Source organism: Mustela nivalis (genome assembly GCF_964662115.1).
Source record: "Mustela nivalis genome assembly, chromosome: 9".
In the NCBI taxonomy this organism is placed as follows: domain Eukaryota; kingdom Metazoa; phylum Chordata; class Mammalia; order Carnivora; family Mustelidae; genus Mustela; species Mustela nivalis.
Window position 1 is genome coordinate 92006784 of NC_139028.1, and position 101504 is coordinate 92108287.

The 101504-nt window shown below is 43.8% G+C and overlaps 2 protein-coding genes and 1 long non-coding RNA gene across 5 annotated transcripts; 2 read left to right on the top strand and 1 right to left on the bottom strand.

The window, feature by feature from the left end:
- Nucleotides 1-8901: 8901 nt before the first annotated feature.
- Nucleotides 8902-9489, bottom strand: LOC309873392. Its single transcript, XR_014316333.1, has 2 exons — nucleotides 9266-9489; nucleotides 8902-9153 (listed from the first exon to the last, which is right to left on the bottom strand). It is a non-coding gene; the product is annotated as an uncharacterized lncRNA (long non-coding RNA).
- Nucleotides 9490-17140: 7651 nt separating this feature from the next.
- CAPRIN1 (cell cycle associated protein 1) lies at nucleotides 17141-56084 on the top strand. 3 transcript variants are annotated; one of them, XM_082748912.1, is made up of 19 exons: nucleotides 17141-17602; nucleotides 18191-18400; nucleotides 31977-32039; nucleotides 32151-32237; nucleotides 35785-36023; nucleotides 36115-36197; nucleotides 39532-39669; nucleotides 41221-41273; nucleotides 41351-41437; nucleotides 43430-43585; nucleotides 43669-43777; nucleotides 45635-45696; nucleotides 46158-46268; nucleotides 46493-46642; nucleotides 47554-47704; nucleotides 50856-51050; nucleotides 51935-52035; nucleotides 53304-53367; nucleotides 54905-56084. In XM_082748912.1, exons 2-19 carry the CDS (start codon nucleotides 18191-18193, stop codon nucleotides 54967-54969), a joined length of 2124 nt encoding a protein of 707 aa, XP_082605038.1. In that variant the 5' UTR covers nucleotides 17141-17602; the 3' UTR covers nucleotides 54970-56084. The 3 variants fall into 3 exon arrangements, with proteins under 3 accessions (XP_082605038.1, XP_082605037.1, XP_082605039.1); XM_082748911.1 differs by lacking the exon at nucleotides 17141-17602 and having other exon boundaries at nucleotides 17949-18400; XM_082748913.1 differs by lacking the exons at nucleotides 17141-17602; nucleotides 18191-18400 and adding an exon at nucleotides 18593-19441.
- Nucleotides 56085-61030: 4946 nt separating this feature from the next.
- On the top strand, nucleotides 61031-99040 carry NAT10 (N-acetyltransferase 10). The gene is made up of 29 exons (XM_082748907.1): nucleotides 61031-61225; nucleotides 63686-63808; nucleotides 64151-64242; nucleotides 67668-67839; nucleotides 69183-69305; nucleotides 70873-70934; nucleotides 72592-72706; nucleotides 72804-72911; nucleotides 76623-76756; nucleotides 77947-78040; nucleotides 78169-78267; nucleotides 81062-81198; nucleotides 83957-84081; nucleotides 84521-84671; nucleotides 84956-85052; nucleotides 85895-86011; nucleotides 86723-86824; nucleotides 86920-86994; nucleotides 87547-87663; nucleotides 88502-88635; nucleotides 88832-88880; nucleotides 92025-92121; nucleotides 92199-92309; nucleotides 93400-93572; nucleotides 94062-94181; nucleotides 94533-94631; nucleotides 95027-95100; nucleotides 95727-95810; nucleotides 98223-99040. The coding sequence occupies exons 2-29, from the start codon at nucleotides 63701-63703 to the stop codon at nucleotides 98332-98334; spliced, it is 3081 nt and encodes a 1026-aa protein (XP_082605033.1). The 5' UTR covers nucleotides 61031-61225; nucleotides 63686-63700; the 3' UTR covers nucleotides 98335-99040.
- The last annotated feature ends 2464 nt before the right edge of the window (nucleotides 99041-101504 follow it).

A 101504-nucleotide genomic window follows, 5' to 3' on the forward strand; every position in this document is an offset into this window, starting at 1 on the left:
GGCATAATAGAAATATTCTTCCATTAGCAAGGTAGCACTGCTCTGTGCTAGGCTCCTGAAAGGGATGTTCCATAAGAAAGATTTCTGGTGTATTCTCCAGGACCATACTGACATCATTTGAATTAAGACCAGATCCTCACCCCCACCTCACACTGAATACACTGAGGCCACCAGGGTCAAGCTGATACCCCCTAGAGTGAGGGGAACCAACCCCTCTGTTCATTAGTGCAGAATCTGCCATCCTCCGGGAAGTGGTTGGGACCAATCTCCTCTGCCCTCCCCATTCCTATCTCCCATGCCACATTAGTCACTGGTTTCACATTACCTCCGTGGTCTGGAGGTATGGTCCTTGGATCAGAGAGCATTCACATCACTTATAATACAACTTGTCATACAAATTCTCAGGGGCCCTGCCCAGATCCACTCAACCATAAACTCTGGGAGTGGGTCCTAGCGGTCTGTGTTATAACAAGCCCTCCCCCCAGGATTCTCAGGCAAATTAAAGTTTGAGAATGCCAGCACTGGGACACCATCACCATATGCTCCATATTTCTGTGTTCCCTGCTCCCCTCGCTATTTTCCAATGTGCCCCCTGGAGCAGCTGCTCTGTGATCAGCAAATTCACCTTCACCCTCCACATCTTCCAGGAATGTTCTCCATACCTCCTTACATTAACTGAAACCCTCTTCTCTTCTAGAGAGTCCTTGGTGGTGGTGGATATACACTCATATCTATTTACTGCAGGACAGCCCCTTGTCCTTCCTCTCCATCAGTATTTCAAAGCCGCTACTCTCATAAAAACACCTACTCCATGGAGGCTCATTTCCTGTGGTTACTCCAACCTCCCCCCTCTCATCATTCAGGTCTTTGGTACCAGGCTCATCCTTGGTCACTTTGAAGTCTCTTGTGATAGCCAACACCTGAGTCCCTCAGTTTCTTGACCACCTTATCTCCAATGACCTTCTCCTTGGTCCTCTAACATGGACTTGCACAGGACACATAGAAACTGTGCCCCTCTGCTTTCCCTCTAAAATCACAAACACAAGGATCCCATTCCTGACCACAAATTCTTGCATTACCCTTCTGCTTGACTAGCTTTTCCCATTATGATCATTTCCCAACCTCTTTGGAATATCTAATTCTAAACCTTCCCCTTTCTCTTCATCTAGTCCCCTCTTTTGTTCCTTTCTCAGCTTTGATAGGATGGCCTATCATTTTGTCAGTCTTTGGCATACATCTTCATTGACTTTGTCTTTCTGACCTTCTGTCTCTACTCTGACAAAATCCCATCATAGTTGACATCAGCCATCAATAAATCAGATATTGAATAAGCACCAACTTCATGACAGGTATTTTTATAAGCACTAAAGAAAGATGCAAAATCAACAAGATGGATCATGGCCTTGGCCTTGTGAAGTTTATCCCCTATTGGAGGGTAGATGGGGGATGAAAAAAACAGCCTTAGAGATATTTAATACATGTCAGGATCATGATAAGTGCTTCCAGGAAAAATAAGTGCCAAGAAGGGAGACAGAAAGTAATGGGAGTGGGAGGATGGGGAGAGGAGGTGGTGCTATTTTAGACACCATGGTCTAAGAAGGCATCATGAGGAGGTGACTTTTGAGCAGAGACCTGAATAAGCTGAGAACCAAGGTGTGGGAGGAGGCTCCAGAGAATAGCAGGTGCAAAGATCCTGGGGTGGGCAGGTGTTTCACTTGTTAGAGGAAGAACAAGGTGATAGCGTGACTGAAATGCAGACAGTAGTAGAAGATGCAGTGGGAAGGGTGCCCAGAGGACACATCATGAAGGCCTTATGGATCCAAACGAGGACTTGGGAGTTTGTTCCAGAGGAGCTACTGAAGGGTTTTACGCCTTTGTCTGAAATGGTCTGACTTTCCTTGGAAAACATCACTCTGGGGACTGTGTAGAAATTATACTGTGGGGAAGGCATGAATGGAGCAGGACACAATGAGGGAATTCTGCTGTGATCCAACTGGGAGATGAAGGTGTAACCATAGAGTTTCTCTGTACTTTTCCCTGAAAGTGTAGTCCCTGAACCAGCATCATCCATATCATCTTCTAATGCAAATCATATCAGTTTCTCTGATATGATCAATCAATACAATCAATACAGTTTCTCTGTACTTTTCCCTGAAAGTGTAGTCCCTGAACCAGCATCATCCATATCATCTTCTAATGCAAATTCCCAGGTTCCCCTCATCGACCTACATTTATTAAACTTCTGATCTTTTTTATTTTTCTAAGATTTTTTATTTATTTGACAGAGAGAGAAATCACAAGTAGGCAGAGAGGCAGGCAGAGAGAGAGACAGAGAGAGAGAGGAGGAAGCAGGCTCCCCATGGAGCAGAGAGCCCGATGTGGGGCTCAATCCCAGGACCTTGGGATCATGACCTGAGCTGAAGTCAGAGGCTTTAACCCACTGAGCCACCCAGACACCCCTAAACTTCTGATCTCTTACATATCCTCTCATTCTCAGAAAATAACTCTCACTTCATACCTCATGGGGCGGGGGAGGGGGGAGGAATACATCATGTAAGAATTCCTCCATTTCTGCCTACCATATCTATAAAATGGTAAATAAAATTAAAATAAGAAGTAAAATAAAATTTCACTCTATTCATATGAAAGAGGTATCCCTGCTTTTAACTGTGGCCTCTCTGTCTTATCTGTGTTTATGGTCCATGCCTGTTTAGGTCCCTGCCAACATGTTAAAAATAATTTCCCCCCACCTCTACTTCCAGCCCTCACTCAGTCCAAAAGCTGAACAAAGCTCTTGGAAGAACTGCTACATCCATTCTCTCTGTCCTCTGGTCCTCCTCCCTTCCCCAACCTACTTGAACCCTGCTTTGGTTCCCACCCTTACACAGAAAGATCTCTCACCAGGTTCCCAATGATCTTTTGCTGCTAAAACCATAGAAAACATTGAGCCATATCACACAAGTATATCTGTGCTTTGTGTTATTAGAATACTTCTGTAGGAGATTTATAAAGAGCTGTCACCACGCCAACCCCACCCCGTTACCTCTTCTCTTTCCCTGTCCCAGACCCTCCTCCTTGGACCTCCATCACCTAGTAACTGAGGGGTTAAGCCATCACAGCAAGGGTCCCCCTCGCCCAACTCCCATATCAGGCTAACAGATTTTCTGATTGGTTTGTGTGTTACATTTTTTAGTATAACCCATCTCAGTTAAAATCAACAGATTTTCCAGAATCCTTCTTGACTGTTCAGAATCATTTAACACACTCAGATACTTGAAATAGTCTCTTTCTCTGATCTCTGTGATCCCACACTCTTTTCTTCCTGCACTTTTCAGTTTGCTGCACTGACTTTCCCCCATTGACACAACCTTTAAATGTTGATATTGTTCTGGATCCTCTTCTCTTTAAAATCTCAATAGATCTCACTTATTCTCACCTCAGGCTTTCAATTACCATCTGTATGTGAATAAATTCTACATTAAATGTTTAACTGAACCTCTCCTCTGAACTCCAGACCTGACTCAAATATCTGCTTAGCATACCATTTGGATGTCTCATAAAGTCTACAAATGTTACATGAAATTGCACTTCCTAGCTCCTAGCTCCCCATCTGGTCCTTCTGCTGAGTGTGTTCTACCATCCACCCAGATGTACAAATCAGACAACTAGGAGTCATCTATAACTCCTCCCTTCCCCTCACCACCCCCTCATCTTCCATCAATTACCATGTTCTATTTAGTCTCTTTCTTTTAAAAAATATTTATTTACTTGTCTAGAAGGAGAGAGTGCACACACACATGAATGGGAGGAGGGGCGTAGGGAGAGGGAGAGAGAGAATTCCAAGCAAACTCCATACTGAGTGTGGAGCTTAATGTGGGGCTCAATCTCACAACCCTGAGGTCATGACCTGAGCTGAAATCAAGAGTCAAACACTCAACCAACTGGAGCCACCCAGGCTGTCCCCTATTTAGTCTCTTTCTAACCTACATGGGATATATATTAAATCCATTCCATTGGCTTCCATATCCCCTCCCGTCTCTGGTTCAAGCCACCATCCCCTCTCACCTCTCTAATCATAGAGGCCTCTTGGATTCCTGCATCCATATCTGCCTCTCTCCATTGTATTTTCTCTAAAACAGCCAGAGTGATCTTTTGCAAAATGCAAATCTGATTAAACCAATATATTCTGTTTCACTCCCCTGGGATTCAAAATGAGGTCACATTCCTCTTAATGTTCAAATCAGATAAGTTAGAGCCTTCAACTTGTCTGCCTGGTGTGATAATTTCAGATTCCAAAGGTTCAAATTGTCTTCATAGATGGAACTGAAAAATCTGCCTATATTCTTTTTGACTGCTTGGCTGTCCATAGAACACCAGAGTGTACTAGTCCTCTGCCATAGGATAGTCCTTGCCCATTGCAGTATGATCTGTAGTGACCAGGCACTGATGTCCACCAAATACCCCAGGGTAATCTTCACCCAGCAAAAGAAAGTGTTTCGATGGTCTAAGCCTAACAGTGTTTCAGTTCTGGAAGATGGGGGAGGAAACCTTGCTTTACAAATGTCATAGCCCACTACGATGGCTCAATGTCACAGTAGGCATGGGACCCAAATGTTAGACCTCTTCCCTTCTTCATACACATGGACAAGGAGAGATGGTGGGTGTCAGAACCTGCTTACATTTTCCAAAACAAAGCCATAATACCTTTGTGAATTTGTGCATGCAGACTGATTTGCTCTCACCCAGGCCTTAAGACCCAAATGCAAAGGATGTTACCAGAGGCCAGCAGCCTGAGCTCCAACACTAATCAGAATGGACCTGAAGCTTAACCAGTCAGGGTATAGCCTACTTCTATTTGAGAAAGAAGATAATTTTCAATCCAAATGTCCTTGACACTCTTTAGTTCCTGTCTTTAGTAGGTGGTCTGACTTCTAACTCATGGTAGAAACATAGGAGAATCCCAGGAGTTGCCTTCTCCCTCTGTCACATAGAACCAGCCACAAATCCTTGACTATTCTACCTATGAACACCCATAGAATTCAGCTCTGACACTTAGTTCAAGCCCTTCTTTGTTCTTTTACCATTTTAATCATTCCTACATGTCACCCTGGCTTGACTTCCAGTCTTAACCTCCATATTGCCTCGTTATCTTTCTAAAATATAAATCTGATCCCTCCCCTGTTCTGTTTAAAGCTCTTTAATTAATCTCCTTTTAACTACTGCAAGGATGGGATTCTTAGTCTGAGATGCATGAAGTAGGAGTCAATGGATGGGCATCAGAGGAATTGTGAATGATGTACAAAATTTTGTATGTGCATTTCTCCGAGATAGCTCATGGTTTTCATCAGAGCTTCAGGGGGATATATTTCCATAGAAAAGCTAAGGTCTACAGTTGAAGCTCAAGCTGTTTAGCTGGGATGAAAGGGATTTTCATGACCTGGTTGCTACTGACCTGGTCAATCTTATCATTTGCATCTCCCTCCTGCCATCCCTCTCCACTTAACACTCCAAGAATATAAAACTGCTTATGATTGTTAAAACACACCATACGATCTTATGCCTTCCTGTACTTTTGGGCATCGTGCTCCCTCTACCTGCAATGCTCTTTTCTTTATCCCCTCTCATCTGCTTGTAAAATTTATCTTTCAAAATCTGGCACTGGCAACATTTTTAGAGAGATTTCCCTGGTTCCCTCCTATAAAGAGTTAACTGCTCTGGCTTATATATGAGCCACGTCTCTTTCTTGTACAGGCTTGTACAGCACCCCCCCCCCATCCAGCTTCTTTGGTTCAACATTCTGTGCCTCAGGCTCACTCATGTTCCTAGTAATAGTTTGTTAATTTTCGCTGCTGTATGGTATTCTGCTGTATAATTTATCATTTTTTACTACTGACAGACATTTGAATTGTTTCCATTTTCAGCTACTAAGAACAGGTTGCTATGAACTTTCTTTTTTTTTTTTTAAAGATTTTATTTATGTATTTGACAGACAGAGATCACAAGTAGGCAGAGAGGCAGGCAGAGAGAGAGAGAGAGTGAGGAGGAAGCAGGCTCCCTGCAGAGCAGAGAGCCCGATGCGGGGCTCAATCACAGGACCCTGGGATCATGACCTGAGCCGAAGGCAGAGGCTTTAACCCACTGAGTCACCCAGGCGCCCTGCTATGAACTTTCTTATCCCTATCTTTCAGTTACCTTACATATGGTGTTCGCTTTGGCAGCACATATACTAAAATCAGTTACCTTACATATGCATTTCTATTAAGTATGTATCTAAAAGTACAATTTCTGGGTTATGGGGTATGTGATCATCAAGCTGCCAAATACCATCGAGCTGCCAAATACTGTCCTAAAGTGGTTGGGTCAGTCCTAAAGCAGTTGGGTCAATTTCAACTCCCATCAACTGTCTGAGAGTTCAGCTGCTGTACATTCTTGCCATTACTTGGTCATTTCATTTTTAAGTTTTAGCCATTTTGGTGATATACTGGTACACAGTATATACTATACTGAATTTTATTTATGTAGCGGTCTACTCTTCTTAACACTGATTTCCTTGAGGCCATGGGACTCTGTCTTAGGCAGCACTGTGTACCGACAGGTACAGTGTCTGGCACACTCCGGTGCTAAGGAACTGTTTCTTGAGTGAACAAAGAGTTGGAGAAGCGAGAAGGGGCTGACAAGTCTTCCTAATGCGAAAATCAAGCTTTTAAGGTGAGACGCATAGTGCATATGCGTCTATTTTTGCCTAACTTTGAGACAAGTCCTAATCATCAGACTTGTTTGAATGTCTGTCCCCTGCCAGTATTGTTCTTCTGGTACTTTCTCAAGGAATCACTAGCTAGGTACTCCTTAGCATTGACTGCGAATTTATATACCAAGGCAGTGACAATTCTGACCATAAAGTTAAAAGACACCTTGAAAATAACTGTATTTCCCTACTTTTTGGGAAATACATCTAAGCCACCCAAAGCAGAGAAGAGGCTAATCTTTATTTACAGATGTTAATCTTTACTTAAGTCCATGATTAAAGAAGTTAATCCTTGTTTGAACCTTGTGTGTTTAATGCACATCACTTTTTACTGAGGTAACATTCACTAGGATAGCTTTAGTAAAAAAAATGGATAATAAGTGTCGGCGAGGATGTGGAGAAATGGGAAACCTCATATGTGGCTGGTAGGAGGGTAAAACGGTGTAGCTGTTTTGAAAAACAGTTTGACTGTTGCTCAAAAACATGAATGCAGAGGTGCCTGGCTGGCTCAGTCGGTAGAGCATGTGACTCCTGATCTTGGGGTTGTGAGTTCAAGCCCCTCATTGGACATGAAAATTACTTTAAAAAAAAAAATCTTTAAAACAAACAGAAAAACATGAATGTAGAGTTACTACTTGACCCAAATATTCTTCTCTAGACATATATCTAGAAAATTAAAAATGTATGTTCACACAAAAAGTTGTAAACAAATGTTCATAGCAGCATTATCCATAATAATCAAGAAGTGGAAACACCCCAAATGTCCATCAGCTGATGAATGGAATCCCTACAATGGCATACTACTCAGTCATAAAAAGGGATGAAATATATGCTAGAAAATGAGCAAATCTTGAAAATATTCTTCTAAGTGAAATCAGCCACATATCATATAGGGCCATCTATATAAAATGCCCACGATAGGCAAATTCACAGAGACAGAAATTAGGTTAGTGGTAGCTAGAGGCAGGAAGAAGGAATAAATGGGGCGTAATTGCTCATAGGTACGTGTTACTTTGGGGGGTGATAAAAATGTACTAAAATTAGATAATGGTAATGCTTGCATGACTGTACAAATACACTAAAAACCACTGAATTGTACACCTTAAAAGGATGAATTTTATGGTATGTTAATTGTATCTCAATAAAGCTGTTATACAATACCTCAAACCATTACACTTACTTTTTTGCATAATTTGCTTCTTACCTGAACTATTTGCTATAAGCTTGCATTATTCTTGCAAATTTCAAGAAAACAAAGGTTTTTTAAAATACGGGTGACCCTTGAATTGTGGGTGTTAAGGACCTATTTAGCCACAGCAACTCCATCTTGGTTAAAAGCCATTTTGTTGTTTGTGCAGTAAAACTTAAACTGACACTGCCCCCCCCCCCGAAACTTACTTAGAAGCAAGTCTGGGAAACCAGTAAAATATGGTCAGCTAGTTCCTAATAACAGAACCCAGAATACAAGGCCAGGTGGGCCAGTTCTTAATAACAGAGCCCAGGATACAAGGACGAGTCGGGCCAGGTGGAGACATCCAGTCAGTTAGAAACACACATACCTTTTCCCTAACCACCAAGGAATGTAAACCCCGCTGTTTGGGCGCCAACCTTGAGCACCAATTCTGACCAGAGTAATAAGTTAGGTCAAACAGCTACTATAGGGTAAATTGTAATTCAATTGGCCACCTGCGTGTGACCTAACATGACTACAATCTCATTGGCCACCTATGTGTGGTCAGACTTTTGCTCTATTAAAGGTAATCTGTAAGATGGGGACGGGTCGCCCTCTTCGGAGGCGGCCCTGACCGGTCAGTCAGTCAATTCTTGAGCCTCTAAGGGGGGGGTGGTCTCTCTCTTTGGAGGCGGCCCTGGCCGGTCAGTCTGACATCTAATGCTTAGCATAGAATAGAGCTTTGTGTAACTTTCACCTTGTCTCAGTCTCCCCTGACCAATCAGTCTAACTTCTAATACTTACCATAAAATAAAGCTTTAAACAACTTTCACTTTGTCTCAGTCTCGTTTTGTTTAATAATGGACCTAACAGTGGGATCATGGTCTGAGCCAAAGGCATACACTTGACTGAGCCATCCAGGCACCCCAATATACACGGATATTTGATTATGCAGGGGAAGGGTCAACTGTATATTTAATTATGATTTGTATTTTATTCCTATATTATTACCTCTTCTTTTTCTCTCATTGAACCAACCCATACCGTCCTAAAGGATCACGTATATGATCAAGTAGGACAGGACTGCCACAGGCATTTGGTTTAGACAAGAACAACCTGGGTAAAACTTTGCTGGTTTCTTCCCTCATTATCCTCTGGAAGCAACATCTTAATCCAGTACGACTGGCCCAATCAATGTCCTCTCTTATTTTTCTCTTCTGATCTCTTGAAGAGGAAACTATGAAGCAAAAAAAAGATGCATAAAACATGGTATTAGAGACTACTACTGTCACCTTTGATTACTTTTTATGAGACTGACGCGCTGCCTACTGCGCTAAGGAGGCACCTACCTTTGATTACTTTTAAAAATTTCGTCTTCCCCTTAGTTTTTTTTCCCTCACTCCAATGATTTTTAAAAAACTTAAAAATTCCTCTAATCCTGTACTTCTCAAAATGTGGTTCCCAGCTGAGCAGCACCCACGTCACCAGAGGACTTTTCAGAAATGTAAATTATAGGCTTCAGGGATTTGAACGGGCTGGTACTGGGGGTGCCCCCCAACCCCCAACCGCCGCCCTTGCCCCCAACCGTCTGCGAGCTGGGGGGCGGGGCTTAAGTAGTCCGCCAGGTGAGTGTGGAGTCTGCTGGCTTTAGTTCCTCCCCCTCTTCCCCAGCCATCAGCTATCCAGGCATAATGCACATTATTAGTAGACTGCTGCAGATCTGCTGAGTCACCTTTCTTTCTCTTACCCTACCTTCCTTTCGCCACTCTGCTTGGATTCTTCCCTCAGCCTGTTTCTCTCAGCATTTTCTCTCCCATCTTGGAATCTGCTCTTGCCCAAATCGCAACACGTGTTTCTGTCCTTTCCCACATACCTGGTGATTGTCAACATCCCCTACTTAAGAATCCCTCACAGCACGTCCCCGGGGAGAAAGAGAAGAGGGTAACCGTGAGAAGAAAGATTTTTGTTTGAACATGTATGGTGCTTACTCTGGCAAAAATAAGCATGCTACTTCAGTGGAGCAGAGACTGACAAACTTCAATGTGCAGAGGAGAGTTTGTGGTTTTTAAAATGCACGTTACTAAGCTTCAGATTCTGGGCTCCAGAGGCAGTATCTGGGTTGGAGTTCAGGAAGCTTCATTCTCACAAGTGCCTCAGGTGATTTGGAAGGTGTAGACCTTGCCCACTTTGAGAAAAAACAGGTAAAGCATGAATCTTATGGGGGTGGGATGGGGGGGAGCTTCCATACCTCTCCCCTTTGCAGAGTCTCCACACACTGGAAGTTTCTACAAAAAGAAAGTAACACAGGACCCACATCTTTTAGTGACATTTTCCATGTCATTAATTTAGCAATGGAGTGCTTAGGAAACTTTTAAATCAAGTACTTAGACTCTCAAAAAGAAAAAAAAAAAAAAATGTTCTTAACACCTGAAGGGTAAACTGTTAATGTAGGGGCAGTTCTGCTGTGAAGTGGTAAAGTCATTCTTGAAATAATATATATCCTATATAATTGTAGAAATAATCCTGAATAAGCTAATTACCTTTGCACTTATGTTCTCCTAGCATATAACTGAGATACATAAAGTTTCATTCCTTCTAAAGTTGTCACTTTGGAGGAAGTTTTCTCAGATTATTGTTCACAGTGGGTTATAAGTATTAGTGGAAGAAATGAATATATATATTATATATTACCTGAGAAAGATCATGATTGTGCATCAGTTGCCAAGGTGTGAGATGATAATCTCACAGTTTACAGTTTACAGTTCAGTGTTACATCCTTCCACATTTTCTTTCCTTTAAAAAAAATTTTTTTAAGACGTTATTTATTTATTTGAAAGAGAGAACACAAGCAGGAAGGAGGAGTCAGAGGAAGCCCAACGTGGGGTCTTAATCCCAGGACCCTGGGACCATGACCAGAGCCAAAGGCAGATGCTTAAATGACTGAGCCAACCAGGCACCCCCTTTTAAAATTATATTATTTTTGGGGCGCCTGGGTGGCTCAGTGGGTTAAGCCGCTGCCTTCGGCTCAGGTCATGATCTCAGGGTCCTGGGATCGGGTCCCGCATCGGGCTCTCTGCTCGGCAGAGAGCCTGCTTCCCTCTCTCTCTCTCTGCCTGCCTCTCCATCTACTTGTGATTTCTCTCTGTCAAATAAATAAATAAAATCTTAAAAAAAAAAAATAAAATAAAATAAAATTATATTATTTTTAAAAAAGATTTTATTTATTTATTTATTTGAGAGAGAGAATAAAAGAGAGCATGAAAGAGGAGAAAGTCAGAGGGAGATGCAGACTCCGTGCTGAGCAGGCTGCCCTGGGACTTGATCCTGGGATTCCAGGATCCTGTGACCTGAGCTGAAGGCAGTCACTTTTTTTTTTTTTAAGATTTTATTTACTTGACAGAAATCACAGGTAGGCAGAAAGGCAGGCAGAGAGAGAGGGGGAAGCAGAGAGCCCAATGTGGGGCTTGATCCCAGGATGCTGGGATCATGACCTAAGCTGAAGGCAGAGGCTTTAACCCACTGAGCCACCCAGGTGCCTCTGAAGGCAGTCACTTAACCTAACTGAGCCACCCAGGTGCACCCCCCAACCTTTCAAAATTATTTTTAAAAGATTTTATTTGAGAGAGTGAGCGAGCAAGAGAGTGAGCACAGGAGCAGGGGCAGAGGGAGAGCAAGAAACAGAAGCCCCTGCTGAGTAGGGAGCCTACCACAGGGTTCAATTCCAGGACTCTGGGATCATGGTCTGAGCCCAAGGTGAACACTTCAGTGACTCAGCTACCCAGGTGCCTCCTAGCACATTTTCTTTCTTAAGACTCCCCCACCCCATCATTGTCATCCCAATATTTTTACTTGTGAAGTACTGGAGGAAATGACATTTTTGGCCCCATACAATAGAGCTGCCCGATTTCAGCAGTATCATTATTTTGGTCTGGATAATTCTGTGCTGTCCAGTGAATTGCAGGATTAGAAGCACCCTTAGCCTCTGCCCTCTAGATGTCAGAAGCACCTGCCCCCCACCCCCCCAAGCTGTGACAGCTTAAAAATACCTCCAGACATTGTCAAATCTCCTCGGGGGAGCAAAATTGCCACAGGTTAAGAATCATTGAAGTAGAACATTAAGTGAAGAAAATACAATTCACATGGTAACTCTATGGAACATTTTGATGTCTGCGGTCAAAGTATTTTTGCTTTTATGTTGAAAATAGTGTGTAGCTTCTTGAGAGTGTTTAATTAGAAATGACAGTGTTTTGTGAAATCCAAAAAAAACCCTATTCTGGACATATTGTACCTCTACAAAATATGAAGCATATCTCTAAAAGTGATATTAACTTAAAATTAAGGTGGACACATGAAAATGTAAGTGGACAAGAATGTTATCTCAGTATGTGAGAGGTAGTGTGGGCCAACAATAATAATAATATTAATACTGTGCTGATATGCTAATATAGTAGGCAATATTGACCAAACATTTGTGCCAGGGGGCACCTGGGTGGCTCAGTCGGTTGAGTGTCTGACTCCAGCTTTTGGCTCAGGTCATGCTCTCAAGGTTGTGGGATCGAGCACCATGTCGGGCTCCTCGCTCAGTGTGAGTCTGCTTCAGATTCTTTCTTCCTCCCTCTTTGTCTCTCCTTGATTTCTCTCTCTCTCTCTCAAGTAAATAAAATCTTAAAAAAAAAATTTTGTGCCAGGCACATTATTGCTTCTGAGAATGCAGAGATAAGAAAACAAGTGTCTTCTCTCGGAAGGCTCAGAGTCTAGTGGGGGAGACTCAAGGACACGTGGATGAATAATTACAATTCTGAATTACCATTTAAAAGGGCAGAACTGGAAAAAACTTATAGCAATGTTTACAGTGCATTTGTAGTAACATGACTGAAAAACAAATTAAGAGGCTTGAAAAGTCTTAGCTGTGTGGGCAGTTCATACCTGGGCTAGGTTTCTGTCACTCTGACACAGAGAGTTAATGTAATTCAGATGAAATTTCCCCTCTTTTCCTTATCATAAATGAACTTGGCATTAGTTTATTGGATGATTGAAGTTGAAGCAGGTGGACTATATTGCCAAAATGATCAGGATAAGTAGTTCAGTTATTCACTTCACTTGCCCATGAAGACTTCAGCATGCTATGATCTAATGAATGAAATAAATGCCAACTTGGGAAAAAGATTTTATCCATTTAGGAGTGCCTGGGTGGCTCAGTTGGTTAAGTGGCTAACTGCAGCTGAGGTCACGATCCCAGGGTCCTGGTATTGAGCCCGCTTCTCCTCCTCCTTCTGCCCCTCCTCTCTGCTTGTGCTCGCTCTCAAATATTTAGAGAGACAGTACAAGTAGGGAGGAAGAACAGGAGAGAGGGGAGCCCAATGTGGGGCTTGATCCCAGGAACCTGGGATCATGACCCGAGCTGAAGACAGCTGCTTAACTGAGCCACCCAGGCACCCCCCAAAATATGTTAATATTGACTATAACTTTTTTTTTTTAATAAAGATTTTATTTATTTGACAGAGATCACAAGTAGGCAGAGGAGCAGGCAGAGAGAGAGGGGGGAAGCAGGCTCCCCGCTGAGCAGAGAGCCCGATGAGGGGCTCAGTCCCAGGACCCTGGGATCATGACCTGAGCTGAAGACAGAGGCTTTAACCCACTGAGCTACCCAGGCGCCCCTTGACTATAACTTTAAAACCAACTTTTTTAGAGTGTTTTCCATTTACAAGCATCTCATTTTATTGTGCTTTGCAAATACTGAGTTTTTTTTTTAAATTGAAGGTTTGTGGTAACCCTGTGTCGAGCAAACAGCATCTTCTTTGTGTCTGTCTCTGTCACTACTTGGTAATTCTCAGTATTTCAAACTTTTTCAACATTATATTTGCTATCGTGTTCTGTTCTGTGATCAGTGATAGTGACTTGCTCAAAGCTCAGATGACGGTTTGCATTTTTCAACAATATTTTTAAATTAAGGAACATACATTATGTTTTAGACCTATTACTGCACACTTAATAGACTATAGTATAGTGTTAACAAAACTTTTATATGCACTGGGAAACCAAAACATTCATGTAACTTGCTTTATTGCAAAATTTGCTTTATTGTGGTGGTCTGGAACTGAATGCAGAATATCTCCAAAGTATACCTGTATAGACATATGCTGCTCTCCCTCTCCCACAGGTTTGCTCTCCCAGTGGTTTGCTCCCACTGGTTTACTTTTTCTTGTTTCTTTAGTGACACAATGCCCCCAAGCTACTGCATGGCTTTGGATTAGAAAAAAAGGGCTAAAAAAAAAAAAAATATATATATATATATATATATATATATATACATATATGTATATATATATATATACATATATGTATATATATATATATATATATAAAGGATTAAAAATCCACATAAACATAGCTTCAGTCCTGTCAAGTAGGAAATAGACAAATTCGATTAGCTGGGACCATGGCATTGAACTGGGGAGGAAGTCAGACTAAAGACATTGATTTGCCTTAAGATGTATTGGTCTTCCTGGACTTGCTGACCTGAATGCACAACTATGAAAATGTCTGAAGCCCAAGGAAATGGGATTGGGGTCACTGTATTGTAGGAAGTGACAGCATGGACAGGTATGCACATTCACCAAACATTTCTGGTTCATCTGGCTTCCAGAGGTAGCACCTCTTTGTTGTGGGATCATGTGATTCTTTCTGGCCAATGGGGTGTGAACACACAGGTGGCAAGACTGGGCTATTGACCAGAGATACTCCCTACTTCGCTTTCCTTATGACCAGCAGCACATGAGATATGGCTTCTTCATCAACCTCAATCTACTGACTACAGTGGACATAGCCCTCTGCTGAACCATGGTGGATACATGTTTTCAGCAGAAAATTGGCTTCTTCCGGTATGAGTATTTTAGGTTTTGTACACCAGACTGTCTCTGTCACTACTATTCAACTCTGCTCTGCTGTGGCATGAAAGCAGCCGTAGGAAAGATATACGTGGATGGGGCTGCAACCCTCCAAAAAGCTTTACAAAAAGGCCACTTGACCCTGGGACTATAGTTTGTAGACCCCCTTTTGTCACAGACCTTTTAGGATTGTTACTGCAGCGTAACTTAGCCTATTTTGATATACTGGGGCTGTGAGATGGCCCCCTAAGTGAGATCTTTTGTCACCTGTGTTGTCATCTTTCCTGCTCCCTCTCCATAATCTTTCCTTTTTCTTGGAAGAACAGCCTAACTTAGCTGACTGTGGGTCTTTATGCTTCCATACCTGTTACTGTATCATGTGCCCATGAAAGGCACAAGAGGCCTCTCTTTCACACAAGCCCTCTTCAGCTCAAACCTGAATCCTTCATTAGCGGTCTCCAAATCATTGGTTTCCATACTTTAGAATCACCAGAAGGGGGTTTAAAAAGCAAAAACAAAAACAGGGTGCTGGGCTCCACCCCTGGAATTTCTGGGGAGAATATATCTAGTAGAATATGACATGATTTTGACATTGGTCAAGTTCTAAGGAATAAAGCAGTGACTTTTTCAAACTTCTGTGTGCACACAGATCAGCTGAGGATCTTGTTAAAATGCAGATTCACACAGTAGGTCCAGGATGAGGCCCGAGGTTTTGAGAGTGATAGTGGCCAGGGTGAGCACACTTAAGACATACAAGGGGCTAAAGGATTCTAATCTTCCCTTCTAGCCTCTAGGTGTAGCACAGTACAAGTGCTTCAGTCTTGGATAACCTTAGGTCAACTATGACTTCTCTTCACACCTTACAATGTTAGCAAATACTGTTGGTTCTATTACAATATGCAAAGCATCCAGCCACCAGTCACCACCTTCACTGTAGCACCCTGTCCTTGGCCACCCCCATCTCTGGGCCATATTATTTCAACAGCCTCCTTGTTGGGCTTCCAGCTTCTCCTCTTGCCCCACTCTCCCTCTTAATCCACACACATGGTAAATTCTTTACACAGCAGTGAGAGGATTTCTTTAAAACCCAGGGTGACCCTGTCACGCCCCTGCTTAAAATTGAAACTATGTATGCGGTGCTACCCATTTCACTTGGCAAAGGACAAAGTCCTTACCATGGCCCGGCAGGCTTCAAAACACTGTATACCTCTTTATTGTCTTTGACCTCATCTCCTACTCTCTGCTTTAGTCACTGTGGCCTGCTTGCTGTTCTTGAACCCACCGAGCACACTCCCATCTCAGATCCTGGAAAATTCTTCCTCCAAGATAACAGCTTGGCCTCACACCCTTCTTTGCCTCAAGTGCCAGTAAGGCTTTTCCTGACAACCCTGTTTTTTTTCTTCTGTACCATTTCACTATCTGACATTTACTTTTCTTTTCCACACTTAAAACGAAATCCCACAAAGATAATTTTGTTTTGGTCACAATCCCTAGCATTAAAGAGTTCCTAACACACACTAAGGTGCTCAATAAATATTTGAACAAATAGCTAACATACTTTGCCGCTAACTGGAGTATCTTGAGCCTGGAGGCTGCAGTCGTTTCCCTAGCCTCCCTCAGGATACACTGTTGCCAGCCAGAATTACTCATTTTATTCCCTAGAGAATAGTGGGGTTTGCTACAATCTTCTTCAAAACCCTTCTTCAGAGAATTATAAATTGGTCATTTGCTGTTGTCACACATTATGTGGCTGAGATCTCTCAGATTATGTTCCTTTAATACATTTTCTTCCAGCACTTGGCTTTATTGTCTGTTCCTTGTCCACACCCATCCCGCCCCTAGTTTAATTACAGGACTGGAATAATTCTCTTAGAGAAAAAAAAAAATTGTTTTGTATCCGTTCAACATTCTCTTATTAAAGAGTATTAGGTAAATCCGAAACAAAAATTAAACAGTCTAATTTGTATTATTCGGGTTTATTGGATAAGTGTCATTTTAAGACATATGATTTTTAACCCGAATCCAGAGTTTTAAGATTTTTAATAAGCCACCCATCTTGCTCATTTCCAGCGCGTTCTACAGAGGACTCCTAGGTTACCTACCCGGTGATTGTTTTGTGGGGAAAGCAGCGAACTGTCTTTTTTCAAAAGACCTTTTGGGATGTGAGGGTGTGCTTGCTCTACACACAGAAGGAATTCTAGAAGCTGGGATTGCACCACCCACCCCACGCACCCCTTACTTGCAGAAACCTTTGCCCCCCACCAACCCCCCTCCCCCTCAACCCCCCCCCCCCCCCCCCCCCCCCCGCCAAGGGCTCTTTACAGGGCAGACGCCAGCTCGGATCCAGCTGCTTGACACCTATTGTCCCCGTTTGGATGTCAAGCGACTTTGCCTGAAGGACCCTAGCCTCGATTTCGCTCCAAACTCAAGGCGCCGCTCCTGCAGCACCGCCGGGGCCGTCCAGACCTACGCTTAGCGGCCGCCCCCCAACGACATAAGCTAGAGCAGCGCGGTAGGAGGCCCGGTGGGCCCTTCCCCGCAGGCGTTCGCGCTGGGCAGCCTGAGCGGCCGCGAAGGCCCCCGCCCGCAGCTTCTCCCGCCCCCTCCGCCCCAGAGGGCCGGCTGGCTAAGTCCCTCCCGCTCTCGGCTCTCCGCCTCACTAGCAGCGGCTCTCGGTGCTGCGGGGATAGGGCGAAGCGGCCTGCGCCCACGGAGCGCACGACACTGCTCGGAACGCACAGCCACCCTTGCCCCCTCAGCCGCCCACTCGGGATCTCCAGCGGCCTCCGCGCGCGCACGGTGAGCGCCACCCGGACCGAGGCGCTGACCGGGAAGAGGGCTGCTGCCCCGAGTGTCCTTTACCTCCGGATCGGCTGGACCTTCTCGAGGGGCTTGCTCCCCAAGTCTCCCCTCCCTCCAACCCCTCCACCCCGGTTATTACCAGTGCCCTTCTCCACCCTTCTCCACCCTTCTCCGCCTTCTAGCCCCGACCTCTCCTCCCTCCCTTCTCCGCCAGGTGACGAGTGCCGGCCCTCCCCGGCGGGGACCGTTGCACTGGCCGTTGGCGGCCGGCGCTGCGAGGCCCCGCCCCCGGCGCGAGCCTCGGTTCCCCGGGGCGGGTAGGCCGAGCCGGCGGCCCGCGCGGGGGAGGGGCGGGGCGGGGGGCGGCGCGAGGCCGGGCCGGGCGCCCCGCTGGCGGGTCGCGCGCGCGTCCTCGGTCTCTTCCTGCCCTCGCGGCGCGCGCCGGCCCCATCCCCACCCCCACCCGCTCGCGCAGGCTCCCGCCGGCTGCGCGTTTTGTCCCGCGTCTCGCCCCGTCTGCCGCCTGACTGGCCGCTCTTGTCCTCCTTCCTCCCGCTTTTTCTTCTCTCCTCTCACGGTCTAAAGATGCCCTCGGCCACCAGCCACAGCGGAAGCGGCAGCAAGTCGTCCGGACCGCCACCCCCGTCGGGTTCCTCCGGGAGTGAGGCGGGGGCCGGGGCAGCTGCGCCGGCTTCCCAGCACCCCGCAACCGGCACCGGTGCTGTCCAGACCGAGGCCATGAAGCAGATCCTCGGGGTGATCGACAAGAAACTTCGGAACCTGGAGAAGAAAAAGGTGCCAGGAGTTGGCGGGGATGGGAGGGTTGGATGCTCCGACCCTGACTGCCGGGGCCTGCCCTCTGCCCGTCCCTGGCACATCCCCTCCACTCACCCCCACCCCCCACGCCCGGCCTGCTCAGTCAACGGAGCTTGGAGCCCAGAAAACGGGCTCCTAGGGGAGGTGCTTGTCACCTGACCCGGACGCGGCGCTCCCCCCCGCCCCCGCCGCCCGGGCCGCTTTATTACTCTCCTCCGGCGGTGGGCCAGGCGTTTTGGCCTTTGGGAGTGGGATGCGTGAGGGCGGGGGACTGTCCTGTCGCCAGGCTGAACTGAGTGATGCCTCTCTCTCTCACCGAGGCCCGATTTCTTTGACAGAGGGCCAGCGGGGAGAAATGAAGGGGTCCCGGTGAGGGGACTGAGGGCTCAACCGACCGCCTCGTGGAGTTGGGGCGGCCTACGTTGTGTCGCCATGGGGCTGGTCCGCTCCGTTACCGTATACTCGAGGCCTGTTCAGTGTCTCCTCTCGGGAGGGGGGAGTGTGTTTAGGACCTTCATCTAGAATTGGTTCTCTGTCAGGCCCCTTTGGAGTGGGGCTTGGATTTGCTGCCCACCCCCCCGCCCCCGTCTGATGGGCGCCCCCACGTTTCCTTCTTTGTTTCAATTGTCTAGGTGTCCCCTGAGCCTCACGCTCAACTTGACCCCGGGAAGATTTTCTGCAGCGGCTCTTTGCCCCACCGGGACTGTAAAGAGGGACGGGAGGGAGACTGCCACGATTGAGATTCGTTGGGGGGCGTGGGTCCGGGTTAGACCGAGGGGATCGCCTGGTCTCTGGGCACATGGAGAGAGCGTCTAACATGGCGGCGGCTGCGAGGAGAGGGAAGCGCTTTATAGGAGCTGCATTGTGAGCACAAAGCGAAAGCAGAGGGGGAGGGCAGAGACCAGGCAGCCGCCCCGGCTGGCCTTCGTCGCCCCCCACTCCAAAAAGCAGTCGAGCCACACCCACAATTTTTTGGATTCAAGTTGGCATTCTAGGTCACACCGTGAGGTTGATCTTCAAGTAGGTCTTTTGTTTTATGCTCTCAGTGCAGGACAGTGTACCAACTCTGTTGAGAGCGACACGTGTGTGTGTGTGTGTGTGTGTGTGTGTGTGTGTGTGTATGTATATAGGGAAAGGGTCTCGGTAGAGTGAATAATTCAACCTTCAGTAAGACTGGAGGTGGAAAGGAAGAAGCAAATCAGTAGAACAAAAAATAGGGTAATTACATCTGTGACTGTTCTGCAAACTTTTTGCCTTTTACCTTAAAAATAAGAACTTTGCTTAGATGACTTCCGCTTGTTTGCCCTTAGTAAAACATATTTATTATAACATTTTGAATTTTGACGAAGTCATTTAAAAATGTTTATTTAGCCACCTACCTAACAGTGTTACTTAAGATGCTGAGACTTACTTAGCTAAAATTTGGGCCATAACAAATAACTTGAAGAAAATGGTGTAGGCCATAATTATTTTAATTGCTTGTTTTAGGATTTATTTTCTATTTCTTGGGAGTTTTAAACATTTTTAGATTCTATGCTAATCTGTCTCATTTTTCTTACTGGGAATTTTACTTGAATTTCTTCGATTTTATTAGAAATAGAAATCAAGAGATGCACTGCTTGTAAATGCCTACCTTATTGGTGATATTTTGATAAGCAAGTGTGGTTTATTATAAATGAAAGATAATAGATTTATCAGTAGCAATAAAACAAAAAGTATTTTACTTGTAAAGTAGCTACATTTAAATATGTAATGGAATTAGCCTGCCCAAGGCTAGTATCTTCTGAGTATGCCCTCTGATTTAGTTTTTGCTACTCTATTTGAACTTGAGACTTAGGTATCTTTTTAAAACATCTTACTGCAATAAGCAATCCTGTCAATTTGGTTGATACCTGAGTGGCTTAATTTCCAAAATTCTTAGGAAATGCCTGTTTTCTTTTAGGATAAGAATCAAAAGGTAAATAGTAATGATGTAATACTGTAAATATAGCATTTGAATATAGATATATATTTTTTAATGACTCAAAAATAATTTTGCAAAGTTCTTAGTTAAAGGCAGGCACTGGATTCACAGCCAGTTTATTTGTGAGCTGACTGAGTCTAGTGTTCCAGATACGAATGGGAGTTCAGTTTATAAGCTCTATGAAGACCTGGCAGTGACAGGTCACTCATGTGTGTGGATTTATATTATATATATATTGCCTAACACCCGCCCCCCAGCCGCCCCTTATACAGGGAAAGTAATGTAACTGTTATTACAGAGATAATAGACTAGGCTAGTAAGTACTGAAAAGTTTCTTGTATTGGAGTGAGGTGGAGGGGAGGGGGGAGGACTACACAAAGTAACAAAAAGTATTTCATGCCCCCCCCCATCTTCTCAGTGTTTTGGATCAAATTACAGTTATGTGAGGTTTTTTTTAATAACTCACAGAATGAGCTACCTACTTGTTAAATAGTAAGTCTTGGCAGTTGTTGTGACTTAGTTACTATTGAAATTAAGTTTTACTTTTTCAGAAACTCACGGCATTTGGATTTTTCTCTAAACATTCAGTTTCTAATTTAAATTGTATTCTATATCTAAAGGATTTACTGTATGAAAGGATTTAACTGTGATTTTTCGGTAGTGAGTGAGCATTTCTAAAACACCTAAAATAGGATTTACTTTACAAATCAGTTTTGAACCTTTGTGGAAATCCTTGTGCAGTAAAGTAAGATGATATTTATACCTGGATTTCCTTTTATGTCAGTCCACATAGCAACTTATATTTGAGCTGTATTTCAGACTTATTCATAAGTCTTCTGGATAGAATCTCTTTTTTTAATGGATTCTAAAATCCAGTATCCTGACCAAAATAAATACCAGATATGTAGTATTACTTTAAGAGTTGGAGAATTGCAGGCGCCTGGGTGGCTCAGTGGGTTAAGCCGCTGCCTTCGGCTCAGGTCATGATCTCGGGGTCCTGGGATCGAGTCCCACATCGGGCTCTCTGCTCAGCAGGGAGCCTGCTTCTCTCTCTCTCTGCCTGCCTGTCTACTTGTGATCTCTCTCTGACAAATAAATAAATAAATCTTTAAAAAAAAAAGAGTTGGAGAATTGCAATAATACTGCATTTCATATAAAATATAGAGTTATTCATTAGTTTTCTAATAAGTTGAGCCAAGAGAGGAAAGCTAAGCATCTGTTCAGTGAAAATGCATGCTTAACTTTAATGAAATATGATCCTTCTGTGTAATGCAACTAAATGGCCTGGTAGTTTTTGAAATTTGGGCTTATAGATACTATGTGTGTATTTAGCAAAGAGAAGAAATGTAGCTGTAATCAAAAGAATGAAGTGCAAAACTTCATTTACAGATCTTTGAACTTTTATAAGTAATAATCAATTGACTGATTGCCTGGTCAGTTTGTTGGTATGGAATTGGGTTCTAGGCTATGCAAGATGGTACTTTGAAACCAAGCCTTAATTTTAATTGAAGAGAGAGCTCATTTATATGGTAAGATGCAATCAGTTTAATGTAGAGTAAAGGATGTTTCAATAGATGACATTTTAAAATTTTATGCTTTTTGGAAATATAAAAGGTTTAGACACTAGTGATTTTGGTAGGTGAGAGATTAACCAAGTGTTTTATTGCAAGACAGCTTGACAACTTTGTAACCAATATATGACCATAAGTGATAGCCAAAGTGTACTTAACTGTTTTACATACTACTCCCTAAAGTCCTTTTGCTCTTTATATCTTTTCAGTAAATATACTGAAAAAGGATGCTGTCATTGTTAGAGAAAACATTTCTTTGCAGAGCACTGCAGTGTGTCGCTACTTAGAATATTCAGTGCAGCTGTTGTACAGAATTTCTGTTAAGTATTTTGAAATAAAAACATTCTTAACTATTTTGTAAGTAATATCTTTCTTGGGGCTAACACCTAAAGTTTTTCTTGACAGAGTTAAAAATCTCTGATGTATTTGCTTCTCGCATTGGTTGCATGAAGTATTTCTCTGCAATGCAGAGAGCAAGATTACTTTGTTTTGCATTCACCTTGTTAACAGGGGAAAAAAAAGCACTTGTAATCCTTTATTTGCTTCTCTCTGCCTTACTGGGTGTGTTGTGTGTGTGTGTGTGAGAGAGAGAGAGAGAGAGAGAGGGAGAGAGAGAAAAGTATTTAAAATTTGAATTTAAAAAAGAAAAGACATTAATTTCTTCATGTGATAATACGGGTATCTTTTTCTTGCATGAGTAGAATTCCAAGTATTGTAATGAGGATGAATTGGTTTAACCTGAGCATGTTATTTTACTCTAGATGATTCCCATGTGGCAGATATTTCTGTCCAAATACATTTTGTGTGACTTAGAGATTAAACATACAATTTGTCATTTTATGTATTTAATATTTAGTTTATATTTAGGAAGATTAGTACTGTTTCATCTTTAAAGATTACTTTCAGATATTAAAATTATAACAACATGGTGTTAATTTTATTACTATATTGTTGATAGAATCTAAGATATAACACCTTAAAGTAATTTTAGGATTTGGTGGAATTCATTTTACAGAAAGTAAATTGAGGTGCTCAGGTAAAATGACCCAGTTTAGAATGAGTGAATTCCAAGGTCTCTTGAATTATGAGGGTAATTAGAATTTGTAATGCTCTGCAACATAAGTAATTTTTCATATTTAAACTGATCCTTTAGAACCAAGTGAGGCTTTTTACATTAAATCTTTTAATTAGAGTTCCTCTGTTTTACAAAGCTGTGAAAGCAAAAGGACAAAGCTTTTTTATATCTTCGTTGTTTAATCTTTATTAATACCTTGTTAAATTTGTGTTTGTAGGCTGTTCAGATAAATGGGGTCTTGAGAATAATGGTATAGGTAAAGTCCAATATATCAGGTATTATTGGGACATCTGTATTGTTGTAATGGAATGAATTTTTAAAGTCTAAATTCTGAAGTGTCTATGCATAGTTAAGCCCTGAACCCACATTTGCCCCTCTGGACTCAGGCTTGATATGATTGTAGACCAGATAATTTGGGAAAAGCATTACCAGTGGAAGGAAGTTGGAGGAAGGAAAGTCATCCTTTCCATCTTAATTCTTGTATTTCAAGATTCTGGGTATCTTTTAGTAATAGGTCCCTTTTTCTGGGGTCAATGAATTGTAGGTAGCACTAGAGAAGGATGAGAGGAGTAGCAGAAGAGACAGCCAAAGTTGGAATTGTAAATTGCTTGGCTTCTGTTCTTTATTTCTCGCACTAGTTACACTGGTGCTTTTGTTGGCTAGAGTATGAGGGTAAAAACATATATGAAAAAGACTGTAGGGCAGAGTTCAGAATTCATATTTCCTTAGGAAAAGGAAAGGTATGCTTCTTGGCCATGTTCAGCTAAAGTCTATTTCCTTTAATGTCCTGTACTGTCTGTATCTGTATACTTCCTTGACATTTTAGTACTGTCTTATGTTCTTACCTTTTGTGTTTTCCTAAATAGTTGGTTAAGCTCCTCTGGGGCAGAGACTATGATTGATACTACAGTGTGCCTTATGCATGGGAAATGCTAAATAAATACTTGTTAGTTTGACTAACTCATTATATAGAAATATTTGTAGCTTCATCAACAAAATCCTGTTCAGATAGATTAATCCATGAAGGAGGAAAGTTTTTGTACAGAGCTATTTACTGCAGTGTTTTACTGAAACAGATTTTTTCCTGAAGAATTTTCTTCTCTTTTGATTCATATTTTAAGTCAGTAGCATAGATACAGCACATTTTAAAATCTTGGTACCATAAGCATGATTTGTAAATAGTCTTAGGAACGAGGACATAGATGGATCTTGGTATTTGAACTATTGTAAATTATTAGAAATTTCATTGCATTTCCCTTAATATTGTTATCTAGACATAGAAGTAACTGAAATACACTTTTAAATTATTGAAAAAAACCCTTTTGGTCTCCATTTTAAATGAATTACAGTTCCCATCTTTTTATATAACTCAGCAGTGTGTATAAAATCATTCAGTTGTACTGACTCATCCTAATGAGTAGTTTGGTTAAAACAACTAATAATTCAAAAGATACTAAGATTATCAATAATCATTTGTTTTTCGTATGCACAAGCTTTAGACTTCTTAAGACTATAATTCAAAGTAGGTGATGCTGGAACTCTTCAACATTATACTAGGGTCAGCTGCTTCCATTCATTCAGACTTAACTGCATAATTACAGCCATGGACAAGGAATAAGGATTTTTATAGGACTACTTTTTATCTTTTTTTTTCCTTTTCAGTGGGACTGAAAGTCTTACCAAATTAAACTCCTGGTTACTTATTTGCTTGAAAAACTGTCTTACAGTGTAGATAACATCTAGTTTAGCATTCTCTTATTCTTATTGTTGAAGAAATCCTGAATTCTTGACAAATACTCAGTTTCAGCCTTAATCAGTCTTGTAGGGCCTGGTAAAATGCTCATTTCTCAGTCTGTTTCATTTTTGGACAACTCTTTAGGGTCTTGATGTTAGAGTCACCTCTCAATCCACCCTTCCCGTATTTCTGGAACAGCTTAGACTTCTGCTACATGAGAAGACTTCCAGAATTTGAAGAGCTGTTACGGATCACCTATGGATTGTAGTATATGTTCTCTCTACCCTTCTTTTTACAGTTGGAAACTTGTTCCTTAATCTTTCTGTTTCCTGTGAATTTTACTAGTAACTAATTTTCGGTTGAATTGGTGGAGGGTGAACAGGAGGCAATCAGCTGCCCACCATTACGTGGGCAAAGTCAGAATTGATATTTCTAGGTGAAGAACAGGGAATGTAGGGATTGGAAGCTTGAAATAGGATATAGAAATGCCACTGATGATTCTAGAAAGTGAGAAGAAAAGAAATCCTTGTCTTTTGGTTTTGCATTTGTCTTTCTGTAGGTTTTCAATACTGTAGAAGGGATTTATTTGGCCTGGAGACAAAATAATTTATAGGTAGGTGCTCTTACTATTTTTGTTATTTTAGGCTTCGTTTTCAACTTTTCTGTTTAAGTTTGGAGATTGCTTTGAGAACAGAGGTTACATAGTTTCCTGGATAGCCAAGCTAGTTTGTTTTCAGATGTTGTCCCCTCCTAATCTTTCTTGTGTGACTATTTATAATTGTCTAGTTAAAGAATATTTGTTTTTTTGGAGTCTCTCTTTTCTATTTCTTTCTAATTATGTAATTTTAAAATGTTTTCTTCATTTATAGAATTTGTTGGATAGAAGAGGAAGGAAGGAAAGTTCAGGATAGCTATTTTGGATATTTATCTTCTGGCACCCACATAGCACTGTCCTGAAATTTTTAAAAAACCATTTCAGTAAAGTAACTTTTGTGGTCATGAAAAAAATCTTAGGGAAGAACAGAAGATCTAGTTGTATTGTGATTCAATAGTATAATAGAACTCTGGAGAAAGGAAGGGAGGAAAACAGCAGGGCAAAAATGAGATGTAGCCATGGCTAGAATCCAGAGTGACATAAAGGAGGAAAATAATGAGGCTCAGATGATTTTTCTGAGATGGATGACCTTAGGCAAGTTATTAACTGCCCTGTCTTTCAGGTTCTAGTTATGTGAAATATGGTTGGTTATAGCCCTTGCTGATAGGGTTAGCTGCCCTGATACTTTAAATTTGAATGTGAATACTGTCAACTATTAAAAGCAACAAACTGGAGATAGGGTGGGACTGGGCAGCACTTCTTGGAGTAATTATATCTTAGGACCATGTTGTCCTTTTTTTCCCTTTTCTCTTTCTTTCTTTCTTTTTTTTTTTTTTTTTTTTTTTTTTTTTTTGAGTATACACAAATAAGCAGCTGAGGTGGCAGAGGGAGAAGGAGAGGCAGACTCCATACCCAGCAGGGAGCCTGATGTGGGGCTTGATCCTAGGACCCTGGGATCATGACCTGAGCTGAAAGTAGGCACTCAACTTAACAAGCCACCCAGGTGCCCCTACATACTGCCTTTTGACATTTATGGGGTATAGTCACATCTCTATCCTATGGTTCCCCTTTAAAGACTGGATAATCTGTGAAATGGCTGTATTTTTATCTTGCTCATATGTGGTGCTATAAGTGAATGGTTAATATTCTCAGAATGTTCAGTAGTTTGAAAAGGAACCCTAAATTGAATTTCAAGATAGGTATTTCAAGATAGAATTTAAGAGGTCAGGTTTTTGCTACCAGTATTGTGATAGACTTCTGATGAAGATATCTTTTTATGCTAGGAAAACAGCTCTATTTTCCAGAAAAAATACTTAATATTCATTTTATGTGGATGCTATGAGTAATTGACCAGTTTGTTAGTTCTAGGTGTTAGGTAGCCATGTTCTAGCTTAGGGAAGAAAAAAGCTGTATTTGGAGCTGTCTGGAGCCCTTTGCTCCTGTACTTGCCCCTTTACATTCATTGGAGTTAATGTTGGATCAGTCATTGTGAAAAGCAAGTTATTTGCTTATTGATACAGTTCATACTGCAAATTTAACCCCAAATGAAGAGTTTTTTCTACTTGGACTTTAAGCCATTTGAATGGGATGTGACAGTAGGAACGAAGCCAGTTATGATAGTGCCATTCGTCTTTAAGTTATCTGCTCTTGGGACTAGAGCAGATACCATGTCTTTTTTTTTTTTTTTTTAAATCTCTGAAAGCTGTTTAGGAGTGAGCTGGGATTGCAAGCCACCCTCATTTTGAAAGGCAGAAAATTAGACCAATTGATTGTCCTAAGAGGCTTTCTGTTGCTAGTGTGAAATTTGGCACTCATCAGTAAGTTTAATTATAAAGCACTCTGAACTTCTGGACAGTGCATGGTTTAATAAAAGTAGCGTGAATGGAAGATGGTAACTCCTCAGTGTTCAGATCATAAATGGGTCTTATGTAAATGGCTAGGTTAAACAGATTCATAAACTGGTTTAGAAAACCACCATTCAACAAATTTTCTGAATTTGTTTAAAGCTAAACCTTTAAGTAACCAAATTGAGGCTGCCATATAATGATTTTTATGGTCACAATTTGTATTAGGTGTTTGATTCAAAATAATTTATTTCTGTCTTCTACTAGATTATTGCAAGGGAATTACAATGTATTTGATCGAGGTGACTGTTTCTCAAACTTAAGCACACGTTAGAATCATCCAGAGGGCTTGATAAAACAGATTGTGGGGTCCCATCCCCAGATGCATCTGGGGTGGTGTCTGAGAACTTACATTTTTCTTTTTCTTTTTAAGACTTATTTTTTTTTAAAGTGATCTCTATACCCAATGGGGTTTGAACTCACAACCCTAAGATCCAGAGTTGCATCTCCACCAACTGAGCCAGGCCATCCAGGCACCTTGAGAATTTACATTTATAACAAGTTCCTAATGGATGCTGATGTATTGCTGGTTTGGAGACCACACTTTGGCTTGTAGATCAACACAGGGTCTCTGCTATGTACAGGTCTAGTTATATGTAATGGGCAACAGAGCTCCCCCTTAGTTCAAATTCCATGATGATAAAACCCAAGCAGTCAGGAGATCCTGTATTATACTGATAAAAACAAAAACTAGTGTCCTTTAATATAGAACAGTTTTTTAATTTTCCCTGCAGGCTTATTAGTAAGTTTGAGTTTCCTCAAATGAGGGCTATTTATTAGGAACTTTGACCAGACTTAGAATCTTGCTTTTTTGAAGATTGGGCCAGGATAAGGGGATAGGGTATTTATAAAAGTAGTATAGCAAGTGTTAATGGCTGTAGAGGAATGTGAAGCTTTAATGAAACTTTTGTTTTATTATGGTTAGAAAAATGTTTTAGATAAGACCCATAGTTTCCATTCATGTAATTAATGACATTTTTTTATTGCATCACTAAAGCTGCCTTAATTCAACTCACCAGGTATAAGAAGGTGTGGTTAGCTTTTGAAAATCCCCTGTTAAAGAGCCTTGAGATTGTTCAATTATATCATGATTTTTTAACATGTTTCTTCTGTCACAGTAAACTGTCATTTCTTGTGGTGTCAGTGGCAGCCCTCACTTTGAAAATCATGGCTCTTAAATTATTATAGATTGAAATATTTGAAACCTGTTATAGCAGTATAAAAAGCAGAAGAAATAGATGTATGATTTTTAATGAAAAAATTTTTGTTTTGGCTGCGGAGTCTTTGCATAGTTTTTGGTGATGGTATTCAATGAAGTTAAGTACTGTGAAGCTGAGTTTCATGTAACAGCTGCTTTCCCTTTCTTTTGAGTTCCCTTTCACCATTTTTCCAGTTATTCCTATGTGATATATTACTCCAAAACTTACTCCATTTTCTGATGCACAGAGACTCTGCCTGTCAGGGATTCAGACAGCCACACAGTGGAGTTGGTATCTCTGCTCTGTGATTCCTGGGGCCCCAGGCGGGAAGACTAAGGCTTGTTCACTCACATGTCTGATCCCTGGGTTAGAATGATTCTAATACTAGTATTGCTAATCTTATATAAGGCCTCTTCATTGGCTTGCCTTCCTCATAGCTTGGCAACCTCAGGATTATTGGACTTCTTACAGAATATCTTGGGGCTCCAGACATGAGTGTTTTTAGTGACTAGCAAACAGAACAGAGATACATTGCTTTTATGATAATAGCCTTGGAAGTTTACAGGATTGCTTCCATGTGGTCTGTTGGTGGAAGCCCACTGAATACAGTTGCAGGGGAATTGGACTAGTTCTTCATGGGGCAGTGTCAAGGTCACATGGTAGAAGAGTATGTAGAACTGCAAATGTAGCTGTCTTTGGAAAATGTAATCTGTCGTAGAAATTTGGGATGGATGAATACTAAATTTGTTGTTGTGTAGAAAATCGGGGGTTTTCTGCTTTAGGATATCTTGTCCTGGTATAGGACGGTATAGATTTCTATTCAAGGATTATTATAGTTAAAGTCCTGGCAGTGTCCTGAAATCTGTCATTCTTACTATCTTCTATAGTATGAAATTTCAATTTTTTATTATAAAAACTGTTCGTCGCAAATTATTTAAGTATACAAAACAAAGCAAAAGGAAACAAGTTCCACCTATAATTCTACCACTCAGGTACCATTCTTAACAATAAAAAAAAAAAAAACTTGTCGTATATGTTTATATATGTACATGTTTTAGGATTTGATTTGACATCCATTTTAATTGGCATATATGTTTTAAGTTCTTAAGACATTAAATGATAAAGCTAAGCCAGGTACGTAAAACTGTACCCTATGAGGGGTATATAGTATACTCAATTCTATTACTTTAGATTTAGCAGCAGCTTCTTTGAAAAATGTATAAAAAGGGAAGATAATAAATGCCAGGTATAAATTAATAGCAGTTTTTCTCTTGCCTAATAGTTAATTCAGAATTTTTACTGTAGTAGCATTACATTGCGGGCTCTCTTTCCATTCTTATATCTTCTATTATCTACATATTTCTAAACAGGAATCCTTACTATAATAAAATATTATTATACCCTAAGTCCTCACCATTGAAAGCAATTCTGGTTTGGTTTGTTATTTATTTTAAAAGAAAAGTAGCGTACTCTTTTAAAAAAGAAGTGAACTGTCTTTATTCATCCTCAAAGAGTGTTCAGAGGCAGTTGAGCATATCTTTTGTATCTGGAATTAGGCCTGCTGTCATTTTTCAGCAGTCAACCTTAGACAAATTTTATACTTTTCCAGCTGAAGGTTATTTTGTGAAATAATCCAACTGAGGATACAATTGGATACTTTCAACAGCCTTTAATGTTTTAATGTTTATCTTGGTTTTATTTACCTCCAAGATAACTAAGGGATTGTTACCCTTTTTTTTTTTTTTTTTTGGAGGTTTTATTTATTTATTTGAAAGAGAGTGAGAATAAGCAGGAGAGGGGCAGGGCGTGATACCAGGACCCTGGTCTCATGACCTGAGCCAGTGGCAGACGCTTAACCAATTGTGAGCCATCCAGGCATCCTGTTAGGCTTTTTAATTTAGGGTGGAATGGTTATGCAAGTTGACTGTTTCTGGTATAAGGAAAATGGATCATTTGACCTAAAACTAATTAGTATTGTTTTTAAATTTATTTGACCCTGAATGCATTTTATTGGATTTTGTATTTTGTTTCATGCCTTAGTCTTATTTTTGCTAAGGGTAAGGAATAATGTATGTTCATAATTTATTGTGATTATATTAATTAAAAATATTTTTCCTCCTTGGGGTCTCTGGGTTCTTAGTTAAGTGTCCAACTCTTGATTTCAGCTCAAGTAATAATTTCAGGGTTGTGAGATTGAGCCCCAATGTCAGGTGTAGCACTGGGTGGGGAGTCTGCTTAAGATTTTCCCTCTCTCTTCGTCTGCCCCTCCCCCCCTTAAAAAATTTCTTCCCCTTAATTTAGGTTTCTGTTTACTCCCTCTCCTGACCTTTAAAACAATAACTTAATTCTTGACTTTTGCATTACCTGTATATCTTTTCTTTGGGGTCTTATCAAATAGTAGTATTCTGGGAAACTGCCACAGTTTTCATTTTAGTGAAACTAAAGATGACTTAAACCAGAGGTTAATTTTCTGTTCCTACTTTCTCACATTTAATTCCGTTTGTGAGAAAATAAAACAAAGTCTTTGACTGGCACACTATCTAAGAGGGATGGAATAACTGAAGTATCATGTTACTCAAAAGGAATGGATGAAGCACATCAAAGATAGTAAGTACTTGGGTCTAATCAGGAAAAATACACTCTTTTTCTATGACTTAGTCACAGGATTTTTTTCTTTTTTTTTTTTTTAAGTCACATGAATTCTTTTCGAAGGACAAGAATTCAACACTATAAAATGTCTATGTCTGTATGCTCCTGTGGCGCCTGGGTGGCTCAGTGGGTTAAGCCGCTGCCTGCGGCTCAGGTCATGATCTCAGGGTCCTGGGATCAAGTCCCACATCGGGCTCTCTGCTCAGCAGGGAGCCTGCTTCCCTCTCTCTCTCTCTGCCTGCCTCTCTGTCTACTGTGATCTCTCTCTGTCAAATAAATAAATATAAGTAGGATTGTAACCAAATTGTATCCCTCATTCATGTGGGTAGGAACCATTTATGCAGGCCATCTGATGCATATCTTTTTTTGAGAAACCTAAAGAATAAGCATTGCTGTGTCATGTCATTGGCTTATAGTACAAAATTTGGTATCATTCAGCAGGCTGGAGTACCTACATTCATTTTTTTAGCTTACTGTTTATTAAATAACTTACTTTATGCACTAACTTAAACTGAAATTAACTAGGGGTGCCTGGGTAGCTCCGTGGGTTAAGCCTCTCTCTGCCTTCGGCTCAGGTCATGATCTTAGGGTCCTGGGATCGAGCTCTGTATTGGACTCTGCTCAGCGGGAAGCCTGTTTCCCCCTCTCTCTGCTTGCCTCTCTGCCTAGTTGTGATCTCTCTCTCTCTGTCAAATAAATAAATGAAATCTTAAAAAAAAAAACCCACCCTGAAATTAACTAAAAAGCATCTTTAGGGCAAGATTTGAGACAAACTTAGAGGATGATATGGGTTTGTATTTCAGCATGGTTAGGCTGGTATGTATTTTAATGTGGGACATAATTTTTTTTTTTCTTCTAACATAGGGCAAGCTTGATGATTACCAGGAACGAATGAACAAAGGGGAAAGGCTTAATCAAGATCAGCTGGTAAAGATGCTACATTTTATTAAGGATTGTATGTTTGCTATTTTTAATAAGAAAATTAATTTGTGGTTCTTTGTGTTTTAGTAAAATTGGGTTTTGTCTTTGTTATTTTAGGATGCTGTATCTAAGTACCAGGAAGTCACAAATAACTTGGAGTTTGCAAAAGAATTACAGAGGAGTTTCATGGCATTAAGTCAAGATGTAAGTAAAAGATTATATATATGTTTATGAAATATTAAAAGTAAGGCAGAACATTTTTTTGTTTCTTTGGGTTTTAGTCCTTGTATTACTGTTGATAAGCGCTCTGCAAGTTGAGAGGATTGTATTCAGTTATACCTAAGATGCTTTCCAGTTCTGTAAAGTTTAATGTAATACCTGAAAGATGCCTGAGAACCAAGGTTTCAGATATGACAAACTTAATATAGTAGTTACCCTAAAGATTTCATTGTTAAAAAAAATTAGCTTTTTATATACACACATGCATTTATTTTCTGTATATTCCTTTTATGTGTGCACTTTTATTTTTCATATATTTCTTTTTGCCTAATGACCATCTTACAATCCTGTTAACTATCAGAAAATAGAGTCTTGTTTTTATATTTGGTAATCACTGTCTCCATTAGGGATCTTAAGGAATGTGGCAGACTGGGATACATTCCTCTTGTATCAATTTGTGATCCACCAACGTGGTGTTTTTCCCAACATCTTTGGATGTGATAGAAGTCTTTGGGAACAGGACAAAAATTAAATACAAGCAAAGTCAAATAATTTGTTGAAAGTTGAGACCAGAAAATTCCTATCCTGAATTGGTGTTAGCTTATTTGGAGAGGGGTTAACACATTAAATACAAAGTTGCCTCTGATTTTGTAAAATGAATAAACAAAACAATTTGTTATGTGAGGAGAGACATTGCACTACAGAGATAAAAAATTCTGATTCTGGGGCGCCTGGGTGGCTCAGTGGGTTAAGCCGCTGCCTTCGGCTCAGGTCATGATCCCAGGGTCCTGGGATCGAGTCCCGCATCGGGCTCTCTGCCTACTTGTAATCTCTCTCTGTCAAATAAATAAATAAAATCTTTAAAAAAAAAAAAAAATTCTGATTCTGGAACCAGACTGTTTTGAATCCTGATTCTGCCACTTTTACTTAGTAGTTGTAGGACTTTGAGTTACTGTTAACTTTTAGTTACTTGTCTGTCCCTATAACATTCAGGGTTTTCCAGAGAAATAGGAGCAGTAGTATCAGAAGAGAAGCAGGGAGAGGCTGTCCCACTGCTTCAGTTTTCTAATCTGTAAAGTGGCGATAATAATGGTCCCTACCTCATCACAGAGTTGTGCTTGGAACAGCATTTAACTTACGGCTAATATATTTCAGGCACTTAATATTATTATTACTTATTAAATTTGATTAAAGGTGGAAAATATAAATGATATCCCTCCAAATGGAATAAAGGAAGCTTAATTTACACCAAAATAGGGAATTGTTCCACTTCACCTAGGTCAGACCCTTAGGCTTGATGAATCCTGGCCAACTTGTTTTTCTGATTTCTTTTAAAAAATATGGATAGTAGAAGTAGGATTGCTATACAGTTTAATAATACAGTCATCACAATTTCTCAGGCTACTAACACTGTATAAGTGAAAATACTTGCATTCTCCTTTGCTTTTGATATAACACTGATGTTTGCAGGAACTTTTTTCACCAGGCATTTAAATTCATTTGCAGTCTTTATTGAACTCTGATCCTTTATTGCACCTTTCCACAGTTAAACACCTTTTTTGTTTTGCATTCAAGAGTTCTTGGGGCACCTGTATGGCTCTGTTGGTTAAGCTTTGGCTTGGGTCATGATCCCAGAGTCCTGGGATCGAATCCCAAGTCCAGTTCCTGGCTCTGCGGGGAGCCTGCTTCTCCCTCTCCCCCCTGCTCATGCTCTCTCACTCACTTGCTCTCTCAAATTAAAAAAAAAAAAAAAGAAAGAAAATAATTCTTTAAAGTTGCTCCAGCCTACCTTTTTGAGTTTTTCATATTCTTTACTTGAACTCACTTTATCCAAAGTGGCATTCTTTATCTTATTTCTTTTGCTTTCTTGACTTATTTCACATTCCTGCCCCCCCTCCTGTATTTTTGGCCCCTGGCTACTGGCTACCTCTCTGTCCTAAAATTGTACACACAGAATTGCACAAAATTGCACATACCCAGCCTCTGCTCCCCAGTAAAATGGAAGGCTTATCTATCTTAGGAATAGATGTCACTTTCTCCTTGAAAGCTTTCTGTACTGCCCTAGCTTAGATTTCATCTGTATGTTCACATGTTACTTACTGCTAAATATCATTTAATCTGCTACCCTCTCTGCTGCCATCCTAAATTTGTCTTATTGTAGACTACATTGTTCTCCTAGTTCTCTCTTTCCCATTTCTCCCTTTATTATACATTTCGTATGCTTTTATCTGGTTTTCTCTGTCTCAGTTTATCCTAGCGAGGCTTGAGAAAGGGGGAAAGGTGGTAAGTAAAACACTTTTAGGACTTTTGAAAAGAGTGACCTTTTTTTAAAAGTCTGACTTTTGACCCCAGGCTGGCACTATGCATGAGAAAAAAGACCTACTGGGTCTCCCTTTACCTTCCCAGGAAAATAAAAGAATAGCAGAAGAAAAAGAATAGTGGGGAAAAAAATATGTGTACTTAGTATATATCTCTGTTCTTCTGCCACCCTCTTTTTGTCTGCCAGCATACCCTTATTCATAAAAACAAGTTTCTTTTTCTTTTGTTAATTTTTTATTGTTTTTAAGTAAGTTCCACATCCAACATGGGTCTTGAACTCATGACATTTGAGATCAAGAGTTGCATGCTTTACTAACTGAGCCAGTCAGGTACTCCACAGTCACTATTTAAAAAAAAAAATATTTTATTTGTTTTTTAAGATTTTATTTATTTGACAGAGAGAGATCACAAGTAGGCAGAGAGGCAGGCAGAGAGAGAGGGGGAAGCAGGCTCTCTGCTAAGCAGAGACCCCGATGCAGGGCTCGATCCCAGGACCCTGAGATTATAACCTGAGCCGAAGGCAGAAGCTTAACCCACTGAGCCACCCAGGCACCCCATAGTCACAATTTTCAATATGTTGGAATAATACAATACTAATGTGGATAGTTGGGGATGAGGAAGGCAGTGGTGGGTTGTGGCATCCCACAACCCAGTCATCCCTGTGAGTCGATAGTAGGTATTTAAAATGAAAAAATTTGAACCATTTTTCCAGAGAAGAGATGGATATAGATAAGATTTTTTATTGTTGCTGTGTTTGGGTTTCTTTTTTAATTGACTCAGGGCTTAATTAGAAATTTTAGTTTTTATGCTTTTTATTATGAAAAATGGCAAAACTAAAGAAAGGGATATAATATCCACACTCAGCTTCTATGGTTTTCATCTCATGGAAGTCCTATTTCATACATACCCACAACTACTTACTCCCTTGCTCGCTATCAGCTAGGTTATTTTGAAGCCAATCCCAAATACATCCTTTATTGGTAACATTTCATTAATAGTTTATATGGAGGGGAGGATGTGTTCTAAATTTCTAACAACTGTTTAAAACAGATGTATTAAATTCTTACTTGTAATTTGGGAATCATCATTTTATATGTCAGGGTCACATACTCAATGAGTAGGTCTTATTTTTATTGGACCTGAAATTGGTTGAACTGTATTAGGAATTTTGTGAAATTAATTTCAGTGTCTTATGCTTACACTTTTAATGCAGATTCAGAAAACAATAAAGAAGACGGCGCGTCGGGAGCAGCTTATGAGAGAAGAAGCCGAACAAAAACGTTTAAAAACTGTACTTGAGCTCCAGTATGTTTTGGACAAATTGGGAGATGATGAGGTGAGAACTGACCTGAAGCAAGGTTTGAATGGAGTGCCAATATTGTCTGAAGAGGAATTGTCATTGTTGGATGAATTCTACAAATTAGCAGACCCTGAACGAGACATGAGCTTAAGGTATAGTTATTTGATAGTAGAAACTTCTAAATGTTGACTTGACAACTAAAATGTAATTAATTAATTTTTAAATTACTATTATTATTAAAAGGTTGAATGAGCAGTATGAACATGCTTCCATTCACCTATGGGACTTGCTGGAAGGAAAGGAAAAATCTGTATGTGGAACAACCTGTGAGTATTACCATAATTTTTTATTTTGTAACTAAGAATTTTTAAAAATTAGTTTTCTGTTTAAAAGTATTGTTAATTGGGCGCCTGGGTAGCTCAGTGGGTTAAGCCGCTGCCTTCGGCTCAGGTCATGATCTCAGGGTCCTGGGATCGAGTCTCGCATCAGGCTCTCTGCTCAGCAGGGAGCCTGCTTCCCTCTATCTCTCTCTCTCTGCCTGCCTCTCCATCTACTTGTGATCTCTCTGTCAAATAAATAAATAGAATCTTTTAAAAAAAAATTAAAAAAAAGTATTGTTAATTGAAGAAATTTCAGAACTGTGTAAATAGCATTGATCTGTTTACTTTTGGTTTATTGATTTGTTTCCTTTTTTTTTTTTCCTTTTTGCTGTGTTTTTGTGTGTATAAGTCACAAACACCAATCATAAATTGGTAGAGATGGGAATCCTAACTTACCATGGTTTTGTGTGTAACTTACTGTGCTTGAAGTTGGACAGATTAACACCAAATAAACTTTTCAGAGTTGTTGGTATTAGATAGGGACTGGTTTTTTTCCTTGTTTGTGAAATTTTATGAAGAATATTTTCTGTACCTCATACATTTTACTCATGATCCTTGCTTTCGTTTTTGCTTATTTTTTAGACTTCGGCTAATTTGAGGATGTTATTTTCTTTGTATTTTTTTTAAAACTTAATCTCAAATGAACAGTGCATATTCATTTTAAAGAAAATAAAGGGACATTTCAGTTTCACTACCAGGGTGCCTGGGTGACTCAGTGGGTTAAGCCTCTGCCTTTGGCTCAGGTCATGATCTCAGGGTCCTGGGATTGAGCCCCACATCTCTGCTCAGCAGGGAGCCTGCTTCCCTCTGTCCACCCCCACCCCCTGCCTCTCTGCCTCCTTGTGATCTCTGTCAAATAAATAAATAAAATCTTTTTTAAAAAAGATTTATTTATTTATTTATTTATTTGACAGAGAGAGAGATCACAAGGAGGCAGAGAGGCAGGCAGAGAGAGGGAAGCAGGCTCTCTGCTGAGCAGAGAACCCACTGCGGGACTCGATCCCAGGACCCTGAGATCATGACCTGAGCTGAAGGCAGTGGCTTAACCCACTGAGCCACCCAGACGCCCTAAATAAATAAAATCTTTAGAAAAGATTTTACTACCTCAGTAAATTAGGAATTTTAGGTTTATTTCCTTAGTAAATAAGGGAATAGATTCTTATCTTTGCTATTTATTAAGTTGATTTAGGAAGTAGATTTTGAACATATTAAGATCAGTGTATCTGTGTTTATACCTTATTTTTAGCTGTTTGGTGGAATATTGGATAAAAAGTTTTAATTGGCAAAACTGTATGATGTAATTTGGAGTGTATTTGCTTTAAGGAAAAGGTAAATCAAATATGGGAACCAATCTTTTTGTATCTTTTCATGTAAGAAATAATTTTCTTGGTTTGTTAACTTGCATTATTTACTGTATTCATTAAAAAATCATATTTGCTTCTTAATTTTAGATCTGCATCAAATATGTACTTAATTTATCATTTGAAGTTCAAATAGAAAGAAATCTACATGTGTGTATAAACTTGTTAGCTTAAAAAGTAGTTTTAGGTCAAGCCTGATCAAATTTTCATGAACGTTACTGAGGAGAAACGAGGGTTAAATGTCTAAGCTTATATCTTACTTGGGTGTTATTTTCTACCTAGTCTTGTTTATCTTAAGAATGTAACATCTTTATTGCTAATGAAAAGTTACTAATGACTCAAATTGGTGTTTTTATGTACATTTAGTTTTCACAAGTTTTTTAAAACAAGTAATTCTTAGTTACGAGGCTCTGATGCAGAGGAAGGGAGATGTGAAATGTTCATTCAAAAACTTAGTTTTATTGTTAACAAGATTAACTATTGTGATAATGTCCTTGAAGTTTTATTTATCTGTAAAGTGACCTATTAGGGATAGATACATTCTACATACATAGGTACATTTTGCATGTACTATATAAAAGGCCAGGAAGTTGAGATTAATTCTTTTTTTTTTTTTAAGATTTTATTTGTTTATTTGACAGACAGAGATCACAGGTAGGCAGAAAGGCAGGCAGAGAGAGAGGGGGAAGCAGGCTCTCTGCTAAGCAGAGACCCCGATGCAGGGCTCGATCCCAGGACCCTGGGATCATGACCTGAGCCGAAGGCAGAGGCTTTAACCCACTGAGCCACCCAGGTGCCCCGAGATTAATTCTTGACACATACCTTCACCTGCTGCCCTGCCCCCTTATGTCCAGGTGTATCAAATTTTGACAGCTTTCCTTTTTAAATATGTTTTGAATCTGTCTACTTCTTTTTCTCTTCCTTCTACTTTTCTTCCTGTCTTTTGTCTAATGCAATCTCTTAACTAAATCCACCCTCCCCATCCTTCTTTAAATTCTTTTAATGGCTTTCTTATATTATATTTTACATACAGTTGTTTTTGACTTAAAGACCTTGCATGTTCTGGCCTTTACCAGATTTGTCTTTTCTTTGTTTTTTCTTGCTCCCTATGGCTCAAGCCACAGCACATGCTTTCATTTTCTTGTATTTGGCACCATTTATCTTCATATAGGGCTTTTTGTAAATGCTTTTGTCTCTCCCTTGAAGCACTTCTCTTCTTTCTACTACTCATCTTCCAGATCTGTGCTCTTGAAGCACTTACGAGGAAAGCCTTTCAAGTTTCTTCCTGCCTAGGTCCAATCCATTGTACCTTTGTGTAGTATTTTTCACAGATGTGATTTTACTGTTTTTGTATCTGATAATTCTCTATTAGACTATAAACTTAGGGCAGATATTGTATCTTTTACAAATCTTTTTTGTAGCCCCATTGCCTACTGCATTGCCCAACATATAGGTAGGCGTTAAATATATACTAAATGAATAAATAATAACATCAGCTTTTTGTTTTGAACTAACTTCCTTTAAGTGTGTAAAGTTTAATACTAATAGGTTCTTTTTGTTCTCTATCATTCCATCATTTCTGTTTTTGGTGGATTTTAATGGTTTTTTTTTTTTTTTTTAAAGATTTTATTTATTTACTTGACAGAGAGAGATCACAGTAGGAGAGAGGAAGGGAAGCAGGCCCCCTGCCGAGCAGAGAGCCTGATGTGGGACCTGAGATCATGCATGACCCGAGCCGAAGGCAGCGGCTTAACCCACTGAGCCACCCAGGCACCCCGATTTTAATGTTTTTTATATGTATGTTTCAGTAAGGGTTGACAAGTTTTTTTTTCTTGGAGCAGTATTTTGTAGCGTGTTGAATCTTACTCAAGTCAGGCATTCTGAGATGGTCTAACATTATAATTCATATCAATTTCTAGATAAAGCTCTAAAGGAAATTGTTGAGCGTGTTTTCCAGTCAAACTACTTTGACAGCACCCACAACCACCAGAATGGGCTGTGTGAGGAAGAAGAGTCAGCTTCAGCACCTACAGCTGAAGACCAGGTAGCTGAAGCTGGTAAGTACTTGGGTGGATATGAGCTTTAGTTTATAGTCCTAGTTTTACTTCTTTTGCCACAAGTTCAGGCCATACATTTACTTAGTTACATAAGCACATTGAGGTTTTTAATGAAACTTTAAGCATGACAAAATATTAAATGTGTATTAAGAGTTATTCCAGAAGTATTAAGTATCAGTCATTTAGGGGCACCTGGGTAGCTTAGGCCATTGAGTGTCGTAGTCTTGACTGCATCTCACATCATGATCTCAAGGTTGTGAGATAGAGCCTGCGTATGGCTTCATGCTGGGTCAGGAATCTGTTTAAGATTGTCTCCCTTTCCCTCTGCCCAAATACCAGTCATTTACTTACTGGTTCAAATGTTCAGTTGGATCACTGTTACAAACCGGTATTTTTTTGTTGCAGTATTGCTGGGCTCTTGTAATATAGATGAGGAGAAATGTTGTAGGGCTTTTTAAATTACATTTTGGCTGACATGCCCAGATTTATCGTTGTTTACCATGCTAGTATATGAAGTGAGTAGTAGGAGGGCACATATATGCATGTGTATGTTTTCAATGGGGTGATTATAACTCCGTAATCTTCAAGTGTAAATATCTCAATGGAATGAGATTTTTTCCAATTAACTTTAACACTTGGGCATAAACTAGTAAGTATGTAAGCACTCATTAGGAGTCCTTTTACGATAACTTAAGTCTGAGTATCATTGGAAGCATTGTCAGAGCATAAATTTTGTAGTAGTGGTTAAAAAGCATGGATTCTTGATTCAGATTGCTTGGATTGAAATCTTGGCTTTGACACTCATTAGTTATGAAACTTTGGGCAAGTGACTGAATTTCTCTGTACCTCAGGTTCTCTGTTTAGAGAGAAGTATGTATCAGGTATCTGGCACATAGTAAGCGCTTCATACAATGTTAGCTATTAGGTTGAAGCTACAAAGGGAGATTGCACGTTGGTGGAATTTATGGTTGCAGATCAACATAGCAAAGTCTTTTCTCCACCTTTAAATGTTTTCACCAAGTGATTAAAATAGGGAGGATGATTTCAATCTGTATGCTGCTTTATAATATTACTTCTTAGGCTAGAGAGAGAAGTTTTAACTTAGCTCTTTATTGGCATTATACCTAATCCAGGATAACTACTCTTGAGCCTGTTCATTCTGGAGTAAATGTAAAGAAAACTCTTTCTAAATACATTATTGTAAGAATGATTAAAATATAGAAACTTAATGCTAACTATAACTTTGTTAATAAGTTCTGGTTATTTGATGGTAAACTGCTAACTTATTTGGAGTTTAAAATAATTGCTAATTTTAAAAAAACTTTTCTTAGGGCGCCTGGGTGGCTTAGTGGGTTAAAGCCTTTGCCTTCAGCTCAGGTCATGATCCCAGGGTCCTGGGATTGAGCCTCTGAATCCGGCTCTCTGCTCAGCAGGGAGCCTGCTTCTCTGCCTACTTGTAATCTCTGTCTGTCAAATAAATAAATAAATAAAATATTTAAATAAGATTTTTTTTTTCTTACTCTTCATTTATATCATCTTTTAACATCTTAGAACCTGAGCCAGCAGAAGAGTACACCGAACAAAGTGAAGTTGAATCAACAGAGGTATGATTTTTATTTAATGCTGGCTTGCTTTTTCTGCCTTTCAAGCAGAACTCTGAAACATTTACTTTGCTTTGCAGTATGTAAATAGACAATTTATGGCAGAAACACAGTTCAGCAGTGGTGAAAAGGAGCAGGTAGATGAGTGGACAGTCGAAACAGTTGAGGTAAGAGTTCTCTTGGGTGCAAGGTTGTTGTCTTTTTTTATTAGTAATTTTTATCTCCTAAGAAGAAATTAAGATTGTATGTTTTTAATACATTATCATAACAAACTTATTAAACTTAAAAGATCATTATGTTTAAAAGATTATTTATACTTGTGGATGTTTAGTAGAATCTCTAGTTGATCCAACTATAGAACATATATATAAAGTTATATGTGTGTGACTTGGGGTTATTAAAGTACATGATTTGTATATTGTTGATACCAGGTTGCTCTATAAAAATCTGGGAACCCACATGGATAGCCTTTAGAAAAGGCCCACCTTCCAAGGGAATATGTTGGAGTGTCATCTTAGACTCCTCCTCCCTAATGCTCTAGATTTCTCTAGTGTTTCTTAATTCTGTTTCTCAATTGACATTACCTTTCTTCAGGTCCTCATGTCTAGTTCAGGTGTCCTTTTCGTATTTCTCTTTCCTGAGTGCTCCAGGCTATCTTACTCATTTTTATAGGCCAATTATTAGAAGAGTTTTAATTAAGTTACTTGAAACTCTTGATGGTGCTGTGTAACCTATAAGGTAAAATCAGAATGCCTTACCAAGTTGGTCCTTGCCTTCCTTTCCATCCTCCTTTTGGTTGCTGCTTTTATGTATCTGAAGTACAGAAAAAATAGCTTTCAGCTGTGAATAATAATGCTTATCTCTTTAATATTATTCCATCAAGATCATTCTTCAAAGGTGTGTTAGTATAGATGTGCCAAAATGCACTGTTGATAGATTGAGTAAAGAACTTGCTCTGTATTCTAGAAAGTTACCTAGTTTAGATAAAAATAGTGTCCCATGAAGCCCTAGCAAGACAGTATATGTATTTGCTGAATTGTGCAAGGCAGTTCAGAAGTATTAGAGGAGGGTTAGAAGAAAAATAGATCTAAGAGATCTCTCTGTAGAATGGTGATTTGTGTAAGGTATGCAAACCTCCTGGGCCTTGACTAAGTAGATTTGGCATATGTTTTTAGGGAAGTGAGGTAATAGGTATATATTAGCATGAATATAGGGGTAGAAATATGAATTAGCATTTTAAAAACATTGAATGTTAGGGATGAAAAGTATGTGTTGGCATAGTAGAAAAGTTTGAGAAGTAACAGTGCTTAGTAGAACTTTTTGCTTTTTATTGGGAGAGAATAGTATATTTTCTTACTTAGTACTGTGCCAGTATGGTTTTTTCTTAAGTACTTGGTAGGTGGGACCTTTCCAAAGGCTATTCGGATGGAATTCTAAAGAATTTTTTGAGATGTAGATGTAGATGACACATCAGTTGGTGTTCATAACAGTTTAAGTAGTGATTATCTCACAATTGCTTATAAGAGAAATAAGCTTATGATTTATCCAGGCTCACCAGGTATGACTTGCCCAGGATTAGAAGCCAGACAGAACATAAATTTAAAAATCAGTGAGATTTCCCAGAAGAGTGGGGAATTACTAAATAATAATCAGAAGAAATTATTAGAGGTAGGTAAAAGGTAGGTATAGTGATCTTTGTCTTTTGTAGCAAGTTCTATAAGGTGATAGGGCTTCATCCTAGAGAGAATGAAGCAGTAGGAACTCAAAGTTTGATGATGATAACAACTAACTTTTCTTGAGTGCTGACTCAGTCAAGTATTGAGGTAAATACAAGTTTAATTTCTTTCTATAGAAGGCATAGCAGTTTTAAGCACAGTACATTCTTTTAGGAAGCAAGCACGGGTAATCTTTGAAAGCAGGTTATAAAGTTAATCTGAAATGCTACATAGTCGTCCCGTGGAATTGAGAACACTGTAGAAGTGACAGCACTCAGTGTTAAATTTATAACTATGGTCAGTTTGAGAAACTACATTAAAGCCTGCTACTTTGTTTATAGTATATATAGTGCCATATAGAATTTGGGGACCTATCATGATGGTAATGAATGGAGCTCTTTTCATGCTCCCAGTCTGCATCTCTCCCCTCATTTTCCCCTTTAGGTGGTAAATTCACTCCAGCAGCAACCTCAGGCTGCATCTCCTTCAGTGCCAGAGCCCCATTCTTTGACTCCAGTGGCTCAGGCAGATCCTGTTGTGAGAAGACAGCGAGTCCAGGACCTTATGGCGCAAATGCAGGGGCCCTATAATTTCATACAGGTAGGTGCAGTTGAGTCAAACACTAACTGAAAGTTTAAGTGTTTACATTATTTAATTTAATTCCATTATATCCTGATTTGCAGGATTCAATGCTGGATTTTGAAAACCAGACACTTGATCCTGCCATTGTATCTGCACAGCCTATGAATCCGACACAAAACATGGACATGCCCCAGCTGGTTTGCCCTCCGGGTTAGTAATGGTGTATACTTTTGTGAGAAATGCAGGGCCAGTGCTCTCAGGTTTTGTAAAGTATGTGAAAATTAATTATTTCCTTTTAATGTTTGCTTAACTTTTGGATCTTGGGTCTTTTAATTTGGTAGGAAATACTGTTTTTCCCTATAATATGAATAACTGTCGTTACGTTGCTTTTTTTTAACCTTTTATTATCATATATAAACTTAAGTATGTGCAAATGTAGTTTGATGAGTTTCACAGACTGAACACACCAGCACCCAGAAATGGGACATACCTGTACCTCAGAAGCCTATTTGTGTCCCTTTTCAGTTACTAGTTTACCCTCTCTTTTGGCTCTGTGGACCATTTCCTGATTTGTAACATTACAGACCAGTTTTGCTTATTACTGTAATTTATATAAGTTAAATTGTGCTTGGCTTTTTAAATTTCAAAATTAAGCATAAAAATAATAGAGGTGTCTTTCTTTGAAGGGTGTTTGCAGCTTTTTAGGAGAATTTCTGAACATTTTATTACCTAAATAAAAATGAGATGCAACAGTGAGGTGGTTAAGGGGCTGCTTAAGAGGAAAGGGGAAGATTGGCCTAAAGACAGTTGAAGTTTCTGGGTGCCTGGGTGGCTCAGTTGGTTAAGCGACAGCCTTCGGCTCAGGTCATGATCCTGGAGTCCTGCGACTGAGTCCCGCATCGGGCTCCCTGCTCAGCAGGGAGTCTGCTTCTCCCTCTAACCCTCTCCCTTCTCATGCTCTCTCTCACTCTCTCTCAAATGAATAAATTAAAAAAAAATCTTAAAAAATAAAAAAACAGTTTAAGTTTCAGACTTGTATTACTAGTCTTACACCGTTACTAGAAATAGCACTAAAGAGGATTGGCATCTTGTATGTGGTTAAGTGGTCTATTTTTCTCCAGGACTGTCAGTCATTTTGAGTCTTGGTGTTTTTCCCAAAACATGTCATTATTAAGGGTACAAAAGTGGGACTATATAAAATAACATACTTGGGGAGCCTGGGTGGCTCAGTCGGTTAAGCGTCTGCCTTCCGCTCAGGTCGTGATCCCTAGGGTCCTGGGATTGAGCCCTGTGTTAGGCTTTTTGCTCAAGGGGCGAGTCTCATTCTCTCTCTCCCTCTGCTGCTGCTCTGCCTGCTTTTATCTCGCTGTCAAATAATAAATGGATAGGATCTTAAATAAATAAAATAACATTTAATATCATGTAAATCTTCAGTCACAAAAGGAATTGCTGAGGAAAGCATGTTTAATGACACTGTTAGTTTGTTAGTTACAATTTCTCCAAAGTAAAGGAAGCTCATATCTAATATTTCTACCAAGAGTTAGAAAATAAATTATGGTTAGGCCTATGGAAAAGAAACAGCTATTAGTGTTCGTTTTCCAAGTTCTACCAGAGAAAGACAACACATAGTTTTTACAACTGAAAAGTTGTTGCAGAATCAACATATACAGCATTGATAGAACCTGTAAGCCATTTAGATACTCAGTTAATGTGGAGTTCATTAGCCTCTCTTAGCAAAATGGGTGATTTCTAAAGGACTAACCACAGATCCAAATTTTTGATTCTTTAACCATGGTTGGGGAAGGGAGTAGAAGACTTGTGGGAGTTGACAGTTTGCACACTGAATTGAATATAGGCTTTTTAAAAGCGTATTCTTATTTTTTCCTGTGGAAGCATTATGACTAGAAGGAAACCAGAAAAGCTCACTTAAAAGCTAAAATCCTAACGATACTTTTCCAGTTTATTTTCATGATCACTAAAGTGTTTTTAGGATTTGGCTATAGAAGTTTTCTCTGAAGAAATTTGATTTTTGGATTAACAGTGGATTTTTTGGGGTCAATTTTACAGTTCATTCTGAATCTAGACTTGCTCAGCCTAATCAAGTTCCGGTACAACCAGAAGCTACACAGGTAAGAGTGACAGAAATACTGCTGTAGGTTTGTTTTTAATCAGTTCTTGGGTCTCTTTAATGGCTCATGAAAGTGAGGTATGAATTTTATCATTGTCCAAGTCTGTTGTGGGTAGCTGTCAGCCTTTATTTCCATGTTATATCTACTTTTGTTTTAATAACCTAAAAAACATTGTTTTTGTTAAGTCTCCTGTTTATAATAATTTTTTAATTTTGAACTGAGTAGAATTTGAGAAGACATGTTTAAATGTTAAAATTCAGTGTTGATATTGCCATTTAGAAGCATTTGTTGGGGACTTCATAAGTGGACTTGGGTGTATTTAACTTTCAGTTTTAATATTAGATGTAGTTTTTGCAGTTGTTAAGTTTTATAGTCTCTTTAACAGGTATATTTGTTTCTTAGCCCTGTCTTTGTTAGAGTTTATAACAGAAAGCAGCTTTGATTGCTTTGTTTCTGTGTAGGTTCCTTTGGTTTCATCCACAAGTGAGGGATATACAGCATCTCAACCCTTGTACCAGCCTTCTCACGCTACAGAGCAGCGACCACAAAAGGAGCCAATTGACCAGATTCAGGCAAGTTTCTGTTACTAGGTGACATAAACTTGATGAGGCACTTACTCATGAATTGGGCAGAGGTAAATTACTATTATTATTGTTATTCTTTTTGGACCTAATGCAAGCAATACAGTATTTTGCTTTTATGAAATAGTTGAATTTCTTAACATACTAAGTCTTGGATAGTAGACTTGGCTAAATATAGTTTATCACTAAAGTGCATCTATTCATTTTGTGTTTAGGCAACAATCTCCTTAAATACAGACCAGACTACAGCATCATCTTCCCTTCCGGCTGCTTCTCAGCCTCAGGTGTTCCAGGCTGGGACAAGCAAACCATTACATAGCAGTGGAATCAATGTAAATGCAGCTCCATTCCAATCCATGCAAACGGTGAGTAATTAATTGAACCGATATTAAATGCCTAGTGTGTAGTATGATCATGCCAGAGTCTCAACAAAAAAGTCTTCATTTAGCTTTGTATTTGAGTTTGCATCTCTCCAAACTGTAGAGTATACTTAATTGAACATAAACTCTAATTTTTTCCTGATCCCAGAGATAATATTTGAGTTTTAGGAATTGTGTGCTCACATCTTTGTTTTTTATAGTTTCATCCTTTTGGTTTGATTAATAAAAGTAAATGTTCAGAAAAGTAGACTACTATGATATTTATATATAAATCATTACCTAGATTTAACAGTTGTCTACTTTTTTCCATATTTGCTTAATCTTTTATGGACATTTCTCATAGTAAATTTCACATATTATAGTTCATTGTGGTTTTTCAGTAAGCATCTCTAAACTGTGGGTTTTCTAGAAAATGATGAAAATACCATAATTAATGGGATACAGCTAAATTGGTGCTCATGGGAAAGTTCAGAATTAAATATTAAAGTAGTAACTTGCTGAAAATGTCAATAAAAATAAAAAATGATTAAGGATTCAACTCAGAGTTAAAGTTCATAGAATTAAGTTCTGTAAGTGACATTGTATCAGTGGTTTGCATCTTTAAAAAGCTTTCTCATTTATAATTGCATTTCCAAGCTGCTGATTTTTGTGTCTTTTTAGATTCTGATCCCCTCTTATGCTCTCCTTTAAGTGCTGTGTGGTGTGTATGTCTGTATATTAAAAAATACATATATATATATATATGCTGTATATATAGAGAGTGAGTGTGTGTATGTGTTTGGAACTGTAATGCGTTTACAGTTGAGGTAAAACCAGCATTGAGGTCTGCCTTATTAAAAATAGGGAAATTATTAGCGTAAAGGGATGATGTAATCATTTACTTTATTTACTTACAGGTGTTCAATATGAATGCCCCGGTTCCTCCTGTTAATGAACCAGAACCTTTGAAACAGCAAAATCAGTACCAGGCCAGTTACAACCAGAGCTTTTCTAGTCAGCCTCACCAAGTAGAACAAACAGACCTTCAACAAGAACAGCTTCAAACAGGTAGGAAAACCAGTGTCACTTCCTTGGCTTCTTGCCCTCCAACACAGTTAACTGATGGTGGTAGGAGAGTTTAGATTTTTAGAGTGTCGGGGTCCAAGAGTTTTTGTTTTAGTAGTAGACCTTACAGATTTTTCATTACAGAACCTGAATTCAATTGAGTTCATATTTATTGTATGTGCCTGCACTTTTTTTGGAGGCCTTACACCAGTTTTCTTTTGATCAGTAAGCGCTCATAATATCCCTTTTTCGTTCTATGATTTTAGTGGAATTAAGCTTGTTACTTAAATTATGATCAACTTTGATTGCTAATTAATTGAAGCCAAATAGCGTGATACCTGGTAGGTAGTAAGTCAGTTAGTTATACAGTTAAGAAGCAGTAAGGAGTTGGCTTGGTTGTCAGTATGCTAGTTAGAATAAAGCAGGCAAAAATCCCATGGTAGCTGTCTTTGGTAGACTAGGTTGAAACAGAGTCTTTTGTTGGCAAGTAAGGTCATTCATAAGTTGGCTGGTTACCACATCCATTGTAGTAATGTAGCTGGAGGTATTGTAGATTTCTTAACTTTGTAAGGCATGAAATAACTGCTTTAGGTCTTTGGTTATTTAGATCCCAGGTTGTTTAATTGGAATCCCATAGCAAACTAACAGACCTTTCTAAAATAGTAGGAGTTAATAGCTTAATTTTATCAGACTGATTTAAATAACTATGAGATATTTTAATTGTCTAAATTCTTGATAGACCTGAATCAGCATTATGGATTTTTCAGTACTAAATTCTTACATGTATTTCCTATAATTTTAAGCACCAGTAATTAGTAAGGAGTTTGAATCAGCTATAATCTGATGTTTATTCATTACGCTATTTGTGTTTAGCTGCTGAGGGATAAAACTGGGTTTCATGCCCTCATGCTCCTTTAATTATTGCCATGTACTCATAAGCATGTCAGCACAATGTCTAAAGGCCCCAAATACACCTGCTCCACAGCAAATTGTACTGTTTAGTCAGGAACAACATGAAAAAGGGATAAGGCAAGAATCTGGCTCTTTATGGACTTGAAGTTTATGATACACAAACACTTTAATAGAAATTCTGTTTTTTAAAAAGAATTCTGGTATTTAAAATTTTTTTTTAAAAATTTTATTTTTATCTATTTTTGCGAGAGAGAGAGAGAACGAAGATATGAGCCTGGGGGGAGGCACAAAGGGAGAAGCAGACTCCCCACTGAGCAGGCACCTGATGCAGATCTTGATCCCAGAACCCTGGGATCATGACCTGAGCCAAAGGCACAGATGCTTAAAACAACTGAACCACCCAGGTGCCCTGATTTCTGGTATTTTTAAATAAAGATTACACTTTAATTGTACCACTAAGAGTTTTCTTGCAGTGAGATTTGACCAAGACTAATAAAATTCTTACTGATAAAAAGTTGAGTTGAAAATTCACTTTTGACCACTCTTCTACATGCATGTGAATGAATCTCTTCAGATAGAAAATGTTACCTGTAATCATGATAGTTGCCTGTAATTTTAAATTTGGGGAATGTAGTGAAAGGCAGTCTATAGAAAGATCACACTGTAGATAGTATAATTGGTCCATTAATTACATAGTTCAAAAAGGAGCCACCACTCTTTCTCCTCCTAGGCATACTTGGGCTTACTCACTCCAGATTTCATTCTGAGAACTGATAAATGTGTTTGGGGTTTCTTCAGGATATAAAATATATCAGGTGAAGTTTTTCAGGAGTCACACCACCTGTTCTCTTTGCCTAAACATGGGAAGTTTTGGGCTGGCAAGAGGTGCTGATTGTTTTTGTTCCTGGGGTATAGGCCTTCCTTTAGTCTCTACCTTCCTCGCCTTCCAAAGGTAGTGTTTGCATCCTGTTTTGTCTCCTCTGTGAATTACAAACATTGGGATAGTATCAGAAAGGTGCCTCAGGATTTAGTTTTTTTTTTTTTTTTTTTAAAGATTTTATTTATTTATTTGACAGAGAGAGATTACAAGTAGGCAGAGAGGCAGGCAGAGAGAGAGAGGAGGAAGCAGGCTCCCCGCTGAGCAGAGAGCCTGATGCGGGACTGGATCCCAGGACCCTGAGATCATGACCTGAGCCAAAGGCAGTGGCTTAGCCCACTGAGCCACCCAGGCGTCCCAGGATTTAGTTTTTGAAGATTTCTAGATTCTAGACTTCTCTCCATTGGGAAGGAGGAAGGGGTGTGCAAGGTTAGTGTAAACCTTTTAGAATCTTCTCTTCACCTCATCAGGTTGAGTGCCACTGTGAGTAATATTTAACTGTCTTCTAAATTGGTTGTACTCAAAAGGACTTGAAGTGCAATCAGGCATTAAGGGGGGTATAAGCTGAAGGCCTCTGCTGATTTATCTTTTTAATTGACTGGATATTCCAACATATGGTTGCCTAGGTGTAGGAGAGCATGGTTTTGTATGTTTCATTAAGTAGCAAGGGCAATTTAAAAAGGATATGAAGGGTGCCTGGGTGGCTCAGTGGGTTAAAGCCTCTGCCTTCGGCTCGGGTCGTGATCCCAGGGTCCTGGGATCGAGTCCCTCGTCGGGCTTTCTGCTCAGCAGGGAGCCTGCTTCCTCCTCTCTCTCTCTCTCTCTGCCTGCCTCTCTGCCCACTTGTGATCTCTGTCTGTCAAATAAATAAATAAATAAATAAATAAATAAATGAAATCTTTAAAAGGATATGAAAACTTTTACCACAAAGGAGCTTTTTAGTGAAAAGAAATAAATGATATAAAATTTAAATTGTACTGTTCCAGTATGTAAGATCTTTTGAGTTATTGTGCGTCTTTTGTGCTAATAGACAGGTGCCTCTTAGAAGATATTTAATAATACAGGTTTTGTTTCATTTGGAAGGATAGAATTTTGTGCTCTTACACATTTGTGTGCTTCTAAAGGTTTGGAATTATTGTTAGAGAATTATATTCTCTTTAGTTAATTAATATATGGGTAGGAGGAAAATAGGGATTTAATAACTTAACTAATGGATAGTGATCACTATTGTTAATATGAAAATTTAAAGACAAGTTGAAGAGGAAGTACAAGGCACCTCTTAAACCAGAAACTGAGAGAACAGGTTGTAATGAGCTATGTGTATGTGGGGTATGAGTGTGTATAAATTTTTTCTTTTTATTATAGTGGTTGGCACCTACCATGGTTCCCAGGACCAGCCCCATCAAGTGACTGGTAACCACCAGCAACCTCCCCAGCAGAACACTGGATTTCCACGTAGCAGTCAGCCGTATTACAACAGTCGTGGTGTGTCTCGTGGTGGTTCCCGTGGTGCTAGAGGCTTGATGAATGGATATAGGGGCCCTGCCAATGGATTCAGAGGTAACAAAAAAAGCAGCAGCAAATTTATGTTCTTTTTTTATTTATAAAATACATAGAAATATGTTGTATGGTTTTGGGGAAAGATATGTATCTGCATTAGTCTCTTATGTACAACTTAAACATTTTTAGTATGTTACAGGCCATTTATTTATTTATTTACTTACTTATTAAAGATTTTATTTATTTGACAGAGATACAGCGAGAGGGAACACAAACAGGGGGAGCAGGAGAGGGAGAAGCAGGCTTCCCGCTGAGTGGGGAGTCCGAGATGGGTCTTGGTCCCAGGACCCTGGGATCATGACTGGAGCTGAAGGCAGACGCTTAATGACTGAACCACCCAGGCGCCCAGCAATTATTTATTTTTTATAAAAGATTTTATTTGAGAGATCGAGAGAGAGCACAAGCCAGGGGGGGAGGGGCAGCAGGTGAGGGAAAACAGATTCCCTGCTGAGCACAAGCCTGATGTGGAGCTCCATTCCAGGACCCCAGATCATGACCTCAGCTGAAGGCAGGTCCTTAACCAACTGAGCCTTCTCAGGCGGTCCTGCTTTAGGCATTTAAACCGACAAAATTAGGAATGAATTTTTTTAGGTGTCAAATCCCTGACTTCTCTGTCTTCTAGGTGATACTTGTTTCCATTAATTATCAGACTTTATGGAGATTTTTTTGTGTGGGGGTGTGTGTGCATGGATGGGTAAAAGTGTTGTCTTCCAAGTAAGTTAATACTCAGAAATTCAGGAACAGATGGGATCAGGATAGGAAATTAGAAATTAGTTTAAATAATTAGCATGGCTTACAATTTTTCAGTTCTTTTTTTGGTCAGTAGTAGGAAATAAAAATTCCTTGTGTAGATAAGAAAATTATTTTCTTGTCCTAAATTTTAGGAGGATATGATGGTTATCGCCCTTCATTCTCTAACACTCCAAACAGTGGTTATACACAGTCTCAGTTCAGTGCTCCCCGGGACTACTCTGGCTATCAGCGGGTAGGTAGAAGTTGCTTTAAAATACAAAGCTGACCTAAATACACCAATGAAATCGACTGATGCGGCTGTTTGTACTTTAGTAACTAAGTAATTTGGGGCTAATTTTATAATTTTGTACAAGATACTTCATTATGGAAAATGATAACTTTTTCTTAAGCATTCAACATAGGTGCTCATTTAATAGAGTCTTGAAAACAATGATTTTCGTTCACTGTTTGTGGGGTTGCAAATTAGTGCAGCTATTGTGAAAAACAGTGTAGGGTTTCCTCAAAAAATTAAAAATAGAATTACCATATGACCCAGTAATTCCACTACTGGGTATCTACCCAAAGAAAATGAAAACACTAATTGAAAAAGATACACGCACTCTTGTGTTTATTGCAGCATTATTTATAACCCCAAGTAACTCCAAGTATCCATCACTAGATGAATGGATAAAGATGATGTGGTATATATAATGAAATATTATCAGCCACAGAAAAAAAAGAGAGAAAAGGAAATACTGCCATTTGGCAGGAAGTGTATGGACCTCTAGAGAGTGTGAAGCTAAGAGAAATAAGTCAGAGAAAGAAATACACGACACGATCTTACTCATATGTGGAATTTAAGAAACTAAACAGAGGTGGACAAAAAAACCACTTTTTTTTTTTTTTAAAGATTTTATTTATTTATTTGACAGACAGAGATCACAAGTAGGCGGAGAGGCAGTCAGAGAGAGAGAGAGAGAGAGAGAGGGAAGCAGGCTTCCTGCGGAGCAGGGAGCCTGATGCGGGGCTCGATCCCAGGACCCTGAGATCATGACCCGAGCCGAAGGCAGCAGCCCAAACCACTGAGCCACCCAGGCGCCCCCCAAAAAACACTTTTTTAAATGGAGAATAAACTTGGTAGTTGCCAGAGGGGCGGGGGTGGATGGGGAATGGGTGAAATGGATAAAGGAGATTAAGAGCAGACTTACCTTGAGCACTAAGAAATGTATAAAATATTTGAATTACCCTTTTGTACACCTGAAACTAATATAATACTATATGTTAATTATGTATGAATAAAAATAAGTTTGTGTAGGAGAAAAAAATGATTTTTAAGAGTAGAGACATTGAATGTTGAGAATAACAAGTACAATTACAGAATAACTTCTCTAGCTATATTATATTGAAATGTGCAAAAAATATAAGGAAGAATTTTGTGTTCTGTGTCAATAAGAATAGATAGATGATGAGTAAGCATTAAAAAATTACATTTCCTTCAGTACTAACTAGCTTGTCTTTTAGGATGGATATCAGCAGAATTTCAAGCGAGGCTCTGGGCAGAGTGGACCACGGGGAGCCCCACGAGGTAATATTTTGTGGTGGTGATCCTAGCTCCTAAGTGGAGCTTCTGTTCTGGCCTTGGAAGAGCTGTTCCATAGTCTGCATGTAGGTTACATGTTAGGAATACATTTATCATTACCAGACTTGTTGCTAGGGATTAAATGAAATGCTCTGTTTCTAAAACTTCTCTTGAACCCAAATTTAATTTTTTGAATGACTTTCCCTGTTACTATATAAATTGTCTTGAAAACTAAAACATTTCTCCTCCTCAGAAAAAGTGTTTTTCCAACTGCAAATTATTTTTCAGGTCCTAAAACCTGCTAAATGTTTTTAGGAAGTACTTACTGAAACATTTTTGTAAGACATTTTTGGAATGAGATTGAACATTTATATAAATTTATTATTCCTCTTTCATTTTTGAACATGCATATTATATTTTAGGGTCAGAAGTTCTTTAATGGCCAGATAAGCCATAGTTACATTTAGAGAACCATTTAGAAGTGATAGAACCTAGTTGAAACTTCAATGCCTTTGGATCACTAATAGCGACACAAGTGTCGGATTATTTCTGACTTCTAAATAAAACATCCAAAATCCTAACTAATTTATTGAACTATCTTTAAAAATTACAGGTTTAATGAGTTTCTGATTTTGTCTATTACCAGAGGAAAACTGCTTCCTATTTGAACAGGAAGTCAACCTGTGTAACAATTAGACAGGTAGCATTTCGTATGATCTGAAGTTCTAAATGGTTCTCTGATTTAAGGGAAGTTAAATTGAATAGGTTTCCTCTAGATATTGGCCATAACATGTATAAAATGTATATTAAGGAGGAATTACAAAGTACTTTGATTTCAATGCTAGTAGAAGCTGGCCAGCAAAAAGGTGCATTTTATTTTTAAATTAATGGATCACTTGGGAATTACTGACTTGAAGTATCAAAGGATATTTGCATGTGAATGTGGGTTATGTTCTTTCTCATCTTGTAGCATATTCTCTGAAAGTTGAGTTGACCGGTAGCTAAAAATCTGTTTTAACAGCATGTAAAAAGTTACTTTATCTGTTACAAGTCATTATACAATTTTGAATGTTATGTAGTTTCTTTTTAACAGTTAGGTAATAAGGTCTGTTTTTCATTCTGGTGCTTTTATTAATTTTGATAGTATGATGTTACTTACTACTGAAATGTAAGCTAGAGTGTACACTAGAATGTAAGCTCCATGAGAGCAGGTACCTTGTCTGTCTTTACTGCTGTATCTATTTCCAACGCCTGATGACAGTGCCTGGCACATAGTAGGCACTCAATAAATACTTGTTGAATGAATGAATGAATGAGTACTGGTGGAATACTCCATTAGCTCTACTCTTCTTTTAGCTAGAGAACATGAGCAAATTTGCGCATGACAACTTCCAGGACAGGTGAACACTGAAGAATTGACTTCTTAAACCTAATAATGTGGTGACAAGCTGCCCACATGCTTCTTGACTTCAGATGAAAATCTGCTTGAAGGCAAAGCAAATAATATTTGAAAGAAAAACCAAATGCCATTTTTGTCTTCTAGGTCGTGGAGGGCCCCCAAGACCCAACAGAGGGATGCCGCAAATGAACACTCAGCAAGTGAATTAATCTGATTCACAGGATTATGTTTAAACGCCAAAAACACACTGGCCAGTGTACCATAATATGTTACCAGAAGAGTTATTATCTATTTGTTCTCCCTTTCAGGAAACTTATTGTAAAGGGACTGTTTTCATCCCATAAAGACAGGACTACAATTGTCAGCTTTATATTACCTGGATATGGAAGGAAACTATTTTTATTCTGCATGTTCTGTCCTAAGCGTCATCTTGAGCCTTGCACATGATACTCAGATTCTTCACCCTTGCTTAGGAGTAAAACATAATACACTTTACAGGGTGATATCTCCATAGTTATTTGAAGTGGCTTGGAAAAAGCAAGATTGACTTTTGACATTGGACAAAATCTATAAATCAGCCCTAGAGTTATTCAGTGGTAACTGACAAAACTAAAATATTTCCCTTTGAGAAGGAGTGGAGTGTGGTTTGGCGGAACAACTGCATTTCACAGCTTTTCCAGTTAAATTGGAGCACTGAACGTTAGATGCATACCAAATTATGCATGGGCCCTTAATATAAAAGGCTGGCTACCAGCTTTGACACAGCACTATTCATCCTATGGCCAAACGACTGTGGTTAAAAACACATGTAAATTGCTTTTTAACAGCTGATACTGTATAAGACAAAGCCAAAATGCAAAATTAGGCTTTGATTGGCACTTTTTGAAAAATATGCAACAAATATGGGATGTAATCTGGATGGCCGCTTCTGTACTTAATGTGAAGTATTTAGATACCTTTTTGAACACTTAACAGTTTCTTCGACAATGACTTTTGTAAGGATTGGTACTATATATCATTCCTTATAATGTACATTGTCTGTCACTAATTCTTGAATCTTGCTGTATTGTCACCTAAATTGGTACAGGTACTGATGAAAATATCTAATGGATAATCATAACACTCTTGGTCACATGTTTTTCCTGCAGCCTGAAGGTTTTCAAAAGAAAAATATCAAATGCCTGCTGCTACCACCCTTTTAAATTGCTATCTTTTGCAAAGCACCAGTATGTGTTTTAGATTGATTTCCCTATTTTAGGGAAATGACAGACAGTAGTTTCAGTTCTGATGGTATAAGCAAAACAAATAAAACATGTTTATAAAAGTTGTATCTTGAAACACTGGTGTTCAACAGCTAGCAGCTTATGTGGTTCACCCCATGCACTGTTAGTGTTTCAAATTTTACGGTTATCTCCAGCAGCTATTTCTGTAGTTGCATTTATCTTTTGTCTAACCCTGATTGAATTACCTTTTCTCATGGAGGCATTTATATTCAAAATGGTGATTCCTTCACTTAGATGCATAGGGAGAGTCACAAGTTTGATGGAGATGACAGTTTAGTAATTTATGTACTGTTGGAATTTGTGCTAGCAGTTTGAGCACTAGTTCTGTGTGCCTATGAACTTAATGCTGCTTGTCATATCCCACCTTGACTTCATGGAGAATTAATCCCATCTATTCAGCAAAGGCTACTAATACTAAGTGAATGGTATTTTCTGTGCAGAAATGGAATTTTGTTTTATTAGCCTTTAGCTAAGGAATTTTTCCTGTAGGTGCTCAGCTACTAAAGAAAAACAAAAAATAAGACACAAAACTATACTCAAACATTCATTATTAGACAACTGGAGTTTTTGCTGGTTTTGTAACCTACTAAAATGGATAGGCTGTTGAACATTCCACATTCAAAAAGTTTTTTGTAGGGTGGTGGGGAAGGGGGCATATCTTCAATGTTTATTTTAAAATAAAGTAAGTTCTTGACTTTTCTCATGTGTGGTTGTGGTACATCATATTGGAAGGGTTCTGTTTACTTTTGCAAATGAGTATTTCTTTTGCTAGCACCTCCCGTTGTGTGCTTTAAATGACATCTGCCTGGGATGTACCACAACCATATGTTAGCTGTATTTTATGGGCAATAGATAAAATATTCATGGTTTACTGGGTAATCCCTAGATGTGTATGCTTACAGTCCTATATATAAAACTAAATTTGCTATCTGTGTAGAAAACAATTTCATGACATTTAAAATTGAAGTAAATAAGTTCTTTATACTAGTGATCTCTATGAATCAGTTTAGAGATGGGATGGGGAGAAATGCGTTCTAGGTTTCAAACTTCTATGCATTAGTGTAGATGTTGTGAATGTGTAAAAGGTGTTAGCAGTTTTATTATTTCTATGTATTTAAAAGAATCGTTTGTTCTTTTGGAAATAGAATTTTTTTTTTTTTTTGGCATTCTATTATCACAGTCTAAATGTTAAGCTTTTGTGTCACATTCAGACTATATTTTTCAAAGGAGTGCTTCATTATGAGGCAGAGAACTTTTTTTAAAAAAGTCCCATTAAGGTCTGAGTCTTGGTACTAAGCATCCTGCATAATATGTGAATACTTGTCCTACTTGCAGAAGGCCTTTTGTTTGGTCAAATGATTATTTTAGCAGAGTTGCAAGGAAATGACTGTCACATGTGTCACTGTAGCTTCTTGATACAGTAAGACTCCACATTATAAGGTACTTTTTAAATGTACAATATCAGTCATCTCATGTGGATTAATGAGACTCCTTTTTTTAAGCTTTAAGTAGAATGTCATTGATGACCTTGGTTAGAGCAGTTTTGTTTCTAGATCCCAATATCCTAAAGAATATGGAAGGGTTTTTGCAATCACTGTATCCTGATATTAAAACAAATATCCTTTAAACATTTTAAATCAGTTAGCTTCTACAGTTCTTTTGTCTCCTATATATGCATTTCTGTTATGGTGGGAAACTTTTCCACTTAAAGGAGGCATGAAAATTTGTGTTTATTCTCAGAAGCCTCAGTAACTGAGGTGCTCTGTGACAACCAGTTCATAAAATGTAGAAGGCAGTTGAGTAGTTAGTTTCCTCAGTGTCTTAGGAAATTTGTACTGTTCATTATATTTCCAGTAATATATCTAATTAGGGGAGTGAGATACAGGGAAGCAGTGAGTTCAAACCCTTCTTCATTTCATCTTTAAGTTCCTGAATTCTCATCCTACTTGAGTTCTTATTAAGCACTTTTAAGTTTTACTGACTATAAATTATTTTCAAAGAATCAGTATTGCCCTTGAGCCTATCCCTTCTGTAGAGTCAGTAGGGAGGGAAACCATGAGGAAAATGAATGTAAATTAGTTAAGGCTTATCTCTATACCTTTTCCCATTCTGGGGTTTATAAAAATACTGGAAAAGACTATTTGTCTTAAATTACATTAGATTAAATATTAAAATCTGATTCTTGACTGTCCTTGAGTGAAGTATACTTTAGTTGTGTATACTATCCAGCGAAGCTCTGAAGTGCTACTTAGAAGAGGAGAAGGAAAAAGCTTAAAAGAAATCTCTCTGGTAGCCTTGTCTTCTAAAGAGACTAGATTACCATACCTTCTTTCAGTGAGGATCTTAATACCTTAATTTAACAGGAGTTGGCGAGGTCTAATCAGTCTCATGCAGAAGAGTGGCTCATTGAGTATAGACAGTGCAAGACCACCTGATCTAGTAAAGGCAATTCTCAGTGTTGTATTTTTATTTATAAATACAAGTTTTCTTTAAGTACTGTGTTTATATTCGGAGACACTGTGTTAAGCCACTGAAGGAAGGCTTCATTAGGCAAATCTGGATGTCCTTTCTGAGCATTGTGGCAAGCACTAAGTATTCAGTAGTGACAAAAATCACTGTGGTTCTAGCTTTCACTGAACAACCTCATCAAAGATAATGATGTGGTGACACAAAAATGTACCAATGCCATGATGGAGCAACGTGATTGATGACAGGTATAAAGGCTGTGACTCAGATAGGTTATGACCTAGTCAAAATGATCAGGAAAGACTTTGGTGAAAGGAATAATTGAACTAAGACTTGACAGATAAGGAGTAATTAGACAGAAATGGAGAGAAAAGTAATGTCCAAAGGTGTCATCTCCAGTGATTGAGAAGGCTGGCTGCTCAAGTGGGAGAAGTGTGGGTGTTAATATATTGTTAGTGGCTGAAGAAACAGGTCAAGGGTATTATAGGGGGCTTTATAGTTAGGTTCCATGTTAAGTTTTGTCTCAACAGTTGGAAACTAAAGGGTTTCTAAACTGTGTGTATGGGGCCAGGGGTGGGTTAAAGGATGGTCACCTAATAAAATTGCCATTTAAAGAATACACAATGCATTGTTGAGAACAAAATGTATGGTGCTAGATATGTCTATTGGAATAGCCCATGTGAGAAATTAAAAAGTGGAGGGCGGTAGTGAATGGCTTCTACATGTTTCCTGTCTCACTGGCCACTACTCAGTAATTAGTATTGTTTGCTGGGTAATCCAGTTGTGAGACCTTGATCTCCAGCTAGAATCTTTCCTAGGTGATCTCATCTAATCCCAGGACTTTGAATACAATCACTTTAATTCACTTCTACATACTCCTAGGTCCCAAACTCCCGAAAACTCCAGTCCTAGTCCGTAATCTCTATTTGAATGTCTTGAGTGTTCCAAATTAATCTCTTAATTAACCTGCATTCATCCATTTGCTTAGGGCAAATACTTCGGCTACCATTGTTTTTTCTTTCATACCCTGTATCTAGTCCTTAAGTAACCTACATGATTCTACCTTGAAAATGTATCCTGAGTCATCTAGCACTTCTAACCACCCCTACCACTAGCTTAGAGCAGGTAACTACAGTAGCTTTTAATGCATGCCTGCTGCTACTCTTGCCCTTCTGCAGTGATTTTTGCACAGCAGCCAAGAAAGCCTTTTCTGAGGGTAAGTCAGATTTTGTCACTTCCCGGTTCCCCCAACTCCACTGGTTTTCCCATCACACCTAGAATTCTAAAGTTTGGTCCATGTGCATTCATTATTTGGCCTAGTTTCCTACCATCTTATTCTTGATCATTGTAGTTTGGCTATGTTGGCTGATTTGCTACCTTGCCAATTAGGCAAATCCCATCTAGAAATCTATGTGTTACATCTTCAGCTTGGGAGGCTTTTCACTCAAATATTTTTAATGCTCATTCTAAATTCAGGTGTTTGCTCCAGTGTCATTGCCTCATAGGCCTTCCATGACCACAACTAAAACATATCCTTTGTCACTATTCACTTGCTCGATACTTTTTTCTTTCTTTTCTTCTTCTTCTTTCTTTTTGATACTTTTTTCTTAATATCACTTAATTATGCAAACTTCATGAGTGATAGGAACATTTTGGTCACCTGATCCCTTGTATCTGGCATATTGGCATTTTTGTTGAGTGAGTGAGAAAATGGTATGTGTCTCGATGTGGGGAAGAAATTTTTATAAGGAAGGGAAGATAAGTTTGGCTTCAGACATTTTGAATTTGAGGTATCCCAAAAATGTCAAGCAAGCAATTGGGATTTACTTGAAGGTCAACGCTCTGGCCTAAAGACAAGAATGTGTAAGAATATATATGTGGTTCTTGTGCTTGGGCGAGTTTCACCTGGGAGCTGGTGGGGTGAGAGGGTGAAGGAAGAAAGGATGTTAAGTAGTTAATCAAGAGCAGAGCCCCAGAGCCGGTTTTCAGAAGAGCGCCGTCATTTGATGGCCAGATAAAAGCCTAAAGGGAGCTTACAAAGTACCCACTCTAGTGGATGGAAAGCCTGCTGGATTCTCGACAGGTCTACAGGGTCGTTTCTGCAGGTGGGGAGGGTCAAGTGAAATGAATCGGGTCTGCTGGTCGAGTTTCCTCATTTTGTCACAAAGTGGGAAGTTATTTTAATAAAAATCGTCAAAATCCCGCACAGATCCCTGGAGTCGGTAATCTCATAAAACCAGGCTACACAATCCTGGTCCACTTATCATGTGCTGCCCCGGACCCATCTGGGAAGCCGGGCTAGTCCCAGTGCAGTGGCAGTGGCTGGGCGTGCGGACACCTGTATGCACATTTTCCCCTTCGAAGCCAAGGTATTTTGAGTCTGACGAGCGGCACGCCAGTCACCCGAGTAGAAACGGAATTTCCCAACCGCGTTGTCTATGTGGGCTGCAGCTCCGCCTCCCGGGCCTCTGACGTCATCACACAGCGACCTGGTTGAGAAAGGTCCCTGCACACGCGTGCCGCCGTGCCGTTAGTGCGCTTGCGCACACGCTGATTTCTGGGGACGAGCTTCGCGGAGCGAGACCAACTCTGAAAGCTCGCAGTCCGGCATCCGCTAGGGGCAGCCCACTGCTCCCTCCTGGCTACTGCAGTAATTCGGTTCTCCCACGTGCTTCCGCTCGGCTGCTGGCTGGGATCCGCTGGGCTCCGGGCGCAGGTAGCCAACACGGGATGTCTTGGGGTGGGTGTTGAGGTCGGTGTCCATGTCTTTCTTGGGCCCAGAGGTGACCGGCTCGAGGATGAAGTCTCTGGATCCATGCAGATGCCCGGCCCTCGCCTCCTGCCTTCCCGCACGGGCGCTCCTAGATGACAGATTCCCCTTCCCCGATTGGCGGCGACCCTCGGCGTGCTTCTTGAGCGGTCTCGGGGCTCGATCTCCACCTTCTAGGGACATCTTGCTAGGGGTCGGGGTGAGGGGGTGGGTGACAACACTTTCGCTTTCCGCGGAGCTTGCCCACAGTTCCTGGTATAGGCGCTGGGCGTTAAACCGAGTCCAGAGCTTCCCACGTTTTAAACTGTTTGACTCACCTCATTCTTTTATAGTCTTTATTCAGCAGTCACATTCAAGACTTTATTTGCTAATGCCCCTAGAACGGTAACTAGCACACAGATGCTATTTTGTTAGACCGATAGATGAATGAATGAAGAAAAGTTCTCTTTCTCTTCTCTCAGGGCCCTCTTCATCCATTAAGGCTTCCGTGCAACTCCAGCCGAGAGTAACCTCTGATCAACCTCTGATCACTCTGATCAGACCTTCATCAGACCACTGGCTGTACTGTTTTTACACCTAATTTTGTCTTAAGATCGATCGCCCCTTATCTCTTTTACTTGAATATTTTCTCCAAGGAGAACGAAAGCTCCTTGAAGTCAAGCCTTTATCTGGCATTGCTTCTGGGGCTCCCCTAGTAACCAGGGCAAAAAGCAGCCCCTAATAATTATTTATTGATTGGTTAGTGTGTGATCGTTTTGTGACAGCTCAGCGGAGGTGATCCTTGAGCTGGAAAAAGCTTAGGCTTTGGAGTCTCTACTTGAGTTCTTTTATATTTGCTCCTTTCCTCATGAAAAAGGAGCCGTTGGTTGTAATATAGTGTTGAATATTAAGATAGAACTGCTAAAATCCACATTTGGATTGGAGGTTAGAAGGATGGTTATGGCATAGTTAAGGCAATTGATGAACTTTATGTTTAGAAGCAGCAAGCCCTGGACTTCCTAGGTAACCTGTCATTCTTACTCTTATGTTGCAATAATATAATTGATATTCCTGATGTTTCCTTAGTGTATTTATTGTGGTAATGATGCAGTATTTTGTTATATGTAATCACAATACTTTTTAAGGTCTCTCGGTACAGACTTCAGTATGGTTTTCCCTCCCTCGAGGAGACAACTGGGACACATTTCTTTTTTTTTCTTTTCTTCTTTTTTTTTTTTTTAGATTTTTATTTATTTATTTGACAGAGACGCAGTGAGAGAGGGAACACAAGCAGGGGACGTGGGAGAGGGAGAAGCAGGCTTCCCGCTGAGCAGGGAGCCCGATGCAGGGCTCGATCCCAGAACCCTGGGATCATGACCTGAACTGAAGGCAGCTGCTTAATGCCTGAGCCACCCAGTTGCCCTGGGACACATTTCATCACAATAATATTCATTGATTTCCTTTCCCTGACTTTATTAGTAATGCATATGAATAAAAAAAAAATAGAACACCAAATAACAAAAGAACAAAATAAAAACCATCTGCAGTCTCATTATTCAGAAATATTTACATTTTGGTGTTTCCTTCTAGGTCTGTTTTCCCTATGTGTTAGGTAAATGCATTTAAAAAAAGAAGGTATGCTTTGTCTTACGATGTCTGTCTTCTCATAAGTATCTACATCCATATCCTTAGGTAATTTCTGAAAGTTATTTTGAAAAACTTTTCTTGAAAACTGCCTTATTCTGTAAATATGCCATCATATATTTTAATCATTCTGTTTTTTTGGAGCATTGTTTCTGGTTTTGGAAAAAACCTCCTTGATGGAAGTATGAATTACAGCTTCTCTTTGACTTTCCTTGCTGAGGAAACATACTCTTCACCTCCCAAGCCACGGTTTCCTAATTTTAAAAATGAAACTGACAGGGGCGCCTGGGTGGTTCAGTGGGTTAAAGCCTCTGCCTTCAGCTCCAGTCATGATCCCAGGGTCCTGGGATCGAGCCCCGCTTTGGGCTCTCTGCTCCATGGGGAGCCTGCTTCCTCCTCTCTCTGCCTGCCTCTCTGCTTACTTGTGATTTCTGTCAAATAAATAAAATCTTAAAAAAAAAAATGAAACTGACATGTTCATTTACTTGAATATTTTCTCCAAGGAGAATGAAAGCTCCTTGATGTCAAGCCTTTATCTGGCATTGCTTCTGGGGCTCCCCTAGTAACTAGGGCAAAAAGCAGCCCCTAATAATTAGTTATTGATTGGTTAGTGTGTGATCGTTTTGTGACAGCTCAGCGGAGGGAGCAATTGGAGAGTTAAGTAAAATGATACTTACAAATGTGCCTAGCACAGCCCCTGGCCCCACAGGAGGCCACCAGCTAATGTCATCACCCAGAATCTGGTGTTCATGTACAGCTGTGTTCCCTTTCTCTCTGTTTCAGCGGTAATCGTTCGCCATGCATCGAAAGAAAGTAGATAACCGAATCCGGATTCTCATTGAAAATGGAGTCGCTGAACGACAAAGGTCTTTGTTTGTTGTAGTCGGAGACCGAGGAAAGGATCAGGTAGGACCTGATCAGCATTTCCTGGCTTACTTTGTGTCTTATCCCAGAGTCAACTTGTTACTGGCTGTCTGAGGTTTCAGCACATGGTAACATTAAGGTCCCTTTGACTGGTTTTCTCTGAGTAAGATGCCTAGTGAGAACCTCAGGAGGTACTGAGCATGAGGTTAAGTATGTGTGACTGGGCTTCTAGCCCCTGCCTAGGCACTGCTGGCCTTGGGACCCCGGGTGCTTTCCTGTCCTGGCCCTTGGTTTACTTTGCAGATCTTTCAAGTGAGGTCTTGGGCCTGGCAGTCTCTGAGGCCTCTTTGGGCCCTGAGATTCCGTGACTTTTTCTTTTGGCAGGTGGTCATACTCCATCACATGTTGTCCAAAGCAACGGTGAAGGCTCGGCCTTCAGTGCTGTGGTGTTACAAGAAAGAGCTGGGCTTTAGCAGGTAAGTTTGGCCCTTTGAATGTCCCATACCACTTATAATTCCTGCTCCTTAGTTCAGTGCCAGGCAGTGATTCCCAGATCTAGTTTTTCAGGGATCATTAGGGAGGTACTACCTCTGAGGACACTTCCAGAGATAGAAAATGATAGCACAGTGTCCTTTCTGCGTTCCTGACAGTAAGTTTCGTTTATTTTATTTTATTTTTTTAAAGATTTTATTTATTTATTTGACAGACAGAGATCACAAATAGGCAGAGAGGCAGGCAGAGAGGGAGGGAGGAAGCAGGCTCCCTGCTGAGCAGAGAGCCCAATGCAGGGCTCTATCCCAGGACCTGGGATCATGACCCAAGCTGAAGACAGAGGCTTTAATCCACTGAGCCACCCAGGTGCCCCGCTGACAGTAAGTTTCAAATCCATTTCATGCTCTATAGAGGACCGCATCCCAGTGCCTTGCTTTCTGCCTCTGATTTTTTTTTACTTTTCTAAGCTGATCATGCCGCTCTAATGCAGATTCCTTCAGTTGCCTTTTCCCATCTCAAATTTACTCTGTATTTTCAGTCTCTTTTTTGCATTTTGTTTCTGAGGAGGATGTGCCTCATCCCATGCCCTCTGCAAACCCCTTTATGAACTCTGCGTTTCTTCTCTCACTTCTTTCAGGACCTGCATCCTCTTTCCTCTGCCAGCCACTCCATACCCTTTTGAAATTTGCTCCTTTTTCCTGTAAATGTGCTCAGCTGGAAAAAAAAAAATGATGAGCTGCCCAGTTTTATCTCTCGGGCTCTCATTTTTCTCTCACGTTTATTGCTGTGAAATAGAAACCTTTGTGCACTTCTAGTCACTCTCTTTTTTAACTGGCTTCCGCTTTGATCATTGTGACCAGATTGTGCTCTGGGAAGTCACTGACAGCCCAGCATCTCATGCAGCAGTTTTCTCTCTCTTTCTCCTTCCTCTTTCTCCACTGGTTCACTGTTGTTTTTGATGGTTGGTTCTCCTCTTACTTTTGAAGCTGCAGTAGTCAGGGCATCTGGTTGAAATAGCACACCTCCGCCACAAACACACTTGGGCCCAAAGGGAGTTCCTTGAGGTCTGCACGATACCTACGGGAATGTGATGTCAGCCCTGCCTTAGCTGGTGTAGAGCCAGAGCCTGGATGCTCCCAGTGCTTGCCTGTCTCAGCTCTGCTTGCCGGTCCTGTCCTTTCTTGTTATAGTTCCACCATCTGTGTTCTTTTGTCCCCACGGCTGAAAGAGCTGTTGAGTGTTGAGGTCCAGCAATGTTGGACTTCTGTCTTTCTCCCCAAATTCCTGTGGTAAGATGCCCACCCTTGGCCCTAAGGAGGTGGGGTCAGTCCACCTAGTGGAAATCTGGTAGCTCAGCCTGCAGTTCTGTGTCTGGAGGAGTTTGGGGTGCCAAGTCGTGTTCCTTGGCAGATAACCCACTCTGTGGTCACGTCAGAGGTGCGCTCCTTTCTTGGCCTCAGTGATGCTTTCTCAGACTGCCTACCTGAGCAGTACTTTTTTTCTTGATCTTACCTCCTACTGTTTGCCCAGCTTGCATGTGCGTTTCTGTCCTTGAGTCTCTCCTTTCTCCTTTATTCCCAAATGTGTTTGTCTCTGGTGTTGACTCAGAAATGGAAATCTCCAGCTCAGGCTGCCCTGTGCTGTGGCTACTCCTGGCCTTGGCCCTGCCCTCTCTGTCTGGGATGCCACCGCCGCCTCTCAGGTGTCCCCTTCTGAAACGTTCCCCATTCTTCAGGGCCTGCCTCCTTCTTCAGACTTTCCCCCAAGCCCTGGAGTCACACGTTGGGGTGCCTCTGCCCTCTTGGCTGCCTGCCATCTTCCAGTGCTAGTCACCCTCCATTCTCCCTCCCCAGGAAGATGCTCATTTGCGCCCTGGTCTTGTTTTCTTTTTAGGTGGTAAGTTCATTTAGTTAGGAGGCCTCACCTGCTTATCTTTATTTTCATATTTTCAGAGGGTCTGGCATGTTAGTAGTAGGTGCTCAAGTGGTATTTGTTGAGTCAAATGCGTTGTTTAGCAGACTTTGAGCTGCTTTCAATTGTACTTAGTTCCAAAGGCTAACTTTCATTAGTTCCCATCCTTTGGTCTTCAAGAGACTTGATTCTGCTTAAAAGAAACTAGGTTTTGAGTGAATTGTCTTGCTGTTCTAAAAAACATATATAAATGGCGTTCTTTTAAGAGATATGAAAAATACAGACACATCACAAAGTTGAAGATAAAAGCGCTCATAACCTCAGTACATAGCCATTGTTAGCGTTTAGCTGTCTGTCACTGTGGATTGTTGTAAATCACAGTAGGTATTTGGTAGTATATATTCTTTCATAATTGGGCAGGTAAGCATTTTTAATATAGATTGAGAATAAGGCCTGTTCCGTGTCAGCAGAATGTGAAGTTGCGGGGCTTGTGTCACTGCCCTGCAGTTGGTTAATGTCAGACGGGGCAGAATTAGGTGGTTCACAGTGTTCGGGGCAGATTTGCCTTTCCAACTTAACCCTTCCATCTTCACTTGTAAGACTCTCTTCTGTACCTCTTGTAGCTCTCCCAGCCCGGTCTTGAGGTGACAGAGCACCAGATAAGCTGATGCTTGTAAGTCATGGGCTAAGGCATGAGCCCAAAGTGACAGGGACAGTCACCTTGCCCAATGGCCTCTTTCACAGATGAAGAAATATGGGCCCAGAGGGAAGGCCTTTGTTCTAGCTATTCAGTTAGAGAACTGTAGTAACATTTTCATCAGTTATAATCCTTAATTTTGGAGTTGTCCTGTTTTTCTCTCTTTCTGTAGATCAAAGAGTTGAATGACAGTTGGGCAGTCAGGGTTTTTAAGATAAAAGAAGTTGTTTAGGGTCCCTGAGAGCTATCCAGATCCCATTCCCACCCTTATATCCTCTGTCAGGATTGTCAGGGCTGCCCTTGAGGACTTGATCCCACAGTCTGGGGAAGGAAGTAGATGAATTCATTTATGAGAAATGAATAAACGACCTGTGGTCACCCTGCCTTTCTCAGGTCTTCTGGGGAACCTGGGAAATGGTACCGTGTAGTGGAAACGTGGGCTTGAGACTGAGGTAATGAGGTGACCAGGGTGGATTTCAAACTCTGGTCTAGCCAGATGTGAGCTTTAGGTCCTTCCATTACTTTCTTTGGGAAGTTAAGTATTTGCAAAAGGTGCCAGGGCAGCATAGCAAGGCCCCCCCACGGATTCACCGTGGCTCCCTCCGAAGCCCGTCCTCAACCTCTCTACACTTTCTTTCACCTTTAAAGGGTGGGGTTAGCCCTGTAGTTGCCGAGTTTCCTTCACGCTCTGAAGGTCTGGGTGGGTGATCATTGATTGGCCTGTCCCCTGCTCTCACCCTTAATAGTCTCTCTGGTTAACTAGCTCTCCTGGGGGTGGGGGGTTGTTGGGGGTGATTGCAGTCACCGGAAGAAAAGAATGCGACAGCTCCAGAAAAAAATAAAGAACGGGACACTGAACATAAAGCAAGATGACCCCTTTGAACTGTTCGTGGCGGCTACAAACATTCGCTACTGCTACTACAACGAGACCCACAAGATCCTGGGCAACACGTTCGGCATGTGTGTCCTCCAGGTGGGTAACTTCCCCCGGCCTGGGCCTGGAGTCCGAGCGCGAGCATTCCCCGCGAGAACAGCTGGGCCCTAAGGAGGAAGGCTCACCCACCACCTCCCCTGCACATGGTCAGTGGAACACTTGGCCACTTTCCAAAGCAGACTTGATAACTCACTTCGTATGAGAATGAACTTTTCCACTTGGGGCAGCACTTACCTAGAGATACCAGAGCTGACACAGAGGCTCCGTCACAGCTGCTTCTAGCCAGCTGAAGGTGAGAAAGGAAGTGCTGTGAACCCCAAGCGACCTCATGTCCCCTGGCCCTTCCTGGAACTAGCTGGAGACTTTGGTGAGCGGGGAGCAGTGGGACCTGTTTTCACCGACAGGGTGGAGCCCTGTGTGTACTCAGGCGTTCTCCCCAGACTGCTTGATTGCCATAACCCCCGGCAACACCCTCCATCCCTCTCTGTCCTTAAAATCCCCTTACTGTCCCCATCCCCCCCCATCCCCCCCCCCCCCCCCCCCCCGCAGAGAACTCTTACCCGGTGCTTTTTTCCACTGGTATTATTCTCTTGCCAGTCAAGTTAATAGACGAAATTTCATGTTTTTCTTTGTTTTGAGCTCTGATGGTCTGTTTTATCCTTTTATTCCTTGACACTGTGACCCCCGCATCCCCCCCAAAAGAACACATTTAGGCTCAGATCCCCAATTTTGGTCTGTGTTTATAGTATGCATGTAATACTGTGGTAATATACGTTATAAAACGTTTCCTTATAAAATGGAAATGAAGAAATGAGGGGAAAAATCATGAATTGGGAGTTTCTGTTTTTTTCTTTCTACCTTCCAGTGGGTTGTCCCATACTGCTGGCTTGCACCCCACCTTGGAGAAGAGAGCCTCTTCTCACCCCACCATGGATTGGTAGCGAGTGTTCTTAGGCGGCCCGTTACTGGTTGCCAGGAAGAAGGCTCCCTTAGGCAGTGGCTCCCCCGTGTGGCACAGTTGAGTCTTGTCAGATGGGTTCTGTCTGTGAGCACATCAGAAAATGCACGTGAGGGATTTGTGAAATCCAAGTGCAAATCAATGAAAGTGGGAGGATTTCTTCCCAAATAGGCTTTTGTCTGAGATTCTTAGACACACTTGACATACAAAACCAGGCACCCCACTTCTCCAGGGCTGGGCTCGCTTCTCTGCCCGTCGGGAAGGGGTGGGTGTATGTGTGTCCACACTTGTGAGTTGGGTGGGGACTATGGTCTTGGGTTTGTGTTCTGAAGCCCTCCTCCTACTCTATCACCTGGCCCTTAGTTGAGCTTCCCTGGGGGTGCTCTTGGCATGACCAGCCCTATCCAAGGTCTCCTTCTTCCAGGATTTTGAAGCTTTAACTCCAAACTTGCTGGCCAGAACTGTGGAAACGGTGGAAGGTGGCGGGCTGGTGGTCATCCTCCTCCGGACCATGAATTCACTGAAGCAGTTGTACACGATGAGCATGGTAGGTGTGTGGTTTGTAATCGAACTCAGGCGGTTCGGACCAAGCTGTGTTTTTGCTGTTGGCCATTTTCTTTAAAGAACTTCCTTCCAGTGAGCGGTCGGCACAGGCTCTGAGCTGAGAGCTTTTTGACTGCCAGTAATGAGAAGGTCACTGTGGAGAAATGTCAGTGGCCCTGACTGTGTCTTGGCATCTGAATTTCACATTTGATTTTGGGTATTTGTGGATTTCTACGCCAGTGGGATTCAGGTGTGGTGCAGCTGTTCCATAGTTCCATTTCTGGAGTGATATTTGGCAGAGAGCCATGCCAGTGCCTCATCCGTGTATTGCAAAAAGGGACCACGCACAGACGCACAGACATCCTCACCAGTCCTCATCCTTGTGGATGATGAGAGAACATTTGCCAGTTCCACCCCCGGTTTGGCAAGAGCTTTGACTGTGGAAGGGGTAGTTTCCATCCAGAGCTGAGGACATGGTTAGGAGTGGGACTGTGTCTCAGTGGATGCAGAGCTGTCAGTAATACCTCGTCAGTATTGCCACGTGGATGTTCTTATTTCTTAGGTTTTCAGTCATTCCCATGGCCCTACTCGGGAATGGAGTTAGCATTAGCCTCAGGCTTTCACGAGCTGTGTTACTACGGTGACCTGGACTTTCCTTAAACCTTAGTGGCTGCTTACTGTCACCACTGCTCTTCCCATCACCTGCCTCTGTGGCCCCTCTGGCTTCCTTGGGTGTTCTGAGAGGCCCACGCATTTGCTGTGGCCACTGGGATATCACAGGGCCCTCTTCCTTACCACATTCAAGTCCTTGCTCAAACCGCCTCCTCAGCGTGGTCTTTCCTCACCCCCTGTTTGGAATGCGTGACCTGCTTTGTTTTTCTTCAGAACGTTGGCCAACTACCTGAAGTTACATATTTATTTGTTTATTGTCTGACTTCCTGTGCTAGTCTCTAAACTTCATGGGATCGGGGACTTTGTTTTCCTTGCTGGTGCACTCCCCGATGCTGGGAGAGTGGCCAGCATTTAGTAAGCACTCATTAAATGCTTGTGAATGAATGACCTTGTGCCCACGTCAGTTTGTTTGTCCTTCTGCCCCCTTTCATATGGCTGTCTGCTCCTCACCTCAGAGGGCCTTCCCTCCCTACTGCAGGTAAGTAACCGCCCCCTGCCATTTGCTGTCGCTGCACCCTGGTTTTCATCTGTAGCATTGGCCGGAATGTTACTCATTTGTTTCCCTCCAACCATCGGACCGTAGGCTTCATGGGAACGGAGGCCACGCTTCGTTAAACACCAGTGTATAGCCAGCATGTCTGGCACACCGTTGGCATGTGCGTTTTATTGAATGAAGACATTTTATGGTGCTGGATAAAATGTGGAAAAACGCCAAAGTTGAGATGAGGGGAAGTTTGTTGTCGTTCAAAAACACTACACTGAGAGTTTGCTGATCCCAGTTTCAGCAAGGAGTGGTCCGACCCTTGAGCACAGCAGATCGCGTGGGGGCCGATTTCCAGCAGCAGCGCTGGCGCCTCCTTATCTCAGGGCTGCTTGTTCACGGACGTTGTCTCTTTCAGGACGTGCATTCAAGATACAGGACTGAGGCCCATCAGGATGTGGTGGGAAGATTTAACGAGAGGTACGTCTGAGGCACATTCCTCAGGCCCTTAATTGTGGGGAGCCGTGGCGGGAAGTATATTTTTGTCTTGGACCCAGCAGAAAGCTGCGCTCTTATCCGAGGGCAGGCGGCACGGGTCCAGAGCAGTGAGAGCCCCCGGACAGCAGTGGTGGTTGGGAAGCCAACTGGAAGCAGTGAAAGTGAGTGGGGGGCTGGGGCTTGAACCAAGTCCTCCTCCTCTCTGGCTTCTCACTTACTCTTCTGTCAAAGGGGTAATTTGTCTGGGTCACCGTTTCCCAAAATGTGTTTCACAGCACGTTAGTATTTTAAGAAGGACTTGATGTCAAAAGGGTTTCTGGCCAGTTGTGTCTGGGAAATGCTGATATGGTTTGTTCTGTGTGAAGATTCACATTGGCCTGTCGTAGCCTCTGGAAGTCTTGCAGCAGCAGGGACCTATTTAACTGATCATTTCCCAGATTTATATGACCACAGAGCCCTTTCTTAAGGAGCACTGGTTAGCAGCCTGTGAAACGCCATAGGAAGCTGCGTCCCAAGTCAGTGGTCCTTGTCTAGAGCAGTCTTGCTCACTGGGGACACTGGGGACACTGGAAACATTTCTGTTGTCATGACTTGGGGGACACTGTTGGACGGGTAGGGGACACTACTGGCATCTAGTGAGTAGAAGCCAGGGATGCTGCTGATCAGACTGAGGTGAACAGAGCAGCCCCACAACAAAGAGTCTGAAATGTTGCTTGTGCTGAGATTTAGAAGGCCTGGCCTCGAAACTTGGGGCCTTTCCAGTTTTCATCGTCTCTGGTGCTTTCACTCAGTAGATGGATTAGGTTGGGAGCTGGCTGCCTGCTGCCAAGTGGAACAGAAGGAAGCCTGTGACAGGAGCCCGTGAGGCGCTCTCCTTGTGCTGGGGGAGGACCTCGAATTCTCTAGCCAAACACACATTTTCCTACACTCAGGAGCGTTGGTGTTAATTTCTTAAGGGAGCTTTTCTGTCTTCTCCCTTGTCTTTATTTTTTCCTCGTGGCAGAAGGTAAATTCGTTCATGTATGCGCTTGTTTCCCTGTGTGACTGGTGATCATTTGTGGGATGGGTTTGGAGCTCCCCACTGAAGGATGGCCTGAGACAGCTCAGTCTTTAAAGGGTGAACATGAGAGGGTGTGGGAAGAGCCGTGTGACACAGGGAGCAGTGACAGTTGTGCACAGTAGGAGTGCTTACAACCTGTCTCTCTAGACAGTTCTGGGTGTTCTTGTTTGCTGTATAAAGCACGTTCAGGGGGCGCCTGGGTGGCTCAGTCCATTAAGCTTCTGCCTTCTGCTCAGATCATGATCTTGGGGCCCTGGGCTGGAGCCCCACATCGGGCTCCCTGCTCCACAGGGAGTCTGCTTTGCCCTCTGTCCTCTCCCACTGCCTTTTCTGTCTTGCTCACTCTCTCTCAAATGAGTAAATAAAACCTTAAAAAAAAACAAAACACAAACCCACTATCAGGTACCTTGTAGAGGAAGCTCAGAATCCTCTTGCCCTGCCCTCCAACTGTGTTTTGGCTTTCTGTAGCTTTCTGAGAGCTGTGCGGGCCAAATGACTTTCCGGAAGAAAAGCCACACCTTTGTTTCGTAGGCACTGCCCTCCTTCCCCCCAACACCTCATGACCGTTTTGTTCCTCAGATTTATCCTCTCTCTGGCCTCTTGTAAGAAGTGTCTCGTCATCGATGACCAGCTCAACATCCTGCCCATCTCGTCGCACGCTGCCAGCATTGAGGCCCTACCTCCCCGGACCCCGGTGAGTCAGCCAGCTGGCCAGGAGTCAGGCCGAGGCCGTGTTTTCTGTGGAGACCCTCCCATGGCAGTGGCAAACCTTCTCCTCTCCTCTCTGGCAGGAGGAGAGTCTTGGTCCTTCTGACCTTGAGCTGAAGGAGTTGAAGGAGAGCTTACAGGACACCCAGCCGGTGGGCGTGTTGGTGGATTGCTGCAGGACCCTAGACCAGGTGAGTGTGGCATTCTGAGCTTCCCCGCGCCAGGATGGACACTGCAGAGGAAAATAGAACATGCAGAAAGCTACAGAAGCCACACTTGGACAAGTCAGGACAAATCAGGACTTGGATCCTCCTGAGGAAGGGACCTTTTCTCTTGCTTTAATTTGTGCAGGAACATCAGGGCTAGTCTCTGTCATCTGCGTTCATAACAGGTCCAGGGATTACCTCCCCCTCCACTTCACGTCATCAGTTCAGGGAGTAGAGGGTCTGGGGCTGTGCTGGGGGAGATGGATTGAATTTAAAGAGGAACCTCCCCGGCACATTTTCTAAAAGAGGGTGATATATCTGTGTTCTTCCATTTTAGTTAAGTTTTAATGACATAAAGATTTTGCTTCCGCTTTGTGTAGAAGTGAGAAGAGAGCCTGAGGCCCCTTGTGCCCTGGTTCCAGAGTGAGGTCTGATGGGGTCCTGTGCAGTGGTGTGTCTAGGTGGGCTGGGAGGGAGCTTCCAGGATGCACTTCTGTGCTCACCGACGTGATCAGGGCTGGTACCCTCAGCTTCTCTAGTGGTTCCTGGGCTGTGCAGGACCTGACTGTGGCCAGAGAGCTTCACGCTGTCAGGTGTGTTCAGGGTTCTGGTCCAGCCTGAGCCAGAGGAACAGTCCAGGCCTCTTGGCACTGGGCTCTGCCCTCATGATGGAAAACAGCTGCAGTGACACCTCCCACTTGGGGTGGAGGCCCAGCAGGCTGATTTCCCTGCTTGTTCTAGAAATAGAATTATTGGCCACATAGCTCTCTGTGCAGCCCAGGCTGCAGGCTCTAGGCTTCTTTGAGCCACTTTCTCGTCCCCTTTGTCAGAGAGTGGAAATGAGCGAGAGGATGGAGAAAGGACAGAAGAGGGAGAAGGTATAAAAACAGTAGGAGTGTTGTAAGAAAATACACAGAAAAAACATCACCAAGTATGAAAGAGCGTGCTTTAAAAATGGAAGATGGTGTTTCTACTTGGCAGTCCCCCTCTGCAGAGACAACTGTCATTAACAGTTTATTGTGTGTTCTTGAACTTTTCCTGTGTATACAAATGGAGATTTTGCAAATATGTGAAGGGATTATGCTGTACAGTGTAAGTGGTCCCCTAGTAGACACTTGAGTTGATTCCAGCTTTTTTCCTATTATAGACAATGCTGTTAGGATCTTTTTTACAGATATGCACTGTCTCTAGGATAAGTTTCTAGAAGAATTGCTGGATTAGAGTGTGTGTGCATTAAAATGGGTATCGCACTGGTTCTTGGAACCAGCAACAGTATGAAAACGCATTTTATCCTACACCTTGCCAGTACTGGCTATGGTTAAACTTCTAAGCCTACCAGTCCTGTGTTACAGGGACACAGAATCACTCTTTTGATTTGTGTTGCTTTAATTATGAGAAAAGCAGGTACTTTTTTCATATAATTACTGGGCATCTGGGTTTGTTTGTTTTGTAAATTATTTCGGGGGGTTGGTTTTTCATTGTAGCATATTGTTTTAGGATGTATTTTCTAAAAAGATTTTTTTTTTTTAAGATTTTATTTATTAATATGACAGACAGAAAACACGAGTAGGCAGAGAGGCAGGCAAGGCGGGGCGGGGGGTTGCGGGGGAAGCAGGATCCCTGCTGAGCAGAGAGCCCGATGCGATGTGGGGCTCAATCCCAGGACACTAAGTTCATGACCTGAGCTGAAAGCAGAGGCTTAACCCACTGAGCCACCCAGGTGCCCCAAAAGATTTATTTATTTGAGAGAGAGAGAGAGAGAGAACATGCACATCTGTGCAGGGGAGGGGCAGAGGGAGAGAATCTTCAAGCGGACTTCCTGCTGAGGAGGGAGCCCAGCGTGGGTCTCCATCCCATGATCCGTGAGACTATGACTTGAGCTAAAACCAAGAGTCAGACGTTCAACTAACTGAGCCAAATTTTTCCTGGTTATGTTTTGTCAGAATTTAGAACTTCTCAGCAGGAAGCAACAAACGAACAAAATACAGCGCTCAGCAAAAGCCATTAAGAGTAGGACCTGGGGGGCGCCTGGGTGGCTCAGTGGGTTGAGCCTCTGCCTTCGGCTCAGGTCGTGGTCTCAGGGTCCAGGGATTGAGCCCCGCATGGGGCTCTCTGCTCAGCGGGGAGCCTGCTTCCCCCCGCCCCTCTCTGCCTGCCTCTCTGCCTACTTGTGATCTCTCTCTCTGTAAAATAAATAAATAAAATTTAAAAAAAAAAAAAAAAGAGTAGGACCTGGATCTCTGAGTGTTTCCATCTGGAGAGACTCTGGCTCCTTGAAGCGCTTTCCCTTCCTTCCTTTCCATCTGCCTGGGCTTGTGTCTCCTCAATGTCTTCTTCACTGTCACTGCCTGGGTGTGTCAGGCAGCTTCTTTAGGACCAGACAGACCAGGCTGGACCCTCTGGCCTTCTTCCCAGTTTCGGCCTTTTCCTGGGCAGATCCCAGGCGAGGAGTAGAGTTTGGCCCCCAAGTAGTGTTGTGGTTCATCTTCTCATTCAGTGCCTCTGGACTCTTGCTCTCCTAGGTGCTAGACTCGACCCTAGGCACTGGGCTCCATAGTAGAAAGGAGGGGCACTCCTGCTTTGTGGAGCTTGTGTTCTGGTGGGTTGAGTCTGACGTTGAGCCAAGGAAATGGGCCAATCCTGATCTGCAGTAGAAGGTGCTGTGTACGATGGGGAAACAAACAGTGTCACAAAGGGATCAGGAATGCAGGAGGTGGGCAGAGGCTGTGGTTCTGGGGGCCCTGGTTTAGAAGGTGATCCTTGAGCAAAGCCTTGAAGGAGTTGGGGAAATGAGCCTTGGGGCCATTGGAGGGAGAGTGCTTCTGGCGAGGGGCCACCATGGGTAGAGCCCTGAGGTAGGAGTCTACGTGGTTTGCCCGGGGACCAGCAAGGAGGCTGCCTGGGTTGAAGCAGAGTGAGCGGATGCGAATAGGAGGAGATGACAGAGGTCGTGCGGCAGAGCCACGTGGCTCTGAAGGGCTTGGCACTTACTGTCTGAGAAGTGGGCACCCACGGTAGGTTTCACATGCCCAGTCTCTCAGCACAGCTGCTGGAGGGATCCCCAGGCTCAACTTTAAAATTTCCCCTCTGGCTGCTGTGTTGAGTCTAGACTGTAGGGGAACAAAGGTGGAAGCAGAAAAACTAACTGGGAGTCTCTTGTAATGATGGGGGAAGACGGCACGGGGGCTTTGAGCAGCATGGCAGAGGAGGACACAGGTGAGGGATCGTAGGATTGGTACCTCTTCTGAAGGTAGCATTGATGGGCTTTGGCGGTGAATCAGAGGTAGGGAGAAAATGGAGAGGCTGTTGGCCTGAACAGTGGGACAGTTAACTGAGAGAGGGAAGGCTGTAGATGGAGGAAGTTGGTGGGGGACACCCTGGGTTCCCCTTAGGTCAGTTTGAGAAGTCTGACACACATCCCAGTGGAGACATGTAGGGGCAGATGCATGTATACAGGAGTTTGATGGGTAGGGAAGAGGTCTAGAAGTGGGTGTTCCCAGCATCCAAGTGGCATTTCAGGCCCTGAGACAGAGAGGAGATGACCAAGCAGTGAGAAGCGCAAGTGCTGAGCTTTGCCTCCTGGCCGGCTGGGATAGGCCCCTTTTGATTTAGCCCCGACTTCCCCACCGTATTGGCAGTAGGTGGCTGACACTTGGTCTTTCTCCCAGCTCACCTAATAGGGTTCTCTTTTCACAGGCCAAAGCTGTCTTGAAGTTCATCGAGGGCATCTCTGAAAAGACCCTGAGAAGTACTGTCGCGCTCACAGCTGCCCGAGGAAGGGGGAAGTCTGCAGCTCTGGGGTTGGCTATTGCTGGGGCAGTGGCTTTTGGGTAAGGAGCTCTCATTCCCCTGCTTTGGGAAGTCTGAGCTCTGAGGAAGAAGTGTGCGAAGTAGGAGTCAAGGGACTGGGAGACTGTCCCTGGGGCTGTGTGAGCCCCTATGTGATTTCTCTAGGTGGTGGGTTCCTGTCTAGATGCAGTGACTCTGTTTCTCCCTCCCCTGGTGGTGCACACATGTGCAGGCATGTGGACACATACACCAGGACCTTTGTGATCACTATTTAAAGTTGAACACACAGACAAAGTGGGACAGATGTACAAGAGGAAAGAAACAAGAGTAAGAAACTTTAAAACTCTTCAGGAGATGGGAATGTATGTGACTATCTTTGCTGACTGCAGAAAGTACACATTTGACATTTTAATGGTTTTGCTCAGTCGAACAGCTTGTTTGCTCTTAAGGAGCTGCCTTTGAGTGTGATGTTTCTTTCTGTTCTTTTGCCCTGGGCGGGAGGTTTATGCAGTTGCCAGAAGAGCATTTACTTCCCGCTTCACAGGCTGAAATAATGGACCTAGAATTTACCATGTCCTCATATGTGTGGTCTTCCTTGGTGCTCCTAGTAGCTCTGTAAGCATTTCATGGAGGGATAAACCTAGGCCCAGGGAGTTTCAGTGAGTCACTCACGATTCCCCAGCAGGTCAGTGCTATTAGTGCTGGGGCCAAGGGCAGCCCCTGACTTCTGGTCTGTCATTCCCGATGCTCCGGTGGGGCTGGTCAGCACCTTTGCCTTTGGCACTCTACACTCAACCAGGCCCCCTGCAGGTTCAGTGCAGTCTTGGCCTGAGCTCCCATTGAGCTGTTGGGCCTCATGGTCTGAAACGCTCTCAGCACAGCTAGCAATGAGTGAGGCCACCTTCTGGTCCCAGGACACAGGCTCAGGAAGCAGTGTGCACCTCTCGGCAGCGCGCCTTCACAGATGTCAGGAGCAGGCTGCCAGGACGCACGGCCTTCTCACTGTTCGTGTGTTCTCCTTAGTTTGGGACAAAAATGCATGTGGATCTGGAGTTTCACTTTTCCTCCCTAGGAAGTGTTCTTTTTTTTTTTCTCTTTCCTGCCATTACCTTTGGTAATCACCTTTGGGACGGGGCAAACAACAGTCTCTTCTTTCCTCTTACATTCCCTACACGTCCCTTTTGGATGTCCTGATTCTTTAAAAAAATTGTCCTTTTCTTTTGTTCAATAGGTACTCCAATATCTTTGTTACCTCCCCAAGCCCTGATAACCTCCACACTCTGTTTGAATTTGTCTTCAAAGGATTTGATGCTCTGCAGTATCAGGTAGGAAATGAGGATAAGGATTTACTTTGGTTCCGGGCTGGGCTTCAGTCTAGGTGAAGTCCTTGGAATGCCTGCTTACTTTAATTTTAGTTTCTAAAGTTTGTTCTTGATTTGACTCTCTCCGTCAGGAGCACCTGGATTATGAGATCATTCAGTCGCTCAATCCTGAATTTAACAAAGCGGTGATCAGAGTGAATGTATTCCGAGAACACAGGCAGACCATTCAGGTGAGGCTTGTTCTAAAACCCTGCTGTGTGGGGCCAGTGTTCTGCTGTATCTCAGTACAGCCATTTTAGAGCATTTTATGTCATGTGTAATTGGGTGTCTTGTGTACGTGTTGCTGCTTTATGATAAACCTGATCCAAATTTTCAGGCTCTTGTCAAGGAAAACCTGGAAGCAAACTCGCAAACGTTGGTAGCCAGGTCAGAAGGTTATCGTTTTATCCCTCGGAAATTGAGTAAGTGGGGTCGTGACTGTGAACCAGCTAGAAGAACCACACTCACTGTCTGACACCAGGTCTGATTTTCCTTAGTTACGGTAGGTTTTGAGGTGGTGCATCGGTAACTAGAACAACAGCCTCGCCACTTAAAAGAGAAAGAGAACTTTGGAAGATGTACTCTGAGTCTTGTGGTTTAGCTTAGTGCCCTATTTTCCTTTTTAAACAGTGTTTTCCCTGAAAACTCCATAAACCTCTAGTGCTCTGGAAGCCTGAATGGCGTGCACGTGTCCAAAGGCTGCAATTCTGTTCGGTTGTAGAGAAGCATCAGTGTGACAGGCTTGCAGAAGGGATGGAGGCCCCCGGGCTCCCAGCAGAGGAGGCTCATTGATTATTTTCAGTCTTGGGGTGGGAAGTGGGCCAGGTAAACTTGGCAGTTTGTGACCTTTCTGCCTGTGAAGGCATATGTATCCGCCTGTCAGGGAGCTATACCTTTCATCAAAGGTTCAGATTGTAAATAATGGTAAGTGTCTCTGCCTTTTACCTAAGGATCTTCATTTTTTCTTGCTAGGTCTCTTTCTAGAATCCCTTCATTCTGTACATTTCTTCCCATTTTTGCCAGATTCCCTCAGCCTCCCTGAAAGGGAGGAAGTCCGATGGTGGGGTGGGGTGGAGGGCAGGCGACAGGCAGTGAGAACACAGAGACCTGTTAAAACTCAAGAAAAATACACAAACCAGAGAAAGGAAACCTTTCCTTGAAATGCCCAGGCTCGGCCCTTTGCTCTTTGGATCTGTAATCAGAGACCGGCTTGTATTACCAGAGTCCCTTTGTCTCCAGGCTGGCGTTTAAACACAGAAGAGGTGACCTGACTTTATGAGGCTCCATTTGGGTCCCTTTGAGGCCTCCTTCTCCTTGCTGGAAATTGAGAAAAAGACGAATATTAAAGTCGGCTACGCCTCTCCGGGGGCTGCTTTCGGCTATTTTTATGAGGTGCTTGTTTAGTTTTTTCCCCTTAAAGAGTCCAAGACATGGGGCCCTACTGAGGGTGTGTGTTTGCTGTTAGAACTGAGTGGGACTGCTCTGTCCCTGACCCACTTCCAGCAAAGCAGTGAGATGATCTTACTTGTAAAGAAATACTTGAGAAAAGTCCGGAGGACAAGATTATATTCAGAATCCAAGCACATACGCCTAAGAAATATTGACACTTTGGAGTTTGCTATGTTTATTTCATATTTTAAAGTCACTTTTATTTTTGTCTTAAAGATGTAAAGCATCAGAGACAAAATTGAAGCCCGTCTTGTGCCCCCCCCACCAATCCCATTCCTCCTCCTGCCACTCCCCATAGGTAACTCAGCTCTGGGTCGGTGTGTTTCCTTTCATTTCCTGTGTTTGTATTTTACTAAGTAATTAGGTATCCATGAACAATAACATACCGTGCTTGTCCTTTTTCGGCCTGCCTTGTTACTCAGCTTTTGTTTTCAGAATTCGTCCAGATGAAAGCTTGCAGCTCTGCTTGATTCTCAAGCATTTTATGTTTATATTACTGTTTGTTTATGTTTCTAGGAATGGAACTATTCGATTTAGAGTATGCACAGATTCCTCCCTTTTCGTTGTTTTTGCCAGATTCTCCTTTAAAAAAGTGTACCAGTTTACTTTCCCACCAGCATTTTTTTTTTAAATTTTTGTTTTCCTCACGTTCTTCCCAACACGGGGTGTTTTATGGCTATCTATATTCCGTGTCCATGAATGAAGTGGGACCTCCTCGCCATCTCTGGCATTGTGTTGCTTACTAGCGAGGTTGCATGTCTTTATGTTAATTCAGGTTTTCCCTCCTGTAAAATACCTCTTTGTGGCCTTGCCCAAACTTTAAAAATAGCAGGAGGCCCTGAAGAAACCGAAAGGGTGGTTTGCATGCATAAGGATGCCAAACTTAGGGCAACTTTGTGGTGTTAGGTAGCCAAGCTAGTCATACAGTTAAGGATATGTGAGTGTGTGTGTATTAGGAAGGTATTATCGAGTCTTAGAAGCATCTTCTTCAGGGCTGGGAGACGTGGCCTTAATGATGACGGTGTCCAAGCAGGTAGCCCAGGACCCAGAGTGTAGGAGGTGCTTGGGACACCTGACCGTCCCATCCGCCACTGCTGCTAGGACGAGGCTGTGCCTCTGGCTCCCTGGCCAGGGCGAGGCTAGAGAGAAGCATGGGAAGACGAAGAGAGGAAGAGGGAGCCCCATCTATCAGTACTAGGCCAGGCACCAGCCAGGGCATTTTTCCAGATTTCCCCGATGTTTCTCCTAAGCAGCTATCAGATGTGTATTTCCTCCACTTTACTGGACAGAAGTCTGAGGCTGCGAGGCTGAGTGACCCGTCCTGGGGCACGTAATCGGTGGTTGAACTTCCGAACCCAGGTGTTGGGCTTCAAGCCCATTCTGTTTTGTCCTGCCAAGAAAAAGTGGAAAGGAGAAGTGAGAGAAGAACTGGGAAGTAGGAAATAGGACAGAGAGGGGCCTTGATGAGGCCTTGCAGGGATCACAGCTGTGGCCCCGGGATGGCCGGGTAATAACGTAAACTTTTCTTCCCCACAGTATATACACCCTGCAGATGCTGTGAAACTGGGTCAGGCCGAGCTTGTTGTGATTGATGAAGCCGCTGCCATCCCCCTGCCCCTGGTGAAAAGCCTCCTGGGCCCCTACCTTGTGTTCATGGCATCCACCATCAACGGGTAAGCACTTGGGTGGGAGTCATTGCTCCCGTTGTAGGTTCTTGACCGTTAGTGGGCGTGAGTGAGCATGCCTGGGTCGGGGTAGGTGGTCTGGTTCTCGAAGCCAGAGTCATAGGAGCTGCTTTGGTCTCTCCTGGCGCATTGGAGTCAGTCTCTCATTAACGAGGGGCACCCACCTCTGGTCTGATGGTAAAATGGGCAGCACGAGACTGACGAATTTCATAATTCAAGTGGTGAGGGTCTCATCTTGTCTCTAGGCCTGATTAGTTTTCACAGAGCACCCAGCAGTACTGATGTCATCTCTCTTAGAGCCATGTGAAAATACAGTGTGACAGCAACTATCAAATTAGCATTAGATAGCAGTCTTTTTTTTGGTAAACATTTATTTATTTGAGAGCAAGGTGGGGGAAGGGGCAGAGGGGGAGAGAGGATCCCTAGCGGACTCCCCAGTCAGCGTGGAGCCTGACTCGGGGATTGATCCCACAACCCAGAGATCGTGACCTGAGCCGAAACCAAGAGTCAGATGTTTAACCAACTGAGCCCCCCTGGTACCCCAAGACAGCAGTCTTACAGTGGCTCAAGAGCTCTGTTTAGATACTTAAAGTATTTAGTTCATGCTTGCTGTGGAACCATTAGGAAAAACAGGCAAACAAAAAGAAAAGTCACCAATAGTATCACCATGAGAAGTATCTTCTGTTAGAATTTTGTTATACATTTTCTACACATTTACTTTAATTTTAAACGAGAATGTGAACATTGTTTACTTATTTTAGTTAGTTTACTTTTTTATGTAACAATATATTGTGAGCTCTTTCCAGGTCAGTGAGTATCTATCTTCAATATTGGAAAGATTTCTTGGTGTGAATCACATCTTGAAGAGATAATCCTCTGTTAACAGATATATATTGTGTCTGCTTTACTGAAAATATTTTAAAAAATGGATTTTACTTTTTTTGCGAGTAGTTTTATTGAGATATAATTCATGTATTAAGCAGTTTACCCACTTCAAATGTGTAATTCTGTGCTTTTTAGTATCTGCACAGAATTGTGCAACCAGCCCCACAATCAATTTTGCATTTTTGTCACCCCCAAAAGAAAAGCGATACCCTTTACCTATCACCCTCTAATCCCCCTGCTTTGGGGAACTACTAGTCTACTGTCTCTATAGATTTACCTGTTCTAGACGATTCATGTAAATGGAATCAAACAATGTGGGGTCTTTTGTGACTGGCTTCTTTCACTTACCGTGTTTTCAAGGTTTGTCCGTGTGACTTGTGTTGGGATTTCCTTCCTTTTAATGATCAAATAATATTCCATTGAATGTTTATATACATTTTGTTTTTCCGTTTACTTGTTGATGGACATTGGGGTTGTTTCTATCTTTTGGCTGTCAGGAATAATGCTGCTAGGAAGGTTTTCTGTGTGGACATGTTTTTAGTGTTGTTGGGTCTATACCTAGGAGTGCAATTCCTGGGTCAGATAGTAGCTTTACATTTAGCTGCTTGAGGATCCGCCAGACTGTTTTTTAAAGCAGCTGCACCAATTTAAATTCCCACCCGTAGCGTATGAGATTTTCCAAGTTTTCCATGTCCTTGCCAGCATGTGTGTTACATGTCTTTTGATTATAGCCATCCTAGTGAGTGTGAAGTCGAGTCTCGTTATGGTCTTCGTTTGCATTTCCCTAATGGCTGACGATGTGGGTGGGGCATCTTATCCTACTTATCCACGGTTTGTGATCTTTGGAGAAATAGCTATTTAGATCCTCTGCTCCTTTTTCTATTTGGCATATTTGTCTTTTTATTACTGAGTTGTAAGTTTTCCTCATGTATTCCAGGTACCGGTGCCTTATATGATTTACAAATATTTCCTTCTATTTTTTCCTCCACTTCCTTGATAATGTCCTTTGAAGTGCCAGAAATTGTTTAGTTGCTTGTGCTTACTTGTTTTTCTTCTTTTTTAAATAAGTAAATGGAATTCTTTTGAGAAAATTTTGTTACGTGTGGCTGGGAAGGAGAATAAAATACCTCAACATTCCGATTTTTTGATCATTCTTTAAAAATAGTATTCGAGTAAGAGGAAGTATTTATATGGTCTATAAATATTATCATAGTACATACCATGAGGTGATGTAATACTGAACAAAAAAGAAGACCCACTAAGCGGTCTACCCGCCGCGCCCCGCCCCGCCCCCCGTGCTGTGACTGAAGGAGGAAATACAAATGACAAGAGTCCGTTTGCTGACCAGAGTAAAGACAATTTCTTTTTTTTTTTTTTCCAAAATCTTTGTTAGTTGCTTTGTCACCTTCTCAGTGAAGTAGGGCTGAGAGGAATTACTGAGGTGGCGGGTTATTCAGTCTTGATTTTCCACACCGGAAGCACTCTCTGCCTTTCTTCAGGTGTGTCTGCAGTGGCAGCTCGCTCGCTGACCCTGAGCACTGTTCCAGTTTGTTATGCTGAAGGTTGTATTCGCCTCCTCTTTCCAGTCCTTATTTTCTTTTTGGTTCACAGCATCGTCCCGTGAGGTGGGAGGCTTAAAGAGGGTGAGTTCCTTGCCCAGAGGTGCTAAGTAGTCACGCCAGACTTGAAGCCCGGGCCCACCGGCCCCCAGCTGAGGCACCCTGCTGCCTTGCCTCCTGTGGGCATGTACCCCCTCTGCGGGGAGTCCAGACGGCAGCAGGGTGAGGAAGGGAGCTCTCCATCCTCTCCTAGGGGGTGGATTTCGGATGTCCTGCCTGATGGCCTTTGCTTTTGCTCCTAGCTACGAGGGCACTGGCCGGTCCCTGTCCCTCAAGCTGATCCAGCAGCTCCGTCAGCAGAGCGCCCAGAGCCAGATCAGCACTACCGCAGAGAACAAGGCCACAGCGACAGCCAGACTGGCCTCAGGTACCCCCAGAGCTCTTGACGGGCCTGTCCACGCCAGGTCCCCACAGACCATGTTGCAGGATCATCTCCTCATACCAGCCTGGGTGGTACCAGCCTGGCCAGCCGTGGGGCACAGAGGCTGGGTCCCCAGAAAGTGGAGTTGCTTTCTCCAGGGAACAGCAGGCCAGTGACCTGTTGGGAGCCTGACCCAGGACTTCTGGATTGGGCCCTGGTTTGTCACCGCCTCAGGGCATGGTTGCACTGACTTAGTGGGATCCCTGTGGGATCAGTGTCATGGCAGATTGAACATCCCCCAGAACAGTTTAAAACCACTCAGTTTGAATTCTCCAACCGTATTTACCTGGGCCTGTGACAGAGGGAGTAGAACATTTGCCTTGCTCTTCTTGACTAAACATATCTAACAATTCTTCTCATCATGTATGTGTGTTTCGGGGAGCAGCGCGAACCCTGCATGAGGTCTCTCTGCAGGAGTCCATCCGATACGCCCCCGGAGATGCCGTGGAGAAGTGGCTGAACGATCTGCTGTGCCTGGATTGCCTCAACATCACCCGGATAGTCTCGGGCTGCCCCCTGCCCGAGGCCTGCGAGCTGTATCCTCCCGGCGCCTGCACCCTGTGAAGGGGCGGGGGGGGGGGGCGATGAAGGCACTGAGCAGAAGGCCTCGGCCCTTTGTTCCACAGGCTCCTGCTCCAGGGAGAGGGGAAAGTTGAATGTTTTCCATTTCCTTGCTGTTCCTTCCCTGTAATACGGGGTTTCTCTGAGGGACGCGGGCTCCTCCTTCTGCTGGGGGCGATCTGTGTATCCACGTCCCTTCTGGAAGCAGTCCTGTTTTGGCTCTCTTTGCTTTGTTTTGGTTGCTTAACTCCAGACCCAGCTACTATGTTAATAGAGATACCCTCTTTTGCTACCACAAGGCCTCTGAAGTTTTCCTGCAAAGGCTTATGGCCCTCTATGTGGCTTCTCACTACAAGGTAATTGTAGCCAGCCAGCCCTCGGGTGCTCTCGGGTGCACTCTAGCTCTCACGGTCCCTTTTTTGGCTTTTCCTATCTTTTACTACCTGATGGCCCAGGTGACCATTGTTCTGGGACTTAGATGTTCTGCACTGATACTGCTGGAGAGATTGCATTGTCCATTGTTCAGACCCGTCTTGGGCTTCCAGCCGCGCAGAGTGTGGAATTCCTGCTCGTAGCTGGGGAAAACAGAGAGCTTTGCTGCTTTTAAAATAGGGTCTTGTGTTTCTCATTCGTCTGCTACAGATGGGCTCAGATGGCATAGCAGCGGTGACCTGGTGGTACTGACCGACTGAGGCCACTCTTGGACCTCTGGGCTGTATTTAAGGAATGCCAAATGAGAATTTAGAATATCTGAAAATCTTCCAGAGTGAAGGGCATGTTGGGAAGGACACTTTGTGAGGCTCTAGGTAGCATTGTTACGAACACCTTTCAAAGGAAGGCTGAAGAGTTCGGTGTTAGAAGTGGTGATAGGTTTTGTTGAAGTAGCAGCCTCTTCTCAGGAAAAAGTTCCCTTCCCAGCTGTGAAATCCGCAGCGCTGACGAAGCAGTCCTGTGCCCTTTTTCTTAGCCTCAGCACTTGTGTAACGATGACAGCAAACATTTGAGGCGAAGTCCCTCCTAGGCCATTTCGCAGGGTCTCGGCTGGCCGGCTGACATACAAGTAAAGCACTCAGCCGGGGTTCAGCTCACAGCTTGGCTTCGGCGAGGGCGGTACTCCAGTCAGCCGATGACTCCGGAGTGGCCTCTCGAGTGAAGAATAAGAGGAGTGATTCTCACGGACTCTGTTTGTGCCCCACAGAACTCTCCCAATGATCTCCAGATGCTTTCCGATGCACCTGCTCACCATCTCTTCTGCCTCCTGCCCCCAGTGCCCCCCACCCAGAATGCCCTGCCAGAAGTGCTTGCTGTCATCCAGGTATGGTGGCCGTTGTTTGGGGACACACTTAGGAATCAAGTGTTAATGACTCAGTAGCTGGGGTGTGTCAGGGGAGGTGTTGATTCCCGGGGTGGAGCCAAGTGGCTGGGTGATTTGAGGCAGGTGATGAGGGTGCATGGAAGGAAACCACCCCTGCCGGACACCCAGAGCCTCACTGTTGGAGGAGAGGTGAAGGTCGGAACTGGCCACTCGTATTTTGACCTAGGGTTTCTCCTAAAACAGAAGTTTTTTGTTTGTTTGTTTTCTTCCTTTATTATAAAAGCAATACTTCTAAAATTAGAAGAAAAAGCATGGAAACAATAATGTTTTTAATGCCTGGCATGTACTTACACATTTTTTTTCTTTTTTTTTTTAAGATTTTATTAGAGAGAGTATGTACAGCCACACACACAGGGGAGGGAGAGGGACAAGCAGATTCCCCGCTGAGCAGGGAGCCCAGTGTGGGCATCGATCCCGGGACTCTCAGATCCTGATCTGAGCCAAAGGCAGACCGTTTAACCGACTGAGCCACCCAGGCGCCCCTACTAATGCATTTCTCTGTTATTTTTCCTTTTCATATACATATACATTTCATATACATCATAATGTTAGGAAAGAGCTGGCCTTGTCAGGGAAGCTGCATTGATGATGTTCTGTGAGTGGGCTTGCTCCCTGCTTCTGGCCTTCTGCACTGTCCTGCTTCCCCTGCAGGTGTGCCTTGAGGGGGAGATCTCTCGCCAGTCCATCTTGAACAGCCTGTCTCGAGGGAAGAAGGCTTCGGGGGACCTGATTCCGTGGACAGTGTCAGAACAGGTGTCGCCCTTTCCCTAATGTGGCTGAGTGAGTGAGGCCGGCGGGGCTGGACGAGGTTTTTGTGGCTCACTTCCTGGCTTGTGTCTCCCACACAGTTCCAAGACCCAGACTTCGGCGGCCTCTCCGGTGGAAGGGTTGTTCGCATTGCTGTTCACCCGGATTATCAGGGGGTAACTCGTCCTTAGGCCTCTCAGACCCGCCGGGCTTCATTAGCTGCAGCTGTGCTGCTGGCAGCTCCCTGGGCCGGGTATATGTGGCTCTTTGGGTGGATGGCTAGTCAAGAGTAGGCAGTTCCAGGTACTTCTCTCCCATGGACAGTTTGCCCGAGGCCAGGGATTGGCGGGTGGACAGGGTGATTGTATATGCTCGCTTTTCTTCTGTGAAGACAGGGCACCCGTGAACCTGACCGACTTTTGTTAGCTCCTGTCTCTTCAAAATCCCCACTGAGGAGTCCGCTGTGGAGACGTCCGTTTGGGGCTTGCTGATCTGGGGCCCAGCCTTCCTGATGCTCAGGCTAGATGGTGTGAGAGTGGGAGTCATAGGGTGCTTGCTCTTAGGGCCTCTGCTTTGACCTCATGGAGGGATTTTATTGGTTCTCTGCCAAGTGTAGTTTGACTCAGAACGGAGGCTTTCTGGAAGCAGTACAGAGGCGTAGAGGTGCTTCTGGCAGATTGAGAACCTTTCTTGTTCTCTTGTCTTTTTCCCTCTGTGTTTGCTCCTAGATGGGCTATGGCAGCCGAGCTCTGCAGCTGCTGCAGATGTACTTCGAAGGCAGATTCCCTTGTCTGGAGGAAAAGGTCCTGGAGACGTCACAAGAAATTCACACGGTCAGCAGCGAGGTAAGCCTCTTCTGGCCAAACGCCTGGATGCTGGGAGGATGGTCCTCTGGGTCTTTGGGAACATGAAGAACTGTTCAGCGCTCTGGGCTCTCTGAGCTCTCGCAGATTTCCTCCGTTTTGGAGAAGCAGCGGCTTCTGGAGGTGCTTGAATTGAGAGCCTCAGATCAGCCTCAGCAGCATCACCTGGAAACTTGTTAAAAATGCCCCGAGCCTTGCCGAAGGCCTCCTGAGTCAGGGGGCGGGGAGGGGCCCCATGATCCGTGTCTTAAGGAGCTCCCGGGAACTCGGCTGTGTGCTTCCGCTTCGACTCTGCATTTGGCGGCCTCCTCCTCGGGTCACTGAGCCCAGACTCCGGGAGATTGTGTCTCTCTTGGTGATGTCATGAACGCCGTGAACTGCGAGTTTTTCCATACACATTGACTTGATTTTCACAGTATGCCTGTTTGGGAGGCAGGCAAAGGGCTTGTAATTTATGGCTGGTTTAGAGGTTGGTTCCTGCCCAAGTCACAGGGCCACCTGGTGACAGAGCTGGATCTTCAGGACACTGTCTCTGTCTCTTCGTCAATGCTAAGGCATTTTAAAACCGTGTAGCTGTTTCCCTGAATTTTAGGTGTGGAGCGGTGTGATTTCATGCGTGTCCAGGTGTTGGGTGTGTTGGGGAACAATTGCTGGACCCAGTGGTTGCCTGTAATTTAAAAACCAGGGAACAAACAACAAACCTGTCCCAGTTTTTGCTGTGTTTCGGTCCAAGCCTGGCACAGTGAGGGTGCTCGGGAATGTCACTGAGCTTCCTCTTCCTCTGCTGGTTGGACTGTGTTCTCTTCCTGGCATCTTCCAGGCCGTCAGCTTGTTGGAAGAGGTCGTCACTCCTCGGAAGGACCTGCCTCCCTTACTCCTCAAACTGAACGAGAGGCCTGCTGAGCACTTGGACTACCTGGGTGTGTCCTACGGCTTGACCCCCCGGCTCCTCAAGTAAGGGTTTGCCTGTCCTTCCTTCCTCGTGTCATCCTGTGGCCTTGGTGTCCCGAGAGTGAGTGTTCTGTGGATTGTGTGTGTGTCTTCCAGCCAGTGTGTTCGTCAGCCACCCACTGAGTACCCTTCCTGTCTTCACGTGTCAGCTGCTCTCCGAAGGGGCACGCAGTGACCTGCTCGTTTTGTATCTTCGCAGGTTCTGGAAACGAGCTGGGTTTGTTCCTGTTTATCTGAGACAGACCCCGGTGAGTGAGGCAGAGGAAGGGTGTGGGTTTGTGGTTACAGTTGGTGACAAGTCTGTCCTTACACGGGCCCTGGTGCCTCTTTCTGTGGCTCCGAGCACGTGTGCCCTGCCTCCAAGAGGTTTGTTCCGATGACACTGAAACGGCCAGCATCCCCGAAAGACCACGCAGTCCCACGCTTACTCCCACACTGTGTGGTGCGCACCTGGTGTGTGCTTGGCCTTATTTGTGCTTGAGTATAAAGAGGCAGAGGTGCACATGGACTTGTTCATAAAGGAATCAGGAATCCGGTAGCCTGGGGGCCTCTTGGAATTTGTAAAAAATAAAATGATGTTTTTAGGAACCAGTTACAGGTGGGCAGACTCCAGTTATGGGCTGGTCTCTGAGGGTGGAGTGTGACTGCGGGGCTGACAGAGCCATGGAGGCTATGGAAGGGGGAGTTACTGGGAGATTATAAAAAAGAAAATCATGTATTTACCACCTGCAGTGAGCAAGACAAGCCACAACGCTTATTTTCTGACGAGTAGAAATAGGCAACAAGAAATTAAAGAAAATGACAACTTTGCAGATTGTACTAGGTGTGCGAAGAAAAGCAAACACTAAACTTACAGTGGACTGAGTGGTCGGGCTTCTGAGGGGTGGCCTTTCAAACTGGTCCCTGAGTCATCAGAGTGGACTGGCTGTGCGCGCATTCCTGGGGGATAAAAGTGTTTCCTAGCAGCAGGTGCGGTGAGCACAGGGCCTGAGGCGTAAGTGAATTGGTGGTTTGAAGGAGACGAAGGCTGGCGAGGCTCCCGGTGGGGCAGTGAGGTTGGGTGGGGCCTCTGTTTGCTTCCCGTCCACTTGGAGGAAGGTGTCAAGGAACTGTGACTGCCATGTAGACCGTGGACGGTGGTGGCCTGAGAGTGAAGGCAGGGAGGCAGGTGCCTGAGATGGGGTGCGGGCTGTGAGAAAGTGGTGAAGACGGACAGAAGTGGCGGAGGCCAGGCGTGTTTGGGGGTCGAACTGACAGATTGGATTGGAAGATGAGTGAACCAGAAGAATTCAGGGTAATTCATGGGTTTTTGGCTTGAGAGTCTGGGTGAGAACCTGGAAGGTGGAGGTGCTGTTTGCTGAGAGGAGCCGCTGGAGGAGGGACAGGTCTGGAGGGGACAGCGGGAATGCTCTGGCACAGTGTGACGTGTTGTCAGATACCTGATGGGAAAGTGGGACGAGCGGTTGCCTTTAGGAGTCTGGTCCTCCAGGGCGAGTTTGGGGCTGGAGATGGACACCTGGGAGCGTGGTCTCAGCAGAATATGCTGCCTGGGTCAAGGACTTTGTTTTCTTCAGAGCTGTAACCCCAACACTTAATAGCATTTACCACGTAGAGCACTAAATAGTTCGGTTCAGTGAATGAGTACATTGAAAACTGGGACTGAAAGCTGAGAAGAGGGTGCATCCTGGACTCCCCAGCCTCCAGAGGGGTAGGTTAGAAATGGGAGTGGTCTTGAGCTGAAGGAGAAAGTGGGGGAAGGCATCCAAAGCTAAGTTTAACGAGTGTTTCAGGAAGGTGGGGGGCGCCTGGGTGGCTCAGTGGGTTGAGCGTCCAACTCTTGATTTCGGCTCAGGTCATGATCTCAGGATCGTGGAATCCCGCTCTGCATTGGGCTCTGTGCTAAGCTCAGAGTGTGCTTGAGATTCTCTGTCTCTCCCCCTCTCCTTCTGCCGCTGCCCCTATCTCTGCCTGCGTGCATGTACTCTCTCTCTCTCAAGGAAAAAAAAATGGTAAAAGGGGGAATCTGTGGCTGTGGGAGAGCAGGTAAGCTGAGACAAACAAATGGCCAGTGGACTTGCTGGCAGTGGTGACCAGAGGGAAAGCAGCTGCGGTAGAGCTGAGGGATCATCCCGGCTGGAGAGAAGGGGAAGCGAGGGAGTAGATGACTTTAGAGGAAGCAAGAGGGAACAGAGAAACCAGGGAGCTGCAGGGACATTGTCATTAAGAGGAGTTTGTCACATTCTAGATTCTAGATTCTAGAACATGTTTATTTGCTATGGGGTCCAATCCGGTAGAGACTGCACAAATAGCACAGGTGACAGGGGTCTGATTGTAGACTTTGAGGCAAGGGGAGTAGGACCCCAAGAGCAGAAGTGGCTGCCTCCTCCCTCACAGCAACAAGGAAGGCAGTTTGGGCACAGAAGGTGTTGGTCAGTTGCTTGAGTTGGTGTTGGATGGATGAAGTTCTCTTCTGGTTCCTTCTGTTTCCCCAGGGAGGGGGCGCTGTCAGCTGAGAGAAGGGGTGTTGGAGGTTTGGGGTTTTTTTGTTTTTTGTTTTTTGTTTTTTAAGCATACAAGGCCCATATCCAAGGATGGTGCCCGTTTGAGTATTTATAGTGGGCCTGGCCAGGACTGCTGGGTGTTGGGCTGCCACGTATGGGCACAGAGCAGCTCGCGCATGCGCTGGCTCCTGGTTAGTGAGTTCAGTTGAGGCCGGGCTGTAAGTCCGCTGGTCAGCTGCCAGGAGATTTCAGACCATTGAGCTCAACATCGACCATGGCTTATTCCTTGCTTTTGTGCTCTGCGCCACTCATTGGTACATGGTGTGGGTGTTTTGTTCTATAAATGCTCTTTGGTCGAATTCCATTAGATAGTTTTATGGTGTGGGCTTTTGTGGTTGTTACAGAATAAAAATTTAAAAAGCCATGCCCACTATTTAGCACCTAAAGAAGCTTGCATTTGCAAGCTAATTCGCCAGTATGGGAATTCTAGGTTTGGGGCATGGAGTTTTGTAGGGTTCCGAAAACGTGGACTGGATCACTTGGAATGTAAGCCGTAATGACTCTGAGTTCAGAATGTGACCTGATGTGTACAGGTGGCTCACTCGTGGGTCCAGAGCAGACAGCACTCTCGGATGATCTGAACCGCTCTGCTCTGCTGCCGTGGCACCTGCTAGGAATTCACAGAACCGAGTGGCCTCTGACAGCTGTCATGCGGGAAATGGGGCTTTGTGGAAGGTGCAGGCCACGTGCAGAGGGCCCTCTCCCAGCTTGGAGGAAGAAAAGGCCGGGGCAAGCACCACATCTTCCCGCTCTGCCTGCTTGCCCTTCAGCAATGACAGATGCTTCAGAGAAGGGCGCTCTTGGTGCCAAGTTGGCATTTGTGTTTGACAGAATGACCTGACCGGGGAGCACTCGTGCATCATGCTGAAGACTCTGACTGACGAGGAGGAGGCTGACAGGGGAGCCTGGCTCCCGGCCTTTTGGAAAGGTAAATTGGAGGGGAAGGGGGGCAGCGAGGTGATAGGCAAGGGGCCCCCACACCTCTGACTGTGTGTGGTACTCCAGACTTCCGAAGGCGGTTCCTAGCCCTGCTGTCCTACCAGTTCAGCACCTTCTCTCCCCCGCTGGCTCTGAACATCATCCAGAACAAGAACATCGAGAAGCCAGCACAGCCAGGTAAGCAGCGGGTGGGCATGGACGGCTGGCTGTGGCAGATCTTAGTAGGTTTCGTGGCGGGAGGAGGTGAGGGGAGCAGGTGGTCCAGAAAGAAGGCTGGATTAGGAATTGAGGGACAGGTCCTAGGCATCTCCCACTGACACCCCCCACCAAACTCTGCCTTAGGGGTCCCAGCTCCCATAGTACCTTCTATCTGTATAACAAGACTTAGGAGATATGATCTGATTTCAGATGTTAAATAGGGTAATACAGGTAGTTAATTATGGAACCTGATTTAAATCCTGTGAGCTTGGGTAACCAGCTCAGTTCTGAGGCTCAGTCTCCTCACTGAGAACATGTGCCCCCTGGGTGACTCAGTGGGTTAAGCCTCTGTTTTCAGCTCAGGTCATGATCTCAGGGTCCTGGGATCACGCCCCGCATCGGGCTCTCTGCTCGGCGGGGAGCCTGCTTCCCCCTCTCTCTCTGCCTCTCTGCCTACTTGTGGTCTATGTCTGTCAAATAAATAGATAAATCTTTTTAAAAAGAACATGCGCCCCAACCTGACATGGCTGACACATGGGAGGCACTTTGGGCATATAAATCCTGTTTGAATATTTAAAAGCGGACCTATAGTATTAACAGCTGTAGGTTTGTTTGTTTTTTTTCCAGTGCTCATTATGTATGTGTGTCTTTTTTTTTTTTTTCCTCAATTATATTTTGATGGAAAAAGCTGTGTTCCTTATACTGGGCAGAGCACACACTTTCTGTGAAGCTGGGTCCCGAGGAGAAGTGACCCAGTGGAGAAGGAGCATTTTTTGGTCTGGTGTGTTGGCACGGAATTTTGAGCAAGGGGTGCGTGCCAACCATGCCCACTCCCTGGGTGGCCCAAAGCTACCTCCTCCTCTTCAGGATGAAGGTCAGGGCTGTCTGGGGCTGTGTGTTCTGTCAGTGGGCAGGTGCTTTCAGGCGGCTCCTGTCCTGCTCTGGTTCAAGGCCCCATGGAGGAGCAGCTGTTGGCATGCCACTTGGGGACCATTGTGTGTGTGATGTGGGGATCGTGTCAGACCCTGCAAGGGCGTCTGGCCTCCTGACCTGTCTGTTGCATGTACAGCGCTGCGCCGGGAGGAGCTGGACGCCCTCTTCCTCTCCTATGACCTGAAGAGGCTAGAGATGTACTCCCGGAACATGGTGGACTATCATCTCATCATGGACCTGATCCCGGCCATCTCCCGGATGTATTTCCTCAACCAGCTGGGGGACCTGTCCCTGTCGGCAGCCCAGTCGGTAGGTTATCTGCCGCTTGTGTGCTGGGTGTCGATTGGGATGCTTGGAAGTAATTTTGTGCATTTAATTCCTTGCGGTTCTGATCAGTGGGTAGCGTTCTCCCCATTCTGCGGCTGGGGACACTCGGACTCTGCAGGCGGTCATGTGCCCGGCCATACAGTTAGCGCGTCGAAGAGCTGCGCTCTGAACCTGTGCCCTTCCCATGCCACCACATCGCCTTGATTCTGACTCTAACTTAGCAGAGGTCAGGGGCACCCTGAACTTCTCCTGCAGCTCTTGTCAGGATCATCGGTTTGGGGAGCTCAGGAAGGGAGAGCATTTCTTGGTGGTTTCAGTAACGGGATGACAGAGGAGAAGCCAGAGCAGACGCGCCAGTTGGATTTTGATCCAGATTTTGGCTTTGGTCAAAAGCGTGACTGGTTCTTGGTGCCATTTGAATGGCCAAGGGTCTGTCCCGGTGGCCACGTCAGCAGATCCTCCATTCTCCAGGCTCTTCTCTTGGGAATTGGCCTCCAGCACAAGTCTGTGGACCAGCTGGAAAAGGAGATCGAGCTGCCCGCAGGCCAGCTGATGGGACTTTTCAACCGGATCATCCGCAAAGTTGTGAAGGTAGAGTAGCAGCCGGGGGCAGGGTTTTGGGCAGTTTTCAAATAATTTAACAAACAAGCTGTCTTCCTTAAGAGAAATAGATGTAACATTTGGCCATATTTGTTGCAGGTATTTTATCTCTCACATGTACACACGCACGCACACACCTGGGGCGGGCTTCAGCTGTGTCTGTGCTGTTCTTTGCTTTTTCCCAGAGGCAACACTGTTAGGGATCTCCTGTCTTTCTAGTCTGTGTTCTTGTCCTCTGACGGTGAATGTGTGCCCTCTGTGCCGCGTGAAGTGGGCGCCGAGTGACTCGGGGGTGAGGGGCTGGGAGCCAGCTGCAGCTTCATCTTCCCTGTCGTCTTGCAGCTGTTCAGCGAGGTGCAGGAACGGGCCATCGAGGAGCAGATGGCGGCAGTGAAGGACGTGGTTATGGAGCCCACTGTGAAGACCCTCAGTGATGACCTGGTATGTTCCCACTGAAGGTCGGCACTGCCGGCTGCGGAGCCCTTCCCCTGGAGGAGGGGTGCTCTGCCCTGCCCCCCACCAGTGGTGGCCTCCATGCTCTGTGGGTGGAGCCCGCGCGAGCTCCCCTCTCCCGGCCTGGGTGCGCCCGCTCCCTCCTCCACTTGCGAGTCCCATCGGGCGCGTGCGTGCGTGCATGTAGTCCAGCAGCAGCTGCTGACTCCTTGTTTGTCCTTCTGGACTTTTCCAAGTGCACGTTTTATATTCCTGTGTCTTTGGTAAGAGCTGTCCCTGACGGCGGGATGTGGTTGCGGAGATCTTCTGTTCCCTCCCCTTTCTTCTGAGCTTCCTTCTCTGCTTGCCTCTGACCAAGTCTGTCTCCGGGGCTTTGACCACAGGATGAGGCAGCAAAGGAATTCCAGGAGAAACACAAGAAAGAAGTGGGGAAGCTGAAGAACATGGACCTCTCCCAGTAAGGCCCCTGAGTGACTTATGGGGAGCAAAGGCTTTTAGGACCCTCAGGACCTGCCTGTGGGCCTCTTCTGACCCCCTTCCAGGCACCCTGGCTGCTGTGGCGTGGCACCCTTCCAGAAGCACTCACCGCTGAACGCTTCCTTCACTCTTTGCAGAACTTGGAAGGATTTTCCTTCAGGCCCCTCAGGGAAGGGGGGGTTGCTGATTGATGAGCAGCCACTTTTAATGGCCACTTTGTGGTTGGCTCTTGCATGTGAATGTGTTTGAAGAAAGGATTCTGCAGCCTAAAGCAACCAAACCCCTTGCTGTGGAACCCTTTGTGTGCTAGGACTCTTTTTCCCCCTCCGTATGGCTGTCCGGGTGCTCCTGGAGGTGGGAGTGAGCAGCTTGGGGGGCGCCAGGAGGCTCTCCTGGTGGGCGGTGAGTGGGAGTCCGGGCAGGCCCGGTGCACTCCAGCTCCAGTGAAGCGCCCGGCTGGAGGAACTCAGCTCTGCGCGCGGCCCCTGCCCTCTGGCTCGCACTGACCAGCCACCGGCTTCGCTGGCAGGGTGTGTCTGAGGAGACTGTTGTCTCTGTCTTCTTTTAAGCAGGCTCTGAGATTTCCTTTTGTTAAATTTTGTTTAGATACATAATCCGTGGGGATGATGAAGAATGGAATGAAGTTTTGAACAAAGCCGGGCAGAATGCCTCCATCGTCAGCCTGAAGAGGTGAGGAGGGCCCGTGACCTCTGACAGGAGAGGCTTTCTGGCTTTTGTGCCTCTCTGGTGACTTTCACTAGGAGATTGGGCTTGAAGCAAAAGCTTTGAGGGACGAGTCACTGCTCTTTTCCCCTGGAGGGTCGCTGCTTTGGTATCCAGTCTCCTACAGCTGAGTGCCGCTGCTGTGGGCTGCAGGGCGGTGTCCCGTGCACCCTCAGAACAACAGAGTGGCTCTTCTGTCACCAGCGTTGCTTTAAAGATGAAGTGACCAGAGCTGTAGGGTGGAGGCAGGGCTGGGAAGGGGACCAGGTGTTTCCACTGGGAAGGCTGGAGTTTTACCTCCGGGCCAAAGGTTCTCCAAGGCTTAGGGCTTGGAGTTCCTTAGCGTCATAAAAATTGAGGGCCCCCAAAGGGCTTTTGTTTATGTGGGTTGTATATCTCGATGTTTCCAATGTTAGAAATGAAAAACAAAAATATTCATCCAAAATTAACAGTCATGGATTTATTGATTTATTTTAAAAAATATTCCCCCACCCCCCCCAAATCTTAGAGTGGCACAGTTTTGTTTATGATTTTATTTATTTATTTGTCAGAGAGAGCGCGAGCGAGCGCGTGCACAAGCAGGCAGAGTGGCAGGCAGAAGCAGAGAGAGAAGCCGGCTCCCCGCTGAGCAAGGAGCCCAATGTGGGACTCGATTCCAGGAGGCTGGGATCATGACCCAAGCCGAAGGCATTGGCTTAACCGACTGAGCCACCCAGGCGTCCCAAGTGGCACGGTTTTACATTTTGCAAAGCGGTACTGTCTGGCTTAATGGGAGGCAGCTGGCTCATCTGCTCCCGTCCTCCATCTGGTGCCACCACATACCTCGTGGCCCCTGGAAGACTGGCCGGCTGTGAGAACACGAAAGTGAAAGGCAGCCAGTGTATTTATACTGTTAGGAAAATGGTTCATAGCTCGGGCCCACCTGGAAGGGTAGAGGGGATCGCAGGAGGCCTGGACACTGCTTTGAAAACCGTCCCCTTCGGCTGCTCTTCTGCACGGGGGAGCATCTGTAGATAATGGCTCCTTGGGCCAGAACCTTCATCATCATTCCCTCGGGAAGGGAGTGAGGTTTCCCTGCCCTGGAACTCTGGAGATGAATGTCCATGTGTGGTTTGGGGTTAATAGGGAGGGGAGTTCTTGGCATTGCCATAGGACAGCATCCCTTAGAGGACATATTTAAAAAGACGAGTCTTGTGACTCTAGCAGCTGAAGATCCCAGAGATCATGATGTTGTCCTCTGCAGTCTCCGTAAGCTCCTGTGTGGTCTTGAAGGTTCTAGCGTTGATATCAGCCATACTCCCCAGATGCTCTCAGATGTGGCACGAGAGCCCTGTCAGTGTGTCCTGTTTCTGGTTTGGATGATATGACAGGGGCGAGCCCGGGGCCCACGACAGCTCCAGCCTTGAGCGAGGCTTTGAGCGCTGCAAAAGGCCAGGGCACGTGCTTGGTGTGGTGACTGCTGGGTCCTCCCTCCTCAGAGCTTGGCTTTGCCAGCCGTTGGTTTGGCTCTTCCTGCTGGTGAGGGGCCTCCTGGATTCCCTGCCCTTTGTGGTAGTTCATCTGCTTGAGAGCTCTGAGTAAATCGTGCTCTTGGAGGTAAAGACACTGATCTCTATTGTCCTGTTCTTTGAGGCCTGGTTTTTTTTATGTACCCCCCCACCCCCCATCCACGGGAGGTCACTTCATTCAGGTGATGTTAGTGGTCCGTGGGTAGAACTGTTCGGTCTCTCCTCAGAGGGAAGTGTTTGTTCCTGGGGCAGAATGCCGCCGAGAGGATCTTTAACCTGTGAGGGGGTTAGAGGGCGGCTGCTGAGTGACTCCAGCACAGAACTGCCAGGCTTCCGCTGGCCGGTACTGACCTGAGTTACTGCTGCTTGGGTTTCCCTCTCCCTCAGGGGAAATAAAATAGTGCCATGTCACAAGTGTTAAAGGTTCTCCTGGGAGTCTCCTGCTTTGTATTAGAGACTGTCCTCGGGGTCCTTGGGGTAATGTGTCTGGTTTCCAGGGTAATCTCGAGTGGTGAGCAGTGGGAGGGAACCCTGCTCCGGACGCTGGAGATCTCCCTGTGGTCCCGGGAGCAGGGGATGACCGGTTCTCCACAGAGAGCTCTGCTTTCAGGGGTTGGGAGAGAGATTTGTTCCTCTGTCTGAGGAAGAGTCCGGTCAGGGCAGGAAGTGGGTCAGCGTCCCCCAGCCCAGTGCCTGGCATGCGGGCAGCTTGCAGAGAACATTTGTGCCGAATGTCATTAATGTTCCAGAAGGTGGAAACCCTTCCGGACAAAGCAAGCCTAAAGCCAAGCAGTCTGAACGATGGTACCGATCTGCGGATTTCGTTTTCTTTCTACTCATGGCTTTTTGTTGTTTTTGTTGTTTTCTCCAGTGACAAGAAAAGGAAGCTGGAAGCCAAACAGGAACCCAAACAGAACAAAAAGTTGAAGAAAAACAGAGATCCAAAGAACAAAAAGGATCGGAAACTGAAGCAGAAGAAATAGGAAGAAGTGGGCACCCGCGGCTGCTGTGGGAGAAGAGCGCCCTGACTCTGGCTGGACCGGGCGGCGGCCTGGGCTGTTAAAGGCAGCAGGAGCCCCCACCGGCCCTGGAGACCAGCCAGAAATTCAGTCTGTGGCTTGAGCTTGGCTTAAGGCGACATCACTTCCTTGCCAGTCCACCCAAAACTCGATGGTTAGGCAAAGCTCTGGCACTGCCAAGGACCGGTCTCTCTTCCGCACTCCAGGCCTCTTTTCCCCTATAAGTTCCTGTTTTGCTTTGGACCCAGCTGTGTTAGCTCCTTCTCACACATGTGGAGCCGCACTGACTCTCGTCCCCTCTGAGGCATTAAGGACACAGCTTTTCGGTGATGCTCGGGACGCTGCCAGTGGAGCCCTGAGCCTCTCACCGTGGCCTTATCCAGACACCCCAAGGCCTAGAGCAGCAGGAGCTCTGCCTGACCAAGTGGCTGTGGCAGGTCACTGTTCTGTGCCCTGGGCTTTGCCGTAAATCGTTCCACTCCTGCCTCTGCAGGACCCGTGTCCCAGAAAAGCCTGAGCTCTTAATTTAAGAGGAATCTATCTGGCCTTGAGTCCCCCAGGTCGATTGTTTAATCTATTTGGGAAAAAACTTAGGGCAAGACTCTTTGGCTAGCCAGGGGGAGGAAGGGATAGAGAATCTATTTTTAATAAATAAGCTGGAAAGACCCAACTGCCTCTGAGTGCTCATTGACTCCACGGAGCTGGGGGTTGGCCCTTGCCCTGTTTCTTCTGGAGGACCTTGGCTGCCGGGTAGACTTCAGAAGGTGTTAGTGCTAAGGCCAGGATGGGCAGTGGCCAGGGCTTACCAACCCAGAAGCCTGTGAGAGAAGTGGCCGGCACCCACCGTGCTTGCGGTGGTCCTTCTGAGGGACAAGGTGTGGCACCTAGGAGCTAGCCAGCTGTGCTCCCTGTGGCACCTGGCGCAGCTAGCTGGCTTCTGGATGCCAAAGGCTCCCCCCTCCCCCAACCCCGAGCTCCTGTCTGGTCGTTTGGTTCCTTCCTTCTGTTGGGGACAGAAATTACGTGGTGGCTTCACACATACTTTGGCTTGTGTGTTTGATAGTAACAGTGCTGGATTTCAAAGTGATACTAAGTGTTGAGCCTGGAGGGCCTCTGCCGGTTTCCCTGGGCTTGTTCCTCAGCCCCGTCGCGGAGTGCGAGCAAAGCTCCGCGTGCAGGTCCGCTCAGTTCTTGTTCTGACCCTGTTTCCGGTGCCGCACATGGCCGCTGAGGGCAGTCCTGGCGGCATCAGTCTCCAGCTTCCGTGCTCTTCTTTTTATCTGGAAAATTCACCTGGAGGCCTTGGTTCCTGATCTTCCTTGTTTTTAATAGAATTTAAAAGGACCGGTCTTCTATGAGTCCAAGGATCCTTTCCTCTGCTATGATGTGTAATCCAGGTTCCCAGAAGTCTTAACACATGGCAGGGAAGGTAAGGGAAGCTTCTGGAGCAGAGAAGATTAAAAGCATACTGCCCGGGACTTATAGCCACAGCAAGGAGAGCAGGCTCTGCCTGGGCTATGGACCCCTGTACCTTGTCTACACCGGCCTCGGGACCTTTTGTCTCCTGAATCTGCAGGTGTCTGCCCACCGACCCCCTGTCAGGTCTGCAGGAAGGTTTGCTGGGAGGAGCAATAAGAACTAATTTCTGATTCGTTTTCCGGGTGAGTGCTTGAGCCTGACTTTCAAGGAGGATTTTCTTAGGAGAGATGCTTAAAAGCAAAGTCAGAATCCCAGATGGTCAGAGCTGGATAGTTTCTTTAAACTATCCAGCCATGTCATCCCATGGTTAGGGGGGCCCGGCCTTTGAGTGGCCTCTCCAGCCCTGAAGCCTGGCTCGTGCTCTGCTCCAGGATGCAGGGAGAGGTGCCCTGAAGCCAGACCCCCTGGCTTCAACCCTGCTCTGTCCCAAGTCTCACCGTGACCCGGGGCATGTCACTCACCTGCACCTGCTGTCCAGTCGGCCTCTGTGAGATGCAGGAGGCCCGAGGGTCTCCTGTGATCGCTCACGCCTCCTGGGCTGTTGTGAGGAGTGAGTGGAGCCGAGTAAGAGGAGTGGACCATGGTGCCTGGTGAGCTGCTTGGTTACACACAAAGTGCTAAGACTCTGTGAGACCGGCCTTGTTCTAACAGCCCGAGCGGAAGAGCCCCACTTGGGCAGCAGGAACGTGCACCTGGTGGTCAGACCCGTCGGGCCCGTCTGGCTCCCATCAAGGTGGTTCTTCACTTCTCTGAGGCCGCCTTCCTCTCTGCACGCAGAGGAAGCGAACATTCGCCTACTACCTATGGTCCTGGCCCTTTTTTTGGCAAAGCGAATGTTCCGAAGCAGGTCTCTGCACTTGGGGTTGTGATCGCGGGTTCTCCTCCGAACCCGACAAAGCACACCTCCCCCAGACCGCCATCTGGCCCCCAGACAGAGTGACATCTGTAAAGCCAGGCTGTCTCGGGAAATGTCATTGGTGAAATGAATTCAGAAAGGCTGGCTATGAATGCTGCTGTCACCGGGACGGGAAGGGGCTCAGGAAGCCTGAACAAAGAAGATGCTTAAATGGGTTTCATCATCCTCCAGACCCCAGGCTCCGCGGCCCCCCGCCCCCCCCCCCAGCCCTGCGGCCGGGACGGACTCCCCACGGCCTGCTCCAGGGCTTCCACTGCTCGACTGGCTCCAGCCTCCCCAGAGGACTCCAGAGTGACCGGGAGGTGGACACACAGAGGGCTGTGGAGGCTGGGGGAGTGGAGGCGATACGTGACTGCCACCTTGGAAAAATGTAGACTCATTATCTGAGGGGCCGATAGACCTGGCTGCTTGCTTGCCTGGGGGGCTGCAGGCCTCAGCCTTGGGAAGGGAATCCCGCATCTGTGGGCCGCTGCTTAAAGGGGAAACGTGGTCTGCAGAGGGGTGGGGTGACAGCAGATGGAAGGCCCGAGGGTCTCCTGTGGTGCTGTAGGTGGTTCGGCTGGAAGAGAGTGTTTCCATGGTCCTGGTGTCTGACTGGCACTGGGTAACCAGCAGAGCAAGGAAATGGGGAAGCAGTGGGAAGGCAGGGGATCCTCATGTCTGGAGAGGGTTTCCTTTGGGGACAAGGCCCAGGCTGCAGCTGCTAAGCGCCAGATTGTCATTAACTGCAGGGTGGCCG

What these genes read in the sequence shown, in the direction of transcription:
- CAPRIN1 (XM_082748912.1), top strand. Translation starts at nt 18,191, where the DNA reads ATGCCCTCGGCCACCAGCCACAGCGGAAGCGGCAGCAAGTCGTCCGGA. An exon ending in GAACGAGACATGAGCTTAAG is followed by an intron (nt 36,024 to 36,114) that starts GTATAGTTATTT and finishes TATTATTAAAAG; the next exon opens with GTTGAATGAGCAGTATGAAC. An exon ending in AGCCAATTGACCAGATTCAG is followed by an intron (nt 46,269 to 46,492) that starts GCAAGTTTCTGT and finishes TTTTGTGTTTAG; the next exon opens with GCAACAATCTCCTTAAATAC.
- NAT10 (XM_082748907.1), top strand. Translation starts at nt 63,701, where the DNA reads ATGCATCGAAAGAAAGTAGATAACCGAATCCGGATTCTCATTGAAAAT. An exon ending in CCCTACCTCCCCGGACCCCG is followed by an intron (nt 72,707 to 72,803) that starts GTGAGTCAGCCA and finishes CCTCTCTGGCAG; the next exon opens with GAGGAGAGTCTTGGTCCTTC. An exon ending in TCATCCGCAAAGTTGTGAAG is followed by an intron (nt 94,182 to 94,532) that starts GTAGAGTAGCAG and finishes GTCGTCTTGCAG; the next exon opens with CTGTTCAGCGAGGTGCAGGA.